This window comes from Zingiber officinale, chromosome 4B (assembly GCF_018446385.1).
Source record: "Zingiber officinale cultivar Zhangliang chromosome 4B, Zo_v1.1, whole genome shotgun sequence".
Lineage (NCBI taxonomy): Eukaryota > Viridiplantae > Streptophyta > Magnoliopsida > Zingiberales > Zingiberaceae > Zingiber > Zingiber officinale.
The window spans coordinates 103,871,117-104,015,295 of record NC_055993.1 but is presented as its reverse complement, the minus strand read 5'-3'; the positions used below and the strand labels follow the sequence as shown (position 1 = coordinate 104,015,295).

Here is a 144,179-nt window from a genome sequence, read left to right as displayed (position 1 = left end):
CATCGTTGAATCCGAGCTCCATCTAGTAATCAAGCACTCTCTTTTCGTTTCCTCAGCACTTCTTCGATCTCTCTCTTGAAGGCAGGTGAACATCTATTGGAATTACACCGTTTGACTTTATTGTTTTAGTTCGTTCTGATGCTTTGTATTTTTTTTTTAATCTACTACTTGATTATTGTGTGATCGCCGGTTTGTATGTGTATTTTGTTTATGAACGTATTTTGTTTGTATGTGTGATGGTAAAAATTAATCTTTTAATTTGATGAATTTTTGATATGTGATATGAAATATCCATTTTTTCTTCACATAGTGCGAGTTAAAACGTGAAGATTTACAACAGGTTGAGTTTATTATTTATTAATAACATCAAGGAATAATTTTAACAACTTTCATATAAACTCAAGTGAGAGGAGCATTGTCTCACTCTAACATTATTTTTTTAAAAAAAATACTTTTGTTATAATATTATGATAGTATCCCTGTTATAAATAGGAAATCATTTTCTTCAATATTTCTTTCTAAATCATAAGCTTTTGCCTTCGTTTAGGTTCAATAATTACATGGGAAATTAAAATATTTATAACATCAAGATAAATCAGCAGCAGTTACGGATACATTTCCATCAATGAATTATGTTTTTTAAAAAATAAATAGCTACAATAAGTACATAGATAAATATATTTTCATACAGAATTATTATTATTATTATTTTTTAAAATAACAATAAATGGCAAACTGATTAATGGGTGCAGCAATCGAAGCGCCACCATGAACTGCTGGTGAATGAAGCGTCGATCGGCGATTCTGGAGGCGGAAACCAAGAAGCAAATTTCAGATCGATCGTTACGCATGTTCAATCAGTAGCGGATTTAGACGGTAGTCACGCGAAGCTAGTTGCATATCGTAGTAGAGCTTGAGGCGAATTCGTAACGGGTTAGCCATTTAACAGATGGGGTGGGATTAGTTGATCTGCCATGTTATATATATATATATATATATAACACTAGCAGTAAAATTTAATGCTTCGTAAAAGTTATTTAGCAATAACAGTAAATAAAAACAACATTCAGTAAATAATAAATAGTAGAACAGTGAATAATGAATATTAAACGTTAGATAATAAACAATAAATAATAGAATATATATATATATACACACACTATGTCTTATATTTTTCTGGGTCATTTTTCCAAAGAGCCTCATATGTTCAGGATTTCACCAGTTAATCATTGTCTCGGCTTATGCATAAGACTTTAGGTAAGATACCCTTCTTACTTAATCAGCACAGGGATTATAGAGTTTGGTTATTCCTGATATAATTATTATTCACCTATCAGTTACTAAGATAAGGACTAAGGAAAAAAATGAGGAAAAGATAGATAGAATATAGTTCAAATAAAAACTAGCATGGATCTTATTTATGGTGAAGTTGAGAAAATACAGACAGTATTTACAGACGGAAATTTAGACTTTTATATCTTTTTACATGCAGGAAAGACAACGTACAAAATACTTGAGTACACTGAAAGCATATCCTTTTTACATGTAGTAAAGACAACTTACAAAATACTTGAGCACACTTGAACGCACACTGAAAGCACGGATAGGCAGTGAGAGAATTGGGGGGATGCCCTGAGAGAAGAGGTTTGAGGGCTTTTTATAGGCAAGAGTAGAGAGGGTTTGCTTGGAGAAGAAGGAAAACTGGGAGAGAAGAGAAGAGAGGGGCCTAGAAAGAGGAGTCTTAGTGAGGGACAGGTGGAAAGAAGAGAAGGGAAAAGAGGGGTCTGGAAGGAGAAGGCTTAGTATGGGACAGGTGGCTATCCTTTGTCTGGGTGAACATATTGTTGTGTGAATAGAGAAAGACGTCATGGATGACGTTTTAAACATGGGAGGTGTTACTGGTGTGTGAATGGAAAAAAACGTCATGGATGACGTTTTTAAGTAATCATGTTGCCATTAAGTTTCCATTAGGTTATCTAGGTTATTGTCACTTGTCAAGTCCAGAGAGGAAGTTTGTGAGCTTCTAGCTAAGTCTGACTGCATACTTTTGTGGAGTGCTACTCTGTATGCTCTGGCAGAGAGGACAGAACTGGCTAGTTGCTTCTTGCAGTATCTCTCAATTTTCTTTGATAATGTTGGAGCAAAGTTGTGCATTGTGTTTTAAAGGAAAATGAGAAAAATCTGGTGCCCATATCTTTTGGCTAGTAGATTTTTTCAATATAAGTTTCTCCTACTATAACGTAATTGTTTGGGTCTATCAAACGGTCTCAAGCTCAATTAGTTCCTTGTACAGATGCTCGCAAGTGTTTTAGTTGATCTACAAAAGTAGGAGGAGCTTCCCAATAAAGATCTGGGTCAGAAGGATAATCTTCAAGTTCTGTTTGAATACTTCTAACTTCATTGATGTTTAGTTTAACCAGATGTTTGGCTGGTTCAATATTAAGGCCAATCCATCTAGGAGGAGAGCTGTCAAAGGTACATATGACAAAAGTTTATTCTTCTTCTAGAGCCAGAGAAATAATAGTGCCAAGCTTTTTAGAAAAATCTTTGACAGAATCTGGATCATGAATCCAAACTTTATAAAGTAGGTCATAGTCCATTAGAAAAAAAGGAGTAATAAGTCTTCTTTTGTAAGAGGTTGCTTTATACTTTTCATAGTCCAGGTTGACTTTGCAGAAAAAATATAAAAGCTGGCATGAACACCCATATTTAGCATAGTCTTCACAAGTTGGGCTAATCTTCTGACATTTGAGTTTTGGGCCAAATTCTGCTTCATAGACAATAGTTATCCCTAAAGGGGCATTTTTATAGAAGGTTTTCAAAGCTTCACATAGTTTAATAAAAGTTTGTAATGTAGACTGTTCTGCTAGGTTTCAAACATAAGAATTGATGTCCTCAGGTATGGTACTGGGCAAGCTTAATACATGATTTGCGGAAGTTCATTGAGCGAAGGTTGTAGCAGCTTGTTTGTTTAATTGAGCAAGTTTTAAGTAGTTAGGCCGATGTGACTTTTTTTCTGTTATTACTGTAGAAGAGAAAGGAGACCCATGAGTTCCTTTAGTAATTTGTGCATATGTAGAAATTGTTGGTTGATACTCAGAATATCGTACCAGTTCCCCTGTACAAAAAATTTTACACAAGTACCATGAACCATTCCTAACAACATATTATGTTTTTTAGAAATTAAATTAGGAATCACAAATGGAACTTAATATTATTGATTCCAAATTTATTTTATCTGTTCTTAGAGGTTTAGACTTGGATCGCAAATGATACTTAACATTATTGATTCAAATCCACCCATATTATAAATTCAATTAAATATTAATTTCAGAGATTGACTTCCAGGTTAAACATGACGAGGTACTAGACCTTCTTAGGTATGAGAGCGTCCACCACTTCCTAGACAAAGCCTTTCAATGAAATTTAATATTTAATTTCCTTATAGTAACCCTAGGTTTAACCAAAAGGAACAATAGAATCACAAGATCGAAAAAAAAAACAAAAGAACACAAACTCGAATCACAAATTCGAAACCTAGAATCATATGCCTCTTGTGTTTGGTATTTCAAAATATATACAAAGAAAACTAGTATGATGCAGAATAGAATTACTAGTTATACCTTTCTTTGTAAGCAACAACCTCTTGATCTTCTATCGTATTCCTCTTCTTATCTCGGACGTTGTGTGGGTGATGATCTACCGAGATGAGAACCACCCAAGCTTCTTTCTTCTCCAAGCAAGTTTCGGCAACCACAAGAACTCCAAGAGAAGATGAGGTTCGGCCACCACCACCAAACTCCAAGGGATGCTAGAAACAAAGCCTCTTATCTCTCCTTCTTCCTCTAACAAAATTCGGCCACCAACCAAAACCCTTGAGATGAAGATGTCGCCGGCCAAGGAAGAAGAATAAGAGATGGAGAGGAAGAGAGGGGTCGGCCACCAACCAAGGAAGAGAGGAACCAAAGAAGATATCTTGTTATGATGTGAGACACCTCTATCCTCTCTTTTATATTCCTTGGTCTTGGCAAATAAGGAAAGTTTTATTAAAACTTTCTTATTCTCTTTGCCAATGAAAGGAAAGTTTAATAAAATTTCCCTTTCAAACTATATATGGTCGACCACCTTAATCCCTCCAAACAAAGAAAGTTTTAAACACAAAATTAAAACTTTCTAATTTGTTTCCAGAAATTTTTAAATAAAAATTTCTCTTCTGAAAATTCCCTTCATGGTTGATCATAAAAGGAAACTTTTATAAATTAAAATCTCTCTATTAAAACATGTGGATGATTTACAAAAAAGAAAGTTTTCTCTAAAATTAAAATCTTCCTTTCAGTCTATAAATAAGGAAAGATATCAAATCTTTTCTTAATCTTTTATAGAAACGATAAAAAGAAATATTTAATTTTAAAACTCTCTTTTAAATCATGAGGATGGTTTCAAAAAAGGAAAGTTTTATCAAAAATTAAAATCTTCCTTTTAACTACAAATAAGGAAAGATATCAAACCTTTCACTTAATCTTTTGTAGAAAACTATAAAAGGAAAAATTTAAATTTTAAACTCTCTTTTAAAACCATGACTTCCACATAAGAAAGATTTAAAAAAAGGCCATACCAAGCTTGGGTTCAAGCTAGGGCCGGCCACCTAATGAAACCAACTCATCTTGGTTTGGCCGACCCTAGCTTGGGCTCCAAGCTAGGCTTGGCCGGCCACCTTAAGGTGGGTAAGAAGGTGGGTATGGGTGGGTATAAGACTTTATAAATAAGAGGCTACGACAGAAACCGAGAGGAGGAATTGGTTTTGGTCTTTCGATGAACTTGAGCTTCCTGTGTTCGCCCCGAACACCCAACTCGAGTTCATCAATAATATCTTATTCCACTAAAGAGTTATTATTGAACTACCACACCAATCCCATATTACTATATGGGCTCCTTTTTATCATGAGTGTGTTAGTCTCCCTGTGTTTAAGATATAGAATATCCACTAATTAAATGAGTTACTGACAACTCACTTAATTAATATCTAGCTCCAAGAGTAGTACCACTCAACCTTATCATCATGTTGGACTAAGTCCACCTGCAGGGTTTACATGACAATCCTTATGAGCTCCTCTTGGGGACATCATCAACCTAGATTACTAGGACACAATTTCCTTCTATAATCAATAACACACACTATAAGTAATATCATTTCTCAACTTATCCGACCTATTGATTTATCGAACTAAATCACACCCTTTGATAAGTCAAAGAAATAAATACTAAATATATGTGCTTGTTATTATATCAGGATTAAGAGTACACACTTCCATAATAACAAACGTCTTATTCTTTTATTCAATCAATATAAAAAGAACTTACCTTAAATGGTCCTGCTCAATATACTCAGAGTGTACTAGTATAATTTTATAGTTAAGATAAACTAACACCAAATTATACTACGACTATTCCAATGGTTTGTTCCTTTCCATCTTAGCCGTGAGCTACTGTTTATAATTTATAAGGAATTGATAACATGATCTTCTATGTGTGACACCACACACCATGTTATCTTCAATATAAATTAATTGAACAACTACACTTAGTATATAAATGTAGGCATTTGACCAATGTGATTCTTTATTTCAAAATAAATGTTTACAAAAAATTAGACTTTTAGTATACACTCTAACAATCTCCCACTTATACTAAAAGACTATGCTGCCATATACCCTGCCATACATCTGATTCCCAACCCTTTAACATGCCCATCAAAAACTCTTGCCTTAAGGGTCTTAGTGAAAGGATCTCCCAGGTTATCACCTGATGCAATTTAGGCGACAACAACTTCTCACTACAAGAAAAACGATCTATTATGACATTTTCTTAATGACACTTATAAAAAAAATGTCATTATAAAATATTTATAATGACACTTTTTATAATTGATTATTTTTTTATAAAAATAATCATATTAGACCTCCTATGGTAACATGTTTTATAAATGTCATTATAACATAAACACTATTAACCTACGCTTTCCCTTCCCACACGATCATTTCCTTTGTCTCCCACCTCTTCATCTTTCCTTTTCTTTCCTCTATCACCGCTAGGTTTCCTTCGTCTCCCACCTCTTCTTCTTTCCTTTCCTCTTTGCAACGTAGCCAAGTTCTTATTTCTTCCCTCAACACAGCACCGCGCGCAGCCTCACCAGGCGACGAGGGTCTGCTTCGCGTTGCCACATTCTGACGGCGAGAAGGAGGAGATGGTGTCGGAGGAAGAGGAGATCAGCCTGTCTTCCTCTTCTGGCTCCCTCCCTACATCTAAGGATGTCATTTTTAAACCTTGCTGTCTCTTTCCCTTCGTCTACTTCGGCAATGGCGGAAGAAGGAAAGATCGCTCCCTCCGATCCCTAACTAAAAATGCCAAACGCAGATGATTTTGGTTCTGATAAGCCACTGGTGCGTGCGATCTTTGGTAACCCTATGATTTCGCGTCCTTGATTTGATAGTTCATAATGGTTTATTGGAGCTAGGGTTTCCCTCCTATTGATTTGAAGATCAAGCTCTAATTTTTGTTTTCGTAATTGTTGTATCTCGTAATTGGATGCATAGATTTCATCTCTTTAATTTTGGATCGACAGTTTCGGTTGATAGGTATTAGGATTTGAGAGTCTTTGTTCAAAATTAGCTATTCCGCATCTTTTGTATTATGTTTGTGCTGGAATCATATTTCGTTTGCAATTAGTTGTGTTTACACAAGTCCTTGGTGTAGTTGATATCATAGCTTAATTCCTGGGAGGTCTAAAATTCTGTGGGAACTGTTTTGTGTTGTTTTGGCTTCGTACAAGACTACAAGTGATTATTTTTGTTGGATCAGTGTGCTTCAGAAAACACATCCCTCTAGGATTCACAAATAATTTGTATGCAACAACATTCATGCTTAGGATTGACTCCATACTTTTTCTTTTTGTAAATCACCCTAGTCTATTTTTCATTCACTGAGTTCCCATAACAGTTGTAAATGAATCTGCAATTCAATCTCTTTTTTTAATAATTACAGACCTCATAAGCATGTGGCTTCCATGTGATTTCAGGATCCTTCTTTTACTCTCCGTAAGGCATTGATTTATAAAATACATAAGTTGCTAAATGAACAAGCAATACCTGACAGATATGCATGTGCTTTTGCATTGGCTTCAATGGATTGTGTGGGACAACTTCGAGATGATGTTAGTTTTCCTCTTTTAAGGTCATTGAATGCAATTTATTTGATTTCTCTGTTGTGTAGTTCTAATATTCCCCTTTAATTTTCTTAGTCAATGAAGTTCCTCAATGAATTCCTGCAAATGCGGAGCAGACAATTTAGCATAAAAATTGATGATGTAGCACAAAAGAGAGATGCAATTGCAAACACAAAACATCCAGGATATGTTGTAGTTTTCCTAATCCATGTTCTCGCCCATGATAAAAAACTTTCCTCCTGACAATTGCCAAGACTATGAATCTTATGCTGAGTTCCTTAGGTAATAACCTTCTTCATACTTGCCTTTCTTCTGACATTTTTTCAGTCTTCCTTTATGACTGATAACAGTCATAACTGGAAGTCACCATTTTTGTTTTCCTTTTCTTGCAGTCCACTCATTATCATGTTACAGGCTTTAGTACATTTGGGTGATAAACAGAATGATGTGAGTCAAATAACATCATATATGCTGGGTATTTTCTCTGCAATTCAGAAGGCTGATGATTCTGTTGATGCTATATGTACCCATGTAGGTTACCTTATTTTGTCCAAACAACCAGAGATTTTGTTTTTTTCCCTTCACTTTCTTTTTCTAGATATTGATCAGCTTTTTCTATGTAGAAATTGCATGTTTTGTCAAAAATAGGTTCTCTTGCAATAAAACATCTGACTATGCATTGCAAGATTTCCTTGGATGCTTCCCATCTTGTGTTGCTACCATCATTATACTTCAAGGTTTGCCAGGATGCAAATGACCAAGGGGTAAGTAGAGCATGCACTTGTTTCATTACTTTAGTTTAATCACTTGGTAGTATCTCTTTTTTTGACAAATGATTGGTTATTGACTCTTGTACTTACTTTTAACAACATCAGAGATCAACTGCCACTGATAAGTTATTGGAAGGAGGCTTTATGAGGCAGATTCTCAGTATATTTGAATCTTACATAAATCAGGTGGCCTCCATTGCACCTCTAAATTCATCTCATGCAGTTGTATTTCAAAGCATGCTGATTGAACTATGATGTGATAAATTGTTATAATCAGGCCTTGCTACTGGTGGAATGCAAAAACAGGCTGAGAAGTAATCAGGCCTTGTTATAAACAGGCTGAGAAGTAATCAGGCCTTGTGCTGATCGCCATGTATAATGTGTGGGATCTCATCGAAAGATACATTCCTCTTCTGAAACCGTTGGTGCTATCATCTAGGAAAGGTCTCATAGCTGCAATTCTTTCAGGATTCCTACTCATTCCAGCCTTCTACTTCACCGTCAAGTATGGGGACCAAGGATGGATGATCATGTTGACCTCATGCTTAGGACTAAGCAATGGTTACCTTACTGTCTGTGTTCTTACTGCCGCTCCAAAAGGATATAAGGTTTACATGTCAATTCCCTTGTTCTTCTTTTCTTTCGATAATCAAAAACATTCTTTCAAAGAGACTAAATGTGAATAAAGTTAGCTCTATTAAGTTTGTGTAGTATGCATTTCCCCTAGTTGGTTTAAGTGATAATGAGAGGACTGATTACTGGTGTTAATTGACAAGTAAAGTTTGTTGATTTATTTTGTTACTAATGATGCTTGCTTAGTTGGTGCACATATACTATTATGGAAACAAAATTTTTTCATTGTTTGCTTTGGTGTTTGTAGTTAACAATAAGCGAAGACTACTATTAGTTGCATATGGAATGATATATACTTTGCATTTTTCTCGTTTGGTATGATATATAATATTTTGAATTATTTTTATTTATTTTGTATCTTCATTGTTTTATTTCACTTATACAAATATATACATTGTATTTGCAGGTGACAGGTGCTTGGATTTTTATGAATCAATATAATGGTTGAAGATGATCCATCTAATCGAGTTTTTATTTTACAAGACTTTGTTAGTATTAAAATTTAATATTTTGAGTGTATTTGTAAGTTATTTTGAATGTAAAAGATTTTTTATTAGTATTGCATTTGTAAATTTGACTCAAATGAGTATTGGATGAATAAAAATATCTATTAGCCCTTTGAATTTTGTTTTGTAATTTTTTCTATTATAAATGGTCAATGAATTGTGATGATGTGTAAAATATTGAATTCAAGTTATATATTCTAAATAAATATTAATGATAATTTTTAATGTATTTATAAATTATTATAATGATATTTATTATGTCATTATAAATTAGTTTAGGTGACATTTATAAATGTCCTTAAAATATGATTTTTTTTCCTGACATTTTTTATTGTCGGTATATCCCTATATTGTGACACTTTTAAAGTTAGCATTGATATTATATAAAGACATCATAAAATGTCAGGAATGCGAGGAGGTCTAAGACAACATCACTTTATAGGGTGTTTTTCGGTGATGTCACTAAAACTTAAGTGTCATAAAAAATATACTATAAGGACATTTATGTGTGTCATTATAGACCTTTTTTCTTGTAGTGTCTCCTTGTTATATGATGTCTCATATTGGGTGATACTTGCGCTCTATGTGTTTACTTGCCTTATGGGCTCGTGGTTCCTTTGAGTTTGCTACTGCACCACTTATTACCACAATAAACTGTAATAATTTTGGGTAAACCAGAAATCACATCTAAGTCCATCATGAAGTTACTGAGTCATACAGCTTCTATGGCTGTCTCAGAGGCTGCCATATATTCAGCTTCCATAGTAGATTCCGGAAAAGCACCTATGCTTAACACTCCTCCATAGCTTCACTTCCTAAAGTAAACACAGAACCCTGAGGTTGACTTACTATTGTCCCTTTCAGATTAGTAGTCGAAATCCGTGTAACCCACAAGGAGCAAATCATCTTCCTTGTAATCCAACATATAATCTCTAGTCCTTCTTAGGTACTCTAATATATGCTTTACGGCAGTCCAATGTCCCTGTCCTAGATTACTTTGATATCTGCTAACCATGCCTACGACAAAATAGATATATGGTCTCGTGCACAACATAGCATACATTAGGCTTCCTACAGCTGAAGCATAAGGAACTGCCTTCATCTCTTCTATCTCTTTTGATGTCTTCGGAGACATCTCTTTAGATAAAGATACTCCATGCCTAAAAGGTAGAAAACCTTTCTTTGAGTCTTGCATGCTAAAACGAGCTAGGATTGTATCGATATATGAAGCTTGGGATAAGCACAACATTCTTTTCTTGCAATCCCTTATTACTTTGATCCCAAGAATATGTGCATATTCTTCCAAGTCCTTCATATCGAATTGTTTGGATAACCATACCCTTACTTCCTATAACACTTTGATATTATTTTCAACTAACAAAAATGGCATCTACATATAGTACAAGAAATATCACCATATTTCCATCACACTTCTTGTATACACACGACACATTCGAACACTGAATAAATCCATAGGTATGGATTACTTTATTAAACCAAATGTTCCAAGACCTTAAAGCTTTACTTCAGTGCATAAATAGACCAATTGAGCTTTAATACAAGATGCTCTTTACCCTTTGCAATGAAGCCCTCTGGTCGCTTCATATTGATGCTTTCTTCAAGACTTCCATTAAGGAAAGCTGTCTTGACATCCACTTGTCAAATCTCATAATCCATATGAGCAGCAATAGATAAAAGAATCCGGATAGACTTAAGCATGGCTACCGGTGAAAAGGTTTCCTTTTTCAACAAGCCTTGCTTTGAAAGTTTCCACCTTCCTGTCTGCCCCTCTTTTTCTATTGTAGGCCTATTTACACTCAATGACTTTTACACCATTTGGTAGTTCTACAAGCTCTCATACTTCATTAGAATACATAGATTCTACTTCTGTATTCATTGCTCTTTGCCAAGATGCTGCATCTTTATCTTGGAGTGCTTTGTCATATGTCCAGGAATTAGGTTCATGTTTACCAGAGATCTAGTCCAAAGACTTTCCCAAAACATGAATCTTACAGGTTGCCTAACAACCCTCCCACTTCGACGAGGCACTGTTTGTAATTGTGCATCATTTGTGACTCATGTTGTGGTTTCTTGTGGTATCTCATCTTGTACTTGTAGGACCGTTGTGCCAGCTAGGAGGGGGTTGTTCGATATCCTGCTAACACAAAAAGGAAAACAAACCCTCCTCGAACTCTTTAGGCTAACACTTGCATAATTAAGTTAAGCAGATAATTTAAAAGCATAAAGAAAAGCGAGGCACAAAAGATTTACTTGGTTACAACCGATGTGGTTGTTAATCCAAGGAAGATTAAGCTCAATAAAACTCCTTCAGGCGGAGAAGCCTCGTACAGCGTTGAAGTGCAGAAAATAGAAGCTTAGACTAAAAGAGAGTGTGCAAGCACTGGATTTACAATCAGTGAGTTCTGTTTAAGCTTCTGGACCAAGGCTATATTTATAGTCTTGGTCGGGCGCCTGAAGGGTCATCCTGGAGGGATAAATTTTATCCCCAAGGGTCGGATCAGTCAAAACTTCGATCTGCTGAAAGTCGATTCCGGCGCCCGGTCGGTTTGGGCGCCGGAATGGTTCGGCGCGAGGCCCTATGGTCAACATAAGTTGACTTTTTGACTCCGGTTCAGCTCGTCTCGATCCGGCTCATCTCGGTCCGGGTCTGTTCGCTCCGGCCCGTTCTGGGTGATCTCGCCATCCGAGATAGGGCTCACGAACCCATCTTCCGGTCTTCTCGGCGTGCTTCCCTCCGACTTCTCGTCCCTCAATTCCGCGTGTTCCTTCTCGTCCACGGTACTCATCCGCAGACTTCGTCCCTCGGTCGCACCCCGTGCCGACCTTCGCGCTAGCTGCGTCTCTTGCTCCCCGAGCAATCTTTCGCTCTGGCTTTCGTACCTCGGAACCACCGCGCGCACTTCCTTCTCGTCCGCCGGTGTACTCTTCCGCAGCACCTCGTCCCTCGGACACACAGCGTGCCGTCCTTCTCGCTAGTTGCGTCTTCCGCTCGAGTACCTGTGCTCCTAAGCTCCTGCACACTTAGACACAAGGTTAGAAACAATGCAGGACCTAACTTGACTTGTTGATCACACCAAAACAACCTTGGGGTTCCAACAGTACTGTTGGTACTAGATTAGACATGCCCCTTATTATTTCCTTAAGAACAATTTTACTCATGGATTTGTGATTCATTACATAGTCCTCTTCTAAAAATCGAGCATTGATGCTAACAATGACCTTCTGATTTTTTTAAGACTATAAAACCTCCTTTTATTTCTCTAGAATAACCCATAAACAAGTGAACTCCCATTCATAATTCCAACTTATTAGTGTCTCCATTCAGCACATGTGTTGGACTACCCTGAATCTGAATATACTTCAGACTAGGCTTCCGCCCATTCTACAATTCTATGGGAGTAGAGGGTTCTGACTTAGAAGGTATTATGTTCACTTCCGTTTCCAGAGTATATCCCTCAAATGAATTTGGTAATTTTGAATAACTCATCATTGATCTAACCATTTCCATAAAAGTCCTATACATTCGTTCTGCCACACCATTATATTGGGGTGTACTAGGTGCAGTTAGTTGGGATTGAATCCTGACTTCTGATAAGTGACTCCTAGACTCTCCTAAGAGGTACTCGCCACTACGATCCCACCGTAGTGTCTTGATACTTTTACCTTGACGTTTCTCCACATCAGCCTTGTATTCTTTGAACTTATCAAAACACTTAGACTTGCGGTGCTTCAAATAAATATATCCGTATCTCAAACAGTCGTCTATAAAAGAGACAAAATATTCGAAACCATCTCTTGCCTGGATAGTCATAAGTCCACACAAATCAGAATGAACCAATTCCAACACATCTTTGTCTCTATACCCTTTAGACTTAAAAAGCCTCTTGGTTATTTTTCCTTCCAAGTAAGACTTGTAGGTTGGAAAGTTTTTCACCACCAATGAACCCAAAAGTTCATCGGCTTTGAATCCTACTCAAGTTAATATGACCTAGCCATAGATGCCAAAGATATGATAGGTTCATTTTCGAAGGTTGCTTTCTCTTATTAGAGTTAGAAGATGTGTTATTAATTTCTATTTGTTGCATTGTGGGAGTTTTTGGATTACAAATTGCCAACCAACGTACCAAAATAGATAACTTCCCTATTTTTCTTGATAACAACTTTGTCATCAAAATAGACAGAATATCCATCCTTAAATAGTTTTAGAAACTGAAATCAAGTTTTTTCTAAAACTTGGTACGTAAAGACAATTTCTCAAAATCCATGTTTTATTCCTATCAAAGGATAAACATCTCCCACTGCAATAGCTGCTACTATTGCAACAGTGCCCATGATGATTTCCCCTTTATATAGTTGTTGGGTTTCCAAGAACCTCTACAATGAATTGCAGACATGATCAGTGGCTCCCGTATCTACACACAAGTACCGGTAGATAACATCACTAAACATGTTTCAACAACTAATGAAATACACCTTTATTGTTCTCATTTCTTAGAGGGCAGTCCACCTTAGTGTCCAAGTTTCCAATCATTATGATTGGGACTACTAAGTCTATTCTATAGTATAACAACTAGGGGATTGACAAACATTTAAAATCCTAAGGATCACAAAAATATTTGGTCAAGACCAACACTTCAAAATCCCCGTGAATTTTATATGGCACGTAAGTGTGGATGTATACAAATTCAAACTTTAAGAGGAGATTTTATCCATTAATTTTATTATCACGTCAACTTGACTTTATGACAAATAAAATTAATAGTTGATCTGTCTTTGATCAAATATTTGGTCAAAACTTTGAATTTAAAATAATATTGATTCCTCAAAACAATATCATTTAAATTCACCAACACCTCAAATACCATGAATTTTGTATGCCACATTAGTGTGGACGTATACAAAATCAAGCATTTGTAAGAGGTGGATTTTACCCATTAATTATCTTGTCAACTTATTCATATGACAAATAAAATTATCTCAAACACCGTGAATTCTATATGCCACGTTAGTGTGGACATATACAAATTCAAACATTTGTAAGAGAGGGTTTTGCTCATTTAATTTTATTATCTTGTCATCCTAACTTTATGACAAATTAATAGTTGGCCTTTCTTTGGTCACACAAATAATAGCAGTGACTCCGTTGGGGATGATACTATTAAGTGTGCCTAAGTGTATACCATTACTTGATTACTTATAGGATTGCGATTCTTCATCTAGAGAAGATCACACAAACCTAATTAATTTCCTATAATTACCCATAAAGGAAGTTTGATCTAGTGATCCACAATCAAACTCATCTGTTGTGGAGGAAGACACTCAGATCCAACACGCAAGTTTAAATGCATTACCTACAAACCAGTAATCATTCATAAAGGAAGTTTGATCTAGTGATCCACAAACAAACTCATCCGTTGTAGAGGGAGGCACTCAGAGCCAACACACAAATTTGTTGCATCACTTACAAACCAGTAATGGAGACTGTGAAATTTATTTACTAATCCCTCTCCCACTTAGTTATTTAAAGTGAGGAATTTTATACTATGCAAACACACATCACATGCACACACACATCACAGTAAATAAAAGCAATAAATATGGAAATTAATTTTTCCAACTATTATGGCTTTTTCCATTACTGCCCTCCGTGTGCTGCCAACCCTAGCTGCTGCCATCTTTAGCCACCACAATCGGGTCCAGTCGTCGCATCCATCTTGCTTCTTTTTCCACTGCGTCTCTGGTCCTCAAAAAGTACTACGCCTTGCAAGGATACGATCCGCGACAAAAATAGAATTTTACATTTATCGATCCTATATTCCACAAAGGAATGCACATGTAATCTAGATTGAAACAAAAATGTAAAATCCTAAAACTAATACAGCTCCTGCTGTAATTAATACATACAATCATGCACACATATAAAATGCCCTTGACATGTCCAAGGGTCCAATCACACATAATATCTATAAGCCATAATAGTTGGAGCCTGCAACCACAGAGTTAGCACATCCTACTATTATCATGCCTAAATTATGTATGACATATGCATAATTTAACTAAAAACCAAACACACAGAGGCAAACCCTAGCTCTGATACCAATTGTTGGTTGATACTCGGAATATCGTACCGATTCTCCTGTACAAAAATTTTGTACAAGTCCTGAACCATTCCTAACAACCTATTATGTTCTTTAGAAATTAAATTAGGAATCACAAACGGAACTTAACATTATTTATTCCAAATTTAACTTATCTATTCTTAGAGGTTTAGACTTGGATCGCAAACGATACTTAACATTATTGATCCAAATCCACCCATGTTACAAATTCAATTAAATATTAATTTCAAAGATTGGCTTCCAGGTTAAACATGGCGAGGCACTAGGCCTTCTTGGGTATGAGAGCATCCACCATTTCCTAGACAAAGCCTTTCAACGAAATTTAATATTTAATTTCCTTATAGTAACCCTAGGTTTAACCAAAAGGAACAATCGAATCACAAGATCAAAAAAAAAATAAAAGAACACAAACTCGAATCACAAATTCGAAACCTAGAATCATATGCCTCTTATGTTTGGTATTTCAAAATCTATACAAAGAAAACTAGTATGATGCGGAATAGAATTACTAGTTATACCTTTCTTTGTAAGCAACAACCTCTTGATCTTCTATCGTATTCCTCTTCTTATCTCGGACGTCGTGTGGGCGATGATCTACCGAGATGAGAACCACCCAAGCTTCTTTCTTCTCCAAGCAAGTTTCGGCAACCACAAGAACTCCAAGAGAAGATGAGGTTCGGTCACCACCACCAAGCTTCAAGGGATGCTAGAAACAAAGCCTCCTATCTCTCCTTCTTCCTCTAACAAAATCCGGCCACCAACCAAAACCCTTGAGATGAAGATGCCGCTGGCCAAGGAAGAAGAATAGGAGATGGAGAGGAAGAGAGGGGCCGACCACCAACCAAGGAAGAGATGAACCAAAGAAGATATCTTGTTATGATGTGAGACACCTCTACCCTCTCTTTTATATTCCTTGATCTTGGCAAATAAAGAAAGTTTTATTAAAACTTTCTTATTCTCTTTGCCAATGAAAGGAAAGTTTAATAAAATTTCCCTTTCAAACTATATATGGCCGGCCACCTTAATCCCTCCAAACAAGAAAAATTTTAAACACAAAATTAAAACTTCCTAATTTATTTCCGGAAATTTTTAAATAAAAATTTCTCTTCTGAAAATTCCCTTCATGGTTGGTCATAAAAGGAAACTTTTATAAATTAAAATCTCTCTATTAAAACATGTGGATGATTTACAAAAAGGAAAGTTTTCTCTAAAATTAAAATCTTCCTTTCAATCTACAAATAAGGAAAGATATCAAATCTTTTCTTAATCTTTTGTAGAATCTATAAAATGAAAGATTTAATTTTAAAACTCTCTTTTAAATCATGAGAATGGTTACAAAAAAGGAAAGCTTTATAAAAATTAAAATCTTCCTTTTAACTATAAATAAGGAAAGATATCAAACCTTTCACTTAATCTTTTGTAGAAAACTATAAAAGGAAAAAATTTAAATTTTAAACTCTCTTTTAAAACCATGACTTCCACATAAGAAAGATTTAAAAAAAATAAAAACCTTTTAATTTATTGTGGCCGACCACATCAAGCTTGGGTTCAAGCTAGGGCCGGCCACCTAATGAAACCAACTCATCTTGGTTTGGCCGACCCTAGCTTGGGCTCCAAGCTAGGCTTGGTCGGCCACCTTAAGGTGGGTAAGAAGGTGGGTAAAAAGGTGGGTATGGGTGGGTATAAGACTTTATAAATAAGAGGCTACGACAGAGACCGAGAGGAGGAATTGGTTTTGGTCTCTCGATGAACTTGAGCTTCCTGTGTTCGCCCCAAACACCCAACTCGAGTTCATCAATAATATCTTATTCCACTAAAGAGTTATTATTGAACTACCGCACCAATACCATATTACTATATGGGCTCCTTTTTATCATGAGTATGTTAATCTCCCTGTGTTTAAGATATAGAATGCCCACTAATTAAATGAGTTACTAACAACTCACTTAATTAATATCTAGCTCCAAGAGTAGTATCACTCAACCTTATCGTCATGTCGGACTAAGTCCACCTGCAGGGTTTACATGATAATCCTTATGAGCTCCTCTTGGGGACATCATCAACCTAGATTACTAGGACATAGTTTCCTTCTATAATCAATAACACACACTATAAATAATATCATTTTCCAACTTATCGGCCCTATTGATTTATCGAACTAAATCGCATCCTTTGATAAGTCAAAGAAATAAATACTAAATATATGTGCTTGTTATTATATCAGGATTAAGAGTACACACTTCTATATTAACAAAGGTCTTGTTCTTTTATTCAGTCAGTATAAAAAGAACTTACCTTAAATGGTCATGCTCAATATACTCGGAGTGTACTAGTGTTATTTTATAGTTAAGATAAACTAATACCAAATTATACTACGACTATTCCAATGGTTTGTTCCTTTCCATCTTAGTCGTGAGCTACTGTTTATAATTTATAAGGAATTGATAACATGATCTTCTGTGTGTGACACCACAGACCATGTTATCTTCAATTATGAACAACTACACTTAGCATATAAATGTAGGCATTTGACCAATGTGATTCTTTATTTCAAAATAAATGTTTACAAAAAGCTAGGCTTTTAGTATATACTCTAACAAAAATATCTTGAATTTGTGGACTACGAATCTCTTGAGTTTGTGGGCTAGCTAGGTTTGTCATCAGTGTTGTTGTTTTTAATAAAGTGCTAATAAAAAAATTAGCACCAAGTTGGGCTCTGGCAGCATTAAAAGCCTCTTTAAGTGAATAATATTCTTTGAAGAAAGAATGTTCTAGACCTTGTATGGCCAAATTTGTTTCTTCCCAAGTAGCAGATACCTCAGCTTATGGTCTAGAGAAGATGACATAACAAGAGAATTTCTTGCCTGCTGGCTTTTGTATCGTTGTTAAAAAATAATTTGTTAAAGCATTGATAACTGCTATCTTATGTCCAAAACTGCCAGGAATGGTTGGAATATGTCAAATGTTATCAATAAGACAATGTTGTATGTGGTCTAACTTGTCTCTGAATATAGAGTGGAATTGATCTTCATGTTGTGTGAATTGTTGTAATTCTTGATTTCCAAATCTTAATGTTTTAGTAGCAAATGATGTTCATACCTTTCTCGGTCTATCCATTATCTAAAAGAAAGGACTATCAGTGTAATAAACGGGATAAAGTATTAACTAAGGAATTGTTAATTCCTTTTATATGTTCCAGTGAATGCATAATCCTTTATTAATAATGGTATTAGTGAATTTTAACCATCTTTTAGTACTTAATCCTTTTCGTAATCCTTTAGTTTGCTGACTGTATTTAATTATAGCTTCACAGTCTATTCTAACAGTAATTTCTTGTTTATTGCAAATGAATAATCTGAAGGCTTCTAGACAATAAATAATAGCTAATATTTCAAAATCTAGTGAAGTTAAATGTCCTTTTTCTTGAAATTTTCCAGAGGCATGCCTATATAAGATTTCAATAGTTTTAGGGTTATATTTGTTAGGGTCGATTTGTAACTAGAGGGGTGGGTGAATAGCTCATCGTTCTTGGTTTGCTTGCTTCATGATAATGATATGTAGCGGATAGTACTCGAAGCAACCCTTACAACGCTAACACAAGGATTTACTTGGTATCCACCTCAAGAAGAGGTGACTAATCCAAGGATCCACATATGACACACTCTCCACTATGAAAAATACTCCTTCTCGATAACTACCGAAGGTGGAGAAACCTCGTATAAACTCACACAACAAGATACAACACATGCAAGAAGAAAATACAAGAATATAAAGTAAAAACCTCTTCTTGCTTGACCTTGTTGATATAGATCGCCTCTTGAATCTTGGAAGTACAGCAACACTTATCCCCAAGAGCTTCCAAGAACTGGCGGAGAGTAAGCGGAGAAAATCGCGTGCACTGGAAGAAGGCTCGAGTGAAAGGAGTCTGTACTGAGAAGAAAGCTCGTCAAAGCTTTATACCAAGCGCCTCTAGGGCTTCCAATCAATTGTGCTTGCTCCCAATCGATTACCAAGTGAGATCCACGCTATCCTAGCCGTCCAAAGCTCGCTAGCTATGCAACGGTCATATCCTAATCGATTGGGGAGGCTTGAATCGATCTGTTGATCAATTCAGAGCACCTCTGTGCTCTCGCTGGAAAAGACCTGAATCGATCGTCCAATCGATAGGGATGACAATTTCACCCGAACCCGATGGAGGATCCGACATTCGACCCGAATGGAGGAGGGTATGGAGGGGCTATCAATACCCAATACCCGACCCGAATACCCGATTAAATAATATAGATATACATATATTAAAGAAAGTTTTCTTTTTCTAAAATCAATTTACTATTTTTTTTTTATATTAGTAGGAGACTATATAGATGTTTAATCTATTTTTTAATTATATATATATATATATATATATATATATATTAATAGGATGTTAATTTTAATATGTTTTTGTTGAATGATAATAGTTCGATAGAAAGAAGAAAAATTATACGTATAGAAGATATCCAATCCTTTAATGGGTATGAGTATACCCATTGGATATCCTATACCCGATGGGTATGAGTACGGAGGATATAGAATTCAACCCAAACCCGACCCATTGTCATCCCTACCAATCTATTTAGTCTTCCTCGTCGTAGTGGGAGGGTTGTTAGGCAACCTGATAGATTCATGTTTTTGGGAGAGTCTTCGGACTTGATCCCCGGTGAACATGAAGATGATCCCTAGACATATAATGAAGTACTCCAAGATAAAGATGCAACGTCTTGGCAAAGTACGACCAGAGGGATTCATTGCGAAGGGCAAAGAGCATCTTGTATGTAAGCTCAATCGGTCCATTTATGGACTGAAGCAAGCTTCGAGATCTTGGAACATCTGGTTTGATGAAGTGATCCAGTCTTATGGATTCATTCAGTGTCCGGATGAGTCTTGTGTATACAAGAAAAGTGACAGAAACGTGGTGGTATTTTTTGTACTATACGTAGATGATATTTTGCTCATTGGCAATAATGTCAAAGTGTTGTCAGATGTAAGGGTATAGTTGTCCAAGCAGTTTGATATGAAGGACTTGGGAGAATGTGGACATATTCTTGGGACCAAAGTAATAAGGGATCGCAAGAAAAGGATGTTGTTCTTATCCCAAGCTTCATACATCGATACTATCCTAGCTTGTTTTAGCATGCAAAACTCCAAGAAAGGTTTTCTACCTTTTCGGTATGGAGTACTTTTATCTAAAGAGATGTGTCCTAAGACATCAAAGAAGATAGAAGAGATGAAGGCAGTTCCTTATACTTCGGCTGTAGGAAGCCTAATGTATGCGATGCCATGTACGAGACCAAATATCTGTTTTACCATTGGCATGGTTAGCAGATATCAAAGTAACCCAGGACCGGGACATTGGACTGTCGTAAAGCATATATTAAAGTACCTGAAAAGGACTAGAGATTATATGCTGGTTTACCAGGCAGATGATTTGCTCCCTGTGGGTTACACGGATTCAAACTTCCAATCAGATAGGGACAGCAGTAAATCAACCTCGGGGTATGTGTCTACTTTGGGAGGTGGAGCTATAGCATGGAGGAGTGTTAAGCAGAAATGCGTTTCAGACTCCACCATGAAAGATGAGTATGTGGCAGCCTCTGAGGCAACCAAAGAAGTTATATGACTCAGAAACTTCTTGATGGACTTAGATGTGATTCCTGGATTACCCAAAGTTATCACAATTTATTGTGATAACAGTGGTGCAGTAGCAAACTCAAAGGAACCACGAGCCCATAAGATAAGTAAACACATTGAGCACAAGTACCACCTGATATGAGACATTGTAAAATGAGAATAGGTTGTTGTCGCCAAGATTACATCAGCAGATAACCTGGCAGATCCTTTCACTAAGGCCCTTCAGGCCAGAGCTTTTGATAGGCATATTGAGAGGATGAGAATCAGATGTATGACAACATTTATGGCAGCATAGTCTTTTTGTATAAGTGGGAGATTGTTGGGATGTATACTATAAGCCTAGCTTTTGTATGAACATCTGTTTTTGAAATATTTTGAAATGAGAATCACCTTGGTCAAATGTCTGCATTTTATATTTCTATATATGTCAATGCAGTTGCCCATTTAATTAATATTGTAGATAACATGGTGTGTGGTGTCATACAGAATATCATGTTATCGGTTCCTTATAAATTTAAATAGTAGCTCACAACCAAGATGGATTGGGACAAACTATTGGAACGGTTGTAGTGTAATTTGGTATTAGTCTGTCTTGACTATAAAATTACACTAGTACACTTTATGTGTATTGAGCAGGACCATTTGAGGTTGTTCGATTTGTACTAACTATATAAAAGAACATAACCTCTATTATTATGGATGCGTGTCCTCTTAATCCCTATATAATAACAAGCACGTATACTTAGTATTTATTTATTTAACTTATCAATGAGTGAGATTTATTCGGTAAATCAATAGGCCCGATGAGTTGGGAGATAGTATTATTTATATGGTGTGTTGTTGATTATAGAAGGAAATTGTGTCCTAATTATTTAGGCTGATGATGCCCCCCTTGAGGAGCTCATAAGGATTATCATGTAAACTCTGCAGATGGACTTAGTTCGACATGATAATAAAGTTGAGTGATACTACTCTTGGAATCAGATGTTAATTAATTGGGTTGTCAATAACTTAATTAATTAATGGACATACGATATCTTAAACACGGGGAGATTAACACACTCATGATAAAAAGGAGCCCATATTGTAATATGAGATTGGTGCAGTAGTTCAATAATAACCCTTTAGTGGTATGAGTTATTATTGATGGACTTGAGTTGGGTATTCGGGCCGAACACAGGAAGCCCAAGCCCATCAGGAGGCCTAAACCAATTCCTCGTCTAGGTCCCTGTTGTAGCCTCTATATAAAGCCTCACATCCACCCATCCATAACTTGGTTTGGTTTAACTTAACTTGGTTTGATTTAACTTAACTTGGTTTGGTTTAACTTGGTTTGGTTTTTTCCATTATAGAAAGAGAGATTTTTTCTTAATAGAATTTTTTTATTTTTCTTTCTTTGTAACCGATGACAAAGGTTATAAAAGGAGTAGGTGGTGCCTCTTAAAACCTAATTTTCTAATTTTCTATAATCCTCTTCCCTCCTTGTGGCCAATGACCCTCTTCCCTTGCTAGGGTTGGCCACATCTTCACCTAGGGTCGGCCACATCTCTTCCTTGTGGTCTGCGTCCCTCCTCCTCCACAACAAGGGCCGGTGACCCTCCTCCATCACAACTAGGGCCGGTGCCCCCCTCCTCTACCTTGGTGGGCGGCGGCTTGAAGAAGTTGGAGAAGAGGAAGAAGAGGAAAGGAAGAAGAGAAGGAAGAAAATTAGAAGGTGCCCCATCCTAGAGCCTCCTTTTGTAGCCGGCGGTTTGGAAACCGAGAAGAGTAGGAGGGTGGTGTTGTCTTGGTAGATCGTCGCCCATACGATGTTCAAGAAGAGGAGAGGCATACGGCAGAAGATCAAGAGATCTTTAGCTACAAAGAAAAGGTACAACTAGTTCTTTAATTCCGCTGCGTAATTAGTTAGTTTTCTTTGTATCATTTTTGGAATACTAACACAAGAGGCTAGCGATCTTGTACTTCGATCAAGGTGTATTTTGATCATTCAAAAACTTGCTTGATTGATCAAACACATGATTGATCGAACATGCGGGTTGTTAGAAAAAGTTTTGTTCTTGTATAATTTTTTTGTACATGGAAATTGAAACGGAACGGAATTCCAGCGCCTTCAGATAGTAAAGACAAGGATAACCAACCGCCGGGCATTGAATTCTTTTGTGCACCTAAGGTACAAAAACTGCTACAACGTGCCGCAACTTAAAATGTTTCAATTGAAAATATTACTAGCCCTACAGTGCCTACACGCTGATAAAAAAAATTAATAATATGTAACACTGTCTAGTGAAAACTATTTTATTTTTACAAATATTAAAATTCTACACGTTGTAGTTGCAATTGCATAGTTACTGCTACAACGTGTAGCAACTATAGAATGAAGTATGTATTATAGCAGTTATGGATGAGTAACATGCTACAACATCATCATGATTATAATAATTACATTTTATAATAATTATGGAGACCCTCAGACCTATTAATTAAGAATTAGAAGAAAGAGGGATGGTGATAGAAGTAAGTTCAATCGTTAAATTAATTTGGTATAAGAAAAAGTTAACCTTTATGTAATATATCTCAGATTATTAATGGAATAACAACATAAGTCTCAGAGTAGAAGGAATACCACCAACTTGTAATAAGTAATAATCGGTCACCTAGACTAACTGTTACAATGTGCAGCAGTTACTACCGATAAACTGCTACACGTTATAATTTAGCATTATGTATTTGTCCCCTGTAACAGCTACTAGCGATAAGCTGCTATAGCAGCTACTACGGATTAGCTGCTACAATGTGTAGCATATAGTGTTATACTTTATATTGCTGCTACAAGGTGTAGCAGCTACTGGCGATTAGCTGATACAACATTGTAGTAGCTACTACTGATTAAAATTTTTTTAAATTATTTATCACCAAGTTGATATACATAACAATATTATTTTTAGGGGTAATATGTGCTTGAAAATATGGCTGTTATAAAAATGACTTATTAAGCGGGAGCTAGATGTTGTAGCAGCTACATGGATAGTTAGCTGCTACAAGGTGGACTTGCCATCTTCACAATACTGTCGATTGACTGCTACATGTTGTAGCAGCTACTGTCGATTAATTGGCACAACGTGTAGCAGCTACTCGATATTAGTTGTTATACCCTGTATTAGCTTGACAAGACATTTACAATAGTATTACAAAACATTTACACCACCTAGGTAAAATTTATGAGATTTACAATAAATTTACAATCAGTTTTACAATAAATTTACACCACCAACTTGTCAGTAATCAGTGTTTGTTAGTAAAAATCTTATGACCAACATGAAAACCGTATTCTCTCATTCCAGCTTGTCCGAAATTTGTCCGTCTTCTGTACAATAAACTCTTGGTATATTGGATAGCAAAAATTGCACAATCTAAACTGAAAGATAGAGTTGATTTCATACTGTTAATAATCTAATTGCAACTAGGAGTGTGGAGATGTATAAAAAACATGGATAAACATATACTTAAGATTTTACTTGTGTAGGACCTGGGACTATAGATACGTTAAAGTCTCTTGACATTAGCGATGGTAGCCCTAGATTCCACATATCGTAATAAGATGGGTCCATATTTTTTTAAAAAATCCATCTGCATTAGGATGAAGTTTGTAAATAACCAATACACACATAAATCCATTACATAATGATTTCTTCAACATGACAGGTACTTACAGAACTTTGAAACTTAGCTGTGTAGAGTTTTGAAGCTCCAAGGGAATTATGATGCATATAGTGACCTTCTTGGAGGTCTATGATCAGTAGGTGTCAGTGATCGTCTGTATTATTTAATAGACAGAATATATATTTGACTGGCTTGTCAGTGTCAATGCTTGCTGATAGACCAAATGCCTCATATTTTACCATTGCAAATAAATCCTGTGTATGCACACAAACATTGTTGGAGGAATACATGGAGAATAAAAAATTAGATAGTAGGAGTTGGTGTTATACTTACAGCAAAATCAGTAAGACAAAATATAGATGGCCAATAAGGTATGTCGAAAGATTTGACTTCCTCTGCAATGATTGCAACATATACATTTATGTAATCACCATCTCTGCTGACAATCCAATCAAAAATACACAGGAAAGATGACATATTCAATGAAATTGTTTCGTTGGACCATATTGACTTTGTCGTAGCCCTACATAAACCAAAAATAAAACATGCCTATAAATTTAGTTTTACATCAATAGTGACTATTACTGTTACAATTGGAACAGTTACAAAAATTATATGTGTTATAGCAACTTCTAAATTCGCCATGGTTGATTTTATTCAACAATATGAAATGTTTGTTTGACTATACAATAAGAAGGTAATTCCAATGTAATTTATCCTTGTATTCACAATAGAATTATTAACATAATTCATCATATATTTATTGATCCTGTCCGAAAGCTGAATCAACGGACGCTGGGTACGTGGCGCTCCCCGGCTGCTGACGTAGATCTTCCACTGGTTACGCAAACCTCCGGCGAACATGCACAGAAGTCGGGCCGGGAAGGGGTTCCCGGCGGCGACCCTCCGACGCTCAAGTCAGGCAAGCAAGCAATAGAAAAGAGTGGATCCAAAGGTGTTGAACGCGTACCTACGGCGAAGTATGAGGCTCTTTATATAGAGTGGTGAAAGAGCTCCTGCACGTCCACCGAGGTGCATACATGTCCGCAGCCCATACCTCGGTATGTGTCTGTCAGAAAGCTTACCTGACGCCATACTGCTACAGTCCAAGTATGTCCTCGATGGGACAACAGAACACCTCGTTGTCAGACTTGGAGTATGGCCTAGCCATAGGACTTGACAGCTGTTATAAGATGTTCTTGTCCTTCTCTACCGACCACAGGCCGGGGCGTCCGGCAGGCCGGCTGGACGGGGAGTCCGTCCGGCCAGCCCTCATCTTACGCGCCGGACGGCACTCACATCCCGTCCGGCCTGCCGTTGGTATCGATATGCTGGGGATATTTTCGGTAGGGTACTATGTAGGGACTGTTAGCAGTATGTCACCTTCTCTTAGGCCCTCCGCTCGGCTCCTTGTTACTGTTCCATTGAGCGTCGGAACCCCGACTTCTGTCGGGGCGCCTTTTGCCTTCGGCTATTCACCGGTCGGCCGGTCGGGAGGTCGGCCCCTCCTTCTCCGGTCGGCCCCTTGGCCTTTTGACTCCAGCGTGGCATTGACCCCTCAGAACGGGGGTCCCCTATTCTAACCGCCGGATCACTTGCCTCCCCCTCAAGTCTAGTCGAAGGAGGCAAAGTCCGACTGACTAGACTGCCGATCTGACTGAGTAACGACCGCTACATGAGTCCGCTCGACCAGGCTTAGGGATGCTCATCCGTTCGGCGGTATCTTGTTCGTGCCTTGTATTCTCTTGGAATCCATGCCCAATTCTCTCCCCTACTACCCATCACGTGTGCTGCACACGGTAAGGGGCGCTCATTAAATGCGACCAGTATCCTGCCGACACATGGTGATCATGCGCTTGTCAGCGTATGGCGGTGGCGTCACTTCCGATGGGACAGCCACCGTTTGAAATGAACGGCTGGATGATGGCCTCGTTCTTCACGACCTGGATCGGACGGTGGAGATTGCTCCCGGGCGGCGATATAAAGCCCGCGACTCCTTTTCCACCGCATTGTTGCTTCACTTTCCTCCAGCGCCCCTCTGTTCGTTTTCTTCTCCGACGACCTTGCCCCTCAACTCTTCGGTAACCCCCAGGCCCCAGTCGATCATCTCTTTTGCTCGTAAGACCCTTTTTCTTGCCCCCTACATTTTCTTCTTTCTGTTAGTCGTTTCATTCAGTCGGTTTTCCTCCATTCCTTGCTCGAACCTTCCCTTTTGGTCCCGCATTCTTGTCTTTCGACCATGACTAGCACCTCGCAATCGACCGGCGGCGCTCCTGGTCTATGGTACACGACCATGGAGAGCCGTTTTGACGAGGAGGACGCGTTGCGTCTCGCTCGGACTTATGACATTCCTTCCGACCACCACATAGTACTAGCCACACCGGCCGATCGGCCTCATGAACCGCCGCCCGACAACGTTCTTTTTTTCCGAGACCAATTTTTGGCCGGGCTACGCTTTCCACCCCATAAGTTTTTCGTGCAAGTCTGTAATTACTTCCGCATCTCGCTCGGCCAGATAGTTCCGAATTCCATAAGGCTGCTGAGCGGGGTGATAATTCTATTCAAGCTGAACGGCATTCCCCTAGACCCCAAAGTTTTCCACTACTTCTACTACCCCAAACAAGCCGAGTGGGGTACTTTTGTTTTCCAATCTAGAATAGGTTTCGTTCTTTTTGATAACATGCCGAGTTCCAACAAACATTGGAAGGAGCACTTTTTTATTTTCGTTTCCCTGAGCCGCCGACCTTCCGTATCAAATGGCAGACGGCGATGCCAGCGCAACAAGAGCTCGGCAAATTTAGAGGCGATGCGGCCTATCTTCATGCAGCCGATCGACTGGTCGGCCAGCGCTATCACATCGACAAGCTGCTCCTTCCGGGAGTAATGTATATATTCGGCTTGTCTTCTACCCCAGCCGATCTGCCCTGCAGCATGAGTAAGTTCCCTTATCTTCCCGTTTGTTTTGTTCTAACTGATTTATTTTTTGCTTATGCAGCTGAAGTCATGTGGCGCGCCAAGGCTACCGAGCGGCTGAAACTGTGAGCCGGCGAGATCGAGGCGATAAAGAATAGGGAGGTCGCCGAGCGGGGCTCGGCTTCAGCTGAGCCAGCCGGCGAAGAAGATGAGGGGACTCAGGGTGTCCTCGAAGCCTCAGACGCTCCTGCCTCTCACGACGAGGTCGCGGGCGACATAGAACCCTCTGCTCAAGTCGAGGTAGAGGGCCGTTCGGCCGACGACGTTCCTCTGGCCACTCGGAAGCGCAAACAGCCGGAGGCAACCTCTCAACCAACTCCATCTGATGAACTGCAATCCGAGCGGGGCGATGAAGCTCCGGTGTTATCCGGGACGGTCTCTATAGAGAGTACCCCTACGCCACTCGGCTCTCCAAGGGCTACCACTGAGGTGCCGCCCTCCAGTCCTCCCCGAACCCTGCGGCGTCTTAAGCGATTGGGCGACCGTCCTTCTTCCTCCACCGGTGAGCCGTCCGGTAAGGCCGCTGCTTCGAAGGGTGATCCGAGCGGCCCAAAATTGATAAAAACCATCCTGCGCCTCCCGTCTGAAGAATACATGGCGGCCGGTGATCCCCGAACAGCAAATCACACTCACGGGTCCTCTCGCCAAAGCTTGGGAGGATGCTCGTCTCCGAATCGCCATGATGACTCCTGGTCAGCTCGGCGATAGCAATCTTCAACAGGCGACCGGGGTATGTTGCTTTGCTTTGTTGGTTTTTTTTTTGGATCGAGCCTCTAACTTGCTCATATTCGTTCGCAGAACTGGGTGGAGCAGATTGCCATCAGCAATCGCCTAGCCGAACTGGAGGACGAGCTGAAGAAGCTCAAGGCCGCGGGGGACAGCAGACAATCGACGGCCGCTCTGGAGAAGGCCAAAAGGTTGTTGGAAGCCGAACGGGGTAAATCCTCTGGCTTGATGAGCGAAGTGGCCCGCCTAGAAGCCTTGGTCAAACAGCGGGATAAGGAAGTAAAGACCGCGACCACCCGGAAGCTTAAAGCCATCGAGGACATGGACCGGATGAAGGTGGAGAATCGGGGACTAGAGCAACATGTTAAGGAGCTGGACGCCTTGTTGACTGCCGAACGGGAAGGCCGCTCCGCCGACCAGGCTAAAGCAGAGGGGGCTTTGAAGGACCTTCAAGATGCTCTTGACGCTTCCAAGGTTACTCTCAAAGAGTATCAAGATGGGGAGCCAGACCGGGCGGCGGAAGCATGCAAAGCATAAGTCCGCTCGAATGAATTTGGCGAAAAGTTCAGCGACAAGCTGTCCTTAACTTTTGAAGAGGCGATCAAAGTGGCGATGGACTATATGAAGACCAAGGGCCACATACCCGCCGAGCTGTCCGTCCCTCCCGAAGATCTAGCGACCATGATGGGCTCCATCCCCGACTCTCTTTTTAATTTCGATGACTGAATGTTCTGTTAAGTTTCTTTTAAGTATCTATGCTCTTCTGTACGCTTGCCGTTCGGGGCAGATGTTTATAAATTTTGTCTGTCCGTCGCTTGGCTTGAATGGATTTTTTCTTTTGTTATTCGTTTGTTTGACCAGCGTCCAATCTCTATCTTTCGTCCTGGTCATAATTTTTCCGCGTCAAAGTACATTTGGCAAAGGAGCCGCCCGGCCAGACGATGGCTTCATTCTCGCTATCCCAGCCGACCCGATCGTCGTTCGGCCCTTTCAACCGAGGACCTCGCATAGAGCCATTCGTCCGACGGCCTTACCGGCTCCGGTTGCCCATCTTTTAACATCGAATTTTATCATCGGAACTCGACTACCTTCCGGTCTGAAGGCTTATAGACGCCGATCCGTCTCTCGATTTTTAACGTCGGCGCTCGACGGTCTTCCGCTCGGAGGGTTTATAGACGTCGATCCGTCTCTCGATATTTAACGTCGGAGCTCGACGGTCTTCCGCTCGGAAGGTTTATCGACGCCGACTCGTCTCTCGATATTTAACGTCGGAGCTCGACGGTCTTCCGCTCGGAGGGTTTATAGACGCTGGCTCGTCTCTCGATATTTAACGTCGGAGCTCGACGGTCTTCCGCTCGGAAGGTTTATAGACGCCGGCTCGTCTCTCGATATTTAACGTCGGAGCTCGACGGTCTTCCGCTCGGAAGTTTATAGACGCCGGCTCGTCTCTCGATTTTTAACGTCGGAGCTCGACGGTCTTCCGCTCGGAAGTTTATAGACGCCGGCTCGTCTCGATTTTTAACGTCGGAGCTCGGCGGTCTTCCGCTTCAGGGTTTTTATAGATGCGGCTCGTCTCTCGATATTTAACGTCGGAGCTCGGCGGTCTTCCGCTCGGAAGGTTTATAGACAGCGGCTCGTCTCTCGATATTTAACGTCGGAGCTCGGCGATCTTCCGCTCGGAGTTTATAGAGCCGGCTCGTCTCTCGATTTTAACGTCGGAGCTCGGCGGTCTTCCGCTTGGAAGTTTATAGGCTCGGAGCTCGACGGTCTTCCGCTCAGAAGTTTATAGACACCGGCTCATCTCTCGATTTTTAACGTCTGAGCTCGACGGTCTTCCGCTCGGAAGTTTATAGACGCCGGCTCGTCTCTCGATTTTTAACGTCGGAGCTCGACGGTCTTCCGCTCGGCAGGTTTATAGACGCCGGCTCGTCTCTCGATATTTAACGTCGGAGCTCGACGGTCTTCCGCTCGGAAGTTCATAGACGCCGGCTCGTCTCTCGATTTTTAAAGTCAGAGCTCGACGGTCTTCCGCTCGGAAGTTTATAGACGCCGGCTCGTCTCTCGATTTTTAACGTCGGAGCTCGACGGTCTTTAAGGCTAATTTTGACACTGCCGTTCGGCGAAGCTATTTACTATCCTTTAATTATTTCTGCTTCCTGCATTACAAGGACATGTGCGACTAGAATATACACAAAAATAAGTTGCACCAGTGCACCTTTCATCCGGCACGATAAGGCTGGAGATGATTTGCACTCCATGGCCGATCCAGCTGCCGTCTGTCTTCATCCTCCAAATAGTAAGCGTCCGAGCGGAGCTTTTCGATAACCTTGAAAGGGCCCGCCCAGGGAGCTTCCAGCTTGCCGACGTCGCCGACCGGCTTGACTTTCTTCCAGACAAGGTCACCGACCTGGAACGATCTGGGGATTACGCGCCTGTTGTAGTTTTGCTTCATCCGTTGACGGTACGCCATCAGCCGGACGGACGCCTTGGCTCTCTCTTCATCAACCAAATCCAGCTCCATGTTCCTCCGCTCGGTGTTGCCTTCATCGTAACTCTGGATCCGGACGGATTCAACACCGACTTCCACGGGAATCACCGCTTCGCCGCCATATACCAGATGAAAAGGCGTGACGCCCGTTCCTTCCTTTGGAGTCGTTCGGATGGCCCATAGGACGCCCGACACTTCATCCACCCAACTTCCTCCCAAATGGTCGAGCCGAGCGCGCAGAATACGAAGAATTTCCCGATTGGCTACTTCGGCTTGGCCGTTGCTTTGGGGATAGGCTACAGATGTGAAGTGTTGCTCAATGCCGAAGCTTTTGCACCAATCTTCGAGCAATTTTCCTGTAAACTACCGCCCATTGTCGGAAATAAGTCAACGACGGATGCCGAACCGACAGATGATGTTCTGCCAGATGAACTTCTTGACCATCTGCTCGGTAATCTTGGCTAGCGGCTCGGCTTCCACCCATTTGGAAAAATAATCAACTGCCACAAGTAAAAATTTTCGCTGCCCAGTCGCCATAGGGAATGGACCCACAATATCCATTCCCCACTGATCAAACGGACATGAGACCGTTGACGCCTTCATTTCCTCCGCCGGTCGGTGGGAGACATTGTGATACTTCTGGCAGGATAGGCACGTCGACACGGTCCGAGCAGCGTCTGCTTGTAAGGTTGGCCAGAAGTATCCGGCCAGCAAGATCTTCTTAGCTAGTGATCGTCCGCCCGGATGCCCACCACATGATCCTTGATGCACTTCTTGGAGGATGTAAGCCGAGTCTTCCGAGCTCACACATTTCAACAGCGGGCGAGAGAAAGCCTTCTTATAGAGTTGGTCACCAATAAGTGTGAACCGACCGGCTCTCCTCCTCAGTAGTTGGGCTTCATTCCGGTCGGACGGGGTGGCGCCCAAGCGCAAAAAATCCGTGATGGGTGTCCTCCAGTCGCTCGGCAACGTGAGGCCCTCCGTCCGGTCGACGTGCGCCACCAAAGATACTTGTTCAATTGGTTACTGGATGACGATCGGCGTTATTGAGCTTGCAAGTTTGGCTAACTCATCAGCCGCTTGGTTCTCCGCTCGGGGTATCTTCTGGATAACAACTTCTCCGAAGTCGGCTCTAAGTTTCTCGAAGGCTTGAGCGTAAAGCTTGAGTCGAGCATTGTTGATTTCAAAAGTACCTGTGAGCTGCTGAGCGGCCAATTGGGAGTCTGAATGGAGCGTTACCCGTCCGACCCCTACATGTCGGGCGGCCTGTAAGCCAGCAATAAGGGCTTCATATTCTGCCTCGTTATTCGTAGCTCTATAATCCAGCCGGACGGATAAATGCATCTTCTCTTCTTGGGGAGACACCAATACCGCTCCCAAGCCGAGTGGAGGATCCATCTACAAATACCTTCCACATGGCTTCGGGCTCTGGTCTTTGTACCTCGGTGACGAAATCCGCCAAGGACTGCGCTTTTATTGCCGACCGGGGCTGGTATTGAATGTCGAACTCGCTCAACTCGGTTGTCCATTTGATGAGTCGTCCGGACGCTTCGGGATTCAACAGCACTCTTCCCAACGGGCTATTAGTCCGGACGATGATAGTATGAGCCAAGAAATAAGGACGGAGGCGCTGAGCGGCGAGGACCAAAGCGAAAGTAAGTTTCTCGAGCCCGGTGTAGCGAGATCTAGCATCTTTTAAAATATGGCTTAGAAAATACACTGGCTCTTCTCCGCTCTGCCTTACTAATGCTGAGCCGACGGCTTGTTCAGTAGAAGATAAGTAGATACAAAGTGGCTCACCCGCAGCTGGCTTGGCTAGTACCGGAAGAGAATTCAAATATGTCTTCAGATCTTCGAACGCCCGATCACATTCTTCGTCCCAGTGAAACTTAGTGGCCTTGCGCAAGATTTTGAAAAAAGGAAGACTCCGGTCGGCGGTCTTTGAGATGAATCTGGACAAAGCAGTTATCCGACCGGTCAAACGCTGCACTTCCCTCGTATTTTGCGGAGGCGGCATGTCTTGTAGAGCTTTCACCTTGCTGGGATTTGCCTCGATACCCCGCTCGGTCACTATGTATCCTAAGAAACGTCCTCCTTTTGCTCCGAACAGGCATTTCTGAGGATTTAGCTTGACTCCATATTTCCGTAATGTTCGGAAGGTTTCCTCCATGTCTTTGAAGAGATCAGCCGCTCGGACGGACTTGGTAAGGATGTCGTCCACATAAACTTCCAGATTCCGCCCGATCTGCTCCTTGAACACCTTGTTCATCAAGCGTTGATAGGTGGCTCCCGCGTTCTTCAATCTGAACGGCATCACATTATAGCAGTAGGTGCCGTCAGCCGTCACAAAGCTAACTTTTTCTTGGTCTTGCCGGGCGAGCGACACTTGATGATATCCCTGATAGGCGTCGAGCATGCATATCAACTCGCAGCCGGCCGTAGAATCCACCAGTTGATTGATTCGGGGCAAGGGGTAAAATTCCTTTGGGCACGCCTTGTTAAGGTCCCGGAAATCGATGCACACTCTCCACTTGTTGCCGGGCTTGGAAACTAGCACCACATTAGCCAACCAGCTCGGGAACTGGACCTCGCGTATATGGCCGGCCTCCAAGAGTTTCTCCACCTCCGCTCGGATTACGGCATTCTGCTCGGCGCTGAAGTCTCTTTTTCTTTGCTTTACTGGCCGAGCATCCGGTCGAACATAGAGCTCATGCTGCGCTATACTTGGTGAAATTCCGGGCAGCTCATGTGTCGACCAGACGAAGACATCATAGTTTCTTCGGAGGCATTGGATCACCTCATCTTTCTGATTTGCCTCCAGATCGGACGCGATGAATGTCGTGGCCTCCGATCGGGTCGGGTGTATCTGTACTTCCTCTTTTTCTTCATAAACTAAAGAGGGAGGCTTTTCAGTTATAGCATTCACCTCGATCCGTGGCGACTTCCGAGCGGAATTTGCTTCTGCTCGGACCATTTCGACATAGCAACGTCGAGCTGCCAGTTGATCTCCTCGTACTTCTCCGACTTTGTCTTCGACGGGGAACTTGATCTTCTGGTGGAAGGTGGAGACGGCCGCTCGGAACTCGCTGAGCGCCGGTCATCCCAAGATGACGTTATATGACGATGGAGAGTCGACCACCACGAAGTTTGCTGTCCGCGTCCTCCTGAGCGGTTCCTCTCCCAGCGATATGGCCAGACGAATCTGTCCGACCGGCTGAACTTCATTGCCCGTAAACCCGTAAAGGGGGGTTGTCATGGGCAGCAGCTCGGCCCGATCAATTTGCAGTTGATCGAATGCTTTCTTGAATATGATATTGACCGAGCTCCCTGTGTCAATAAAAACGCGGTAAATAGTGTAGTTGGCTATTACCGCTTTGATGAGCAGGGCGTCGTCATGGGGGACTTCCACTCCTTCCAAGTCTCGGGGTCTGAAACTAATTTCGGGTCCGCTCGCCCGTTCCTGGCTGCAGTCGACCGCATGGATCTGGAGCTGTCGGACGCTCGCTTTCCTTGCTCGGTTGGAATCTCCTCCGGTCGGACCACCAGCTATGATGTTGATCTCGCCTCGGGAAGTATTACTTCTATTTTCTTCTTCCCGAGCGGACGGTCGAGACCGTTCTCTAGACATTTGCCGATTCTCCCGCCTCGGAGAGCGATGCCGATCGGGAGTTTGTTGTTTTCGCCTGTCACTTTGAGTCCGATCGGCTTCATGAGTTCTCTGTCGCCTATCGGATGAGGGAGATCGTCGACCACCACTTCGAGGAATGGGTTGAGCAATCAAGGGAAGACTTCGACAATCCCTTGTGTTGTGCGTATCCGTCCGGTGGAAGGAGCAGAACATCGGGGTCCATTTCTTCTTTGGCTTGGGTCGGGCGGCAGCTACCTCTTGCACGTGGGACCTTGCATGGGGGGAGCGGATTGCTTCGACTCTCGGTCCTCTGGGTGGATGAGCAGCGTGCGGCTTCCGCTCGGCAATAGGAGCCCGCTCGGTTGGTGTTTCTTTTTTCCGGGCTGCTTGGGCTTCCTCTACGTTGATGTATTCGTTGTCCCGGTGTAGCATGTGGTCATAATCTCGGGGCAGCTTGCGAATGAGCGATCGGAAGAAATCCCCATCCACTAGGCCTTGTGTGAAGGCATTCATCATTGTCTCCGAGGTGGCCGTAGGGATATCCATGGCCACGTTGTTGAATCGCTGGATATAAGCTCTGAGCGGCTCGCTGGATATAAGCTCTGAGCGGCTCTCTTGGCTCTTGCTTGATGGCGAACAAGCTGACACTCATCTTCTGATAGCGCCGACTGCTTGCAAAATGATGGAGGAAGGCCGTTCGAAAGTCCTTGAAGCTTGTGATGGACCCGTCTGGCAGTCTCCGAAACCACCGTTGAGCCGACCCAGAGAGGGTGGTGAGGAAAACCCGACACTTGACCCCATCTGTGTATTGATGCAGGGTTGCCGTGTTATCAAACTTGCTCAAATGATCATCCGGATCGATGGTTCTATTGTATTCGCCGATCGTCGGAGGCACGTAGTGCTTGGGCAGAGGGTCTCGTAGAATAGTCTCTGAAAATTGGCGATTAATCCGCTCGGGCGATGAGTCCGCTCGAGGGGCTTTTCCTTTTCTGTCTTTTCTAGGCATTTCATCCAAAGAAGATCCCCGATCTCTATTAGTTGCTACAGCTTCGGGGGTGCGGAATAGGGTCCGATGAAATGCAACGGTGGCCTGCGGTGCTTCCGCTCGGCCACCAGACGCAGACGTTGCTTGTTGCTCCGGCCGCTCGGCTGCTGCTTTCTATTTTTGCTCCACAAGCTTGGCGGCCCTCAACTCGACCAGAGCGTCGAGTTCCTCCGTGGAAAGCGTCACCGTGTGTTGTCGTCCAGTCTCGTCCATTGCTTCTGCTCGGATACAAGAGCGTTCCCACAGACGGCGCCAAATTGATCCTGTCCGAAAGCTGAATCAACGGACGCTGGGCACGTGGCACTCCCCGGCTGCTGACGTAGATATTCCACTGGTTACGCGAACCTCCGGTGAACCTGCACAGAAGTCGGGTCGGGAAGGGGTTCCCGGCGGCGACCCTCCGACACTCAAGTCAAGCAAGCAAGCAACAGAAAAGAGTGGCTCCAAAGGTGTTGAACGCGTACCTCCGGCGAAGTATGATGCTCTTTATATAGAGTGGTGAGAGAGCTCCTGCACGTCCACCGAGGCGCATACATGTCCGCAGCCTATACCTCGGTATGTGTCTGTCAAAAAGCTTACCTAACGCCATACTGCTACAGTCCAAGTATGTCCTCGATGGGACAACAGAACACCTCGTTGTCAGACTTGGAGTATGGCCTAGCCATAGGACTTGACAGCTGTCATAAGATGTTCTTGTCCTTCTCTACCGACCACAGGCCGGGGCGTCCGGTAGGCCGGCTGGACGGGGAGTCCGTCCGGCCAGCCCTCATCTTACGCGCCGGACGACACTCACATCCCATCCGGCCTGCCGTTGGTATCGATATGCTGGGGATATTTTCGGTAGGGTACTATGTAGGGACTGTTAGCAGTATGTCACCTTCTCTTAAGCCCTCCTCTCGGCTCCTGGTTACTGTTCCATTGAGCGTCGGAACCCCGACTTCTGTCGGGGTGCCTTTTGCCTTCGGCTATTCACCGGTCGGCCGGCCGGGGCCGGTCGGGAGGTCGGCCCCTCCTTCTCCGGTCGGCCCCTTGGCCTTTTGACTCTAGCGTGGCATTAACCCCTCAGAACGGGGGTCCCCTGTTCTAACCGTCGAATCATTTATATTATAGTAAGTGTATAACTCAACAAACATTTGACTCACATTAGCTGACTCAGTTTCAACAATGCCTCTGCCACCACATCATCTTTAATTTTCTTAAAATATGACTTCACTTGTTGAACAAATACATAGAGACAAGTTTTCTGTGTGAGCAATTATATGTGAATTAGAACTAAAAGATAAAACATTTAACCAACCAAAATCGTACCTTAATGATTTTGGATTTTTGTTTGACAAGTGTATACAAGAGTTTAGTTGATGAAGATGTGGCAGCTACATCAGTAGATGAGATAGGAGCTTCTTGTACTTTAACAGGAGGCTCAATATTTTCCTCTTCTTTGCCCTTGGCCATCTCTGTCTCATGCTCATTTTGGAAAGTACTCTTTTACTCCTTTTGGCCAAGGGCACTCCCTTAATCTCTTTGGCAGTTGGGGGTGCCCTTCTCTTTATAGCACACCTCTTTGACCTTATTAATGGTCGATTAACAGGTAATGACACTATAACCTTGGCAAGCAATTGACTTTGAAGATCTTTAATTTTTCTATCTTGCTCTATTATAATTTGATCTTTTACATCTATAATTCTATTCTTCTCATCAATTATTTTATCCTTGAAAGCTAATGAAGTTTTTGCATCACTAGCACATAATTTATTCTCAACAATTAACTCACTAATTCTGCCCTCCATCTAGGCAATGAGTCGGCCCTTGCCCTCAACTATAGACTCCAAATGAACAATTTCGGCCTCCCATGCTTGACAATTTGTACAAGCCTCTTTCTCCTGCTCAGGACATGCTTAGGGATTTTCCTGAGCGTCGGTTGCTTGTTCAGGAACTTGTTCAGGATGTTGCTCAGCAGCTGATTGTAAAAACCCCTCAGTAATTTGTTGATCTATATGCTTTACAACATCTTCTAGGGAATCGTTTGAGAGCAGATGTGTCTCTAGGTCCGATAGACTTAAATCAACAATTATTTTGGCAGCAGGTAATTCTGCGATCCTAAACTTTATTGTCTTCACACGGGAGCCTAACCACTTCCATCTACATATTCTTAGAAGAGCATGCTATCTGTAAGGATCTATTATTCTGATATGTTCATACATCTATACCTACAATATAATAAAATTGTTTAAATAAGATATTTTTTGCATAAATCTTATAAAACTATCATTATATTTAAGCACTTACAACTAGGAGATGTGCGAACCCTTTGAGCATGGGAGCTTGATTTCTCGCAAGGCCCTCTGGTTTCGGCCTATGTGAAAGCATCACACTAATCGCCCCCAGTTGTGGGCTCATATAGTCATATACAACCTTACACCAATTATACCTACCTAAATTAGTAAAATCATCTACACAATCTATTAGTGACTATATTGATAATCTAGATATACTGCTAGTTGTAGTAAATAAAGCAAAACCAAATAAATACAATATTAAAAATTGGCAAAATAGAGTATCAGATTCAGCAGGTGAAGGTTGTTTGCTGAGGTTGATCATCTTGTTCTCTAACTCCTTTTGTGTACACTCCACATTACTAAAGTGTTGAAGAAATAGTGGGGTGGTGGCAGCATGCTGCTGCAAATTTTCTATATCACCTTGGTCTACGAGTCCTAGAATCAGTGAAACATCTTTCCTTGTAAAGCTAATCTTCTTATCATGAAAGATGAAACATCTGGCTTCAACGCCCCAATTGTCAAACATATTTTGTATAAGGCTTCGGATATTTATAATTTCAGGTATGACTATTACCCAAACAAATGAGCTTCCATTGATCATCTCCATTTGTCAGTCGTTTATGTATAGTGATGCTAAAAAACCCTTGAAGTATGGGTAATTACTTTTCTAATGCACTTTCTTACGATATGCCCGAGAAGCATCAATTCTCTAGCTCGCCATCTAATTCTGTTAAACAAATACATAAGATCTTAGTGATACTCAGTTGCCTTCAGTACAATGCAGTTGGTTTTCACCCATACTATGATACCTTACACTGTTATTTTTTAACCATAATTTGATACATTACAATATCAATAATTTCTCCTAGGTAGTACAATGTGAGTATTTTTTGCTAAACATGAGTAGCTGCTATACGTTGTAGTAGTTAGGGTCAAGTAGTTGCTACAATAGCGAGAAGCCAATCAGGACTGTAGGGTTTAACCACGTTGTATCAATCAATAGGGTTCAACTACAGTTGCTGCTTCAACAAAGATAATCTTAAATTCGAAAATCCTAAAATCATTAAGCCTCATTGTAGCAACTAGGAGACGAATCAAAATCCTAAAAATTCAAACCCCTAAACAAAATGAGATGACTCAAAACTTTCATCCCTAATAGAATACTTACGATGGAGGCGAATAATTGGATGAGAAATAAGTCGTCGCGGTGAGATTGATTGACGAAGACACCGTGTGGGCACCGATCTACTATGATTGATATTCTTTCAAAATATTTTTTCACACGGCGAGTTTAGGGGTTAAACCTTTGGCTAATGAGGGTAAAAATATAATTGCACATTATAAATATTTGCACAATAATTGTAAAAAGGTAATTGATAAGAAAAGGTTATTTGGAGATTAGCAGTACCTATTACACGTTGTAGCAGTTATTCTGGAGTAGCTGCTACAAAGTATAGCAGTTAATCAGAAGTAACTGCTACACAGTGTAGCAACCACTCTTGACAAGCTGCTACAACGTGTAGCAGCTTCTAACGACTAGCTGCTTCAACGTGCTACAGTTGCTCCTACAACGTGTAGAACCTCATTTAATTGATTTAAATAAAAAACTGAGAATAGTTATGATCTATTATTGGTTGAAAATGCAGAGTAACATCTTGTTGAGCGTAAACGAAGAAAGAGCTATTACATCGTTGTAGCAGCTAATATTCCAAGTTAGTTGTTACAAGTTGTAGTAGTTACATGAAAATTTAGCTGCTACAAGGTGTAACAGTTATTTGTCGAAGTAGCTACTACAAAGTAGCAATAAAGCAAAGGCGTTGCAGCAGCATAAATAATTTTAAATAATTTTTTAGCAAGTTGATATATAGCTACAAAATATTTTTAAGGTTAATATCTACTAGAAAATATAGCTAGTAAAAAAACGACTTACCAAGCAGCTGCTATAAGTTGTAGCAGCTACATGGAGAGTTAGCTGCTACAAGGTGTAGCACTTAACTGTCGAAGTAGCTGCTACACATTGTAGCAGCTATTGGACAGTTAGCTGCTACAAGGTGTAGCAGTTAACTGTCTAAGTAGCTGCTCTAACTTGTAGCAGCAAAGGAAAGTCCAAGTGGCTGCATGCGTCGACCTTGCACGTCTTAGCATAAATCCTTCCTTCCTTTTACGACCACCATTCCAAATTAGCTGCTATAAGTTGTAGCAGCTACAAAGAGAGTTCGCTGCGAAGTAGTTGTTGCAATGTTTAGAAGCAAAGCAAAGACGTTGCATCAGTAAAAAATAATTTCAAATAATTTTTTTTACCAAGTTGATATACATGAACTTAAATATTTGTAGGGGTAATATCTGCTAGAAAATGTAGCTACCAAAAAAATGACTTACCAAGTGGCTGCTTCACGTTTGTAGCTGCTACAACGTGTAGCAGCTAACACGCAGATATGGCTGTAGCCTGCGGGTGTTTGTAGCTGGCGTCGTCCCTGCACGTTATAACATTAATCCTTCTAATATATGTTTGCTATAACGGTGGAGAATAACAAATTAAAATGAAACGAATTACCATCGGTAATGGAGAGAGATGGTAAGCTCTCACAGCAGCTGTGAGATTGAATATGCCGGTAAAACTTTTCCGGCGGAAGCGCGAGGTCCGATGGACCACGGAGACGGAGGGAGAGAGAGAGAGAGAGCGGCGAGGGAGATTTTAATTTGAAAAATTTTCCACGCAGAAGTTTTGAATAGAAGGCGGAAGGGGAGAGAGAATAAATGATATATATTTTTTTAGCGAAATCGAGCTGACAACATTACATCTGCGCGTCGCTCAGCATATCAAATATGTATATCTATATATATAATTTTAAAGTTTGGTTAGGATTATTACATTATCAAGCAAACCTGGTCTGATCCAAATACTTCACCAATGCAAACTCACGTTTCCATTACCTTTAGCATTGATGATATCGAAATCGAATGATAACATGATATAAATTGTGAACCCTCACCTACTGTAGCAATGGAGATACTTAGTGGCAGAATGAATGAGGAAGAACATAGAAGTAGGGGTGTCAATTCGGGTGGATCGGATCGGGTTGGGTCGGGTTGAGTTTTTTTTTTTTTTTTTTAACCCAACCCGAACCCGACCCGAACCCGAGTTCAACCCAAAACACCTCAACCCGAACCCGAACCCGACCAACCCGATCAACCCGAACCCGACCCATATAACCCGAAAATCCGATTCAAAACGACTTTTTTGGGCTATTTTCCCTATAATTTTTCACTTTTATCTCAATACTCCATCATTATCATACAAATATGATATTAATATACATAAAAACATCTAAATTTTAAAAATAAAATTTGATTTAACCCCAAAAAGACCCACAAAACCCTAAATTTAAGCCAACCCGGGTCAACCCGAACCCAACCCGACCCAACCCGAAATTTTTTTACTCTTCAACCCTCCAACCCGAACCCGACCCGAACCCGAAAATGTCCAACCCGAACCTGATTTTTTTCGGGTCGACTCGGGTTGGGTCGTCGGGTCGGGTTCATTTTTGACACCCCTACATAGAAGAGAGCCATCCTATCCTATCTTAGAGTATCCATATCAATTATCCTATTTAAAGATTTTACCTTAAATTTTGAAAAGGATAACTAAAAACTCTTTGCATAAGTTATCCTATCCATTTCCTAAATTTAAATTTGATGAATAATGATTTTCTAAATTTAGGGAATGAAACATCTATCATAAAAATAAAATAATTTTTTTAATCTTTCTCTTTCCACTCAATCTTTTCAATCTTTCTACTTCTACTCATTTCATAAATATAATAATAAAAAAATAAGAGAAAGATAAGAAAATAATAAAAAATTAAGGATGATAAAATTTTTAAAATATTTGATGTAATGTATAGTGAAAAATAATTATCTAAATTTAATAAAATTAATCTTTTATTCTAAATTTTAAATATAATAATAAGGAATTGACAATGCTGTAAATTTTTAATAAGTTTTGATTAAATGTTGACTTCCATCCTCAGTCATCAATCATCAACAAGCTGATAGATCTCGCTAGTGGGAGCTAAGTTTCGAGTTTTTTTTTTTTTCAAACCCGCATGCCAATCCAAGTACGCCGCTAGCCGACCAGGCCCAGACGGGTCACGGCACAACCAAATTGAACGAATCGTCAGCATTGAATCGCTGGTGAAGTAAGCATCGATAGGAGATAACGGAGGCCGAAGTCAGGAAGTACGTTTCAGACCATTGGGATCTTCAGCAGGAGGCGTTCAAATAGATTGCAGAATCGTCAACATACACATCGGCAGAAGGCAGGAACGCCGCCGTGCTTCTCAGGAGTTCAGAGTGGCGGCAGCGACCGAGGATGCAGATCTCAGGACGTATTAGCCGTGCCGGGGAGTTCATCGTCGATCGATGGGGCGGCGCCGATGCTCCCTAGACTGTAGTTGTTGTAGCCGGAGGAGGAGGCGACGACGTAGGAGACGAGCGGACGCCGGGCTGACATTTATTTTTTCACCTCATCTGGCTTCCCTCGCTTCGTGGTCCGCTTTCTCGCCGGCGCACCAAGAGCCGATCGCTTCGCCATCAAAGGGATGCCGCCGAGTAAGCGAAGTGATTTCGATCGACCTGACGTCACGGCGTCTTGCCATCACTACCGTTCATCAGACTGAAGTCGGACGGTTCCAGTTATCGGAACCCATGATGCACCAAGTTTTTGATGCGGACGCCCCACGGTACGAAATACCTTTCGAATTATACTTCCTGCCGTTACCTGACAGCCCGCATAAATCCGATTCCTTCGGCCCCAAGTAACACGGTCGCAAAACCTCGTTAATAGTTGCTGCTCTCCAGTCTTGCCGAGTCCGCGCACTTCCGTCTCGGACTTCGCTTTTCTTCGTGAGTGTTTCGCTGGAAGCCAAGCTTGATGTCCGGCGGCGAAAGTTCACTGGCTCCCAGTGGAATCAAAGATCCGAGGACGATCGCCAGAAAGTAGAGCATTTTGCGCTTTGATCAGTTTTTTTTTTGTGGTTTTGTTTTGATTGGCCGATGGCAAGCAATTTCGCAGGTATCAGTTGGAGCTTTGCAAGAAGGCTTTGGAGGAGAACATCATCGTCTATTTAGGTACCGGGTGTGGTAAGACGCATATCGCCGTGCTGCTCATGTACGAGCTCGGCCACCTCATCCGCAAGCCTAGCGAGAGAGTGTGCATCTTCCTTGCTCCCACCATCCCCCTTGTTCGTCAGGTATGATCTTCTCGTTCCTTTTCAGCCCCTTTCCGCATTACTGAGTAGTGACGGAACATCTTCTATAGCTGGTATTTTTGAATGGGAGCTTACAGCAGTGGAATTAAGATCCTGATTACACTAATCCCGTGAGGTTAAACAACTGCAATGTCTTCTATAACTTGTGTTGCGTGTACATTGTTTTTGTCTCTAGGGAGTTCTAGTTTTACTGTTGATCCCCCAGCCGCAATTTACTTTCTGTTGTAGGATAATTAGTCCTAGTGTGGAAACAATATTGCCGCCCCATTTTTATTGTAATTTGTACTATGAAACAATATCAATCTGATACAACTATTGCTAAGATTATTGGACTGACCTCTATACTGATACTGGTTTCTAAGAGGAGCAACTTCAGCATTGTTGTTCCAGAGAAAATACTGAAAAAAATAGAGCTAGAATCTTCACAGGTCAGAGAAGAGTTGGAACTGAAACAGAAGAAGACAGCATGTTGTTCAGGCTTGTTATGCACCAAATATTTTGATGTGGGGCGGTGGCTTGCTTCCAAGCTTTGTGAAATAAAAGTTTTGACATCAAAGAAACCCTCAAAAAATAATACTCTTATCGCATGGACCACCGGGTGTCGTGGAAGAAGTCCATATAAGAATGAGATCTTGGAGGCTTCTCCACTAGCTCAACCTCAGTGCTAGTGCTTTGTGTACAGTTACTCACAGTGTGCATGTTTAAAATATATTTGTGAAGGGTTATAGTACTACCTTGTCTTTGGTAGTTTATCAAATTTAATTATCAAATTTACTCTAACATTAGAATCATTGGTACAGGGAATCAGTAACAATTTTTTGTTTGATAAATTCATAAGATTGAAAGGACATTCATTTTTTTAGATGATACACGCGAGCTAAAGTTAATACGGCGATAAAGGTGGACCCCCCAAAAAAGGGGTCAAAATGGGAAAACTGGTAGACGTGGCGGTTAAAGTCAAGATGAGGTCAAAGGCACCAACAAAAGCAGGGGCGTGCTCGAGTTGATCACATGGCTGATTGGACGTGGGTGTTCGATCAGACCACTCGCTTGGCCAAACTTTGTGACCCAACCCTTAACAGGCAGGCTGGCTGGCCTTGCTGAGTACTATTGAGTGACCTGAGCTAATCGGGAATGTCACCGATCGGACATGTGCCTTTACGGTCAAGGAGGAGGCCGAGTTGCGGACGACACCCCATGAGGCTGAGCTTGCTGTTCCCTTTGAGTGACGACCGATCGGTCCAACGTGGGCCCCATGGACTTGTGGTTCCATACTCTTTTTTGGAAGTTTGTACTGCAAAGGACAGAGAATATTCTGCAGACAAATCACACTTTAGAAGCTTCTCGCCTGTCTAGTCATAGAGACTTGCGTGCCCTTTTAAGGAAAGGTGTCAGAGTCGCTTTATGGGTTGTCCTTTCTTAGGCATGTTTTGGAAAGTGTGCAAATGCTTTTGGAAAGTGTCCTTTCTTAAGCATAATAGTGACACTATAAAAGGGGGTCTTCATCTACAGGCAAAGGTACATGATGTTACATATTCCCACACGCTCTTTGCTAAAGTTCATCTTCACTATTCCTTCTAAAAAATCGATCACTGACTTGAGCGTCGGAAGGCGAACGCCGAGTCCCCTTCCCTAATCCGACACTAACGCTCTTTGTGTTGCAGGACGAAGTCTTCATTTGGTCAAGAGTAGAACCACGTTTTCAGCTCACCACCTTCACCGCTTTTGGATAGGATCAGAGGTGTTCACTCAAAATGCACCATAGTCAAACAGTTTGAATTCCTGGTGGAATATTTACATATAAAGACTGACCTTAACAACCATCAACAAAAAATAACTGACTTTTGCCACTGAAATAAACTCTCATAACTGCAGAAAAAAATACCGAAGGACGGAAGTGACAAACAGTCTAAGGAAGCGTATCTTGTTTGTAGGAGTGAATCCTCTTTAGCTATTGCCAATTCAACATTGCTTAGTAGTTGCTTATCTATTGATAGGGTTTTCATGATTGCCATTGAGTTCTTTGGGCACTTGAAAGAAAGATTAAGGGTAATTAACTAATTTCTGATGGCCAAAGTAGAAAATGTTTTTGCACAAAAGCTTCTATCGTATTCCCTTAGCAATACTTGATGGTGTTTAGGGGCATCTTTAGGTTGTATTTGAGTAAATGGTGTATAAGTGTCCTGGTACTCAAGTTTTTTTTTTTACAATTGTATTAAGATATGTGAAGGGGAGCCTTGATAGTCACAAGATTCAAAGGTTTGAAGGGAGATGGGTGAACAAGATGCAACAACTTGAAGGAGAAGGGAATTAACAATGCAGATTAGGTTTTTCTAATATTGGCTTTGAGGTTGTTTTGGTGGATGAATAGTGAAGGATAAAAGGTTATTTGTTAAATTATATTATTCCATATCAAGAAATGTATGCATTATGCTAAGTATAAGAAATTGTTGCCATCATATTGTTGAAATTTGTGTACTTTGATGCATGTTTAAATGAAGAAATTGGCTGATTGTTGTCATTGATGTCAACATTGTTTTCAATTATATTGTAATACATTGTGTACCAACAGAAATTTAGGACTATTTTATATAGTGACATTTTATTTTTGTACTGTTAAATTTCTTTTGATTAATGTAGATATGTTTATTGTTCCAAATTTGTTAAGTTTTCTGCAATTTTGTTGAACGTAACTACACCTTAATTATGATTATTATATGAGTATTATTTCTGTAGCAAGCTGTGGTGATAGAGAATTCAACAGATTTTAAAGTTCATTGCTACTATGGAAATCAGAAGAATTTGAAGGACCATAATGCTTGGAATCAAGAGATTAATAAAGCCGAGGTGAATTTTACATTTACTTTCAATAACTTTATCCTCTATATTAGATCATGTATAATTAATTTTTAATTGTAGGTCATGAGTCCAGTTCAAAAGAGAAGACCTTATGCCTTATGTTTTCTTTATGCTAAGTGTTACTCTGGTGCAATAATGTGGTATGATTTGATTCAAAAAAATATGGGATGCTATATGGTTTAGAATGTGGAGGAGAGAGTTTTCTATCCCATTCTTGCTTCTAGATAAGTTATGGCGCTTGATCTTCTTTTTCACTCATACCCTGTTGTTGGGAAACTATGGAGTTCAATATAAGGTTTTAGCCTCTCCTTATCCTTAGCTTAGGAATTTGCATATGACAAGCAAAATCTCATGATAATGGGAAGTGATTGCCATTAGAATTGGTCAGCCATATTCAGATGCTTAACTCTTAGAGATCTCTTATATGCTATGTATGAAATGACATCACCGTAATAATTTTTCCAAGAGTGTGCGTGTATGGCTTAAAACAAAACTTTGTACCACTAGCAAAATTCAAATGTATTCATACCTTTCTTCTACTCCTAGTTCTATCAATTATGGTCATTAAATATTTGTAAACTTGTTTAAATAATAGCTATGTTAATGAAATAGTCATTGCCTCATTCTTTAGGACCTAAATTTGCTCAATCAGTCTTGAATTTTTGTGTGGATATAGCTGTATATTTATTTATTTTGAGTCAAGAATCAACAATGACTTGATGAACTGTATCATGCATATTAAAATAACTGGTTAATAAACAATATAATCCTAATTTTGTTATCTTTTGTTTATTGACGACATATCTTACTAAAAATACATAATGGTTTAGTAAGAAAAAGGTGAATAATTTTTTGAAAAAGGTGAATATATATATTTTTTTTGCAAAAGGTAACATCAAAAGACTTTTGATTTTGCACCATTTGTTGTTGCGTCATATTTTATGAATATGCTTTCTTCGACAAGGAATGAGTTAGTTTGTATAGGGAATCCAAATTATATGATTCTGTCCACTAATCTTTGATAGGTGGATCTGGTATTTATATTGGATTTTGGCATGAGAAGTCATTATAGTTAAAAAAAAATGATCTTTGATTAACATGACCAAGTTTAATTGTTATGTTGCATTACTTTGCATATTTGCACTCTTACATCAATTCTGAACATAAAACCTGATTGATTCTATTCAAATGTCAAAAATAAAGAAAGCCCCATATTGGTTGAATATTTCTAGATAGTTTTACTGCTATTTGGTTTGGAATCTTGGTAAAAGAAAAAAAAATCTCTATGGAAAGGGGAAGGAAGGAGAAAATAAGAAGAAAATAAAAGTGAAACCATAAAAGACAAGAATAAAAAAATAAAATAATGGCGGCCTTGCGGCTGAGCTAGGTGTTGTCGCATGGGGTCAGGGTTGCCCACCATGGTTGGGTGAGGCAATCCCACGCATCGTTGCCCACAATCGCGAAGCAACCTTGTTTGGGTTGCCGACTGCGGTTGCACGTAGCCTCGCTTGACGCTCGATCGACCAAGCGGGGCTGTTGACTGTGGTCGAGCGGGGCCGCGACCGCACGAGGCTAGCAGTTGCTGTTGTGCGAGTCATGATCATGAGTTAGGAGAAATTCGGATGCACCGTTGGGAGAAAGAAAATTGCTTTCTGTGTAGTTTGGGTAGATGAGAAAATGATCAAAAAATATCCACAGATGGAAATCTTTCCATCATGGAAATCTGTTTGCCCATTAGGTAAACAAAAGAAAGAATAGTAATTCATCCTTTTTTATATACGAAGTAAATAGGGGAAAATTTCCCCAGGAAAGTTTTCCACTTCATTCTCCGTAAACAGAGGGTAAGAGTTGGAGGCTTGGATTGAATGTTGAATTTGGAGTCATAAGATCATAAACTTGAGAGCTTGGCTTAGATTGGGTTGGTGTAAATCTAGTGGATTGGGTGATCAATTTACCTTTCGGGAGTTGCTTGGCTAGAAAGCTGTTGGATTGGAAGCGACTGAATGATGTCAATTGGGGTGCTGTTTATAAGCTCTAGGAATATTTTCTGGGTACTAAGGTTGAATGAAAAAATACTCAATCTCCTGGCGCTCATCACCAAGTGTCCAAAATGATCCATGAAATTGGACAAGGATTGGAAGATTTTAACTTTCAAGCCCTTAGTTATTTAGTCTCTCATTGCTCATCTTTTATCACTAGGAGATGTGGGATTTATTGCGAGTAAAGTTCCTGTTAAGTATCAAGCTTGTGAAATCCTAAAGTTGGGCTACGAAGTTTTCTTTATTTGTAGAGTATGACCAATTATCTCTTATGATGAGCTTGGTTAGTGGAAACTATTTTGAGTATTGCACTTGACACATCATAGGTTGTAGAATAGGAGTGAGTTGTCTAAACCATATAAAATTGTCTTGTGTTAGTGTTATTGTGTCTTTATTTCTTTTTCTCTTTATACTTTTGACACAAACAACTGAGAATACACGAACATATTAATTTTTGTTTTGTTAGTATATTTGTATGAAGAATTAACGATTTAAGTGTGTTGTCTACTCACCCCCTCTAGCCGCATCCTAATGATCCTACAAAAGGCTTGAATCCTACATCTTACAAGGGTTCTCTTGTTGATAGAGTTTTTTTTGTCACTGTTAAGGTTATTCACATGTACCTTGATTGCTGAAGATGGGAGAGACTAAATATCTTCAGGCTCCTGTCTTCTCTTTGTCTTCTAAACTTCCTCCTTATATTTTTCCCTAATCCCATTTTTTCCTATATGGAACAAGCTCGAGCCAAACAAAATTATTGCAATTACACCACTTTTATGGAAACACCTCTAGCACCAAACTAAATGTAAATGAATGGAAAGTTCTGGACACAAAAATGCAACATCTGTATTTTGTAACTATACCTTTTATTATTACTTCTTATGTAATTTAGTTACTTTTTCTGTAATTTTCAAGATGGTTTACATTTTAGGGTGACAGACACTGTGTATCTGATTTGCATATGCTATCTTGATTCTTCACAGGTGCTTGTTATGACACCTCAGATATTATTGCATGGCTTACACCATTGTTTCATTAAGATGGATCTAGTTGCTTTGCTGATTTTTGATGAATGCCATCATGCACAAAAAGACAAGAGGCATGCCTATGCACAAATAATGAAGGTACTTTTTACCATTTACCTGAAGATAATAAAGTTGCTACCTCTGAAATTTCAGCGTGGTTTTGATTCTTGATTTTTCTTAACAATTTCCTAGGAATTCTATGATACTAGCATGAAAAGTCCTCGCATATTTGGGATGACAGCTTCCCCTATCATTGGAAAAGGTAATTTGTCCTAGTATAAAACCAGGAATCTTTGTATTCATTGTAAAATGTGTGCATGTTTATCTTGATTTCTGATAATGCCTGATAGGGCTTCATGGATCTTTTATTCCTTAGTATTGATGACAATTAGAATGATATTTGTGATCTTTATTATTTATAAAAATACAGTAACAAATGATAGTTTTGAAGACATAATTACACGTGTGAGAGTGTATCATTCTCACCATTGACTATGGACAAAATAAAAGGAAATATTTTATACAATTGAACTTTATATTTTATGGACTATATCTTATAGTATTCAATTTTTAATTTAGTGCAATAGAAATCTTTGCATTTGTATAAGGGCAATAGTGTAAGTTCACATCTTTAACAATCTAGTTAATTAAATCTAAGCAATCTGTATAAACACTTTTACATCTATCATTTAATATATCAAGTAAACAACATTAGGGTACCATAATAACAATATCAACCAATTACATATGAATGCAAGTAATCAAATGACACTATACAAATAGTTTTTAGAAATGCATGATATTTAACTAAGCAATGGATATTGTAGAATATTCATTATATAATTAACGCTGATAATTAGCTAATTAATGTCATAGAACATCCATGACTATATGGGCAACTATTATGTGACTACTATCTCTCTATGCTTTGGACTTGACTCTTCGTTGGGTGCTTGATTGCTCATTCAGTGTGAGAAATAGTAGCAATGCTCGTGATAGTGGCGACACATACAGAGATAGACTTGTGACAAAAAAGATGCCTCAGTTCCAACTTTGATAGAGTATGCTGCAGGGAACGATGATGCCAATTACAACTTTATTTTCAATAATGCACCCTTCTAAATTCTAATATTGCTAGATTGGTTAGATGCAACCAATATTAATGCCAATTTTTCTTGTATGTTGTCTTGAAAATACGTTTTGATCTCTATACTTGTTAATTGTGTAATTCTCTGGATTTCATTGCATATGAATGAAAGATGATGACAAAATCCAAGGAAATATATATTCGATCACTTTCTAGGATCACTAATTCACTATCAGTGAATAGTGAGCATTATTGATTAAATTCTCTTTTCTCTATTGCTTTCTTTGTAATCTGATTCTTCATAATCTTCTGATATTGAACTATTATTTTATTGTTTCTTCTTTAAATGTTCATTCTCATTGTTCTTAAGAATATATGTGAGCTACAGGAGCTACAAATCAATCGTTCTCTAGCAAATGTGTTAATAGTCTTGAGAAGTTGCTTGCCGCCAAGGTATATATGATTCTTTTTATGAAATATTGTTTGTGTAAATTTCCCCTTTTCTTTATACATTTTGTTCCAATATTTTCTCTATTGTTTTCTTAATTTAACAGGTGTATTCTGTTGATGATAAATCAGAACTTGAATGTTTTAGTGCTTCTCCAGATGTTAAGGTTTACTATTATGATCCAGTTTTTCGAATGGCTTCAAGCCTCATGGTTGCTCACTCTGACAAGCTCGAAGAAATAAAGCTCCAGGTGAATTGGTATATATATATATATATATATATATATATATAACATGGCACTAACTTTCATGTGTTGTCTTCTGCAGTGCATCTCCATGATCAAAGATATGTTTTCTGATGTCAGAGAACGTCAGAAAAAGATCAAGATTTTGTCTAGATTGCATGACGATATTATTTTTTGTTTGAATCAGATTGGATTAGTTGGAGCTTTAAAAGTAAGTTATTCTTCTTCTTTCTGTATGCTTGTGGTCAACTTGTTAATTCTGATACGGAGATATTTTGACTAAGTATAGTGCATGTTTGTGGTCACCATTTTTTTTTGTTTCTAAAGTTCCAACTTCCATTTTTTGTTAGTATTTTTCTTTTTCTTAATATTTCATCTTGGTTTCTTATGCTTGCTCTCTATTTTGATTTTTGGTATTTTACTAGTCTTGCTGTAATCATGAATTCAATATAATTTAATTTGTTCAATTATTACATAATTCTAGCAATCATTGCACTAAGCCTCTTCTCAATTTCAATTATTACAGAACAATTAGTTTGTCGTGCTGAAACTCATAGTGGTATATGATGATATGCATTTGTACCTGTGTGCTAAAGCCAAATCCAAATAAAAATTAGTTTCAAATAATTACTTAGGTGAACATTCAAACATCTCTGCTTAAAGGATTAGATATGACCCCCAAGGCAATGATGTAGCGGCAGGCTATCCAGGTTGTTACCAAATACTCGTGGTTCGATCTCAGTTATGGCGTATTTGTAGGAATTTTTCCTCCAAAAGGGGCACATAACCAAAGGATGTTAGACTTTTGGGCTGCCTGCCGCGAGCACTTCCCGATTTACCCTGGTGGCTGGTGAGAAAATTCTATGGAGTCGGGCCGGTTATATCATTTTTTTTAAAGGATTAGATATGACTATAAAATACAATCATCAACATCAAATGTGTGTCTTAACTATCTGAGGCCGGCTACATGATCTTATCACTTTATCAATCTCTATTTAATTCTATATTTAGTAATATTTATATTAATTAAACCATCTCTTTTACATTAACTAATTTTTGTTTTTCTCCTTTTATAATCTCTTGGATTTGGAGTTGCACTTGATTGCTTTAGGATATTAAGAGTTTTTTTTTTTTTTTTATCTCTTCTAGCCTTTACACATCTATGTTAGCATTTCATCTCTATGATATCTATGATGTTTAACTTTTTGTATTTACTTGCTAATAGCTCAAGACTTTGATCCGGAAAGTATGTGACGTACACAAGTGTCATTAACTTTGTTTTTTTAGCCTAAGAAGCATCCCTTTTTTTAAGGGAAAATTGCATTTCATTCATTCAGAATGCCCCCACATAGTTTCAAAATTGTCAAACTATCTTTAGAGTTTTCAAAAGCATCTCATTTCATCCTCTAATCATTAACTCCATTACTTGACATGACATACATACTACATACCTACTTGTCATCACCCTTTTGTATGAACTGACGGTGTTAATAGTCAGAGGATGAAAATTATAATAGTTTATAAGCTTTACAAGTTCTTTTTTTTAATCATTTTAAAGATCCAAGTGTTGTTTTGGAAAAACAAGTAAATCTTGACGGACATTTAAATTTCCTTTTAAATAATAATTTCAAGATATATGAAATTGTTACCTACAACTTTATATGGATCTACTTCTCTTAAAGCCTTACATTTCAGCTTTAACCTTTTGTTCTTAGTCAAGATGAACTCTCAAAGTTTACTATTAAGATTTATGATTGGCCAAGTGTGTGAAAGTGACCTCTACTAATTCATAATAAATGGGAGCACTTAGCCAATGGTATTAAAACGAAGAAAAGTTAGGAGAACTAAAGGGTGACTAGAAGAAATTAGCTTTTGAAAGGTGGTAAAACATTGGAAATGACATCATTCTTCAATAGTTGTATGATTCAATATTATCCCATTGGGATGGATAGTTGGCTAACGCATGGTGGAGGTGTTGCCACCATGAGATCTGAGAGTCAAATCCCGGCTAGTAGTTGGGTGCCTGCCCTTCCGTATACGCTATTCAACTGCTTAAGGCTAGTAGCCACCCATGATTTACCTCTTCCGTGTCACTAAGGGATGGACTGGCGGAGGCGCTGGTGAGTGAATCGCCTTTGCCACCATGATTCAATATTTTCTATTTTTCTTCAATAGCTGTGAGCACCTTCAAATTTATTCTCGTGGTCGGTGGAAAATTTTCGTGGGGTCGGGTTGGTCATTCCCAGGATTAATAGGTGTAAGTTAGATATCTGATCCCAACTTAAAAAAAAAATATATTTTGTTCAAATTGTTTCATTTTCATGGGCTACTTTATGTTATCTTGATTAAGCCAATTCAAGGTCACATAGTTTAAAATCTCTAGTTGTTTCGCTTGATACAAGTGAAACATTTTGTTTCGCCTGTGGACCGACACTGGCATGCCTATGGTGCCGACACGCCCGAGGCCTGCACACGTGTCGTGTGAGCCTGGCGATGCTCTTGGAAGCTTCGCACATGCTCGGCGATGCCTCCGGATGCGTCACGGGAGCCCAAGAGCATAGCGAAACATGAGATCTTCGGATGCATTGCACGAACCCAGGAGCGTCACAAAACACAAGAGCGTCATAGACCAGGAAGGGCTTTAAGGTTTTTAAGTTAGGTTTAATTAAATAACTTGGGTTTAACTATGATTGAGATAATTTAGATAGACTTAATTAAAACCTAATAAAATTATTCCATTAATTTAAGATATATATATATATATATATATATATATTGATTTTAAAAAAAAATAGATTTTTTTATTTTTAATTAATATATTTTATATTTTAAAAATACCAAAATCACATCAACGCGACATGATACAGAAACAAGACTGTATCATTCCGGTTTGGGTTTGAAATCTTGGCACGGGTTAAGATTTTAAAACCGCATATATTTGGTTTTTCCATTCCATCAATGAAATTGCTTGTTTCCCTTTGTCGACGCTTAAGCTTAGTTTTTGTTGTTTTAAGTCAGCATGCATCTTCAGTGATTTCTTGTCTTATTAAACTGCATTGACGTTCTGTATGAATCATCTAGCTAGCCACCATGCTTCCATTCCCAAGAAAAAAAATGATAAGTAAAACTAATTTGCTTTTATTGGACTTTGGATTCTATTTCTGCCATATAATGACCAAAATTGCTTTGCATTAATTACTCATGGTTCGTTTAACCATAGATGTGACATTATTTCTCTCCTGGTTAATTCTTTCTTTATATTGGCTACATTTACATATCTTGCTTAAAATGTTTCCTTGTCTACATCCCTGATAAAATGTTTTCAATGTTTTCTTCCTTTACCTTTATATGCCTTAAAGGCTACACATGGCCTTTTAGCTTCAGATGTGACTGATTTATCAGAATTAGAGAGAGTGAAGATTAATGGTGACAGCTGTCATATTCAGCACTATTTATCGAAGGCAATGGCTGTGCTGCGCTCTAACTTATTGGCTGGTATGTTTCCGATCCTGGAGTTATTACTTCCTGTTCGTGAATCAGATTTCTTGTCTTCTATTTAGTTTTTTTTTTTCAAAAAATTTTCTGAACCAGAATCTTGGCTAGCTCTGCAGAAATTTTCATGGAAGAAATTGTTTATAGATAAAGACAATTGCATATGTCACATTCCAATGTGCGATTTTCGCAAGTGTACGGTCGTCATCAGGTAATAAAATATCATCATCTAGGATCATGAAGTCGAGTACTACGCGTGCAAAGTAGGCTATCTAGGTTTGTCAAAATTGAGAGAGTTTGTTGTCAAAGCAAATGAAGTATGAAAGCAAAATGAGAAGTTGTGAGAAAATCGATTTTAAAGACAATTTTAGGTCTTCGGTTTCACCTTGAGAATCCTTGATAATGTAACTGTGATGCCTCTCTTTTATCTCAATGTCGATCAATCTTGAAAGTGGTCTATCATAAGGTAACCGATGCTCCCTTTCGAGTTTTCACTGGTGTATCTACCCAAATGTGATCCCTACTTTGATGGCAACTTACTAGGGTGATCGCTTTCTCATGGAGGATTGTATCATGATGCCCCACAATCCCTTATACCGCTACCGTTAAACTCCTTACGCTTTGTGATAATTAATGATATACTCGGAAGGGTTTGAATTGCAACCCCTTGAGTCTAGTTATCATAGGTCCGAGATTGGACTTTGCCTTTCGGTTCTTCCTCCTCACTAGTCTGTGCTAATATCAATTAAGACATATTAACATGTTATGTATGCTAATAACTAATGGATTAAAACATCATGTGATAAAAGTGATTAGGGAGTCGACTTGGGCTTGGTGCCTCATGAACAAAATATTTTTGTTTAGGGTCTTGTTAACTAGGTGTCAATTGATTGAGTTTAGTAATCTAATTGATTACTGAACTCATGGAAAAAGCTAGAATTACAAAGTTGAGCTGCAATAATTAGATGACTTAGAGTCTAATGGAGATCACTTTATTCATGGTGAAATCCAATCGGCCGAGGTAGCCATTCATAGATTATAGGTTGAAGCTACTGAGGAAGCCGACTCATGTGGATTCAATTGATTGATGAGTGACAACAACAGACCTCTAAGTGAAGTAGTGAAGCTGAAGAAGATTGAAGGATATAAAAGGAGAATAAGAGGAGCATTTGAAGGCTACAAAATATTGATTGTATGAATATTTTAAGTTTTTCTCTTATACTCATTAGTTTCATCTTCTTGATCTTTAGTTGTTGATCCTGTCCGAACTATGAGTTGATGAAAGCTGGGGACGTGGCGCTCTCTGCTGGCTCCGCGTAGACGCCGGGATGAGGTGGACCTCCTGATTTGAGAAATAATATTATTTCTGATTTGAGAAATAATATTGACGCAGGGGGTCGATAATTTGACACTGCTTCCTGTGAGTAAATTTGCTCCTGTAATCTGGATATCTGAGGGTAATCAGTTACCCATTCTGCATCAGCTGTAGTGGTTGCAACTATCTCGGCTGCAACTATCTCTTTCCCACCACCTTCCGCAAAAGGATTGATGAATTCATCATCATTTGCTGTTGGTGTGCCCTGTAATGCTAAGTACTGTAGATATTGAAAATAATCATCATCATCATCAGATTCTGCAATTTCTTCGGAAAGGACACATATAAAATTAGAAGAATATGAGGAACTCGAAGTGGTAGGGTCATCTAGTATAGCTTGTAATTGTCTTCTGTATTCTCTGGAATCACGGAGAATTCGTCTAGTTGTTGCAATACTATGTGCCCATGTTCCTTCAGTGAGTTGACAATAAGCCTGATCTTCATAAAATTTATGATCTTCAATAGCTTCTAACCTTGCTTGTTGTTGTATTCTCCGAATCTCTTCTTCAATCTCCTCTTTAGTTTTTAGACGAATGTCTAGAGGATTTTTACCTTTCCTTGTTGATGTTTCTGGTACTAGTTCCAGGTCAGGTATTGGTTGTAGGTGATAGTCTGTATCATCACAACAATATTGACAACCAATGCATAAAGGATTTGCCAAGTACCTGGAGCATATTTGGTTTGTTGAGCCAAACCCATGATCCGCTCTTGTCGTATTAGTTAGTTCAGCTACTTCTCGTACAGGAGGTGTAGTGATCCTTTCTAGGATAGTTTGAGCCTGCTGATCTAGAAATATATCATTATCAGTTGCATTATAGGCAATAATTTTAAGTTCACCTCTGTAATCACTATCAATAACTCCTCCCATGATCATTAGTCCTCTCATAGCTGCACTAGATCTTGGAGCTATTCTTGCATATGTTCCCTTTGGTATTTGAATGCAGATGCCAGTAGCCATCATAGATCTTGATCGTGCTGCAATTTCTTGTGGATAACTTATGGCTAAATCATATCCGGCTGATCCTTCTGTCCTTCTTTGAGGTAACACAGCTAAGGAAGAGATTCTTTTAACCAACAATTCTTCTTCGGGAACTGGGGTTTCAATTAGTACTGCGACAATGTGGTTGCGTACTTCCTCTTCATCTGATTGGACTTCCTCATCATTTAAGCCGTATGTTGGATGACTTGCAGTAATGGCCTGGTAATTTTCAAACTGCAAGGATATATTTCCATTTAATAAATTCCTTGTATTTACCTCAGTGGGTTGTACTGGAATATTAGTAGATGATGGTCTAATTATCCAGTTTTGCCCGATGACATCCCTCGTGCTGTAGCTTCTTCCTGGGAGTGCCCTTACTCCATGGCTTGTTAAGTAATCCACCACGTTCTGAACTTCATACGCAAAACCAACATTTGGAGTATTTGAAAGTCTCCCAACCAGTCCTATGGTGATTAATAGATTGGCTTCACTATTCTGCCAGCCTTCATATCCTCGTGTCAGGATAGATATCTGTATGTTTATGTAGAAGTCTGAGATTGTTAGCATAGTATCAGGAATTACATATACCAACTGACTTCCATTAGTCAAGTCAATCTCCATAGTTGCAAAAATGGCCTGATCTCCCTGCCATCTATTATCTCGAAATACAACCAGGGCTAAGGTACCTTCCTCCTGTCGCTGTAGAATTTGGATGCGTACCTGTATTACACCCATATGTATAAACCTCATTCCACTTCTCTGTAGTTGTGCATAACTTTCAGGTTGGATAAAGGATAAATCAGCTTGATTTCTTGTAACTAGAAGGGCTTCCTCTGATCTATGCATATAAACTCGATGATGAGCATCATCTCTCCTGGAATGATAAAGTACCTCAGCTGGTACTATCGCTGCTCTTTCTTGCATGGATAATCTAAGCTGTACTTGCGGGTCCATCTGTTGTTCTAGGGAATGAGTGTATGTTCGTCCCGTAATGCGACTAGCCATCCTTTGAACTGCCCTTTGAGTATTATACCGTCGTCTGTGGGCTTGACGGTATTCTCTAATTTGATCTTCAAAAGCCCTGGCTTCTCCTGGCCTTGTCACTGTTGTAGTTACAGGCGGGTCTTGCGCCCTTGTCCTCGTCATCATTGTTTCCTTACTCTGGCCTGTTCTTCTTTCAAAATAGTAAATGGATCAGTAAAAACTCTTAATTTACCTTTGGATTCCTTTGGCTTCTCTTGTATAGATAGAGTCTTTATTCTATCTGTTAAGCTTTGGATTAAGTTATCTGGTAAGGTTGCCTCCTGTTGATGATTTGAGCTCACAGCTATCTTATCCTCAATTTTCCTGATTCTTTCTTCAAGGGATTCCAACTTTTCTAGAATGCTTACTAGAAGTTGGATTTGTGTATTTGCCTGTTTGATGATGGCTGTACTACTACTTGTTGCTCCCTTATATTCTGCTGGTCTACAGAACCCAAGGGCCGGTGCTTCTATTCCTTCAGTTGCTCTTACTGCTTCTTTATAGGAATTTGTTGCCTGAGCGTTGATATAGCTCATGTAGAGGACCACGTTTCCACCCTTTGTAATAATGATTCAACCTTTGTCAGTTTTTTCTGCAAATCTTCCGAAATTTTGAACACTTGTTGTTCCGTTAGCTTTGGTTGTTCTGCAACAATACCTTTTAACTGTCTTTCAGAAAGCGGCCGATTTTCTATAATTTCTTTTGTAAGATTTTCTAAGGCCTTCTTTAATTCCTTGTTTTCTTTCTTAATGTCCTCAAGCTGTTCTTGGATTATTTTGAAATTTTTGAGATGTATTCTACAAGACAAGCAAACTCTGTCGTAGATTACTGATAAGTTATGAGCAAGTTCTCTCTTAGTTGGTTGTTCTTCGTTTTGGGCTAAGTCAAGGTATTCTAGGTTTGAGGTATGAGATTTTGTGTACCACTCCTGAATCTTTTCCTCCCAACGTGTTGACATAAGACACTATTATAACTGTTCCCTATGATTTATCTTACTTACGAGTTGAGGCTTACAGCTTAGAGGGTTCTAAGAGTTTTCTTGCTCACACAGGTGTGCCCTTGGATTTATGTTGGCATCCCTTGCCTTGTTACCAAGTTAGGACCTGTTCTTTTGCAATCCACCCGTTGTTCCCTGGTCTCCTTATTACCGCAAATTTTCAGTTCGATAAATCTTAAGGCCAAGTTATTCAGATACTATATCAGTTCATGTTTTTGCTATAACTGGTCAACAGTTGCAATTCGCTAGACATGCCCTTAAGCTTTGTTATAACTGATCAACAGTTGTAATTCACTAGGCTTAACTTTTAAGGAAAGATATCCTTTATAGTTTCAGGAGTAAAAGATTTTTGGAGGGATATTCAAAATTACTCATCCTTTCCCCTAAAATACCCTGATAAGATTTAGTCTGCCATAACAACCTTAAGAACAAGCTCTGATACCAAAATGAAGCGTGCTTCTTTTCAAGCAAAATAGATAATGTACAAGAGAGAAAGTACAAGACTGAAATTGCAAGAAAAGGAACTGAACTTACAAATTTAGACAAACTTTAACTCTCAAAGTAGAACTTGAACCGTTATGCGGTGTGTTCTGCTATGAGCTATTAGAGAGAATTTATAGGGAAGATGAGGGTGAACCGGGTGCTCATTGGGCCCCATCAGTCATTCACTTGTCACTTCCCAAGTTCTCTTTACACACAAGCCTATATGCTTTTACAGCTAAGTCTATATGACTTTCCAGCTAAGGCTAAGAGACTTTAAGATATGGACGGCTCCCCGGGGCTCAATCCATCCTTATCTTTTGGATTCACGGGCTCACCACGTTCCATCTTTATGGTGGAGTGTCTATCACGTCTTGGACTATGCCTTGCACTAGAAGGAAGGCATCTAATAATTGTTGCTTTGATGCGGTAACAGCTGGTAGTGCATCTTTAAAGTAGATTCCTTTTGGGTGCTGGCTTCTTTTGAAAAAGTCTGTCTCCTTGGTGTCGATGATAAACTTGAATTCCCACAGGCTATTGATAAGCCTTTTTGCTGTGGTCCACTCGATGTCCGCCAGATGTCTTCGCGCGTCTTCTTCACTTGGTGTGCATGTCCTTGGGCCGGATTCTCCTTAGACTTCTTGGTACTGACCCAAAAATTCATAAGGTCCTTCAAGCAATGTGCTGCTTGACCATTGGGCCGGATTTTGAGTTGTTGTGCTGAGTCTTCCATCTGTGCTAGGATTAATTCGTCTCCGTTTGTTGGGCTCCATGGACCTGTTATTACAGAAACCAAACGAGATAATGCGTCAGATAGAGTATTGTCTTTACCCTCGATGTGTTGGAATTGGACAGGAATTCCAAGGCCCGTAATAAAGTCCGTAAACGCAATCCAGCGCACTCTGGATGGTTTGTTTTGTGACGACTTGTTGAAGAAACTTATAATGGCCTGGCAGTCGGTTCTGATGAGAAGTTCTTCTTTGTCTAGATAATAGATCTTAAAACTGTTTAAGCTATTCATCACCGCATAGATTTCTGCATCTATGGTGGACTTAGGAGGTGAAAACTTCCCACTGGCATATGCGCTAAGTTGTTATGTTGACTTTGAATCGAACTTCATTGGTTTCCATTTAAGAATTCCTCCCCAGCCTTCCATGCATCCGTCAGACTCTATGATAACATAACACTTTGCAGGTGGAATAGTTAAGTCAGGTAAGGTTTTGATCATACCTTGCACCTTTTCTATTAGCTGCCAATCTTGTGCATTCATTTTTTTCTCACCATTTGGGCTAGTCTTTGAATATAATGGCCCAAGTATTCTTCCTAAGTTAGGAATGTAAGCCCTTGCATAGTTGAGAAGCCCTAGCCATGATCTTAGCCCTTTAGTAGTTTGCAGCTCCTTCTTAGCGAAATCAGCCACCTTGGTTATAATATGGGATTGTAACTTGATTCTGGACTGCCCAATTGTTGCGCCAAGGAACTCAATTGTTGAACTTCCTATTTTCATTTTTGTTGGGCTCAGAATTAGCCCATTTCTTTTGCAGATCTCAAATATTTTTTCCAAGTGCTTCTTATGTTGCTCTTCAGTTTCTGAAAATACTAGTATATCATCAATATACACTGCAATAAATTGTTCCGTACCTTTGAAGCACTCATCCATTTTTCTTTGAAATACCGCAGGTGCGTTCTTAAGACCAAATGGCATCACAAGCCATTCAAATAATCCTTGAGGAACCCAAAAGGCTGTCCAGGGTATTGAATCAGGGTGCATTGCCACTTGATGAAATCCACTCTTTAAGTCAAACTTTGAGTAGATTTTGCTTCTCCCTACTTTATGAATGATGGTGTTTATCCCCGGAAGGCTATACTGGTCTTTATTCGTGTTGTCATTCAGGCGTTTGTAATTGAAGACCATACGCTCCTTTCCTTTTACTTCTCGTCCTGTCTTTTGATCCACTGTAGTACCTGATTGGACTATAATAGCAGTGGTCCTGTGCTTACTGGAGCTAGGCCTGATTACCTTTAATCGTAGTAGAGCATCAATATGTTTTTGAAAGGCTTCCTTCATTTGTGGTGTGACATGTTTCAATGGCCTATCTTCAATAATCAGCTCTGGATTTTTAATATCCAATCTACAGGATATCTTATTATTCCCCCAATATTTCATAGGATCATTTCCTATGTATCCTGTATTGGTTAGTTCAGATAATAAATCTGTCAGCTTTTGATCTTGGTGCCAAGTGCATACCTGCTCTTGTATCTGATTGTATTCTTCTTCCTCCAAATCCAGTTCTTCTATGGCCGTTGCAACAGGAATCGTAGTGGTTACGTTCTTGTAAAACGTAACTTCATTTCCTTCAATCCTTACTCCTCCATACATAGATCTTATAAAATTGCAGCCCAATATCATAGATATGTTTCCACCAATTGATAATGGAAATGCATAGGTGTAAGGTATCCTGAAGCTGTGATCTCCAATACGCATAGTTCCATATTTCAACTTTTTGTTTGCAGTTGTCGTTGAATTTATCCCATTGAAATTTACCACAAAAGTGTTATCTTCAATAGAGAGTGGTGGGATAGATACCTGATCAATACAACAGGTAGTTGCTCCTGTGTCTAAGATTGCGTTGACCTTGAACTTCTCTACTCCTTGTATATCAAATTCTACTATCAGATTAAAGAGACCATTTGATCGCCTCCTTGGCTGCTCAGCTTGCTCCATAGAAAAGACCTTTACTCGTCCTGAATCAATTAAAACATAAGCTTCTTCCTCACCTTCTTCTTCCTCAATTTCTGGGAGCTGGTCTGGAGATTGGCTAAGCTTCTTCTTCAAATCTGTATTTTCAAGTTCAAGGAGATCAATTTTTAAGCGTAATTCTTCATTTTCTGTGTCTACCTCCATCTTATCAGCATCTGTTTGGCGAATTAATTCTGCCTCCTTTAGCTTAAACTCCTGCTTTATTGCTTCTATCTGCAAATCAGATACTGTCCTGATTGTCTGGATCTCTTGATTTAATCGATCAATTTCTGATTTGGCCCATGTAATGTAATTTTGCTGCTCCTGTATAAGGTTAGTTGGAGAGAATGGAATAGGAGCAGACCTTTCCACGGGTATTGTTGTGTCAAAATAGTTGCTTGTACACATGCCGCAAGATGTAATTTTGCATACCCCACAATGCATCCTATGTTTTCGCATTGTTTCTCTTTTACAACAGCTGCATCTTTGGTATTCCGGAGGTATTTCACCATTTACTTCCCAAATGTGGTTGCAGTCATGTTGTAATTTTGAAATTCGAACCATGGGTTGCCATCTGCCGCTTTTGCCTATCATGTAAGTATTTGTTTGTTCTATGAAGACAAATAAAGTTTCTTGGAGTAAAGAATTAACCTGAAGGTCTTCTCCTTCTGATACGCTATAAATAGCATCAGACATATCATCTCCTTCCTGAACTGATAGAATTTCATAATCATCTGGTAATTCCAGACCTTCAAATATGGCTACTCTCTTGATATTTTTGTACTCCTTGGGGCATTCTCTTGCAAAATGCCCTTCTTCTCCACAAAGAAAGCATTTGCACTTCTTATTTCTGACTAAATGTTTGCGCTTTTCTATTCTGGCATGGGATTGATGTGGCTTTCCTTTATATGTTGTTGATTTTCGTACCCCATACTTTCTCTTAGGATTATCATAATATCCTGATATTGGTATCTGTGCGCAAAAGGAGAGGTCTTTCAATGATCTGCTGAATGCAGCTTTCTTACATTCTTCTTCCAGGAACTTGTATGAAAACATAACTCGGGGATGAACTCCCATTGTGTTGCCTTGGTACTTTTCTTCAAAAGCTTCTTTTAATCTTCTTCCGAGATCACCTGGTAGCTTAAGCCAGAACTTCTCCGATAATTCTGGTCCGGTAAATAATTTCCCTGTTTTTGCTGCTAAGGTCATATATTCATTCATGAACGGTAAAATGTCCTTTACCTGGTTGCATGTTAATCTTTCAAGATCTCTATATGCTCTGTCTTGCATCTCGGTTGAGCCTTGAAAGGGGTCCTCCAGTAGAAATACCCTTCTGATTTGAGAAATAATATTTTGGGTGTCATTCCTCCCATCACTTGAATTAACAAGCTCTTGATATTCATGTGGATAATTCATTCTCCACTGGATCCATGTAAGTCTTTCTGATTCTCCCAATAGATTTTCTATAAAATCCGCCTTGTCTTGGGTGTCCGTGAAATTTTGTAAAGCCACCACATTTCTTGTAATTGCTTCCCACCTGAGAAAGACATCCTCAACCCTATTTAATTGAGTAGGAAGTACTAAAAGGGCACCAGTTTGTTGGTGAGCAGTTGGCAAATTCCACCATTCCGAAGTTTCTTTTCGTTTAAATACTCCTTTTGGTTCTGCAGGATGATCAAAGCTCACTGGTTCTTCCTTTGGCGCCTGCTGGGGTCTGTTGGGGGGATATCCTACAGGATTCATTGTTGTGTCCGCAGGGGGTCGATAATTTAACACTGCTTCCTGTGAGTAAATTTGCTCCTATAATCTGGATATCTGAGGGTATTCAGTTACCCATTCTGCATCAGCCGAGTGATAGCCGTTCTCCCACTTTCGAAAATGTCATTCCGCTCGGCCAATATGGAGGCAAGTATCGCCGTTCGGCCTCCTACTGATGATTTCCCTACCGACCCGTTGGCGGTCCACGCTGACGTCCCTAGGATCTCCCTGGAATGCGTGCAAATCCTTACCATTAAGGTTGGGCACGCGGCCTCTGCCCTGTAATGGGGCGGCTCGTTAAATGTGCTCCCGTGACCTGTTGCCACGTGGCGCCACTGCCGTCATCGTACGTGGCGCCACTGCCCTCGGGCCCTGTGACCTGAATCTGACGGCTTTGGAGGATCGGGCCTAACCTTATAAAGCCCTCGTTGCCCTCCTCCGCCGCACTTTCGCAGTCGTGCGTTCAGAAGCCTCCGCTTGTGCTCAGTGCACCGGCGAACTTACTCCCTGGCATTCCGGCGACTCCTCGTCCTCTTCTTTCGACCGTCCTCTTTTCTGTAAGGATCCTTTGCCTCTTGCTCCTTGGTTCTCGTGTTTTCTTTGCATTCTTCGTCGTGTTCTTGCTTCTTGGTCACTGTTCCGTTCATCTTCCCCATTGAGCCCCTTGCTTTTTCTTCTGACTTCGCCTTTTCCACTATTCCGGCCATGGCTAGTTCTTCCCAGCCCTCAGACCTCGCCCCCGGCTCGTAGTATATCGCCGAGGTATAGGCGGATGCCCGAGCTCGCGTTGCCGTAATGCCTCCCGGTCTGCTAGCTAACAGTCACATGCGGCATGCCACCGATGTAAGTCTTCTGTCCACCCAAACTTCTTTACATCGCCTCTCCGTTCGACACTAAAAAGCTCCTTTTTCGTTAGCGTTGGGTGGAAGACGTAGCGGTTGCCGCTTGTCTGGCGTAGCTGGAAGAAGAGCTGAAGCATCTCAAGACTTCTGGCGGGCCGTCCTTTTCTCAGGGCCCTTCATATGCCGAGTTGCAGAAGGAGCTGGCCAAGACCAAGGAGCTGCAAGAGGCCGAGCGGAAGAAGACGGCTGACCAGGCGTACATGCTGGGCCAGCTTGAAAAGCAGGTCAAAACTTATGACCGCAAGATAGAACTCGCGACCACTCGGAAGAATAACGCTATCGCCGATCTGGAAGCGAAGAATGTGGAGGCCCGCGTCCTGGAACAGCGGGTAAAGGAGTTGGCGGATCTGCTGGACGGCCAGAAGAAGAAGGGCCGTTCGGTCGAGGTGGCGGCTCTCAAGGACGAGCTGAAGATCTTGCAGGAGGCCCTCGAGGCCTCTCGCTCTGCTCTCAAGGAGTATCAGGAGGCTGAGCCAAGCCAGTTCGCCATACTGAGGCAGAAGTGTACATCCGCTCGGATGAGTTCGTTCAGAAGGTTTGCGATCGGCTCGTCCATGCCTTCGAGTTGGCTATTACAGCCACGGCGGATTATCTGAAGGCAAAGGGTCATCTTCCGGAGTCCTTCCTAATTCCTGACCGTGAGCATGCTGCCCTTCTTACCACTATGCCGAAGGATGTCTTTGACTTTCTAGAATGAAGTGTTTTTGTAGTTATGCCGCTCAGTCGACGAACTTCCCCTTTTGTTTTATGAAAGTTTTCTCGCGCTTTGCCGGCTTACTCTTTTTGGTCTAACATAGATAATCGTGTATCCCGAGTGGGCTGTGTTGATTTCCTCCTGACTTTTAATGATCGTTGCTCGTCTCTTGTTAGCTGTTGCGTTTCAATGTTGCCTTTGGGCGATCTTCAGATCAGGGGGGTTTATAGTCGCCGGTCCGACTTTGGGATTTAACGTTGCCGCTCGACGGTCTTCCGAGCGGGATATTTATGGTCGCCGCTTCGACTCTAGAGTTTAACGTCGTCGCTCGACGGTCTTCGGGCCGGGGGGTTTATAGTCGCCGGTCCGACTCTAGAGTTTAACGTCGCCGCTCGACGGTCTTCCGAGCGGAGTATTTATGGTCGCCGCTTCGACCCTAGAAATTAACGTTGCCGCTCGACGGTCTTTGGGCCGGGGGGTTTATAGTCGCCGGTCCGACTCTAGAGTTTAACGTCGCCGTTCGACGGTCTTCCGAGCGGGGTATTTATCGTCGCTGCTTCGACCCTAGAGTTTAACGTCGCCGCTCGACGGTCTTCCGAGCGGGGTATTTATGGTCGCCGCTTCGACCCTAGAGTTTAATGTCGCCGCTCGACGGTCTTCGGGCCGGGGGGTTTATAGTCGCCGGTCCGACTCTAGCCGTTCGGCTCACACGGCTCATACCCTTTGCCTTTTTTCTAATCTTTACTCCAGTAGCTAAAGGATACAGACGAACGGAACATACATGAAATGCATTACACTGGCGTACCTTTCACCCAGCTCGGTACGGTTGGAGATGATTTGCGCTCCATGGTCGCTCTAGCCGCCGTCCGTCCCCATCTTCCAGGTAGTAGGCGCCCGATCGAAGCTTCTCGATGACTTTGAAAGGTCTTGCCCAGGGGGCCTCCAGCTTACTTACATCGTCGACCGGTTTCATCTTTTTCCACACCAGGTCGCCGACCTGGAATGCTCTAGGAATTACTCGCTTGTTGTAGTTCTGCTTCATTTTCTGTCGGTACGCCATTAACCGGACGGCTGCTTTGGCTCGCGTCTCGTCCACCAGATCTAATTCGAGTAATCTCCGCTCGGCATTATCTCCATCGTAGTTCTGGACCCGATCGGACTCAACGCCCACTGGACCCGATCGGACTGAACGCCCACCTCGACCGGGACGACCGCCTCTCCTCCGTATACCAAGTGGAACGGAGTAACACCCGTTCCTTCCTTTGGGGTCGTTCGGATCGCCCAGAGTACGCCCGGCAGCTCGTCTACCCAACTTCCCCCGATGTGATCGAGTCGAACACGAAGAATTCGAAGGATTTCTCGGTTGGCCACTTCGGCTTGACCGTTGCTCTGGGGATATGCCACGGAAGTGAAATGCTGCTCGATGCCATACCCCGCACACCACTCTCCGAGCTGCTGACCGACGAACTGTCGCCCGTTATCAGACACGAGCCTACGAGGGACGCCGAACCGACATATTATATGTTGTCAGATGAACTTCTTGACCATCTGCTCAGTTATCTTTGCCAGCGGTTCGGCCTCGACCCACTTGGAGAAATAGTCGACTGCCGCTAGTAGGAACTTCCGCTGTCCGGTCGCCATGGGAAAAGGTCCCACGATGTCCATGCCTCACTGATCGAACGGGCAAGACACTGTAGATGTCTTCATCTCCTCCGCTGGCCGATGGGAGAAGCTGTGGTACTTCTGGCAGGACAAACAAGCAGCGACGGTCCGCCCGACATCCTTGTGTAGGGTAGACCAAAAATACCCGGCTAGCAGAATCTTCCTCGCCAATGATCGACCGCCCGGGTGTCCTCCACAAGTCCCCTGGTGTACCTCATTCAGTATATATTCTGCGTCTTCCGAGCTGACGCACTTCAGCAACGGTCGAGAAAAAGCTTTTTTGTAGAACTGATCCCCAATAAGGGTGAACCAACCGGCTCTTCTTCTTAATAACTGGGCCTCGCCCCGATCGGCTGGAGTGGTTCCCGATCGCAGGAATTCGACTATGTTCTCCAGTCACTTGGGAATGTGAGGTCCTCCATCCTGTCGACATGGGCCACCAAGGATACTTGCTTGATCGGCTGTTGGATCACCACCGGTGTTATCGAGCTTGCAAGTTTAGCTACTTCGTCCGCCGCCTAGTTCTCCGTTCGGGGTATCTTCTGTATGACTACCTCCCTGAAGTTTGGTTTAAGCTTTTCGAAGGCCTTCGCATAGAGCCTGAGCCTCGCATTATTTATCTCGAAAGTGCCTGAGAGCTGCTGGGTGGCAAGCTGAGAATCCGAGTAAAGGACTACTCGGCCGGCCCCTACATGCCGGGCGGCCTGCAAGCCAGCTATGAGGGCTTCATACTCTGCTTCATTATTTGTTACTCAATAGCCCAACCGGACAGACAGATGCATCCGTTCTTCCTGAGGAGAAAGTAACAAGACACCAATTCCGCTTCCGAGCCGAGTGGATGATCCGTCTACAAATACTTTTCATAAAGCTTCGGGCTCGGGATTCTGTGCCTCCGTTACGAAATCCGCCAAGGACTGCGCCTTAATCGCCGAACGGGGTTGATATTGGATGTCAAATTCACTGAGCTCCGTTGTCCACTTGATGAGTCGCCCGGATGCTTCTGGATTTAGGAGCACTCTCCCCAGCGGGCTGTTCGTCATGACGATGATCGTATGTGCTAAGAAATAAGGGCAGAGCCTCCGTGCGGCCAATACCAGCGCGAAAGCGAGCTTCTCGAGACCGGTATAGCGGGACTTAGCGTCTTTTAAAATGTGGCTCAGGAAATACACGGGCTGCTCCTCCCCGTCCTCTTTCACCAGCGCTGAGCCAACAGCATGCTCGGTTGATGACAAGTATATACGGAGCGGCTCGCCTATGTTTGGCTTAGCCAGTACAGGTAACGAATTCAGATAGGCTTTCAAGTCTTCAAACGCCCGATCACACTCCCCGTCCCACTGAAACTTGGTAACTTTGCGCAGGATCTTGAAGAAAGGTAGGCTCCGGTCGGCCGTTCTGGAGATGAATCGTGATAACGCCGTTATCCGACTGGTAAGACGCTGCACTTCCCTCATGTTTTTGGGAGGCGATATATCCTGTAACGCTTTCACCTTGCTAGGGTTCGCCTCTATACCCCGCTCGGTCACGATGTAACCGAGGAAGCGTCCGCCTTTTGCCCCGGACAAACATTTTTGGGGGTTCAGCTTGACTCCGTACTTCCTCAGCGTTCAGCAGGTTTCCTCTATATCTGCACAAAGATCCGCCGCCCGGAAAGATTTAATAAGTATATCATCCATGTATACCTCCAAGTTGCGCCCGATCTGTTCCCGGAACACTTTGTTCATTAGCCTTTGGTATGTAGCCCCGGCGTTCTTCAGCCCGAACGGCATTACGTTGTAGCAGTAAGTCCCGTGCGCAGTAACGAAGCTCACTTTTTCCTGATCTTCCCGGGTGAGCGGCACTTGGTGGTAACCCTGATATGCATCCAGCATGCATATCAGTTCGCACCCAGCGGTGGAGTCTACCAGTTGGTCGATTCGGGGCAGAGGGTAGAAATCCTTTGGGCACGCTTTATTCAGGTCACGGAAATCGATACAGACCCTCCATTTGTTGCCTGACTTGGAAACTAGCACCACATTTGCGAGCCAGCTTGGGAATTGCACCTCTCGTATATGGCCGGCCTGCAGGAGCTTCTAGACTTCAGCTCGGATGATGACATTCTATTCGGCGCTGAAGTCCCTCTTCCTTTGCTTCACCGGTCGAGTGTCCGACCGAACATGAAGCTTGTGCTGCGTTATGCTCGGCGAAGATGTCGCAGTTTTGTTGGAGGCATTTGACCAGCCTATCCTTCTAGCTCGCCTCCAGGTCGGATGCTATGAACGTAGTGGAGTCCGGTTGGGCAGGGTGGATCTATACCTCTTCCTTTTCTTCATAAACTAAGGAAGGTGGCTTTTCAGTTATAGCATTTACCTCGATCCGTGGAGCTTTCCGAGCGGCCTTTGCCTCGACTCGGACCATTTCCACATAACATCGCCGGACTGCCAGCTGGTCTCCTCGGACTTCCCCCACTTGATCTTCGACGGGGAATTTTATCTTTTGACAAAATGTTGAGACGACCGCTCGGAACTCGTCGAGAGTCGGCCGCCCTAGGATCACATTGTATGCGGAAGAGGCGTCGACCACGATAAAGTTAGTGGTCCGCGTTCTCCTGAGCGGCTCCTCCCCTAGCGAGATAGCTAGTTTGGTCTGGCCGATCGGGAGGACCTCATTGCCCGTGAACCCGTATAACGGGGTCGTCATTGGCTCGGTCAATTTGAAGTTGATCGAACGCCTTGAAAATGATGTTGACCGAGCTGCCTGTATCAATAAATATGCGGTGAATAGTATAATTAGCTATTACCGCTCGGATGATGAGGGCGTCATCGTGGGGGACTTCGACTCCCTCGAGGTCCTGGAGCCTGAAGCTGATCTCGGGCCCGCTCGCTTGCTCCTGGCTGCAGCCGACCGTGTGGATCCTGAGCTACCGAGCGTGTGACTTTCTGGCCCGGTTCGAATCTCCTCCTGTGGGGCCACCGGCGATGATGTTGATTTCGCCTCGAGTTGTGTTGCTTCTATTCTCTTCCTCTCGAGCGGAAGGTCTTGCTCGCTCTTGGTGATTGACCCTCGGTTGCCTCGGGCGATTCCCTAGCCCCGCGTCGTCCGATATCCTGGTGTCGGTGTCTCCGATCGGGTGAAGGGGATCGACGGCGATAGCTTCGGGGCGTGGGGTGAGCGATCGGCGGAAGGCTTCGATAATCTCGGGTGTTGTGGGTGGCTGACTGGTGAAGCGAACAAAACATGGGAGTCCATACCTTTCCCTTCGGTTTAGGTCGATCGGCTGCTACATGCTGGACCGCGTGCGGCCGGGGTTCGTGGTGTGGCTTTGCTCCCTTGACTCGAGGTCCCCTCGGTGGCTGGTGGCTGGCTGGGGGCTTCCGCTCGGCAGTTGCCGGCGGCTCGGATGACACTTCTTTTCTCCTCGCCGCTTGGGCTTCCTTCATGTTGATGTATTTATTGGCCTTGTTCAGCATGTGGTCGTAGCTGCGGGGTGACTTTCGGATGAGCGATCGGAAGAAGTCGCCGTCCACGAGCCCTTGCGTGAACGCGTTCATCATGGTGTCCGAGGTGACCGTCGGGATGTCCATGACCACCTGGTTGAAGCGCTGGATGTAAGTTCGGAGCGACTCCCTCGAGTCTTGTTTGATGGTGAACAGACTAACGCTGGTCTTCTGGTATCGCCTGCTGCTCGCGAAATGATGGAGGAAAGCCGTTCGGAACTCCTTAAAACTGGTGATTGATCCATCCGGCAACCTCCGGAACCATCGTTGTGCCGATCCCGAAAGGGTGGTGAGGAACACTCGGCACTTTACACCATTTGTATATTGATGTAGTGTGGCAGTGTTGTCGAACTTACCCAGATGGTCATCCGGGTCGTTGGTCCCGTTGTATTCTCCGATCGCCGGGGGCGTGTAGTGCCTCGGTAGTGGGTCTCTCAGGATGGCTTCAGAAAATTGACGATTGATCTGCTCGGGGGATGACTCTGTTCGGGGTGTCTTGCCCTTCCGGATGTCATGGATAGGTGCCTTGTCGGACGAAGACCCCCGGTCGAGGTTGGCCTGCACGACTTCTGATGGTGTCTAGAACAAAGCCCTATGGAACGGTATCGGGGCGGGCGGTGCTTCCACTTGAGTGCCGGTTGGACCTTTGTTCTGCCCCCATATCGAAAGCTGCTCCGGTCGGCCTTTCGGGGCCGCTCGGCCGCCCGAAGCCGACGTCGCCTACTGTGCTATCCGCTCGGCTTCAGCCTTCTACTGTTGCTCCACAATCTTAGCCGCTCGCACTTGAATGAGCGTGTCGAGTTCTTCGGGAGAGAGCGTCACCATGAGTTGGCGTCCAGCTTCTTCCATTTTCTCTGCTCGGATTCAGGTGCGTTCCCACAGACGGCACCAATTTAATTCTGTCCGAACTATGAGTTGATGAAAGCTGGGGACGTGGCGATCTCTGCTGGCTCCGCGTAGACGCCGGGATGAGGTGGACTTCCGGCGAACATGCAACAAAGTCGGGCCGGGAAGGGGTTTCCGGCGACGACCCTCCGACGCTCAAGTCAGGCGAGAAGAAAGCTGGAGCAAGATAATTAGCTACAGTGTGGATGATTGCATACCTCCGCTGAAGCTTAGGGGTCCTTATATAAGACCTCAGGGAGGTGCGTGCACGCTTCTCGAGGCGTGCATGCTTCCTCAAACATACCTCAAACATGGATGTCAGAAAAAGCATGCTTGACGCCATTCCGCAAACGTCCGAGTATATCCCTGGCGGGACAGTGGAAACTTCCATCATACGATTCTGTGTACGGCCTGACCGTCGACCATGCCGATTGTCGGCGGCAGCTGTCTCTAAGCTGATCTCCCCAGCAGTCCTTTTGTCCTTTTCTGTCTTTCGTCTATTCCTGGGCCGGGCGGGCCGGCCGCCCAACGCTCCATGCGCGCGGGGATGTGAGTGTATCGGACCGAGCGAGAAGGCCCCCGGTCATGTGCTTGGATGAGATTGCGCGACATTGATCTGTGACTCAGCCGGGCGGCTTGGCCGCTCGGCACAGAAGCTCCTTTACCTTGCGTCGGAAACCCGGCTTGTGGTCGAGCTATCTTTCGTCCGGCCTGGGAGATTTCGCTCGGCAGGACCTTAGGGTCGACCCTCTTGACCTTTGACTCTTACGTGTCACTGACCTCCTCCTGGACGGGTCTCCCGTCCTTACCACCGGATCAGTTGTCTTAGACTTTGTAAGAAGATACTTGTTGTAAGAGGTTTCTTTACTTCCTAGCTGGGGTTGCTGTGAAAGAGAAATTAGTGGGTTTTTTGGGTGACTCACCTACGAGTCGGACCACGTTACATGCTTGTGATAGTGATTACTATGTGAAATAATCTGAGGAAGAAGTGCTGCATTAACACTCTGAACAATTTATTCTTATAAATCCTCTTCATTAACTCAAACTTTTTTTGTGGGGCTAAATTAGGGTGTTTATTGAGGAAATTTCTTGATGCAAAGGCTAAGGTTTGTTCTGTCAATTTCCTTGAACGGTTTATTTCATTGTGTATAAAATAGTCTTGTCTATGCAATTTTAGCATCCATATCTAATTAGGAAAGAGGTGCATCAAGTCATCATTGCTATTTGCAATTTTAGCTTCCATATCTAATTGGGAAAGAGGTGTATTAGCATTAAGCCATTGTTGCTGTTTGCAATTTTAGCTTCCATATCTAATAGGGAAAGAGATGCATTAACATGACCTTATCAACTGTGCTTTTCACATCATGGTGTTATGGTGCATCATATCCTCCACAAATAATTTTGTGTTATTGTTTTGCTATTTACCAGATAATCATGATGCTGATTCATTGCGCTTTGAAACCATAGAAGATCCATTCTACTCAAAAAAATTGATGGTTCTTATCAAAATTCTGTCATCCTACAGGTATTCATGATTTTTTGGTTTCATGTTACTAGATTAGGCATGCTCTATGTTATCATGTCTGCTTTGCTAGCATTAAGTTTGTACAGAGAAGTTGACATGAGTGCTTTAGCAAACCGAATTCTTGAGAAAGAAACCTGTTTGCATATCTCTTATGTTTTTTCTTCTTTTCTCTCTCTGAGTTCATTTAAACATGTGACATTACCTGATGGATTTTTGTAATGTTTTTTTCATTACTAGTACTAAATTATTGGAGAAACATGTTGACGTAATCATCTGCAAGATTATCTTGCAACGTTTGTGTTTCTATGCTTGATATTCATAGCATGACTTAAAATATCGATCCATGTCGAGGTTTCGATCTCAGATCGGAACGATATAGTTTCGGTTCTTTATTGTACCATCGTATTGTGTCATACCAACATAGTTTGGGTATAACAACAACTAAGCATTATCCCACTAGGTCGGGTCGACTATATTGATGCTTTTATGCCATTGAACTTTATCTCCTACTATATCATTATCTATATTTAAATAAATTTTATCTTGTTTTATTATTACTAAGTCTTTTTTTTTATCTTTCTCTTCCTCGTTTGATATGTGTGTCATAATTTCACATCGCTTAACGGGTGTATTTATTGGTCGTCTAAGTATATGCCCGTGCCTTCTTAAACGTGTCTCTCGGAGTTTCCCTCAATAAATGCAACTTCGACGTTCTCTCTAATGCTCTCATTTCTTATTCTATCTATCCTCGTATGTCCACACATCCACCTTAACATCCTCATCTCTGCAATTCTCATCTTCTGCCCATGTGCTCGAGTTATAGCCCAATATTGAGTTCCATGTAACATAGCAGATCTAACTGCGATTTCGTATAATTTTCCTTTAAGTTTTAGAGATATTTTAGGGTTAAATAAAACACTCGACGCTCTCCTCCATTTTAACCATTTTGCTTGTATTCTATGTAAGACACCTCTTTCAATTCCTCTATCGTTTTGCAAAAATGATCCTAAATATTTAAAGCTCTAGGTTTCTGACAACTCGTCATTTCCTATCTTAACAATTGTCTCATTACGTCTAATATTGTTAAATTTAAATTTCATATATTCTTTCTTTATTCTACTCTAGTTCCCATGACGACCGGTCATGGCCGGTTCCAAGCCCGGATAAAGGAGGAGGGTTGCGTTAGGTTGCCAGCTAACGTCAAACTATGACAAATATTCAATGAATGGATCCATTAAACTATTGTGCTAATGCTAGGTTGTTCCCCGGAAGGAACGCGTTGCAGGGTCCGACTGTAACGTCTCGGCAAGGATCGCTACATCTCCAGAACTCGGATGTAGTGCTAAATATGCAAGAGTTCGCGTTACAGGGTCCAACTGTAACGTCTCAGCATGAAAACTTAGGTGTAGTGTTAAATAGGCAAGAGTTCTCACACCATAGGTTGGATAAGAACAAATATGATAGGAAAACTAATAATCTAAGATTTGGAACATGGAACATAGGAACTCTTACTGGTAAATAAATGGAGGTAGTAGATATGATGATTAGGAGAAGAATTAGTATTTTGTGTACTAGAGACAAAATGGACAAGTGAGAAGGCAAAGATGATAGAGAACTCGGATTTTAAGTTATGGTACACTGAAAGAGTAATGCAAGAAATGGAGTGGGTATTATTGTAGATAGTTTGTTAAAAGATGAAGTTGTAGGAGTAGTTAGAAAAGGGGATAGAATTATAGCCCTTAAGATAATAGTAGCGAAAGAAACTATGAACATAATTAGCGTATATGCACCACAGGTAGGATTAGATGAAGCTCCCAAAATCAAGATTTTGGGAGGACTTAGATGAAATATTATAAAATATTACACCAAATGAAATGATTTTAATAGGAGGTGATCTAAATGAGCATGTCGGAGTGAAAAATGAGGAATATGAGAGAGTACATGGGAGTTATGGGTTTGGAACGAGGAATGAGGAAGGGAAAATTATATTAGATTTTGTGATAGCATATGACCTTATATTAGCTAATACGTTTTTTAAGAAAAGAGAAGAATACTTAGTCACATTCAAAAGTGGGAATAATAAATCGCAAATTGACTTTCTTATGGTTAAGAAGAAGGATAGAAAGATTTGTAAAGATTGCAAAGTCATCCCTGGAGAAAACTTAACTATCCAACATAGGGTAGTAGTGTTGGATATAAACTTAACTATCCAACATAGGGTAGTAGTGTTGGATATACGCCTCAAACATAGTATCAATAGAAAGGAAATATATACGATTTCTAAAATTAAGTAGTGGAAGTTAAAGGATGAGAAACAAAATATATTTAAGGAGAAGGTAGAAGTACAAGCATTAGGTGAAATATATGATGGCTAATACAACATGGGATAAGATGGTATCAAAGTTGAAAATAGTAGCTAAGAGTGTATTCGGTGAGTCAAAGGGACATGCACCACTAAGTAAAGAATCTTGGTTGTGGAATGAGAAAGTACTAGAGAAAGTGAAGGAAAAACGAATAGCTTATAAGGAATTATATATTTGTAAGAACGAGGAAAACTTAAAAATATACAATAGTAAAAAAAAAAAGCTAAGAAAGTAGTGAGTGAAGCAAAAAATGAAACTTTTGAACGGTTATATCAAAAATTGGATACAAAAGAAGGGGAAAGAGACATTTATAAAATAGCTAAAGTGAGAGAAAGGAAAACAAGCGATCTTACCCAAATAAAATGTATTAAAGATGAATGTAATAGGGTATTAGTAAACGATGGAGAAATTAAAGAGCGGTGGAAGAGGTATTTTCATCAACTTTTTAATGAAGGTTTATGTGATCAACTTAACTTAGGTAATTTATGATGTAATGAGCGTAGAAATTTTAATTTTATCGTTGAATTCAACTTGAGTAAAACAAACTTTAAATGAGATGCCGTGATAAAAGTCGTTGGACCGGATGATATTTCAATAGAGGTATGGAAGTGTTTAGGGAAGCAGTATTGAATGACTTCTAAAATTATTTAACGTGATATTGAAAATGAAAAAATGTCGATTAATGGAGGATAAGTACTTTGGTTCCCTTATATAACAACAAATTACTGCTATAGAAGTATTAAACTAATGAGTCATATTATGAAACTTTGGGAAAAATAATAGAAAAAAGATTAAGGAATGAGACCATTGTAACCGAAAATCAATTTGGGTTCATGCCTGAAAGGTCGATAATAGAAGCTATACATCTTCTTAGACAATTAATTGAAAAATATCAAGAGCAAAAACAAGATCTATACAGGTATTCATTGACTTAGAAAAGGCTTATGATAGAGTTCTAAGAGCAATTATATGAAGAATTCTATAAAAGAAAGGTGTTAGCGTAACATATATTGAACTAATTAAGGATATGTACGAGAATGTAATAACTAGAGAAAAGACTTCAAACAGAATAACTGAAGCATTCTAATAAAGATAGGGTTACATCACGGATGTGTCTCTATCTTTTTACGCTAATTATGGACGAAATTACTGTAGTGCATGTTGTTTAGAGATGATATTATTTTGATAGATGAAATACGTGAAAAAGTAAATGCTAAATTAGAATCTTAACAGGAAACATTAGAAAGGAAATGTTTTAAGCTTAGTAGATTAAAGACAGAATAAATGAAATTTAAGTTTAGCGATATTAGAAGTAATGAAACAATTGTTAAGATAGGAGAGGACGAGTTGTTGGAATCGAGATTTAAATATTTAGGATCATTTTTAAACGATGGAGGATTGAGAGAGATGTGTTCATAGAATCTGGCGGGATGGGTGAAATGGAGGGAAGCGTCAGTGTTTTATGTGGTAAAATACCTCTTAAACTTAAAGGTAAATGTCTAAAATCGTTGTTAGACTGTATATATGGAGGTGAATGTTGAAATGAAGAAGATCACGAGTTGCAGAGATGAGGATGTTAAGGTGGATGTGTGGACATACGAGGATGGACAAAATAAGAAATGAGAGCATTAGAAAGAAAGTCGGAGTTGCATCTATTGAGGAAAAATTCCGAGAAACACGTTTAAGATGGTACAGACATGTACTTAGACGACTAATAAATGCTCCAGTTAGGCGATGTGAAATTATGATAAACATACATATCAAACGAGGAAGAGCAAGACTAAAAAAGACTTGGTTAGCAACAATAAAACAAGATAAAATTTATTTAAATATATATGATGATATAATAGAAAATAAAGTTCAATGGCGTAAAAGGATTCATCCAGCTGACTCCACCTAGTGGGAAAAGGCTTGGTGGTTGTTGTCGTCGTCTTTATTCTACTAAGTCTTAAACCTTTCCCTTATAGTGTTTTTCGCCAAGATTCTAGTTTAGCATTTAATCTTTTACGTGTTTTATCTACCAAAATAATATCGTATGCAAATAACATGCACCATGGTACTATGTCTTGAATATGTGCAGGGAGTTCGTCCATAATTAGTGTAAAAACATGGAGACTTAGAGGTGATATGCAACCCTATAATTATTGGAATTGTTTCAGGTGCTCTGCCTGAAGTCTTTACTCTGATCGTTACATCTTCGTACATATCCTTAATTAGTTCAATATATGTTACATTAACACCTCTCTTTGAAAAAATTCTCCATATAATTTCTCTTAGACTATATTATAAGTTTTTTCTAAGTCAAATAGTATGTGTAGATCTTGTTTTATTCCCAATATTTTTTAATTATTTGTCTAAAAAGATGTATAGTTTTTATTATCGATCTTCCAGGCATGAATCCTAATTGATTTTCGATTACCATGGTTTCTGTCTTTAATATTTTTTCTATTACTTTTTCTAAAGTTTCATAGTATAACTCATTAGTTTAATACCCCTATAGTTTGACTTATTCTTATATAAGGGAACTAGAGTACTTACCCTTTATCGATCAGATATTTTTTTTTCATTTTCAATATCATGTTAAATAATTTTTTAAGTCATTCAATACCTTGTTTCCTTAGCACTTAAATAATTTTTAAGCCTTTCAATAATTTTTTAATTCATTCAATAATTTTGTAAGATATTTAAAGTTTGTTCTACTTCTAAATTTTGAATTTTACGATAAAAATTTAAATTTTTATACTCATTTGGCGTACTTAAATTATTTAAGTTAAGTTGATCACCTAAATCTTCATTAGAAAGACGATGAAAATATCTCTTTCACCGCTCTTTTATTTCTCCTCATTTACTAATATTATATTACATTCATCTTTAATACATTTTATTTAGATAAGATCTCTTTTCTTTCTTTATCCCATTTTAACTATTCTATATATATGTCTCTTTCTCCTTTTTTTAATCTAATTTTTGACATAATTGTTCAAAAATTTCATTCTTTTCTTCATTCATTACTTTCTTAGCTCTTTCTTGATTATTGTATATTTTTTTCAAGTTTTCCTCGTTCTTACACATATATAATTTCTTATAAGCTGTTCGTTTTTTCTTCACTTTCTTTTGTACTTTCTCATTCCACCATCAATATTCCTTAGTGGTTTATATTCCTTTGACTCATCGAGTACACTTTACTATTTTTAATTTTGATACCATCTTATCTCATGTCGTATTAGAATCACTATATATTTCATCTAATATTTATACTCCTAATACTTATACTCCTATCTTTTCCTTAAATACATTTTGCTTCCCTTCCTTTAACTTCCACCACTTAATTATAGAAGTAGTATATATTTTATTTCTATTGATACTATAGTTGAGGTGTATATTCAACACTGCTAACCTGTGTTGGGTAGTTAAACTTTCTCTAGAGAAGACCATGCAATCTTTACAAATCTTTTTATCCTTCTTTTTAACCATAAGAAAGTCAATTTACGATTTATTATTCCCATTTTTGAACATGACTAAGTGTTTTTCACTTTTCTTAAAAAATGTAGTAGTTAATATAAGGTCACATGCTATCGCAAAATCTAATATAATTTTCCATTCTTCATTTCTCGTTCCAACTCATAATTCTATTCTCTTATATTCCTTATTTTTCACTCCGATATGTCTATTTAGATCACTTCTGTTGTACCCTGTAGTTATTTTGATGTGATCAACCAAGTTAGGTTAGGTCCTGTTTGTTACTGATCCCTGTGTCTAAGTGTGCAGGAGCTTAGGAGCGCAGAAAGTCGAGCGGAAGACGCAGCTAGCGAGAAGGACGACACGGGAAGGGAGCCGATTGGCTCGGTGCGTCCGAAGGACGAAAGAGCTGCGGAAGAGTACACCGGTGGGCGAGAAGAACATGTGCGATGGTTGATGGACGAAAAGCCGGGGTGGAAGCCTGCTCGAGGAGAAGGCTGGAAATTGGGTTCGGATGAGTCTTATTTCGGTTGGCTGCAATCACCCAAGTAATCGGAACTTTGGAAGCTAAAGTGAAGATGAAGAAATGCTGGAAAAGCAGCTGGAGGCGCCCTCAACAGTCGTTGGAGGGGCCTCCGCCCTCATCAGATTGAGGGCGCCCTCAATGCTCAATGCCCTTGAGGGCGCCCTCGGCCTGGTCAAATTAGCCGTTGGCAAGCTGATAAAGTTTTATCCGCTTATCCCCTTGGAGGCACCCTCAACCCCTTTGAAGGCGTCCTCAACACTCGAGATAGAATTTCCAAGAGCTATATAATGACCCCTGGAGCTAGGAAATAATCAATCAACTCTTGTACTAACTTCCTAGCAACTCTTAGAGGTTTCAGTATGTAAAAGGCTTCTCTGCCTTCAAAAAAGGAGATTCTTAGTGAGCTGTTCAACCGCCTTGGATTAATAACCACCTAGGTTGTAACCAAGTCAATCGCTGAGTCTCTTCCCTAGTTCTTTTATATTATTTTATTTTATTTTAGTTTTGCAATTTAAGAGTTGAAAGTACGAGGAGGGTATTTTCTTATTGTAGGCAATTCACCCCTCCCCTCTTGCCGGCTCCGCTGCACCAACAACTTCATATTAAAATCATTTTATTTGGCATAATGTTTTGTTATACTTCATTTAAGTCGCCCTAAAATTTTGATTTGATAACTTCATTTAATCTTACTTGCAGTGTATATACGCTAATTATGTTCATAGTTTCTATCACTATTATTAACTTAAGGGCTATAATTCTATTCCTTTTTCTAACTACTACAATTTCATCCTTTAACGAACTATATGCAATAATATCCATTCCATTTCATGCTTTACTCTTTCCTGTGCACAATAATTTAAAACCGGAGTTCTCTATCATTTTTGCCTTCTCGCCTACTTATTTTGTCTCTTGTACACACAAAATACTAATTCTTCTCCAAATCATCGTGTCTACTACTTCCATTGATTTATCACTGAGGGTTCCTATATTTCATGTTCCAAATTTTAGACTATTAGTTTTTTTATCATATTTGTTCTTATCCAACTTATGATATGAGAACTCTTGTCTATTTAACACTACATCCAAATTCTAATGGAGATGTAGCAGTCCTTTTTGATAGGTTATTATCAAATCTTGCTATGCGGACTCTTGCATATTTAGCACTACATCCGAGTTCTAGAGTTGTATCGGTCCTTGCCATAACGTTACATCGGACCCTGAAACATGTTCCTTCCGGGGAACAATATAACATTAGCACAATAATTTAATGGGTCTATTCGTTGAATATTTGTTATACTTCTAACGCTGGCTAGCAACCTAATGTAACCGTTCCTTGTTTTTTTTTTGAAGTATCAGTCATGGATACCACGAATACGGATACGATACACATACGCGTATCAAATACGGCAAAAAATGTGTCGTTGACTTTTTAGAGGTTTGACCATGCAGATACGTTTTGGACACGGCTTGGATATTTTTTTTTTCCAGATATGTTTGGACAAAATTGCAAATATTTAAAATTTTTAGGGGTTAATTGAAAAATAATTAATAAAAATGAATTGGGTTGTGGGTTTTTAAACCCTAAACGTTAATCCTTTTTTGTTCGCCTCTCATCCTACTCGTCGACCGACGTTGACGTTATGTAAGCTCTAAATTATTATTTCGATTTTTGCTTTAGTCCTCTAAAGTGTTTAAACCCTAATCATTTTGTTAAAAAGATTTGATTTATAAATTTGAATATAAGCCTTAATTATTGACTTTCAATTTTTGAACAGTATCCAAAAGTCTCGATTTCGATCATCTTCCATGATCTTACATGCTTATGTTTGCCACTCATTCTCGATTTTGATCATCTTTCATCTATTTTGTTTTGTTATTTTAGCTATTTTGCAATGGGAAATTCTCAAAAGGGGAGTTTACAAGAGGACGCAGATGATTATTCTCCTTGTGGAAATTTGTAACTAAGATTGAGAAAGGAGCTGGAAATGTTATTTGGTCATGTAACATGTTTACTAAAATACGCAAGGGATCATACTCGAGGGTGAAGGCACACCTATTAAAACTCAAAGGCTATGAAATTGTTGGTGATATGGCTGTTACAATAGATCAAATAAAGCAAATGCAACAACTAGTGGATAATGCTGAATTGAGAAGGAAGAATGCTAAATCAAAAGAAGTTCAATTGCCTTCATCATCTACATCATCAAACATGACTTCAAAATCCTCATGCAATAGTCCTTTTTCCTTGCAAAGTGCTGATCCAAGATCAACAAAGAAGAGGAAAAAACACTTGGCCCTCTTTAAAAAGCTTTTAATTTAAATGCTAGATATGAACTCCACTTTAAAATTGCGAGGTTGTTTTATACAAGGGGGATTATCTTTCAATATTACTAGAAATCCTCATTATATTCGTGCTTTTAGTATGACTACTCAACAAACAATTCCTAGTTATCTTCCACTTGGATACAATTTGGTGAGAACTACACTTCTTCAAAGAGAAAAGGCTCATATTGAAAAGTTGTTGGAGCCAACAAAAGCCACTTAGAAACAAAAGGGTGTTAGTATTTGTAGTGATGGGTGGTCAGATGTACAGAGAAGACCGTTTATTAATATTATGGCCGTGTGTGAAAGTGGTCCAATGTTTCTAAAGGCAATAAATTGTGAAGGTGAGTACAAAGATAAAGGTTTCATCTCTAAGTTGCTTATTGATGCCATAAATGAAGCGGGACATCATAATCTTGTACAAGTAGTCACTGATAATGCTCCCGCATGCAAAGCCACAGGTTTATTTGTTGAGAAAAGTCCCCACACATTTTGGACACACTGTGTTGTGCATACTGTGTGGGACACATTGTGTTGTGTATACTCTGAATCTTGCTTTGAAGAATATTTGTGCACTGATTGACTCTCTACAAAACAAAGAAGCCTTTAAAGAATGCAAATTGATAGCTGAAGTATCAAATGATGCTTCGATGATCAAGAATTTTATAAAGAATCATAATATGAGATTATCGATGTTCAATGATAACTCGAACTTGAAGATACTCTCACTTGCATATTCGATTTGCTTCCCTGATTATTATGCTTAAAAGGTTTAGATAAATCAAGAAATGTCTCGAAAACATGGTGATTAATGAAAGATGGAATATGTACAAGGAGGATGATGTAGTGAAGGCCAGAGTAGTGAAGTACAAAATATTGGATGATTAATTCTAGGAAAAGATTGATTATATACTTTCTTTCACAAGTCTAATTTATGAGATGCTTAGAAAAGTAGACACTGATCAACCTTGTCTTCATTTAATATATGGATGGGATGATAGAGATGATTAGGGTTGCTATCTCGAAAGGGCCTCTTCCTCAAAGTGGAGATTCAAACTTTTATGAGGTTGTTCATGATATTCTGGTGGATCGATGGAATAAAAGCAATACACCTCTACATTGTTTGGCACATTCTTTGAATTCGAGGTAAAACTCTAATAAATTTTAACTAAGTTTTAAGCTTTTAGCAAATTATAAATATTAGTTCATGTTTAATTATCAATCTTTTTATATAGATATTATAGTAATGAGTGGCTCCAAGAATCTCCCAATTGTCTTCATCCACTTAGGGAAAGGAAAAAGTGCATTGAAAGATATTACTCCTCTTCATCAGAATAAAGAAGTGTCAGTGAGGAGTTTGCCTCTTTTTTAGCGGTCATTGATGATTTTTCTGATAATGATGCAATGCGTGACCGAGGTTTGATGTCTCCAACTTACTGGTGAGTTATCCATGGTGTTCCGCACCAACTCTTCAAAGTTTAGCTTTAAAGCTACTAGGCAGCCTTCTTCTTCTTGTTGTTAGAGAAATTGGAGAATCTACAATTTCATCCACTCATTGAAGAGAAACAAAATAACACCACAAAGAGTAGAAGATTTGGTGTATGTTCACTCCAATCTTCGTCTTTTGTCTAGGAGTCCACATTATAGTGAAGGAGAAAGTAAGATGTGGGATGTTGGAGGGATGCATTTGATTCCATGGATATGGAGGGCGCTGCTATTCTTGAAATTGTCAATTTGTTTCTTGATGAACCTGAATTAGAGTCAGTTTTATTTACTGATGAAGGAAGTGTTGGTGATGAGACCGATATGGGTGTTTGATTTCTTTTTACTTGCTTAAAATGGATTTGGTGTTTTATATTTTGACATTTTGTACTTGAGATATTATGATTGTTGACATATGATTTTCCATCTCTATATTTTTTAATTTTCAATACTATATATATATATATATATATAATGATTGGCGTATCGCTGTATCCGTATCGTATTCGATACGATACCCGTACTTGTATCCATGCAACATAGAGGAACGACCATGACTGATTCGTTATGGGCGGAACTCAACATAGTTTTGGTATTTTTTTAATATAAAATATATTAATTAAAAATAAAAAATTTAATTGAAATATTAACAAATAAAATATAAAATATTTTAAATATATATTAAATTAATGAAATAATTTTATTAGGCTTTCATTAAACCTATTTAAATTATTCCAATCATAACTAAGAATTGATTAAGATTATTAATATAAATTATTTAATTAAACCTTTGGCCTCCCTCACTTGTTCCATGACGCCATCTCCCGGGTGATGTAGTTGGCCTATGCAATGTGTCCGAACATGTTGTTGAGGGCCTCGGGCCAGCGCTACCTTCGGGGCCTCCGGATGTGCAGACATTGAAGGCGTGCCGGTGTCGGTCCGTGGGCAACGGAATGAACGTCTGTATCGGATGAAACAAGATGAAATTTTAAACTATGATTCATATCATATGATGCAGTTTAGATGATTAAATTTGAAATTTGAAATTTTTTATATGTGGGTTTTAATGGTTGTATCCTTTTTTTGTGGCCATTGAAGACTAGGTAATTTTTTTTTAGGGAATATGTTATTTAGAGGATAGTATATTTATTTCCAAGTTTGATTGCTATATTAATAATAGGTTAAATTCTACTATGTTTTTAGGGCAATTTATCACGATCAGGGCCTTTAAAAAGACCACAATTACTTTCATTTTCCAAATAATGAGATTTTGGGTTTTCTATGTGAGTTTTGTTGTTCTTTATGAGATTGTTATTACAATGCCTGTTTTGGTTTTCTTATCAAATTGGTTATTAGAAACAAGAATAAGATGTTTAAAGTTTCATAACATAAATACCATGGTTAAATAACTAGAAGCAGCTAATTTTTGGCTGAATTATCACACTTTAAGTTATGTGATTATGGATCATTGAAGTAGAATTGAATATGTCGTGGTTGAATTTATTGCACTAGCGAGCAATTATAAGTTGCAATCACCCGCACCATGGCCTAGACAATCAAATTGCTCCCAGTTTTACTATATTTGTTCTTTTTCTTTTTCCCCTTTTTTAGTTTTAACTTTTCAGTATAAGATTGTTGGCTACAAAATGAAGTATTTATGGAAGGAGCAGAAAAAAGAATTTATAGACTATTTGGAAGATGGCTTGTGTCAAATTGAGATGTTGGTATTTTGGGGAATAATAATATTTTTTTTTTGATAGGGCTGGGGAATAATAATATAGATTATATACATGGAACCTCACAGGCTCTTTCTGAGGTTGGCTTCATTTCTGTTCCTAAGAGTAATGATCTAATGGGCAAGTATGATACTGATCTTCTAGCTTTGAGTGTATAAGGCAAAAGAGAGATTAATTGTGGTGGTTCAGATAAAAATGATCATGTTAGAAAGAAAAATCAACAGAAATACAGGAAATTATGAGGTTTATCTTCAAACCTCTATCCCCTTCCATTTCATGACTAAGTTTTTGGTTTATTTTTTGTTCTCAACTTTTAATGCTTAGAAGGATATTGGAAAACAAAGATGCCTAATCCTGCTAGACCTTCTGATATATTTCTGCCGTTTATTTCTTATTATTGTTCCAACCCTCATAGGTTTTTTTCAAGTACGAATTCATGATTTATGGCACTGTTTGAAAGTTTCAAAAACAATTTTTTACTAGGGTACAAGAATCCATGAAATGCATAATTTTTGTGAAGAGAATTATCATTGCAAAAACTTTAGCCAATATCCTTCAGGGTTTACAGTCTCTTGAATTTTGGAAATGTGAGTTCCTTGTGGGTTGTCACTCGGGAGCAAACATGTCACGTGGAAAGATGAATGCCATTGTTGAGAAGTTCTCTTCTGTAAAGGTACTCTCTAAAGATTCTCTAATTTTTAAATTTCATTAACTTATATACAGGGTACAAGATCCATCCCTTCCAATTGAATATTAATGAAGTTTAATCTTTATCCTGAACCCTTTGGAACTCTATTCATTCAATTGGACTTGAAATAATGAATTTCCTCTTGATATAATGTTCAAATATAATCAAAATTCAAATAGCACATCCTTCAGCCTGTGCTTGGCTGTTTTTACTGCATCATTATACCAACCTGTGAAGAAATTGTGAAAGATTACAATACTTAATTTGGTTGGTGAATGAAAAGAGGTTCTTAAAAAAAAGGCCATTTACCTTATCTCTAATTTGTAACACATGCCATGATTTGTCTTGTTCGTTACTGTAAAAAGTTTTAACATACTAATCTTCCTACCCACTTTGAACCTATATCATTCAGTATGTTAGAAAAAACAGTAATGAAAAAAATCTTTATTGTTCACGTTATTTGCTTGATTACTATATCGAGCATAATAAAATTTGTTTTTATTTCTTCTATTCAATTTTTCCTCTAAAATATGCTGATAATCTAAAAGATGGTGTTCTTTTTTCTCCAGGATTTACCTTATTGATAATTTTGTCTTTTTTTATTTCATTCTCATAAATTCATTAGGTGAATCTTCTAGTGGCTACTAATGTAGCCGAAGAGGGTCTTGACATCCAAACCTGTTGTCTGGTTGTGAGATTTGATCTACCAGAAACAGTTGCAAGCTTTATACAGTCCAGAGGTCGAGCTAGGATGACTACTTCTGAATATGTGTTCCTTCTGGAGAGGTGCCTTTTCTCTTTCATGTAGCTTTGTTTGTTCTATGAGGAAGTATGCAATTTTCTACCCTCATACAAGTTCTTTAATTATCTCAGAGGGAATGAGCGTGAAAAAAAGTTGTTGTGTGATTTTGTGGCTGGAGAGCATGTAATGAACTCAGAAATTAGTAATAGAACTTCAAATAAGACCTTTGATGATTTGGAAGAGATCATATATAAAGTTGATAGTACTGGCGCTTCAATTAGCACAGCCTGTAGTGTTTCACTCCTCCATCGTTATTGCGACAAACTTCCTCGGGATATGTATGTAATTGCCTTTTTTAAATTCATGGCCAGAGTTGGCTATCTCTTCTTGATTTTGTAATGTATATTATATTGCAGATATTTCACTCCTACACCTAAGTTCTTTTACATTGATGATCTCGACGGAACCATATGTCAGATTATTCTTCCGCCGAATTCTCCAATTCGTCAGGTTGATAGTCTGCCTTGTACCTCGAAGGATGAAGCCAAGAGAATTGCCTGTTTAAAAGCATGTAAGGAGCTTCATAAACGAGGTGCTTTGACAAATTATCTGTTGCCTGTTTCAACTGCTGAGGAAAAGAATGGATCACAAAATCATCTTTCAGGAAACAACAACAATAATAATGAAGGTTTGATTTGATTCTTCAGCTTGCTTTGACTAATGTTGTTTTAGTGTAGTTGAGTTAAATGCTTGACGGTGGACTTTGTGTTGTCAAGATGAAAGCTCAAGTCAAGAACTCTATGAGATGCTGTTACCTGCTGTTCTTAGATGCTCATGGAAGAGTAATGATACAAAGATAGATATGTATTTCTACTATATTCAACTTGTTCCCAAGCCAAAGGATCGACATTACCGGAAGTTTGGTCTTTTTATCAGCAATCGTCTTCCTGAAGAAGTTGAAAGCTTGGAAGTTGATTTACACCTTAATCGTGGTAGGATTGTGAATACAAAATTCTTATCTCAGGGGATTGTAACGTTTGACAAAGAGGAGGTACAAATGATTGCTTAATCTGAAAGCATCGTGTTTTGTTCCTGGCATTTATCTTACATCATGTTATTCTCTTTGTAGATGGTACTTGCACAGAAATTCCAGGAAATGTTTCTCAAGATCATACTTGACAGATCAGAATATTCCTCGAATTTTGTTCCCTTGGGCATGCTTAATGAAACTCACGATGTCTCATCAAACTCATATCTGTTGCTTCCTGTCACTGAACAAATTTACGTGGAAAAGAAGATTGACTGGACAACTATAAGACGATGCTTATCATCTCAAACCTTTACAAACAGAACATCTGCATTTAACAAAGCTTCCGATTTCAATGATGACACTTTACAACTTCTCAGTGGTTCAGTGAATAAATCTGATGTCTTAAATAGCTTAGTTTTCACTCCACATAATAACCTGTTCTTTTTCATTGATGATATTTGCTATGGAACAAATGGCAATAGTCCCTACCAGAATACAAGCTATGCAGAATATTACCGGGATAGGTAATCACAATGTATATTTTACATGCCTTCTATTGCTTCCTTTAATATAAAATGACTACATGCTACCTTTTTCATATTTGTATGTATACATAACTACCTTAGGAGAAACACAACGCATGTTGATATAAATCTACTTATGGATGGAGTCTTATAGAACAAAATTTGGTTACAGTGGATTATTCATTCAACTATATTAGTAAGAATTGCAGATGATTTAAATCCTTTAACTATTAAAGTTGTATGAAGTTCTAGTTACATACACATGGAGAGGTTGACAAAATGGTTGTAGTGCTTATTTGGTTAGATTTTAGATGAACTAAAAGAAGAGTTGAATGATTTTCTTGAATGTTTATTTGGAAAAAGAAATAGCCTGAAAATAATTTCATCATTCCCTTTGGGGTTATTAGTATGGGATTTTAAATGTGGATATACTTTCTCTATGCTTGCTCTAGAAGAAGCCAATGAAGTAGATATACACAGTACATGATTAATCACTACAAATAATTCAGGCACTGAACTGGTGCACAGCTTCATCTAGGTGTTCTTAGTAGTTGGGCAGCCCCTTAGGACATGGAGAACACATTTTTCAGCACCATAGCCAGAGATACAACAACTAGATTGAACAAGGTGACGTTGTAATCTAACTGTATCAGTTAGTAGCCCCCATACAACATGTGCCAAATGAATATGCAGACATGTTGGGGTCCATATACAGCACCATATGGACTAAGATCTACCTGGTGGGATTTGGCACTAAAGTGCCCATTTGCTGCAACAGACCAAACAACCTTGTCTCTTCTGTGTCTACTGCAGGAGGAGGTTCTATAGCAACTTGATTGAGAGCAGCAAAGGAGACATAAAGGTGCCATAACATTAATGTTCCAGCCTCCATGAGATACATAAACTTCAGCAACTACCATATTCTTCCACTCTTTTAGAATAAGAGATATAAGAGAGGATAGCAGGGGTGTTCTACTCACCAACCAAATATCTGATTAAAAGAAAGTATTCTTCCTGTTTTCTATCTTGTATAAAAAAAAACCTCCTGAATGTGTGTCTATGTTTGACAAATTCCTTTCCACAAATGAGTTAGTTGGTTGTGTATCACAAGCTAGCTTGCCATGATTCACCCTTCCATTTTCCTTGTAGAACCTGCTCCTGTAAGACATTGGAATTTGTTAAAATAGTAGCATAAAGTTTATGGACCTGGTCCATGGTGTTGGCATTCACCTGTAGTAATCCCAATCGTCCATGGTCCTTGGTGTAGGTTTAGTCCTGCTAGAAGGGAGTGGTGAACACCTGAATTCACAATTTCTTGCACAACCAAAGAAACAACACCTGTTAACAAAGGTTAGTTGAATAAGTGTTCTCATGTGTTAACTTGATCGTGTCAATTATATCACGACGGAAATAAAGACAGGAAATAACAAGACATTGCTAATACATCTAATAATCAACTAGTAGATTTGGTGACTAACCGAAGTTGAACATATTTGTAAGAAACCGATCTTCTACAATATATTCGAATCAATTTGAGGGATAATGTTTTAAAAAAAGGGTGACTATGTGAATATGTAAAGATAATGGACCTACATGTAAGTTTCCCAGCTGTTCTAATACATATATAAAGTTTGAAGACAGTTACCTAGGATATCCTGATTGGGGATTATTCCCTGAAACATAAAAGCAATAAGAAAAGGAAGTATATCTCAGGAAAGTAGGAACTGTCCGAAGCTGCATGGTCCATCTGCTACAATTGCTAGCTTCTCATCAGATTGGTAAATTCTTGCTTATCCATTTTTTCTTGAAAACTCCACTTCTTGACCTGGTCATTCCAGTCCTTCAGCGTTTCTTTGAGATTTTTGCTTCTGAAAATTTCATCACATTGTGTCATCCGGTGCACAAAGATCCAACCCCTAGTCAAATGTATTTCCAATCTTTGCCAGCTGCCAGTTTATTGGCGAGTTACAATCCAACAAACCTTGGTAGAACAAGGAACACTATCGTGGTGTTTTAGCGCAAGGTTTGGAATACCGTTTCGTGCCGGGCGGCACGGACGGTTTTTACCGTTCCGTCGCCCGGCCGAAACCGGCACTCGACACGCAGAAGTTTCGGCGCGTGATACGCGCAGGCGTGGCGCTGTGCTTTCGGCGCTCGTTGATGGGCGCCAGCACGCGCGAGAGTGTCGCGATCGAAAAAATCGCGCGACAGAAGGAATCGAATCGATTCCTTCTGTCGCGCGATCGATTACAGAAGGAATCGATTCGATTCCTTCTGTCGCTCGCAAAAAACCTATAAAAACGTACCAGCGATCGATTAGCAGCAGCGAGCAGCGGAGAGGCGAGGCGGCGAGGCGGCGAGGCGGCGAGGCAAGGCGCGGCGAGGCGTGGCGTGGCGAGGCGAGGCAAGGCGAAGCGAGGCGAGGCGAGGCGAAGCTAGGCGCGGCGAGCAGCGGCGACGCGCGACGAGCAGCGAGGTACGATTTCGTTATGCATCGAAGGCGGCGCCGAAGGAGTCGCCGGACCCTGCGATCCATCGCTGCCGAGCGGCGTGATCCGCCGGCGCCGTGCACGCCGCGTGCCCGCGTGCCCTAACAGAAGGAAATTAAATATAATTTAAATTTATAACAATTCCTTTAAATTTTCTCAAAAAAATTAAAATATATAAAAAAATTAAAATTTTAATTAATATTCTGAAATTTTAATTTTCAATGTTTTAAATTGTATTTAAATTTTTTTTAAAAATTATAAAAAATCTGTTTAAAATTTTTATAAAAAATTATAAGAAATCTGATATATATTATAATATTTTTTATTATTTAAAATTTAATTTAAATTTTTTTAATAATAATAATAATTCAGATTTATATTCTAATACTCTAAAAAAATAAAAATTATAAAAAAAACTAATAAATTAAATTTATATTTTGATATTTTTATTATGTTATATTTTTACAAATAATAATTAATTAATTAATTAATTAATTTGTATAATTATTATATATAAAGTAACATCTTAAAGATAATTTATATATTTATTATAGATAATATTTTTATCTTGGAATTAATTTAAAATTTGGATCCATGAATATTAATTTTTTACTTTTGTAATATGTTTAAAAATATTACAAGTCTTTTATTTTAAAAATTTGGACATGTTTATGATTCCTAATAAAACACTTATAATCTTGTGCAATTCTGATCAATCTAAATTGAGAAAGATAAATTAATATTTTTAAGAGATTGTTTCAAATTTCATAAGTTGTTGTTTATAGTTTATATACTTAATTTGTAAATTTACAATGATAAATACATTTTTGACATTATAAAATGATGATCATTACCTAGAAATGAATATTATCCTTACTTTTTTTTATAATGCATAGGTAATGGCACCAAAACAACAATCTCATGATCCAGCTTGGAGACACGCACGTCGATTAGAAAATCGATTCCATTGGCAATGTTTGCATTGCGATATGATTGGATGCGGCGGCGGGGTCACACGCCTAAAACAACATCTTGCTGGTGGATATCCGGATGTTTCTAATTGTCCAAAAGTTTCTCAAGAAGTGCGTCGTGCAATGAAAGAGGAACTTGATGGCAAAAAAGCATTAAAGTATAAACAACAACGAGAACGGGAACTTGTTGATAGTCGAAGCTCTAAAGAACCAATCTATGATGAAATGGAAGGTCGTGGTGAAGTTCCAAATGACGAAGACTTTTTAGCAGCTCTCAATGCCTCTCGAACTCAATATGACTATGAGCAAAATATGCAACATAGAAGTAGCTCTGGTGCTAGTGGAAGTGGCTCAACTACTGCATCAACATTAGGAAGGAGTGCAAGTGTTCGTATTACTTCAACACAAGGTGGTATTGGTCGTTTTTTTTCTTCTATGGGACGAAGACGTGCAATTGATATTGCTGATATTGATCCACTAGCATTTCCAGACCAAGCTAGGAAGCAGACTAGGATTGATGATGCATATTCAAAAGAGAAGAAGAAATCAATCGGTAAAAGTATTGCTAAATTTTTCCATTTTAATCATATTCCTCCTAATGCAGCAAACAACACATACTACCGTAGCATGGTGTCCAACATCCAAAAATCTGGTCCTGGTATTCAACCTCCGACTGCATATGAAATTGCCGGCCCATATTTAGATGAACAAGTGGAGGAGATCAAGACTTGGATCCTATCATGCAAGAAACAATGGAGCTTATATGAGGTTACGTTGATGTATGATGGCTGGACAGGACCTACACGGATGAGCATCATCAACTTTCTACTATACTACAATAGAAAGGTGATATTTCATAAATCTATTGATGCAACTACAGAGTATCATGATGCACCCTACATATTTTGTTTGATGGATAGTGTAGTTCACGAGATAGGTGCAGAACATATAGTACAGGTGATTACAGATAATGATGTCAACTTTAAAAGGGCTGGAGAGATATTGGAGCAAAGGTATCAAACATTATTTTGGACACCATGCGCAGCACACTGTATCGATTTGATGATGGCAGATATCGGTAAGCTCGATATAGTGAAGAAGGTAGTGAAAAAAGGTCAATCTTTAACAAAATTCATCTATAATCATCATTGGGTTCATGGATTAATGAGGAAATTTATTAATGGGGAGATTCTGCGACCAGGAGTGACTAGATTTGCCACTCACTTTCTACTGTTAAAATCGTTGAATCAGAAAAAAGTCGGATTAAAGGCCATGTTCTCTTCTGAGAATTGGGAAGCCTCTCGATATTCTAACACGACTGAAGGTAAGGAGGTGCAAAAAATTATTATGTCTGTCAGATTTTGGGACTATATTGCAGATATTCTTATAGCAGTAGAACCATTGTACGTTGTTCTACGTAAAGTTGATATGGACAAGAAGCCACAAATGGGCAACGTTTACTGCCTAAGCAAAAGAGGAAATTAAGAGGCGTCTACAATTACCGACCAAGTATCAACATTACATTGATATAATCACTAAAAGATGGGATGATCAAATGGGAAAACCTATTCATTTGACCGGTACGTATTTTTTAATGATAACGAATTTTTAATATTGTTATTAATAATTATATATGTTTAATTATTATAGGTTATTATCTCAATCCGGCATATCAATATCGTTATAATCTTGGCACAAATGATGATTTATTAGTGGCCCTCAGACATTAATATCAAGACTGCATACAAACACAGAATCAATTGCTGAGACTATTAATGAAAGTCGATTATTTCGAGAGGCATATGGTTCTTTTAGTGATCCTATTGCAGTTTCATGCAGATATAAAATGGATGCAGGTAAATATAGTAAAAATTATTACTAATTATTGTCAACAAATATAAATAATTATTTTAATTTTGTTCTTATTTATCTTACAGCTGAGTGGTGGTTACAATATGGAGGATCAGCTCCAAATTTGAAAAAGATTGCAGTACGAATTCTCTCACAGACAACGTCTTCAAGCGGTTGTGAAAGAAATTGGTCAACTTTCTCCCTCATTCATACAAAAGTACGAAATCGTCTTTCTTATCGTCGCTTGGAGAAGATGGTCTACGTTCATTATAATATGCGTCTTCAACTAAGAGCAATAACAGAAGAGAATGAAGAACAGGAGTCTGGTGATGTAGACCCATTTGATATTGGATTTGTCCAGACTGAGAATGATCCAATGATGGATTGGTGGAGCGCTGTTGAGGCTGAGAATCCATTACTTGATGAAGCAGGAGACCCACCACGACCATCTCAATTTCTTACTCAACAGATTGAAAAAATACAAGCTAGAGGAGATATCTGCGAGGAAGAAGATGATGAAGCTTTTGATCAAGAATTTCGATTTTCTGGATCTCGGTCTAGGCGTTCTCAAACATCACAAACCCAACCAAAGTCCATAGATAAAGGCAAAGGCAAAGCTCTTGCAATTTTTACTAAAAAGAAAGAAAAAGGCAAACCTCCTACTTTTATGGGAAGTGGTCCATTTAGAATTAAAGACAATCCACTCGATGCAATTGATGAGCAAGAACATGATGACAGTGATGAAACACCATCACCTTCTGACACTGTAGTCCGACGAGAAGTTCGAAATGAGGATAGTGATGTTGATAGCAGTGCAAGTACTCATGGAAGTGATGACAGTGGTGATGCATCTAGTGGTAAAAATTATGTCCCCCCTACTCTAGCACCAGAGCCATGGACATGTGAGATAGATTACACACATGCAACTCAAGATGATGATCATGGAGCTAGAGGTAGTACTATTCAATATCAACGTCGATATAAGGGTGACAAACAAAAGAAAGCTCATAATTATCAAGATATGCGGGAGAGTTTAACTGAGATTGATTCTAGTCGAAGTTCATCATACTCGCAACCTTCTTATTATAACTCTGATGCATCATATGGTGATCCGTCATACCAGAGCTTGGGGACGTATGCTTATCCTTATCCTGTGCCTGTACCCGTTCCGATTTCAGTGGTGCCAGTTCAAATCCAACATCCAGTGATGAATCGAGACACGCTGATGAACATGTGGAGAAATCAATATCAATATTGCATGTCATGGGATGCTTATTTAATCTGGTCATTGGAGAACTATGGAGTTGACCTAAGCAGAATGTCGCAAGAACCAATGCTTCCATCTGATTCACGCCACTCCTTTTGGTATTAATAAGGTAACATATTATGATGTATCAATTTTAATTCAAGTTATTCCTAGATCAACTTTTTTTTAAAGAAAACTATATTTAATTATTTTTTCTAACCATATTAAGTTGTTCAATAATTAAGAATTTATATAAAATTAATATACAACTTATTTTTAAATTATACACAATAAACATATTTATCTAATAATTACTATATATAAATAAAAAAATACCGAAACAGTATCGGCATGGCACGATACGATACCGAAACCGTATCGTTCCGATCCGGGACCGAAACCTCGGCACGGGTCGAGATTTTAAACCTTGTTTTAGCGTGTGTTTTACTGCCTGCCACAGAATCCAAGCTGTTTGGCGTTCATAAAAGAAATGCCCAGTCTCCAAAATATCCCATGGTTTGCAATCTAGTACATTGTCAAGTGAAATGGTCGTGTTGATATTACTTGCCACAGACAATGCCCTCCCTCCTTTAATCTCCAATTCATCATGGGCTTCCTTCTTTAACCTCCAATTTGTTGCTGGATTCCTCCTTTAACCTCTAATTCGTTGCCGGCTTCCTCCTTTAACCTCCAATTTGTCATCGGCACTGTGCATCGGAACATCGACACTATTGTTCCAGTCAAAGACCAAAGCTTTGACACAACTCAAGATTTTGAACCTTGGTATATCCTGTGCTGCATCTGAACAGAGAGCAGGCAAAGGCTTCATTCTGGATGAACCTGGCCTTTGTGTTGACTCTGCCCATGATCACCAACCATGATAAAATGTCTTCCTTCTGGAAGCCATATGAGCTACTAAAAGCCTGAGGAAGCTCCTGTGTGAATCACTGCTGTATATGATGAAGCTCCTGTGAAATTCCCAGCCACCCTCCATCCCCTGATAAGTTTGTCTGCCTCCAAGAAAGGACTTACCTGCTGCATCCTTTCATGAAGGGCTCTCAAATCACTTTGAAAATTGGTTGTGAAAGCAGGTGAATCTCTTATCCTAAATTGGATGTCTATCGACCCCTGTTTAGCTATCCACTCCCATAATGTCTGCTCTTCTGGTTGTAATGGGCTTACATGAAGGCTTATGGGTAGGTGGCATTTACTGTGTCTGATAGAGAGCAGGTAGGTATGTTTGAATTAGTTGTCTCAACATTGAATGTTTAAGTTTATTAATAACTATGGCATTCATACCTTTGTAATTTGTTTCTTCTACTTTAATAGAACTTCACAGGTAAGTTTCATTCTTTGTATTTTTGTAGTTTTTGTTATGTTCTTGCAGAAGGATTGATTGCTGCTACCCAGACCTTGCAGTTCTTTTTTGGCTCATTGTAGATTCCTTCGGCATGTGCATATGCAAAATCCTTTCCCAAACTAATTCAAATTGCAGCTAGTCAAATTAAGTTAGGAAGTACAAGGCAAATACTAGGTCAGTTTAATACAAAGCGAAGAAACAATTTTAAGAATTTCAGCAAACCTTTCTAGTTTCTTGAGAAATGACAATGTTAGGGGTTGAAAGTGGAAAATAATATAGTAGAACTAAAATTTTCTCCTCCCAATAAGTTGTGTTGAGGACCGTTTCTCCATAAAGTTCTCAAATTTCTTATTGTTTTGATATAGTTTTCTTTCGTCCTCTTCTATATGTTCTTTAATCATCATTCTTTAATTGGTTAACCATGTAATTTCTAAGTTTACCAACCTTCCCATACTAGAATACTAGGTTTTTCATATCTCATTTACTCGACCTTTTAGCCACTCATTCTGTTACAGTAGCTTCTCATATTTAATCATTTATGTTTGAATTGATTCTTTGTTGTGTATAGCAATGGTGGTAAAACCCAAAACTTATGTGTGATGTCACTGTTAAATCCAGGCTCCAGATCAAGCTATCCTATCCAGAACAACCTTTCTTGAAGGCCAAACAGCTCTTTGTTTTGCGTAACTTACTACACAATAGAGTACAAGAGAATACAGGTGACTCTAAATTTCACATTATATTTGTTTTTCACATAGACATATTTATGGTAAAAGGTTCTCCTGTTTCAATATGTCTTTTAGTATCAGATTTATATTAAAACTTTCGCATAAGTTGAATACAAATTTAAAAGCCAAGCACCCATCTACATAGAAACTCTAGTTTCGGGTGTATATATTATATATATGCTAGTCCAATTATTACAAAATATCAGTTGAGTTGATGACTTTTATTGAGGATTTAGCAGGTAAAAACATGGATAGATCTGTAGATAACTGATTATTTTGTCTGCACATGTCTAGGTAGGATTTTATGCTTAATAACTTGTTTTACCATCAGAATTGGCTAATATATTTTGAAGGCATATGACTCTCATTTTGTTAGCAATATTTTACTTGTTTCCATTCATAATTAATTTTGTATCAGAAATATGCACTAAAGTATCATTACCATAAAAGTTATTTTCACATGTATCATAAAAATCCTTATAGCAACTTTACATATACAACTCTGTATAATTTCTATGTATGTAAAAGCTCCCAACTTTTTAAAATTGTGCCTCTAGCAATTCACAATATCATGTATGTTATACCTATTGCTATTACACACATACGTTATATTATAGGACTTAGCGCCAAAAGACTCTTACAAAGTAGCAGAACTTTATATTGTTGTTTCCTATAAGACATTTTCTTTCAAAAAATTCTTAGAAATATGACCAAAATTTACAATCTTGCAAAGGTTGGATCTTATCCTCAATGGCGATTAGTTGGTTCAGAAAATTTGATGTACTGTTCATTATGAGGATAAAACCTTTTATAGCAGTTGCACAATTGGCAATAACTAACGCTATAACTGGAGATTAGCGGTTCTACCACATAAAGTTTTGCACTAGAAGGGAACACATTATTGACTTCAACAGATTCTAGAATGGGTGTATGGATTCAAATAATTAGAAGTTTAATGAGTTTCTGGTTCTCCAATTATTGGGTTCCTCCCTATATATGTGTACTTGTATAAATTTACCTTACTAGTGAGATATGATGACTGAATTTTATATTTGTATGAGATAGTGCTACTGAATAATAAGCTCAATGTTTAGTTCTGTGAGTTACAAAATTGCAAGTCTACTGTTGATTCAAATTGTTTCACTTGTATCTCAATTGCTTGCTTCACAAAATATCATTACAAAAAGCACATGTTAAATGGTTGTGATAATAATTAATATTCTAATACATTTGTAGTTGAGATCCATGTGATCAATTGATCATCTTTTGCCCTATAAATGGATCGCACATGGTCTTATTAACTATAATAATCATTACTTTGACCCTTTCTTTGCAAAAACAGAGGCCCGTGTATCAAATGAGCATTTCGTGGAGTTGCCTGCGGAGCTTTGTTCTTTAAAAATAGTTGGATTCTCTAAAGACATTGGGAGTACTTTGTCTTTGTTACCATCTTTGATGCATCGCCTTGAAAATCTTCTTGTTGCTATTGAACTGAAGAATGTGTTGTCTTCATCTTTCCCAGAGGCCTCTGAAGTTAGAGCTAGTTGTGTATGTGTTCTCATTCTTTTTGGGTTATCAAATTGTAGTCTGTCCATAGGTTTGCAATAAAAAAATATATATACGTCTATGTATTAACTTATTTTGTCTGAATCAGAATAAGTAAATTGCAGATCCTAGAAGCCCTTACTACAGAAAAATGTTCGGAAGGGTTTTCTCTTGAGAGATTTGAAGTGCTTGGTGATTCTTTCCTGAAATATGCAGTTGCCCGTCAAAGCTTTCTTTCCTATGAGGCCCTTGATGAAGGGCAATTGACCAGAAGGAGATCTGGTGTTGTTAATAATTCAAATTTATATGAGCTAGCAATTGCACAAAATTTACAGGTAACACCTTTTTTGTTTATGTATCCTTGGAAAATACCTTTTGTCTTTGCAATCTTCACTTCTGTTCTACATGATAAAGTTGGATGTAGCTCATTGAATCATTCTTTGGAAGAGGTGGTGGTGGTGGGAGTGATACTCTTAATAGCTGCACACCTGGATCTGACATTTTCCCTCATGGGACTGAGCATAGAGCAACAGCACACTGCTTCATGCTCATCATGACTGAAGGATTGGCTCCATCTTATTAAGATGTGATGTCATGTTGGAGTAAGTTGGTGCTCTTTCCATCCCAAATTATTGGTCAATTTGAAGGGATATCCTCTTACCATGTGCAACCATGGGGCACTGCACTTGTCCCATTGAGTGGAGGAGCACTCTATCTTCCACATTAAACATGCATGGTGACTAAAATTCATTTCAAAGAAAAAGTAGATGGCGAAAGAAGAAATTTTAGTATCGCAATGCGGACAACATTGCTACTATATGGACTTCAATAACAAATAGAATTAGATACCAGCCTAATTGAAGAGTATAAAACAAGGTGTAACTTCAAGAGAGCTGGTAATGATGATGTGGTATGTAGGAATCATAGTTGATGTAATGAAATATTGAATGTGTTAGAAGATTGGGAAAGTGACAGAAGTATAAAGGCCTTAAATAATTATGAAGCAGTTAAACATATGCAAGAAAATGATAAAGGACAAAGATCATGATTGGTCAAATCATGGTGATTTCTGTAGCAACATCAGAATTTAATATGAGAAGGATAGTTCATGATTGGTCAAATCAAAGAAAGGGAGTGTATAAAGGACAAAGATCCAAAGGCATTTCTACTAATTATATCAATGTGATAAATATCATTATATGTCATGACTATCGTTGAAACATCGAGTTCTTTATAGCTTTATGTATATTCTAAATAAACCAGCATACTGTTCGCTATTTGCTGATGATATTATATTAGCATAAGTTTGAAAAGTGAATTGTTGTGACAAGTGTTAGAAACTAAAATTAATATTTTAAATTAGGTAAAGGTAAAATAAAATATTCTTTATTAATGAAGAGACATGAATAAAATTTATTCATGGACAAGTTTGAATATGGGTCAAAGAATTGTGTTGAATTTCTTTGCTATCAGGTAAAAATACATTCAAAATTTTATCTAACAAAGGTATGGATGTTTATGTTTGCATTTTTTTTGTTTAAATCAATTCATTGTCTTGTAACATATTCTACAAGAGAAATGGGAACACACAGGATTGTTATCCTGCACACCCACGGGCGGGCACCTGTGGGTGATGGGTTGAGTTGGCATACTGTGAGCTGAGGGATTAACAAAAAACAAAAGGGTGGGCTCATTGATTTGGGATTAACAGCCCGTCGCCCATGGGTGCCCACCCGCAGGTGTACATGATATATTTGCTTTGTGGTAGTGTATTTTGGTCAAGCTTGTTGCAGTTATTCACAGGTGTACATGATATATTTGCTTTGTGGTAGTGCATTTTGGTCAAGCTTGTTGCAGTTATTCATAGTTGATTATGGTCTTGAGCAACTTTCCTACAAACTACAAAGTGATAATTCAAATTACTTTCCATGTTCTTTTTTTTTTAATTTTTATTTGTCCAATTTAGAGTTGCACTTTGTCAGATTTTTTTAGGTTTCTTCTTGAAACTTATCTATTTTAGATGTTTACACTAGCTTAATTTGTTTCTTTTTGATAACTGATTTGGCAATATTTACAAGTCCATTGAAATCAAACTTTATTTTTTTTAATTGTCTGTCTGTATTTAAATTTCAGGGCTATATACATGATGATTCGTTTGATCCATCACAATTCTTTGCACTTGGCCGCCCTTGTAAACATTTTTGCAACACTGATACTGAATCTATTATTCATCCTCGAGGAAAGATCAATGAGAATGGTGGAGATGAAAGATGTAATATTAAATGCACCAAATCACATCAATGGCTGCAAAAGAAAGCCATTGCTGATGTTGTTGAGGCTCTTATTGGTGCTTTTCTTGTTGAAAGTGGGTTCAAAGCTGCAATTGCATTTCTACGTTGGATTGGCATACCAGTAGATTATGACATTTCAAATTTTTATCGAGTTTGTGACTCAAGTAACAATAATTTGTCTCTTATGAGTAATATCAATGTGAAGGGACTGGAAGGAGAACTAGGTTATAATTTTCGTTTTAAAGGCCTTCTTCTTGAAGCTTTTGTGCATCCTTCCTACAGTAAGCACTCTGGTGGATGTTACCAGGTCTGTCTTTTAATGACATGTTTAAATCTATGATAAGAATCCAATCAAAGTTTCATAGTATAGTATGCTAAGTTGAACATTGCATATAAAGTTTTTCTGATGCATGAACTGCCTTCTATTTCTTAATTAGAAACTAGAATTCCTTGGAGATGCCGTCTTGGACTACTTGATTACATCATATCTCTACTCAGCTTATCCAGAATTGAAGCCAGGTCAAATAACAGATTTACGATCATTAACAGTTAACAACAACACTTTTGCAAATGTAGCTGTTCAGAGATCCCTTCATAAGTATCTGATACAAGATTCAAGGTGTCTTGCAGAAGCAGTACATGAGTTTGAAAGTTTTGTTCTTTTATCTGATTTAGAAAAGGACCTCATTGAGGAACCTGCATGTCCAAAGGTAAATTGATTCTGTTAGATGGTTCTTCATTGGTGTATTCATGCTTAGTTATCATTGATATCTGACACTCCACTTTACTATGTATTAGTGTAATAAAATGTGATTTAAAAAATTTGAATATCTATAATAATTTACTCCTGCATAAATCTTAATGGAGAGGTAAGATTCATGTAGTTCAGATAATTGGGGCACACACAACTTGCGAAGTGGTTTATAAAACTAAGATATGCCAAGTGTCACAGTTTGAGTTTACCCATTTTAAGACACCGTTGGACCTACAAATTAATTAACTTGTTCTCTCATTTTTGATGGTTGGTATACCTCTGATTGGGAAGAGCTAAAATGGGAGGGTGGGGTCATCATTGAATTGAATCCTTATATTTCTTTGATTAAGAATAAATTTGGGTTATTGCTTAGACTTATACTTGGTTTTAGAGCAAATCTAATCCTTGAAATTGTGTGGTGCTCTGGTTGGGAAGAGCTAAAATGTGATGGCAGGGTCATCATTGGATTGAATCTTTATATTCCTTTGATGAAGAATAATTTTGGGTTATTAAGTAGACTTTGAATGTTAATAGTTAAATCAGGAATGGGGAGTTTGTGACACTAAAGTTTAACTGACCATAGTTAGTGGTGGGCTCACAAGGGGCATTTTAAGAGTTACATGAGAGAACTATCATTAACTTGAACATAAGTATTTTGGAATATGCTTAGCCCTATCTAGTTAGTGCTTTACCTCTCTATAGCCATGGCTAATTGTTGTATTTGGTAAAAGTGGATACACGCCTAATCTTGATGAGACATTCCATTGGGAAACAGTTATATGTAGTGGTCTTCCACTTGTTGGATCTCACATGCTATTGACTAAGGAGACTTGGGACCTTACTAAGAATGTCAAGGATTAAGTGAGATCTTAACATATCAATTTATTACCATGTGATAAGTTGTGCTGTAATAAGAGTGGTTTACAGGACTTAAATGAGTGAGCAATTGTGTCAGATTTGTATCAATGTTCTCTAATTTTCTATGTCATAAATTTGGTAATGTTATGTTAATATTATACTAATAAATTCTATAAATATTAAGGAGTGAATTTAGTAAATAATAGACGATATATTTAGATTTTTAGATTTTCTTATTTGTTGTAAATACATTTTTTCTTATTTTCCAATGACAAATATAAAGGCAATAAAAAACTCAAAGTTCCCACTAAAATTGAGTTCTCCATTCTAGCTACCAGCCCTCAAGTTGAGCTACCTTTACCATACACCAAAAGAATAATTATACGATAAATGATATCATACAAGCACAATCACAAAACATTTTAATCTAGCATTGTAATCAATCCCTAGGCAGCTCACTCATTGTCTAGGCAATCACAATATTACATGCTCAATGACAAAAAAAGGAAAAGCATTACATTCACTCAACATTCTCTCATGGTTCTTATGCCTAAAGATCTTTAGATCCTTAAATCCATTAAACTTCTTGTTGAGTCCAATGTCGCTACGCAAATTTAGAGCAACACCTTGATCCAAACCTCACTCTAGAGTCCATCAAGCCCCTCCCCTATTTCTAGGTCACTAACACAATCCAAACCAACTCCGAGGCAACATACCCCATCACCGACTATTCATCCAAGCCTGCTACGCTTGAGTCCACTGAGCTCCTCCCCAAGCTCTAGTGCACTCAATCCAAGCCAAACTTTCAAGCAGTGAGCTCCTTGCTGAACTCCACAATCTTAACGATTGTCATATCCATAATTTGATCCCACTGGGTCCATTGAGCACCACCTCCACACGATCCATGTCTCCAATAGCACATGATCTCAATGATTATCATGTGCACTGTCAAACTATTTGCACACTCAATGCACATTTAAAACCATTGGGAGGACCTAACTTAAACCACATTGCCAACATATCAAAACAAAACAACATGATTAAATCCAATCACAAGGCAAGAGTTGTTTCACCAGCAAGATTGAGTGAGCATGCATTAGGTATCTATAGGTGAAAAATCAGATGGAAAGCTGGGAAAATGGCTACTAGTTAAGCAAGGCTAATCGCTGTTGGCTTATTGTAGCACCTGGTAGACACTGGTCTCTGTATCACTCCTATTGTGTAGGCCAGGATGGTGAAATTATGGATCCTTAAGACTTTACTGGTCTTCATTCCTGGTTGGACTGATACGTATATGTTTGGCAATACGGAGTGATACCTCAGACATTGGTTCTGTTTATATTTTTATCTGTTAGACAAGGTTGGTTTTATCTATCCCATGCTATGAAGGTAATAATGCTTTTTGGTGTATGCTTGTTATTTTCTGGGGAATTTAGTGAAATTAATACCAATTTTATAATTATTCAAGTAGCAAAAAGTAACTTTCATTATAAAATCTTCCTTTTGCAGCTGCAGCACCTTTTCTTGATCAACATACTTCAGTTTGTCTGGACTCTACTGTTAGCTTGTATTAGAAAAAAGTTATTTGTTCACTATGTCGTGGATTAATTTGTGAATTTGTTAGGTACTTGGTGATATAGTCGAATCTTCTGTTGGTGCGGTACTTCTCGACACTGGATTTAACTTAAAGATTGCTTGGGATTTAATGCAAAACCTATTGAAATCTGCTTTGGATTTCTCTAGTTTTCAGATTAATCCTACTAGAGATCTACGAGAACTTTGTCAGCATTTGGGTTTCATGTTGGGGCTCCCGGAGCCAATTAAAATCCATGAAGTATATCTTGTCAAGGTAGAAATTGATATAAATGGTGTACGGTTGACATTTAAATCAAGCAACAAAAATTCTAAAGCTGCTAGAAGAATGGCTTCGCAAGAAGCACTTTCTGTGCTAAAGGTATGACCAATACACCACTTCTCTATTTGTTTTTATATTGTCTATTTATTCATGAAACTAGTTCGCATATGTATTCTTAAAACTAGTTCTAATATGATCAAGAGCTAAAGCTATTGTTGTTTCTAGAAGTTTCAATTGCCTATTTGTTTAATTTTTTAGAGCATGCCTACAATCTTTGGGTGCTCACAAAAATTCAATTATAAAAGCTTTATATTGTAAGGCCCATCCCTATACAGGAATATATTTCTGAGAGCTAATAACATGAGAAAGTCTAAATTGTGAAAAGCATGTTGAAGCATATAAAAATAATCATTAGACTTTTCATCTCAAAATAAAAAGATGGCGATACTTTTTAGTTAATCATAGTAATGAATCTTTCGAGTAGGCTTCTTCTTGAAATGTCATGTACAACAACACACAATAGACCTAGGGAAAGAAAAAGATTCTTAAGTGTCCTAGGCAAAAAATAGGACAATTTGACTGTTTGTCATGGACAATGTCACCATGGTTTAAAGTGTCGTGCCGAGACGGTCGAAACGGGCGAAACATCTCGTTTCGCCCTACGACCGACATTGGCATGACCCTGGCACCAAACTCATAACAGCTGCGATGTGTTGCGCGACCTCGTGGCCGTAGTGGAGGGGTCGCATAACCCTTTCGCTGCCGCCGCAGAGGCGTCGCGCGACCTTGCGGCCGCTGCAGAGGGGTCGCACGACCATCGCGATAGCATCAGAGTAGTCACACGATCCCCGTGGCCATGGCTGAGGGGTCGCGCAACCCCGCGGCAGTGCCGAAGTCGCACGAGCTTGCGAGTGGTGTCGGATTTCGGATTTTTTTTTAAATTAAACTTAGATTAATTATTTTAATCAACTCCTAGCTATGATGGAGATAATCTAAAGAGACTTTATTAAATCCTAATAAAACTATCTAATTAATTTTATATTCTATTTATTTTAATTTAAAAATTATAATAATTATTTATTTATTTATTTATCTATTTTCACATCTTTTGCTTTTTTAAAAGATTATTTTTGATATTGCTTATTTTGTAAATATTTATGTTAAATATTTTATTTTTTAATTAATATATTTTATATTTAAAAAATACCGAAATTATATCGGCACGACACGATACGATACCGAAACCGTATCGTTCCGGTCCAGAACTGAAACCTCGGCACAGGTAGAAATTTTAAACCTTGAATGTCACTGTACACTAGACAACTTTCACAATGTGTCACTATCAGAAATGCACAACAGAAGCCGAAGAATATCACACGCAAGGGCTAAAAGCAGCAAGTACTAATAAGGAAAAACAAAAGGATCTACGTAGACTTTTTACTAACAAGTGTACTCAAATCTCATTGGCCAAACATCATCTGCTGCTGCCAGTCTCTTTGAAGGCCAAAAGAATTAAGGAAAGTAAATCAACAAAAAAAAATGCCCTGATTAGGAATGTGAAAAGTGTGATTTACATATATCAACTAACATCAAAGGTGTAGCAACACCGTCAATCAAGCATCATATTCCATAACATGAATACAAAACCACCACCTTCAGCCATGCATATTACTTGATATAAATGTTATAGCTAAAGATAGCATACCAACAACCAACTGCAACAGAAAATAACTACATGTATGATGAATGCACTAATAACTTTGTAAGCTAGGGTCATGTTAATTGTGGCACCACATGCTCATTACATGGATCCCGTGATCTTTGATCATTTTCTTTGGACAATCCACTAAATGATAGAATAATATAAGTGTGAATACAATGTGCAAGTACAATAATTATGTCGACAACAATCGTATAAAAAAAGAAGCATAAGTTGTCGGAGGCCTCTCAGTGTCGTAGTAGTTGTAGCTTGCATGAACAGAGAATGAGCGTAGTAGAAAATTGAGAAGCAGGAATTCTATCTGGCTCAGAGCTCAAGAGCTTCTTTTATAAGCCTCGTTCCGTCGATTGATAAGAGTCTCCGTCGACTGAACTGATATGTCAACTGATCACTCTATCCATCGTATGATTCTCTGTTCCTTGTTTGCGTTGATCTCGATCGTAGAAATCTCGCTGTTCTGTCGACGTGTCAAAATCTTTCCATCGACTGAACCTTTATTTCTTTGTTTGCGATCCGCTCAATCCCTGAGATTACGTTGTTCCGTCGGATGATCATACTTTATCCGTCTACTGAACAACTTTTTCCTTTTGTGCTCTAATTTGGATTTCACTATTTTGATATTTCATCGATCCGTCAACTGAACACCTTTGTTCCGTCGACGGAACATCATTTTTTGCAAATAGTGTTAGTAAACAAAAATAATATTTTCCCTGCAAACCAGAATTAGAACATAATTTTGCAAGATAAGTTTACTGCAAATATAGTATGCATAATTCAGACAGTTAGGACCTCTTGATCTCAACTTAGAAAGCATCGTTGGTTTCTTCAGTTGGATCAGTACATAAGGTTTGTCCCTAATGGGACACGACCTCACTTCACTACCTCAAGTAGTTTACCTCAACTCACTTGCGAAATATCTGGTCCTTCAGACCTGTTTGGACTTTCTCTATTCAGTGTCTGATCGCGTGATCTACTAAGACTTTTCTTGCAATACTAAATTAGCACAACAACAAATAATAGTAATGTAAAATAGTGTTGGTAAAACTATACTTAGGTTTACCAAAATCCATTGGTCCGGTCGACTACTTAACTCACCTACGAAACAACCTAAGATTACTTCCCTCTAGAGTTTTTCCTCTTGCTAAACATCATAGCATCAAATCATCTTGACTTGCTTGGACTTGCTAGTCACTCGGTAGACTACTTACCACTTGCAGTCATTTAGTCAACCTTGACCTGACTAGACTTCTCACTTGACTAGGTCAACCTTAACCAAGCTCCATTAAACATATTGTCAGACATCAATACCCTAGAGGTCAATTGCACCAACACTAATTCAACACACCATATTATTACTATAAATCATATAACATTGAATGCCTTAGCTTATAAACAATATCATGACAATAAACATAAACTCATATTGAGCACAATTTATAAGATAAATGTTAAACATGTAATCAAACATGATATCATAACATAAAATAGAGAATACATGACTTGAGAAGGTAATCCAGCATAACGGTAAGAGAACAAACTCAATCAAAGATAATAAGATAAATCAAATTACCTCACTAGTTTTTGTTTTGCCCCAATCAACTTGACTTAAACATTCTGACTTACCCTACTCTAAGAAGCAATCTAGGCAAACAATATGTGGCTGCCTAGGCAAAAGTGGAAGGGATCAATTCACCTAATGATCAAGTAGTCTTGTTCAAGGTTCAAAATCTTTGAGCTGTATTGATGTTTTCAATGCATGATATGGGTAATGGATTGGAGGTTGCAAGAGGAAGGAGATGAAGCATAGGAAGGAACACTATGTGTCAAGCATTTTAAATCTTGTACTATGTCGAGCAAAATGGTCAAAACGTATTATTCCTGTAAATTACCAAGACCTGATACCACTTAGCACAAACAATGTCATCTTTATTTGCTTCATCTCTTTCCTCCTTCAATCTTCAATCTGTCACCTACACCATGCATCGGAGCATCGACACGATACTAAATCAGTCCAATCAAATGTCAAAACTACATTGCTTGAGATTTTGAATCTTAGTACGGAGTGGTATTGAGTTTCAGTAATTTACCAGAATGATACGTTTCCACCGTTTCACCTGGCATGGTACAAGATTTCAAACCATGGTCCTGTTTGGCAGTTGTTCCAAAAAGTGATCAGCCTAGGCAAACCAGGCAGTCCAAGTGCCTTAGATTGGGCAGTTTAGGTAGGTTCTATAAAAAAAGGATTTACTTAATTGGTTCACTTGAATAAAATCAAAATATGCTGACCAGCCACATATTTCATAATTGAATTGTTGCCATTCTTTAGCTTTCAAACTGATGTATCATTTTAAATTTAAAAACAGGCAATGTGCATTATATAACTTAGACCTTCTGGAATTATCGAGGTGGTTAAGTTCTAGGTGTTGATGTGTATATTGTGTAACTTATCGTTTAGTTGATAACATCTTGCAGTCAATTTCTTAGCTATAGAATTTGTTTTTGGTAAACTGAAATACACACTAATTATTATAACATCAAATAAACTTATTTAGAGTTTAAAATTGAGCTGAAGCCGTTCTTTATTTTTCAAACTTATGTATCTTTTTAGAGTTTAAAATAAAATAAAGGCAATATGCATTCTATAATTTAGATCCTCATGAATGATCTAGATGGTGATGTTCTAGAAGTTGATGGTGGATATCATGACATTGAAGTTTCAAGATTCCATATTCTTCTTTACCCTACTAAATTGTCACAAGCTCCTGACCAGTTACAATGTTCATTGACTCCCCCACCCCCACATTAAGAAGTTACAACTTAGAAGGGATGAGAATTTGAAATTCAAAAATTTGAGATTATGTTCATGTTATGTAATCAATTTTGTGATAATTAAATGCTCTCTCTTAAATTGGTTTTACTTGCAAGTTTGTTTTGACTTTACAATGCATGTGTATTTTGCAGGTGCTACAACTATATATGGTTCTTTCAATTTCATTTATATCAGTATCAACTGTATTAGATGCATTCAGTTTTGTGTTAGGTTGTGTCACTTGTATTCAGTTTGATATTGCCATTATCTAGCTTTTTTCACTTGTTGAACCTTGTATCTATATCAGTCTAGACATTTTTTCAGAATGGTACTCATTTGGATCGTCCAATCTGCCTTGAGATTGAAATCTATGATTCATTACGTATGATATAAATCAATCTGTATTTGAGTTATTCCTATAAAAATTTGGGACTTAGGGTTTTATTGACCTTGATTTCTCATCTTGCTCACTGCTAATAGTTGTATGTCTTCTTGCAGGCTCGTGGATATAAGCTTAAAAGTAAAACATTGAAGGAAGTTTTGCTGTCAACTAAAAAGGGTGAAGCAAGACTGATCGGATTTGATGAAGAACCTATAGTGATGGTCGATCTGGAACATGGTCTGGAGAAGTTGCAAATCCAGAATTCAGGAGACATTCTACAGTCGTCTGATTCTCGAAGAGGAAACGACCTGTTGAAATGCAGTGTAAATTCTAAGTCATCTAGAGTAGATTTAGCGGGTGCCAGGATCACTGAATCTTGCAACATAAGTAATGATCACCAAACTCGACAATCCATGAGAAATAATGTTCAGACCAGTGAATCAAGTGCAAATGAAAAACACACCAATACAGTTCGTATGAGTTTTATATTTCCTTTTTTCCCCTTGTTGTGATGACAAAACAAGAATAAAATCTTCTATGGAGATTTTTAGAATGACTTTACCTTTATTTTTGTAGGTTTTTTCAGTTCAGAAACCAGCCAAGTCACGGCTGATGGAGATATGTGCTGCTAGCTACTGGAATCCTCCATTGTTTGAGTGCTGCAAGGAGGACGGTCCGAGCCATCTAAAAATGTAAGTTAATTATTAAGACTTAATTGTAAAAACAGTCAGTAAAATACAACTTCTATGCCTAAATACAAATTCACAATACCGGCTAATTATATGAAATCAAATGGGAAACTGTGTTTTAACGAATAGTCAATTATATCGAACTTCAGATAGGCTAAAAACTTGTACCATGTTAAAAGTTTTTTCTTAAAGATGTATATACATGCATACCTATGCAGGTTCACGTACAAGGTTATAGTAGAGATTGTTGGCGCTGAATACTTAGAGTGCTTTGGTGATCCTAAGCCACAAAAGAAAGCCGCTCAAGATCATGCTGCAGAGGGTGCATTGTGGTATCTCAAACACACTGGATACATACAGTAATTCATCTCTCACTCTTCTTCAAATCCTTTTTCTTACTCATCGACTCTACACGATAAATTAGCATTGGATAGTAGATAGGGATGAAAAGTATAGCGAAAATATTATCATCAACTCTTCTATGTACGCATTGATTGATGATGGCATGCACTTGTGCTCACACAATGCCTTGAGGTAAATGACTCGCGTAGTCATAGAATGTCCCAAGGTATACGACTCATGTACTAATATCTGCACAATCAATAGCTCAAGGTAAATGATCCGTGTGTGCCTTTTAAGGCAATTGATTCTTGTAAATTGTGGTCATGAGAATCGACTTTGCCTTTTCTAAGATGCAAATCAGTTTATTTGTTCTTCAAATGGGATTTGTGCATAATGCTAAATAGTCTCTTGTAATCTTAATTAGACTTACTCAATTTTCCACTCAATGATTAAATAGTGAGTTATGACATATATTATACGCATCGAGTAAACTAGCAGAAACTAATTGATGCATAAATGAATATATTACTCAATTCTTATTTATATTTGATTAAACAAATACAAAAATATATGAAATAAACAAAGTTGAATATTAATGAGCTTTATTTTTTTTGTTTAAAATTTTTTTATTTAAAAAAACAACACTTTCTTAGTTGCTATAATTTTAAATTATTGATCACATATAAATTAAATAAAATTAATATCTTAACCCAAATTATAGACATAATAATTTGGCTAATTGAGTTTCATAAGTTTAAATAATAAATTTCAATAAATAATAAATAAATTTAAACAATCAAATCGGCACCCAAACATTGCCTGTTGATACGAACACTCGAGCCAGATCTTTAAATTATAATTGGAAGCCCATATACAAAGGCCACCGACACAGCAGCCCGTGCCGGCGAATCGTCTCAAGAGTCAAGACGCCACCCCAACTGCGGCGGCGCGGGGCGGCGGTGAGTCGGAGAGGCGCGAAGCGAAGTTCCTGTACCGGCACCTGCCGCCGACGGGGACGTCCTCCTCGTCCTCCTCCATCCCTTCGTCGAAGTTGAGGGCGTAGCTGACCGAATCGTACCCGAAATCGCAGGGGCCCCGACGCCGGTTCTGGTGTCGCCCGATCCGCGCCATCAGGCTGCGGCACCTGCCCCCGATCTCCTCCTGCATCTCCTGCGCCCTCGACCTCATCCGGGTCGCAGATGACCGGATCAACGACTCCGTCCGTTCGCCCTCCTCGTCCCCGGCGGCGACGCCGCCTAAGCAGCAGCAGAAGCGGGTTCCCAATTGCATCAGTAATTAGGGTTCTGAGAGGCAGTGAACTGATGGCAGATGATGGTTTCGGGTAATGCTAATTGCGCGTATATATATATATCTCTTATGCACGCGGAGTTAACGGAGTTGGAATCCGTGTGGAGTAAGCTGTCAAGGCCAAAATAAGAATTAAATGTGGACGTCGACACGGATAGGAAAAGGCAGAGAAGCGTCGGCGTTGCGCTTTGGAGACTTAATTAAGATATCGGAGACTTAATTAAGATATCGATTTCAGAAGATATATTTATTTAGGCGTACAAAGCAAGTGACGCAAAATGAGTGGATAACTTCACACTCTTGAGTGGAGAGAAATCACCAAATTCATCCGCACAAAACAAATTAAGTATATATATGAAAAAAAAAAGAGTTAAAAGATACAAAGAAGTGATATTTCTTTATTCTCCCTACTTTTACTTTCATGTAGACCCTAATTGACAATGTCAATTTACTTTTGGCATGACTCAAATGGATCGAGTTATATTGGACTCAATTGGCCCCGCAAACTGAGTTAATCTCACATCTTGCCCTTTTTAGGAGAGCTTTATTGTATGTACCTTCGGGGCTAGAGCATAGTTCGTAGGATTCTAATTCTATACCGGATCAATTTAAATTGAATCGATAGGATCAGATCTTTAGGGTCCGAGAGCTATAAGTCCAAAAAAAAATTATAAAATGGTCCAATTTAAAAGCCAATAAAACAGCTCTAATAAAAAAATATACAACATCATTGTAATATTTGATTCTACGATTAAGATTGTGATTCTATAAATTATAGGCTAGAGTACAATTAGTGATTGCTCAGTCGCGTAGTTAGGTCCTATCTGCGTGTAACAAGCAATATCAGGTCCAATCTGCGTGTAACAAGCAATATCGACATGATTCTTAGATATTTAATGTCGTCAGAAAAGAAGGTTCTGCTTTAATTAAATATATGTTATTTGAACTCTTTTAAATAGCTAATTATTAAGCATAATTTGATACTTAAAGAGTTAGCGCGACCCATGGGAAAAATGAAAAAGGAATTTTGAAAAGTATGAGGGTGTATTTTGTGATCCTTAAACTTCAGCAGCGTTTTGAGACGTGAGTAAATTTCAGAGGGTAAAATGAAATTTGTACCATTCAAATAACAGAGAATGTTTTCCTGCGTCTCAGGCGCACAGATAAAGCCCAAGGAATCCTGCGGAACACCATACCGCATTTGATTCTCCCGCGCCGCGGTGGAATATGCCGTTTCGCGCTCGCTTATGCGAATCATCCCAACTCTAAAGCATCATTCCCCGAATCAACCGGATTGAGTAGTGAATCCAACAAGTAACCGCACGCCGAACGCTTCTCCGTCCAATCTGTTCCGCACACGCGTCCATTCATGTTCGTGTAGCGGTTGTGATGGGAGGTTTATGGGAATTTTGCAATCAGCTTTGGATTGGATCCTGATTTGGTCGCTGCTGGCTGCTCCGGCGATCCTTTTATTTGCTTCGGTTTGTGGTGGTCGCATTGAAGTTGCGAGCCAGCGCCTGCAAAGCCATGGTGATGTCGGTGGTGTCGCCGCGGCGATGGATCCCGGATTCCGTCCTCCAGAGCGTGTTCGCCTACTATGGCGGAGGCCAAGGCGATCGGCAGCCGGTGCGATGCTCGTTCTACGCCGGCCCCTGCGACGGAGAGGACGAGGCGGCGGAATGGGGGAAGTTGAATGGGGCCGTGGATCTAGCCCAGATCGGGGCGGATCGGCCCAAGAATGTCCTTGTGCTCATGAGCGACACGGGCGGAGGGCACCGCGCTTCTGCCGAGGCCATTCGCGACGCCTTCCAGCTCGAATTCGGCTTCGAGTACCGGGTAACTAACCCTAGCTCGTCTTGTTTGACTGTGGGTGTTTATTGAATCGATTCGAGGAGCTTTCTTTGATTGAGACACGCTGCTTGTCAGTTGGATCATGTTAATCCCCCAATTTCCGCGGATTCTTGAGAAGATACTCAAATCTTTTGGTTTGAATGCAAGCAATTTGGAGACAAATTATGTAAATTCCTACTAATTTAACTGCAAAATGCATACTTGTGTACAGGTTTTTGTGAAGGATTTGGGGAAAGAGTATGCAGGTTGGCCCCTGAACAACATGGAAAGAACTTACAAGTTCTTAATCAAGCATGTTCGTCTGTGGAAGATGGCCTTTCATGGCACCTCACCTCGCTGGGTTCATTGCTTATACCTTGCAGCCCTCGCTTCCTACTATGCCAGGTATCATACACATCTCTTTCTCTCCTCTGTCTCCTTGGCATTCATATTTGTGCAGTTACAATTGTTCAAATGCTCTGTATATTTCAAGTTTGTCGGATTTGTTCTACTGAAGAGTTGAGAGATTTGATACTCATTTCTGTAGAAATACCTGGATGATTCGAAATTTGCAGGGAATTTGAAGCAGGTCTGATGAAGTATAAGCCAGATATAATTATAAGTGTTCATCCCCTCATGCAGCACATACCTCTATGGGTGCTTAAATGGCAGATGTTCCAGAAAAGAGTCATTTTTGTTACTGTGATCACAGACCTTAATACATGCCACCCTACATGGTGTGTTTCATGTGATTCTTACTTCATTTTTTTAGAAAAAGATTAAACTTTTTAGATGAAGTCGAATGGTGCAATCTGCAATTTGTTTGCCAGGTTCCACGATGGTGTGACCAGATGCTATTGCCCCTCAGAGGAGGTGTCGAAAAGAGCATCGCTAGAAGGGTTAGAACCTTCTCAGATCCGTGTCTTTGGTTTGCCGATCAGGCCATCCTTCTGCCGTGCAATCGTGAACAAGGTTCGACTTCGTTTAATTAGCGAGGAATCATTTGGGAAATTCTAAGAAATACATGCATAACAGGGTGATCTAAGAGAAGAACTGCAGATGGACTTCCATTTACCTGCTGTTCTAGTGATGGGAGGTGGAGAAGGTATGGGACCAGTCAAGGAAACTGCAATTGCTCTTGGAGAAGCACTCTTTGATAAAAAGCTTGGCAAACCTATTGGACAAATTGTCGTCATCTGTGGACGGAACCAATTCTTACAGTCTTCATTGCAATCGATCCAATGGAAAGTTCCTGTGAAGGTATGAAGTGCTTCTAAACTTCTATAGATTTTTTCTTTTTAGATTTTTATTTCCTACATAATCATCAATGGTAAATTTTAATTTCAGATCAAAGGATTTGTGACGCAAATGGAGAAATGGATGGGAGCCTGTGATTGCATCATAACAAAGGCACGTTCCTATTGTCCTTCCTAAGTTCTAAATTTGTACTATAGCTTATATGCTTTCAATTTTCAGGCGGGACCAGGCACAATAGCTGAGGCTTTGATAAGGGCACTTCCTATCATTCTAAATGACTTCATCCCCGGACAGGTGAGAGTTTACATGTGCTCCAAATTGTTGGGATTGCTCATCAATCATAACCGAATGGTTGTCTCTGCTCCTCGCAGGAGGTTGGCAACGTTCCTTATGTAGTAGACAATGGAGCAGGAGTGTTCTCTGATAACCCAGAGGAGACGGCCAGCATAGTGGCTAGATGGTTTGGTCCTGGAAAAAAGGAACTAAAGAAATTCTCTCATAACGCACTCAAACTAGCTCAACCTGATGCAGTTTTCAACATTGTCAGAGACATCCACAACCTGGCTAAGCAGAAGGTTCCAACTTCGTGTACCTCTTATTCTTTGACTTCATCGTTCTGGTACCCTATGTAGTGTTCATTGTTTAGAATAGGTAAAGCATCACTAATTCTTTGGCCTGGAGCTGCACCTTACAATTTGATAAGGCAAGCAATTTGGTTAGGGTATCCAGTGGGTTTTCATATTCTTCTTGCCAGCATATACAAATGTTTCTAGTGGCAATTGTATGCTATTTACTTGTGTGACATGTAAATTGTAGACTGATTGATAGATCATAATCCAGCATATTAGTGCCTCCTTTTGGATTAGTTAGGTAGCTTTGCTCAGTAATTCTTAGTAGTATTGTGAAGCTTAAAGATCATTTTTTATCAAGTAGATAAGAATAAGTCAGTAAGACTCTTGTGAAGCTTAAAGAAATAGTCGCAATAACACCTGATGATATGACAAGGGATAAGAGTAAACTAGAGAATATGCAAATAAAAGAGATGGTCTTGTTTGAATGTGAAAGAGGATGACTCCTAAAGCAATGACAAGTTCATATACCTTTTTCTTTATCTACTTGTTCGCTATTTTTCTCTCATCGCTGGTCATATCATGGAGGCGTCGTCATAACTATTTCTAGGAGCTTCACAAGATCAAGGAGAGTTTTTACTCATCTTATAGTCATATTGTCAGTTTTTTTCATACTAACGTTATATTTATGAGTGAGTAAAAATTCAGTTAAATCAAATAAATCGATTAAATTTTAAAATTTGATTAGTTTATTCAAAAATTTACTTTTTAAAATAAATTGATTAATTCAGTTCATTTTCAATTTTAAAATTTTTTATTTGGTTAAACTAAATAGACCAAATTAATCGAATTTTTACATCAAACCAAAGTTTTAGATCCTATTTTTAAATCCAAAACCAAGTTTTATTTAAAAAAAAAACAATTCTTTTTTGAAAAAATAATTAATTCGATTGTTTGTTTATTTTAAATCAATCGATTCAGTTTGTTAAAAAAAAAAATCTATTTAGATCTGTTCGATTAATTTGACTTAGTTTTAATTAAATTCTCATCCCTAACCATATTGATGGAACTTTCAAATATCGTATTTTCGTTAAAGTTTTTTCTTTTAAAATATATGCAAAAATTAAATTAGATTTATATTTAACTAAAGTTTAAATCAAGAGCTTAGAAAATATGGTAATCTCAAAAAAATAAATGTATTCTACCATGTTGCATCTTTAATGAATTTGGTGCAATAGAAGTGTTAATACTTTTATATTTATATATATATATATATATATATATAGTCGTGATATGCTGTCGTACAGTAGGCGACTGTACGTGCGCAGACTTTTTTTTTTTAATTCTAATTAAAAAAATCAATATTTATTTATATAAATCCCTAATATATAAATATATATCTCCTAAACACATTACAATACTCCATAAATACTTAAATTTATTTCATTTTAAAATTTTCTTTTTACTAAACATTATAACCCAATTGGGAAATCTAAACCCTAGGGGTAAAATCTTTAAAAAAAAAATAGCATTGATACTATAACCCAAAGCCTAAACCCTAAAGGTAAAATCTAAAAAAAAATAACTTTGATACTATAACTCAAAGCCTGAACCCTAAATAACTTTGATACTATAACCCAAAGTCTGAATCCTAGAGATAAAATCTAAAAAAAATAATTTTGATACTATAACTCAAAGTCTGAACCCTAAAAATAAAATTTTTAAAAAATATTTTAATTATTATTTTAAAATTCAAAAATTAAAAATAATTTTAAAAAAAACATTAAAATCAGTGATATCCTCTGCACGCGCGCAGTCATGCACTGTACGAGCGCACAGGATATATATATATATATATATATATATATATATATATATATATATATATATATATATATATATATATATATATAACTTTCCAATAGATTATAAAAAGTAAATAGCTACTAGAAAAACAATATTTATTTTTAAAATAAAGTAATAAATCAACACAGAAAATGCTTGCTTTGTAAAGTTAAGAACTCTGCTCTTTTAGTGCTTCTAATGAACCAAAAATATTGCAATTTGTACTGTATGTCTACATAAAGCTATTTCAAAGAAGCCATCTTTTTTCTTCACTTCTCACTTTCTTTTGATTCACAATAGTCACTCAAAATCTGCTCACTTTGCTGACCAATAAACTTAAAGAAAAGGATAGAAGGGAATAAGATGGAAACAATTCACCTTGCAATCTATCAGCACCTTGAATTTAGCACTTATTATTCCCTCCTATAAACAAAGATGGAAACATCCTGTTAAAGAATATATGAGTTGAGAATGTTGGTTATCTTACCACTAGGTGTTACCTGTAACGGTTTCATTTAAAGGACCAAGTTCTTTGATTCTGTTGATCTGTGAATCCTCTTCGATGTCATCTGCACTGTGCTGAGAACTAGAAAGAATATGGCCAAAATTCACTCTGAACAATTCATTGTTTTCCAAATCAAATAGCTTCCCTTTTGGCTCGCCTTTAAGCAAGTCAATTACATCAAGGATTGTGGGTCTATTCTCTGGCTTGCTTTGGGCGCAAATGAGACCAACAAGCACCATCCTCCTCAAGTCTGACTCCACAAAGTTTCCCTTGAGGTTCGGATCTGCCATTTCTTTGAACCTCTTTTGTCGAGCTAGAGGGAGAGCCCAATCAACAATTCGTTGCTTCACTGTCAGGTTCAATTTCTCGATAGCCTTTTTTCCACTTGCAAGCTCAAGAAGCAATATGCCGAAACTATAGACATCGCAGCTCTCTGACGCTTTACCGAGCATAGCATACTCTGGTGCTAGATAGCCGAGAGTTCCTTTCACCCTTGTGGTAACATGTGTTGCACCATCTGGAATGAGCCTCGCGAACCCAAAATCCGAAACACGTGCTTGGAACTTGGAGTCTAGCAAAACATTACTTGCTTTTATATCTCTGTGGATAATGTGCTGTGTGTCGTGGTGGTGAAGATATCTGTAAAGTAAATTCGAGTGTTGTAGCTTGAACATACATTATCGAATAGGTTTCTGAAGTAAATATCTAGCAACTTTGGAGTGCTTATATCTCAAGACTTACGCAATTCCCTCGGCTGAACCAATGGCAATGTTCATACGCCTTTTCCAGTCAAGAGCGCACGCTTGTGAATGTTGACCATGAAGATGGGAGACCAAACTCAAGTTAGGCATGTAGTCATAGACTATTAGGCGTTCTTTCCCTTCAGTGCAGTATCCGCGCAAGTTCAGCAAATTCTTGTGCCTCACTTTTGCCAAAACCTCAACCTCCGCTGCAAATTCCATCTCTGCTCTGTTGCTCCAGACCTTTAGCCTCTTGACAGCAATCTATATTGGAATCTAATTAATAAAACTTCAGGAAATAGTAACATTGCATGGATTGCGTTAATCGCATATCCAAGATTGCTCAAATAAAGTTATGAGATGATTGAGCTATAAGATATTATTCAAACAAAAAATTATCACCTTCCAATATCTAGGGTAAGACAATGTTTACAGGAACTTAAGACACAAATTAGCATGTAATTTCATGTCAAAGTCAACATTTCCCCCTTAAAAAGAATACAAGTTCGTTGATTGGAAATCAAAATGAACCATTCTCCTGTAGAAGTACTATTGTGTAAATCTGTACTTCTTGTTAATCAATATATCAACATTGGTTTGTGTTTATTTTATTTGTTCATTTCATCTTCACATTTGACCACTTCCTTTTGATGCATTCTTGGTGGTGATGCCTCAGGATGCTATGATTTACCTCCCTCATGATAGCCTTGGGTCGGGTGCGGCGGGGGCGCTGGGGGCGAGCGATTTGCCACATTCTTGGTGGTGATGCCACCATGAGGTTTGAGAGTCAAATCCCAATTAGTAGTCGGGTGCTTGCCCTCTCCCATGTACCATTCAACTGCCCAAGGTTAGTAGCCACTCGTGATTTATCTCTTCCGTGTTGATCTGGGGACGAGCTGGCAGAGGCGACCGAATCGCCTTTTGCCATCATTCTTGGTTCCTATGCCTCTTTTAGCTCCTATTGAAACTTGAAAACAAACTTGTCAACTCACCCAGGAAAGAACGACCATATACGTGGAAAGAACATTAAAACTCTCGAATACTATATTCACACACATTGCAAGAAATTAGACTGATTCGTATGACCTACGATAAATTTGCACCCCATTTGATCAAGATAGGTTTAAAATCCTGACTGGTGCCGAGATTTTGGACCGGAATAATACAGTTTCGGTTTCGTATTGTGCCGTGCCAATATAGTTTCGGTATTTTTTAAATATAAAATATATTAATTAAGAATAAAAACCAATCTAAATATTTAAAATACAAAAAAATAAAAATAAAAATTGTTTAAAATATATACATAATTAACGGGATAATTTTATTAGGGTTTAATTAAGCCCATTTAAAATATTCGTACTATAGCTAGGAGTTGATTGAAATTATTAAACTACGTTTATTTAATTTTACTATTTGGACTGTTGTGCTTCACGAGACGAGTCCATCGCGGCTCTTGTGACGAGTTCACCACTCCTGCTAGGCTCACGCGACGAGTCTCCTGTAGCCATGGGGCTCGCACGATGAGTCAGTCGCCGCCGCGGGGCTTTGCACGATGAGTCCGCCGTCGCAACGGGGCTCATGTGACGCCTCCTCCGCGGTCGCGGGGCTCGCGCGACGCCTCCCCCACAATCGTGAGGATCGCACGACGCCTTTGAAGCCAGCCGTGGACCTGGGAACCTCTGGAGTGCCATTGTCGGTTTCAATCTGCGAGCGGAATGGTAAGTTCCGTTCTTTTCACCCGACACAGAACAATATTTTAAACCATGTGATCAAGTAGTAAGGGCATGCAGATACATTGGCAAAGGTATTGCTTCCATGAAATTTTCCTAAAGATGCAAGAATCTAAGAAACTTATAGCTGACCATACACATTCTAAAAAAATTTCAATTCGTGGATGCATATATCATCACAATCAAGAAAATTATGAACTAGTATAAAGTAATTCAAACTTCGAATTTTCCTAGATTGCTGCTAAACCCACCTAGAAGATCACTGCAATAAAGTTCCTGCACTCCCAATTTCAACAGCATTAGCATCCACTGAAGTGCCAAATTTGGGTAAATGCTTAGATCCTTCATAATGCAATAGCATAATCTTCTAAATCACCCTTAAATTTTTTTTTTAATATAATAGCTCTATCTTTACCTAGTTCTTTTTGTGGTTTATTTCCTGAAACAGTAGTAAGGCATTGCAAGTGCACCTCTATATCATCACATTACGTATTAGTTGACAGAAAAAGAGATAGCTCCCACATGATTCAGTGAGGCCTCCTCTCTTTAGTACTACTTCCTTTAGTCCACGTGTTTAAGTGACTTGGATATTCTTTAGCAGCCCCAACCCATGTGCCTTAACATTTCGGTTTTATCGAGTCTCCTTCGGTTTTCACATTAGCATCCAAACACCACCCTTTTGTTTGACGACTGAACAAATTGTTAAAGAATGATTGAACTCAGTTTGTGCCAATAATCAAGACAGCCATACTCTATGAAATAGAGTAACTACAAACATCAAATTTTCCATACTCTATAATAAACAAGACAGCCAATAATGTAAATTTTTATACTTGAGACGAATAAAGCAAACGTACCTGAGTTCCATCATAGAGCCGGCCCCTGTAGACACTCCCAAACCCTCCTTCGCCCAATTTGTTGTCGTAATTGAATTTGTTCGTCGCTATGTACAGTTCCTGGAGGGAGAACACTCTCCAAGCCGGCGATCCCTTCTTCCCTGGCTCCTTCCTACACCACAAAAAACTAAGAAGATGAATTATTTTTAAAAAAAGATTAGAAAACGCACCCTTTTGGAATCGTAAAAACCCCTAATCATCCAATATTCCATAAAGAGCATTTCTTGAACCCTAATCCGAAGCAGAGACGCACCCATCCCTGGATGTTCCGCAGCATAACAAGGAGCGGAAGGCCATCCGCCGCCGTCGCCTCTCCTCCTGCTCTCGGTATCGGCTCCCCTCCTCCATCTCCAGAAGGAAGCTACGCGTCTTTGCCTTGCGATTGAGTTAACCACTGATGGTAGTTGACTACGAAGAGAGCCCCGACGAATACGCCGCCTGCGCCGCCGCAACAGGGCGTTGGTCTAGTGACTTCGCTCTCCTCGCTTCGGTCAAATGCGACGGAAGTCGATGCGTGTGCTGGCCCTGCGTGGCGACTTAAGGGGAAAGCGAAGCGGTCTACGTGGCGGAATAAGAGTGGTCGGTCGAAGCGACGTGACGGCCGGGTAGGAAGATTCCCTGGGAATCTACGAGAACATCAAAAATAGAAAAAAAAAAAAAATAATATTTGTGATTTTATAATTTTAATTTCATCTAAAATTAGCAAAGCCAATCTACTAAATTATTTAATCATAGGAAATAATAGAGCTAACTTAAAAATTTTAGAATATGGAACTTTCATAGAAAATCCATCGAGAACAGCAGGGCCGCTTTTTTCTAAATATTTTCCAATCGTAGAAGTCAAACTTTCGTTTGGCTAAATTTGGTACGAAAACGACTCTCTTTTGTTTTTAAGCGTTCACCATTTAAAAATTTAAAAAACATGAATCTTAATCATTTTTGGGTAAAAATTAAAACAGCCCTCTTTTTTCCAAATCACGAGGGATCATCATCGTCGACGACAACAACAAGAAGCATTCCACCCTACTAATCTTGATAAAATAACATAATTATCGTCACATGATTCACTATTATTATCTTTTATCACACGTATTAAATTCTAAGTCGATCAATTAATTATATGAACAAGATAAATCTGTAATGTAGTTATTATTGTTGGGATACTTCGGAGCTAGAGGAGGGGTGAATAGCTCATTGCGCTCGTTCGCTTGCTTTGTAGATGATGATGCGTAGCTGAATAAACTCGAAGCTAAGTTTTCCAATGCTAACAAGTAAATTTATCTAATATCCACTTTAAGAAGAGGTGACTAATCCAAGGATCCACACACACAGGCACTCTCCACTAAGAAACAAACTTCTTCTCGGATACAACCGGAGGTGGAGAAACCCCGTACAATACTCTCACAACAAGATACAACACACGCAAGAAAAAAATACACAAGAATACAAATAAAACCTTCTTCTTGCTTGATCTTGTTGATGTAGATTGTCTCTTGAACCCTGGAAGTGCAGCAGCACTTGTCCCCAAAAACCTCCAAGAAATGGTGTGAAGAGATGTGAGCTCGGTGAAGAATATCGGGAGAAGTCTAAGGAGAAGAAAGCTTGCCAACGATTTTATACTTTGTGCTCCTAGGACTCTCAATCGATTAGGCCTGCTCCCAATCGATTGCACGTTAGATCAGCGCAATCCCAATCATCCAAAGCTCGCTACCTACACAATGGTCATATCCCAATCGATCGATTTATCGATTGGGGAGGTTTGAATCGATCAACTGATCGATTCAGAACGCCTCTGTGATCTTCGTTGGAAATACCCGAAATCGATTGACCGATCGATTCAGGCTTCCTCATAACCTCTCAAGAAATCCAACCCCAATCGATCGGACCAATCGATCAGCCGATCGATTGGCGGTGCCCAATCGATCGGCTGATCCATTGGGAACCTCTCTAAACTCACGAGAATATCTCCCAATCGATCGGTCGATCGATTGGGCCCCCTTTTCTCACAGTACTCTCTCAATCTATCGGTTGATCGATTGGTCTCTGGTTTAATTGATCTATTGATCAATTTGACCAATCCTAACTTGTCTAACTTAAGTCTAGGGTTCTCAAACCCAACATCCGGTCAACCTTGACATATTAGGACTTCGTCACCAAGTGTCTGGTCAATCCTTTGACCTACTTGGACTTTTCTATCCTTGCCAAGTGTCCGGTCCTCCTGGACCCACCTAGATGTCCACATGCCTGGCATCACTCACCAGGACTTCTTTACTGCCTAGCTTCACTCACTAGGGCTTTCACCTGACTTCACTCACCAGGACTTCTTTACTGCCTAGCTTCACTCACTAGGGCTTTCACGTGGCTTCACTCACCAGGATTTCCATTTACCTAGCTTCACTCACTAGGGCTTTCACTTGACTTTACTCACCAGGACTTTCCATCTGTCTAACTTCACTCAATAGGTATTTCACCTGACTTTACTCACTAGGATTTCCCTTCTACCTGGCTTCACTCACTAGCACTTTCCCACTAAGTATCCAATCAAGGCCGACCCACTTGGATTTTCATTTTCTGCTAACCTTCATGTTGGACTTCCCAGTCAAGTATCAGGTCAACCTTAACCTACTTTACTCTTCTTCACATTAAACTGGTCAACCTTGACCAAATCTCTCTAAACGGATGATTGCTCCTGTAATCTCCATATATTGTCAAATATCGAAACTCACACATTACAATTCAAGCTTAGTCAACCTGGTCAATTTTGACCTAGAGAAATTGTATCAACAATCTCTTTTTTTTTTATATTTGACAATACCTTTAAGTTAGGCTAATTCATAGTCTCAACTTATTCTTCATGCCAAAACATGAATGAGGGTTTTCCTTCATTCTCTCTATTTCTAGAGGGTAAACTCCCCCTTTAGGAAATGAAGGTCTAACTTAAATCCTACATTTTTCCCCTTTGACACACATCAAAAACTCTCCTCTCGAAAAGTTATCTATACGTTGTCCACAACCTCACATGTTGTTCATAACATCACAATGAAGGTCTCATACCCTTCATTGTCTCCAATACTCACCCTTGAGTATTAATCCACTTCACAATGCTCATCCTAGAGCATTCACACTCAAACAATCAAGATATCCAATCTTTCATTGTTTTCCAATGCTCAACCATGAGCATTCATCATAATGAAGGTTTTATAACCTTTTATGGTTTCAAAGATTGTTTTCATGTCTTTAAGGAGTAACTGTAACGACCCGCCTTCTACTGACTAGGCTGTGAGGTCGATCGCTACATTAGGCCGTGCTAAATTACTATTGCGGAAATCTGGATTGATTAAAATTTTACTAAACTGATTACTGTAAAATCTGAACTTAATATTCTAGGTGTACCTAGGAGTTGTACACATGCTAGGGAAGATAATCTATGCCTCTCGGATGTCCTGCTAGCTGTAATCAGGCATTTCAATCGATCCATGAATCGATTGGGCTGTCGGATCGATCCAGTGATCGATCCAGCTTGATACTGGCATGGAGAAAAACTCTGGATCGGTCGGCTGACCGATCCAGAAGCTATATTGCTTCTATATACGGTTGGATCGGTCTACCGACCGATCCAGGAGTACAGATCGATTTTTCACCGATCGGCCACCGATCGCGAGCTTCAGTTAAGATCTAGATCGGTCGACCGATCCATAACAGACGCTAACTCTCTGTTCGGGATGGATTGGTCACTGACCGATCCAGTGGCACAACTCGATTCAGATCGATCTGGGTTTCTGATTTCGAATCAGAACCCCTGATTTCAGCACTATTTCGTGCCCAACTCATACACATCAAGTCTATAACAGCTAGAAACATTTTTAACATGTATTAGCTAACATTTTAAACATGATATCACGCATGATTCACTAATTCATGGCATGCAAATGTACTATGTGTAGAATAATAAGGTTCTAACAGTTAACTAATTTTGCTAAAAGTTCTAATACATAAATAAAGCTTGTTAGATCCCTAAGATCTTTTATTCCAAGTTCCTGCCCACACACATCCTCGTAGCATTGTCCTCCAGCCTCCGCTAGTCCATCTTTCCTTTACCTTTATCTGCAGTATAAGGAAAAGAAAGTATCTATAAGCTTAACGCTTAGTAAGAAACCATCTACCTCACTAAAACATGCATTCGATGCAATATGCTTTTAAAACATGTTGTTTGAAAGTGCACTGATTAGACTGAAACATGGCATGTTATCATACATAGAAATCAAAGCTAGTCATGGCATACTATCATCTAAACATGTGTAATAAAAGCTGAACATGAACACCAAAGCATGACATACAAAGCTAACCATAACTATCATGTGTAACAACAAGGAAAACTGAGCTGAACATGAATTAAACTAGTCTGGAACTGAATTCAAACTCAACTAACATAACTGATCTTTGTGAGTTTTGAAAAACTATAATATAATAGATTAAAATACATAATCATACTGCTAATGGGCCCGGCAACTGTACATGCTATGCGCGCATCCTCAACTAAACCCGGGGTTGCAAATCCCGAATTTAGCAAGGTTTACTAGGTTATCTAAACCTAGGGACCGACTATGGGAGCCCAGCCCAATGGATATCTAATCCTGTACAGTGCCACTACTGAAAATAAAATACTGAATCATAGCTAATTAATTTACCTTGCTTCTACTAGGTTATCTGAACCTAGAGGCGACTGTGGGTGCCCACCCATTGGACCGTAGTCCCATGTATGCTGTGGCAAGGCTAACTAAACTATTTAAATGCTTCTATTGCATTTACTGAGCTATTAAAATGCCTAAGTTGCATTTTTCTGTGCTAAATAATTTAATCGAACACTTAGTATGCACTAATTCGCATCCTTGTGCCGAAAGTCTACATATTACTAAACTAAAACATGGAATTCACACGGAAGCTACTTATACTGCAGGTGAGGGGTTTCTTACCTCCTATTCGAAGTTTCTTACGATTCTAATCGCTAGTTTTCCCGGAAGAACGATCTCCTTGACGATTCTCCTACTTCTACGTGCTCTTCTCGCGAAGGGGAGCGTCCTCGTCTCGAAGTCGTCGCCGGAAAGTGCCCTTGGGCCGAACCTTAGCCTTCCTTGTGGTTGGCACCGAGAGAAGGAGAGGAGAAGGGAAGTCGGCGGTGAGGGTTTGAGGAGAGGAAAAATCACGATCCAAATAACCCTTCACTTAATTATTTCCTATTTATATTAAGTGGTAATTTCCGCCCAAATCTAACATAAATATTATTGATTCCCTTTCCTTTCAGCACGGCCCTGCTGGGTTCACTTGGTTACCATGGTTCACCATAAGTCATAGGACCAATTAGGTCTCGGGTTCAATTCCCGTGTAGGCTATTTTATGGTCCTATTTATTTTTGCTACTTCCACATACTCTAAAAATTCCATAAAAATATTCTAAAATTCCAGAAAAATCATAGAATATTTCTAAAATAGTTTTGAGAATTTTCGGGCGTTACAGTAACTCCCTCTCAAAACATGCTCTAAATTTCTATCATTGCACCAACGATGACTTAGAATTTCTAAAACTTTAGAAAACTCAAAATTTGATGTTTTGAGGTCTAAAATCCAATAATAAAACTAAACCTCATCCCAAACTTCAGTTTAGTATTCTTTAACCAATCCAATTTTTTTTCATCCCTTAAATGTTCAAAAATGAATTTCATAGGGTTTAGATGGTTAATATGACTAAAAATGGCTTAGTGGGCTGAAATCAGACCCTTTCAGCTAAAATCAGTCTTTTAATCGATTGACCAATCGATTGAAGTCTTTCAATCGATCCATTGATTGATTCCATAAGGTTCTGTTTACGAAAAATGCCCTGAATCGATCACCTGATCAATCCAGGTAGGGTCAATCGATTGATTGATTGATTTCATGAGCTTCTGCTCATGAAAAAAAAAATCTAGTTCAATTGATCGACTGATCGATCGAATTCTCCCAATCAATCGGCTGATCGATTGAGTTTCTAATTTCCTAAAATTAAATTTTAATCGAAATTCAAAAATACCTTAATAATTTTACAAAATTTTAAAAATCATGAAAATTCTTGTAGACATTATTTAAGACATATACTATCAAGGAAAAATAGTTTTCTAAGAAAATAATTTTTATTTTCAAAGATTGACATAAAATTAGAAACTCTTTAAAACTTCAATGATTTTCTCTAGTTTGTATCAAACTTTTCAATGATGATTACTATCAAAAAATAATCTACACCAAGGTTTTCTAAATATATTTTGAAATAATTTTCAAAATTAATTTCCAAATATGTTCTTTGGGTTAAATGCACATGACTTGTACATTAGCTTTCCCAATGATTGGATAACACATAACTATATATTTTGATGAAGCTAAAACTCAAATGAATGCACTAAATCAGCATATCGAGTTTAGTTCATCATCCTAACAACTACTTGTATCTAATGTGCACTAAAACATATACAAGTCATCTTATAGTCTTTATGAGATGTAGACTTTGGTTTTGTCCTAAACTAAGGGATCATGCATATCTATGTAAGCATTGTTATCTTGATCATCCATCTAGGATGTCACTTGTGTTGGTGCAACCTTAGGTCAAGGTTGACCTGGTTGACCCGACTCGAGGTGACTTGACTCGAGTTGTATTTTGATGTTTGACTTGGGAAGATTGTCGGTGCAACCTTAGGTCAAGGTTGACCTAGTTGAGTTGCATGTTGATGTTTGACACTCGTGAGAGAGTTCTATTCTTGATGTGAGACAAGAATAGATGGTTGGGAGATTATTGGTGCAACCCTAGGTCAAGGTTGACCTGAAAAGTCCAAGTATGGAGACTTGGCACTGGAAAAGTCCAAGCAGGGAGCTTGGCACGCGAAAAGTCCAAGTATGGAGACTTGGACTAAGTCAAGCAAGGAGCTTGGCACGGAAAAGTCCAAGCAGGAGCTTGGCACGAGGGAAAGTCCTAACGGGATGTTAGGCGGTTGGAAAGTCCGGTGAGTGAAGCGAGGCGGTGGGAAAGTCCTAACTGGATGTTAGGCGGTTGGAAAGTCCGGTGAGTGAAGCGAGGCGGTGGGTAAGTGAAGCCAGGCGGTGAGAAAGTCCTAACTGGATGTTAGGCGTGTGAAGTCCCGGTGAGTGAAGCCAGCGGTGGGAAAGTCCTAGGGGATGTGGCAGGTGTGGAAAGTCCCGTGAGTGAAGCAGGCGGTGGAAAAGTCCTAAGGGATGTTAGGCAGGTGGAAATCTGGTGAGTGAAGCCGGTGAAAGTCCGGTGAGTGAAGCCGGCAAGGGAAAATCCAGATGGATCGGGATGATCGGACATCGGTGTTGAGGAAAGTCCAAGTAGGTCAAAGGATTGACCGGACACTTGGGAATTCTAACAGGTCAAGGGAGTGACCGGATACTAGGAATGAAGTACCAACAAGTCAAGATTGACCGAATGTTTGTTTGGACTTGGTTTGGGCGAAACCATGAACTAGATCGATCGGTGATCGATCGGATACTCGAATATTCGACGGTGCGGTGACCGATCGAATACATCGAGCTCATCAGTGATAACTGATCGGTCCGGTGACCGATCGGGCGCGAACAAGAGCGAGGCGCAAGAGGGGTTGATCGGTCCGGGACCGATCAGCCTGGCGATCGGTCCCCGCATCGATCAGAGTTCTCGATCGGCGTGGACCGATCAGAGGTTCTGATCGGTCCATGGACCGATCGAGACGAAACGAGCGAAGGCTTCTTCTCCGATCGGTCCACGATCGATCAGGTTCTAGCTGCGCGCAACGCTAGTTTCTTCATTGCTTCTTCGCAGTATAAAGGGGTCGAGCGCTGCACAAAAAACTCTTTCTTTTCCTCCTTAGAACTTCTGTTATGTTCAGCTTCGACCGAGCTTTGTTGAGCTCACTTCCAAGCCCCGTGAGCTTCTACTGAGTTGCTTGTTGGCATTCGTCCGTGAAGTTGTTGCTTCAGACTTCAATCGACGACAAGAAGGCAAGCTTGTATTGTTACATTCATTGTATTTACTTCTTGTATTCCTTGTATTCTATCTTGCTGTTGCGAGTTATTGTGGCGAGGTTTCTCCACCCACAAGGAGTATCTATTAGCCGGGTTTCCGGGGACTCATCCACCGACGGATTGGTAGGCTTCGTCCACCTTACGGACACGCCGAGGAGTAGGAGCCCTAATCTCCGAACCTCGTTATATGGTTTGTCTTTCTTCTCCTGTTTTCTTTCTACGTTGTATTTCCGCTGCACTAACCTAATCGTAGGAAGAAACGCGAAAGATTTGGGGTCGGCTATTCACACCCCCCTCTCTAGCCGAGTACGAACGATCCTAACAAGTGGTATCAGAGCGAGGTCGCTCTTCATCGGATCAACACCCGTGGGAGCAAAGCTAGAGAATGGATCTCTATGGAGAAGACATCACCATTCCACCCTTCTACGAATGCGGCGACTTCGCGTATTGGAAGGTAAGGATGAAGTACTTTCTTATGACTAACATAATGAATTGGTTTTGTGTACAAGAAGGTTTTACTCCTCCGGTGGATAAGGAAGGAAAACCACTTGAGAAGAAGGAGTGGACAAGAGAACAAATTCACAAATCCGAAATCAACGAAGAGGTAACGAGAATAATTGAATTTTCATTGCCTACTAACATCTTGTGTAAGATAGGTTACAACAATGCCAAGGAATTATGGGATAACTTGGCCAAGTTCCATGAGGGAAGCTCAAATTCAAGCCATGAAGAGGAGCTAAGTGAGCCAAGTAGCTCACATCATGGAGGAGAAGATTTAGAAGTTGAGGGCCACTCAACATCTAAAGAAGAAGAGGAGGAGAGTTCCTCTTCAAGGTCGGAGCAAGAAGAAGAAGCTTCTACCTCCGGAAGGGATGAAGATGAGAGCGTTCATCCATCCTCAACCCTAGGTAACTCAAGCATTTTAATTTCTAGCAAATTACACATAATGTGCTTCGAGTGTAGGGAATTTGGGCACTACAAGAGCAAGTGTCCAAAGAGGGTTAGAAAGACTCCACCGGCACCAAAGGTCAAGGAAGCCGGCGTCCCAACACGCAAAGGCAAGAAGCACGTGGTGTGCTTTCAATGCAAGCAACGGGGACACTATAGGAGCCAATGTCCGAAGGGGAGGAAACCTCACAAGGACAAGGGATGCACATCGATAGGGGGAGCTAAGGCAAACCCTAAGGTATCTTTTAAGGCTCATTCGTGCAATTCTAGTAGGATACATGCTAGTAATTTTATTGCATTAGTCAATAATGATAAGCATGTTAACACTAGAAATCAATACATGTGCTTAGGTGCTAAACATGTCAACCTAGATAGGGATACTACTAGGAATGCTAACCCTAGGATTAACACTTCTAAGGTTAAGGAAAACCTAGGTAGAAACCCTAAATCAACTAGACACATGCCTAGGAACACCTCAAGAAAGAATGACAAATCAAAACTTGAGGTAATAGAAAAGGAGAATCAAGTCTTGAGGTCAAGGCTTGATACCCTAGAAAAGGCCCTTAAAAATTTAGAGAAGTCAACTCTAGGGCCTAAGGGTCAAAAGTCCCAGGACAAGAAAGGTTTGGGTCACAAATCTAAGTCCCAAGTGGTCAAGCCCACTTACCACAATGTTCCATTCGATTATGGAACAAAACCTAGGGCTAGGAAGACCACCACCAAGGTCACAAGGGGAGTCACCCCTAGAGTTGATCTTGATGAGTCCCAAATGACCAAGGCTTCAAAGCCTAAGAGGGTCATTAGGAGGGTTGCTAGGGAAGTTATCCCTAGTGAATATTTAGTGAACCCAATGAGCTCAAATAGGTATTGGGTTCCTAGGAGCATCTTCTCTACCCCATAGATGGGTTAGAGTGTCAACTCCGATTAGAAGGGTAGTTAACCCAACTTTGAGGAAATTGACACTCAAGGAGCATTTTCAAGGTTTTGAGAACTTTTGAAAATGAAATGGAATTATCATTTACTCCTTTGAAGAGTTAAATGTGCCTAAAGATTGGAAATTTCATTTTTAATCTCAATTGGCACAATTTGGGAAAATCTAGAGAACTCTCGAGGAAAAATGAAACATGCCAAGTTTTGAGGATAAATTTGATCTTTAAGTGGCATGAATTAATCTAGAGTTCAAGAAGTGTCAAAATTAGGATTTTGGCATTTTGGGGCAATCTAGGATTAAATTTGAAGTTAGCCAAGTGGTTAAGGATACTTAGATAGGTAATCTAGGTATATTTATTTATGCTAAATTTTGCCATGATTGTTTGCCCTCACATGTCATGACATCATGTTTAGTTTTATTATCATTTGAAATGTCATGATAATGCTTAGGCTAGTTTTTATGTCATGTTTATTTAAGTTTCAAACTTTATGCCATGACATCATGACATTGGCACATGTTTTCATTTATGATACCATTTTATGCCATGTCATCATCTCTTGCATTAGTAATCAATTGAATTGATTTAAGGATGAAAAACACATTTTGATATTGAGATCAAATTTGTGTTTAGAAAATGCATGAGACCTTAGTCTAAGATACCTAAACTCATATCTCACATCAAAATTGACATGGATGTGTTTGATACACTTTAGATGCGTGTGAGATATTAGGATCATGAGTTAGGATCAAGGTGCATAGTTCTTGTACCTAGATGAGCCTAATTCAAGAAATGGAGGATCATAGGGAAAGCTTGTGTACAAGTCATGTACATTTAGCCCTAAGATTATGGTCCTAAATTCAAATGGTTTTTAAAAAGCATTTTAAAATTGATTTGAAAAACCTTGATGAAGCTTTCCTAGTGATAGCATTCATCATTGAACATTGTGATACAAAGTTGAGTTAAACTTGAACTATTTCAAAGTTTTTGAACTTTGTATCAAGATTGAAAAATGGAAACTATTTTCATAGAAAACTATTTTTCCTTGATAGTGTATGATATGAGGAATGTATCCTCAAAGTTTCGTAATTTTTGGAATTTTCTTGAATTTATTAGGAGTTTCTGATTTTCCGGAAGGGGAAATCAGAAGTTCTAATTTCAGTGGCTGGATCGGTCCGGGGACCGATCCAGGGAAGATCTGATCGGTCTGCAGACCGATCCAGTGAGTTCCAGTAGCACGAGTGCGATCTGGTGAAGGGCTGATCGGTCTGGGGACCGATCAGGGCATGCCAAATTGCCTGATTTCAGTCTGTTGTCTGAAAGTTCAGCTAGAAGTTGGGTTTTGTGGATTTCTAAAGGTTTGAAACTCACAAAAATATTGTTGGTACAATGGTCAAGGGGGAGTTGACCTTTAGGGGGAGTTTTACCTAATTGTCAAGGGGGAGTTGACTTTTAGGGGGAGTTGTTACTCCTTAAGACTTTTAAGGATTAGTGATATGGGATTATCACTAATAGTGATATGAGTTTAGTATCAAGGGGAAAATTAAGAGTTTCAATGAAAAGTATGGGACTTTCATTAGGAAGAAACTCTTGACCTTGATACCCTTCTTTTTCTTTTTGATGTGTGTCAAAAAGGGGAGAGTGTTCATTGGAGAATTATTGGAGAACCCAAGTTAGGTTATCGGGTTAACCTAAGCTAGGGGAAGAATGTCAAGGAATGTTCGAGGAAGAACATTGGAATTCTTTTTGATGTGTGTCAAAAAGGGGGAGAATTATTGGAGAACCCAAGTTAGGTTATCGGGTTAACCTAAGGGGAGAATGTCCAAAGAATGTTCAAGGAAAGAACATTGGACATTGGAAGATGGTGGAAAACCTGTTAGAGAAGGTTACGGGAACCTAACCGACGGGCTCAGTACATCAGAAGTGTTGGTGCAACCTTAGGTCAAGGTTGACCTGGTTGACCCGACTCGAGGTGACTTGACTCGAGTTGTATTTTGATGTTTGACTTGGGAAGATTGTCGGTGCAACCTTAGGTCAAGGTTGACCTAGTTGAGTTGCATGTTGATGTTTGACACTCGTGAGAGAGTTCTATTCTTGATGTGAGATAAGAATAGATGGTTGGGAGATTATTGGTGCAACCCTAGGTCAAGGTTGACCTGGTTGACCTGAAAAATCCAAGTATGGAGACTTGGCACTGGAAAAGTCCAAGCAGGGAGCTTGGCACGGGAAAAGTCCAAGCAGGGAGCTTGGCACGAGGGAAAGTCCTAACTGGGATGTTGGGCAGTTGGAAAGTCCTGGTGAGTGAAGCCATGCAGTGGGAAAGTCCTAACTGGGATGTTAGGCAGTTGGAAAGTCCTGGTGAGTGAAGCCAGGCAGTGGGAAAGTCCTGGTAAGTGAAGCCAGGCAGTGAGAAAGTCCTAACTGGGATGTTAGGCAGTGTGGAAAGTCCTGGAGAGTGAAGCTAGGCAGTGGGAAAGTCCTAACTGGGATGTTAGGCAGTGTGGAAAGTCCTGGTGAGTGAAGCCAGGCAATGAAAAAGTCCTAACTGGGATGTTAGGCAGTGTGGAAATCCTGGTGAGTGAAGCCAGGTGAAAGTCCGGGTGAGTGAAGCCAGGCAAGGGAAAATCCAGATGGATCAGGGATGATCGGACATCTGGTGTTGAGGAAAGTCCAAGTAGGTCAAAGGGATTGACCGGACACTTGGCGGGGAATTCTAGCAGGTCAAGGGAGTGACCAGATGCTAGGAATGAAGTACCAACAAGTCAAGATTGACCGGATGTTTGTTTGGACTTGGTTTGGGCGAAAACCATGAACTAGATCGATCCAGTGATCGATCCAGTGATACCTCGAATATTCTGATCGGTCTGGTGACCGATCAATAACACATCAGTAGCCTACTGTGTGATAACTGATCGGTCTGGTGACTGATCAGGAGTCGATCAGAAGCCGAATAGGGAGAGGGAGAGAGGCTGATCGGTCCGGGGACCGATCGAAAAGCCCGATCGGTCCCGCATCGATCAGAGTTCTGATCGGCGTGGACCGATCAGAGGTTCCTGATCGGTCCATGGACCGATCGAGACGAACAAAGCGAAGGCTTCTTCTCCGATCGGTCCACGCATCGATCAGGTTCTAGCTGACGCAACCGCTAGTTTCTTCATTCTTCGCAGTATAAAGGGGTCGAGGCTGCCGCAAAAAAACTCTTTCTTTTCCTCCTTAGAACTTACGGTTCTGGCTTCGACTGAGCTTTGTTGAGCTCACTTCCGAAGCCCCGCGTGAGCTTCTCCCGACTGAGCTGCTTGTTGGCATTCGTCCGTGAAGTTGTTGCTTCCAGGACTTCAGTCGACGACAAGAAGGCAAGCTTGTATTGTTACATTCATTGTATTTACTTCTTGTATTCCTTGTATTCTATCTTGCTGTTGCGAGTTATTGTGGCGAGGTTTCTCCACCCACAAGGAATATCTATTAGCCGGGTTTCCGGGGACTCATCCACCAACGGATTGGTAGGCTTCGTCCACTTTACGGACACGCCGAGGAGTAGGAGCCCTAATCTCCGAACCTCGTTATATGGTTTGTCTTTCTTCTCCTGTTTTCTTTCTACGTTGTATTTCCGCTGCACTAACCTAATCGTAGGAAGAAACGCGAAAGATTTGGGGTCGGCTATTCACACCCCCCTCTCTAGCCGAGTACGAACGATCCTAACAACTTGTTGATAAGTTCCCTTACCACACTTGTTGGTAAATGTCATTGTCCTTAATTACAAGGAATTTTAAAATAATGCATGATGACTTATGACATACATCAAAATGAATAATTTTTGAAAGAAAAATATATTATAACTACATGATGTATGTATGACATGACATGGTATTTTTGTTGTGTTTTTCATAATAAAATGAATGTGAAATATGATATCATGACATATGATGGGTAAACAATCATGGTAATTTAACATAAATAAATATACCTAGAGTATCTATCTAAGTATCTCTAGATCTTTGCTAACTTAAAATTAATCCTAGATTGCCCTTATCTTTCTAAGAAAATGCTAAAATCCCAACTTGACATTTTTTTAACTCTTTCTTATTTGTGCCAATTTAAATTAAGTCTAATTCCTCAAAGTTTAGCACACTGTACGCATTCAAGGAGTAATCATTTAATTCTTTTCATTTTCAAGGTGTAACAATACCTTGAAAATAACTTCCAAGTATCAACTTTTTCAAGGCTAAGTTAACTACCCTTCTAATTAAAATTGACGCTCTCTAAACTCTTCTAGGATGTAGAGAATATACTCCTAGGAACCCCAAATCAATTGGTGCTCCTTGAGTGTTCTAGGTATTCACTAGGCATAACTTCCCTAGTTACCTTCCTAATGACTTTCCTAGGCTTCTTAGAAGCCTTGGTCATGCTCTTCTCCTCTAGGTCAACTCCAGGGATAGCTTCCCTTGTGACTTTCTTAGGTTTCTTAGAAGACTTAGTCACATTGGTCTTCTCAAGGTTAGTTCTAGGGATGACCTCCCTTGTAACCTTGGCTTGACGCCTAGACCTAGGGTTAGTTCCATAACTATATGGAATTCTATGATAAGAAGACACACCTTCTTAGCTTTAGGTTTGCATCTCAAATCTCTATATCTATAGGATGACTCTTGCATTCCTAAACCTAGGTTATGCTCATTGTGCCCCTTAAAGATATTTTCCATTCTTCCAACTTATCAAGCCTTGACAAAGGTTTGGTTTTCCATCCTTAAATCCTTAAATTTTGATTTTTCATTAGGTTCTTGAGCATTTCTATTTCTAGGTTTAGCTAAAATTTATAGAATTTTTGCCTAGATTGTTATTTACCTTCCTAACATTTGGTGAGATGTCCTAGCATGAAAAGCTACATATTTTTCTTTAATCCTATCATGTCTTCTATTTTCATGATAAATAACATTAAATGATATAAATTATTTCTAACATGCTTTTTATTATTACTTAAAGGAGTTGGTTCAATAAACGATATCTTGGGTTTGCTCTTAAGAGCTCCCCCTTGACTTGTGCTTTCTCCTTTGACTTTGGCCGGATTCTTCTCCTTTGGACATTGGCTTCAGTAATGCCTATTTATTTACACAAGAAGCACACAATGTGTTCCTTGCGCTTGTGTAGCATGGGGCCGACCTCCTTGGGCTTCTCCTTGTCATTTGATATCACTTGGTTTTTCTTCTTAGCCAATTTAGGACATTTATTCTTTTAGTGTCATTTTTCCCTACACTCAAAACAAATGATATGATCTTTATTATTCACAATTGAAATTTCTATACCTTTGCTTGTAGGGGTGACACTTTCTTCATTTGATCCGGATGAAGAAACTTCTTCCTGATCCGACATTGATGCTAGAGGTGGAGGCCTCTTATCTTCATTCTCTTGCACATGAAACAAAGAGTATGCTCTCTCTTTGCCTTTTTCATTGCACTCAATAGAGGATGAAGCTTCTTGAATTTCTTATTCTTCCGATATTGAACACCTCTCAACCTCGGAGTCATCTACTTTTTCTTCTTGATCCAAAGAGTTGCCCTCTTTGAAATTCTCTTGATTTGGTGTAGTGGAGGTCTCTTCATGGATTCTTGCCAATTTACTCTAAAGCTCCTTGGCATTCTTGTAATCTCCAATTTGCCTCAAGATGTTGCTAGGGAATAAATTGACCAATAGCTTGATCACTTTGTCATTTGCCTCACATCTTTAAATTTACTCCTTGCTCCATTTGTCTTTCTTGATGAGCTTGCCTTTTGTTGGTGCAACCTTAGGTCAAGGTTGACCTGGTTGACCCGACTCGAGTTGACGTGACTCGAGTTGTATTTTGATGTTTGACTTGGGAAGATTGTCGGTGCAACCTTAGGTCAAGGTTGACCTAGCTGTGTTGCATGTTGATGTTTGACACTCGTGAGAGAGTTCTATTCTTGATGTGGGACAAGAATAGATGTTTGGGAGATTATTGGTGCAACCGTAGGTCAAGGTTGACCTGGTTGACCTGATTCGGGAAAAGTCCAAGTATGGAGACTTGGCACGGAAAAGTCCAAGCAGGGAGCTTGGCACTGGAAAAGTCCAAGTATGGGGACTTGGCACGGAAAAGTCCAAGCAGGGAGCTTGGCACGCGAAAAGTCCAAGTATGGAGACTTGGCACGGGGAAAGTCCAAACAGGGAGTTTGGCACGGGGAAAAGTCCTGGTGAGTGAAGCCAGGCAGTCGGGAAATCCTGGTGAGTGAATCCAGGTGAAAATCCTAGTGAGTGAAGCTAGGTGAAGGTGAAAGTCCTGGTGAGTGAAGCCAGGCATTCGGGAAAATCCTGGTGAGTGAAGCCAGGTGAAAATCCTAGTGAGTGAAGCTAGGTGAATGGGAAGTCCTAACTGGGATGTTAGGCAGTGTGGAAAATCCTGGTGAGTGAAGCCAGGTGAAAATCCTAGTGAGTGAAGCTAGGTGAATGAGAAAGTCCTAACTGGGATGTTAGGCAGTGTGGAAAGTCCTGGTGAGTGAAGCCAGGCAGTGTGGAAAGTCCTGGTGAGTGAAGCCAGGCAGTGGGAAAGTCCTAACTGGGATGTTAGGCAATGTGGAAATCCTGGTGAGTGAAGCCAGGTGAAAGTCCTGGTGAGTGAAGCCAGGCAAGGGAAAATCCAGATGGATCAGGGATGATCGGACTTCTGGTGTTGGAAAGTCCAAGTAGGTCAAAGGGATTGACCGGACACTTGGCAGGGAGTTCTAGCAGGTCAAGGGAGTGACCAGATGCTAGGGATGAAGTACCAATAGGTCAAGGTTGACCGGATATTGGTTTGGAAGTCTTGGGACTTGGTTTGGGCCAAACCCAAGCTCCGGATCGGTCACCAAACCGATCGGTCTTACTTTGCTCGATCGGTCCGGTGACCGATCGGATATCAAGCTCTGTTCTTGTCGATCGGCCCGTGACCGATCGCAACAGAGGCAAAGAGAGGCGGTGATCGGTCCACGCATCGATCAGGGCCGTATCTGATCGGTGCGGGGACCGATCAGAGACGATGTCGCTGAGGTTGGGATCGGTCGTGGACCGATCCAGGTTGTCGATCGGTCCACGGCACGATCGTAACCCGCATGTAAGGTGGGCAGCTTTACGTGAAGAAAGCGATCGATGCCGGGACCGATCGAATAGGTCTGATCGGTCCCGGCCGATCAGTACTGCCGCATGCGCTAGATTTCTTCTGTGTTTTCTTCGCTTTCTTCGCAGGTTATAAAAGGAGGGCTACGGCTGCGAGCCAAACGTTTCTGCTCTTCTTCTGCTGAATCTTTTCTGCTTCCTGCTGAGCTTTGGTTGAGCTCTCATTGTGCTGAGTTCTGTTGAACTCGTCGAAGCTCTGCGTGAGTTTCCTGCTGGTGTTCTAGCTGCTGGATCCGAGAAGCTGCTGCTTCATCAAGGTTCCAGTCGACAACAAGAGGCAAGCAAGTGTATTACAATTTCTATTGTTCTTGTTTGTTTTCTCCATTGTTGTACTCCTTTGTTTGCTGTTGCAAAAGAGTGTGGCGAGGTTTCTCCACCCATAAGGAGTTTATATTAGCCGGTTCTCCGGGGACTCATCCACCGACGGATTGACCGGACTCGTCCACCTTACGGACACGCCGAGGAGTAGGAGCCCTAATCTCCGAACCTCGTTACATCCATCGAGTTTGAGGTTTGATTTCTTTCTTTGTCGCTTCTATTGTTTTATTTCCGCTGCGCTAACTCGACATTGTAGAAAGAATCGAGAACGAATTGGGGTCGGCTATTCACACCCCCCTCTCTAGCCGTACAAAGGATCCTAACAAGTGGTATCAGAGCAAGGTTGCTCTTCGTCGGATCAACACCCGTGGGAGCAAAGCTTGAGATGGATCAATTCGGAGAAGACATCACGATTCCACCCTTCTACAACGACAACTTCACATATTGGAAGGTAAGGATGATGTATTTTCTTAGGACTAATATGTTGAACTGGTTTTGTGTACAAGAAGGGTTTACTCCTCCAATGGATAAAGAAGGAGAGCCTCTAGAGAAGAACAAGTGGACAAAGGAACAAGTCCATCAATCAACGATCAACAATGAGGTAACTAAAACAATTGAATTTTCATTACCTACTAATATTTTGCGTAAGATAGGTGAATACAACAATGCCAAGGAGTTGTGGGATAACTTGGCCAAGTACCATGAGGAGAGTTCCACTTCAAGCCATGAAGAGGAGCCTAGTGAGCCAAGTAGCTCACATCATGGAGGGAGCGAGTTGGGAGTTGAGGGCTACTCAACATCCAAGGAAGAAGAGGAAGTGAGTTCTTCTTCAAGATCGGAGCACGAAGAAGAAGCTTCTACCTCCGGGAGGGATGAAGAAGAGAACATCCATTCATCCTCAATCCTAGGTAACTCAAACACTTTAAGTTCAAGTAAATTGCATATAATGTGTTTTGAGTGTAGGGAATTTGGGCACTACAAGAGTAAGTGTAAGAAAGACTCCACCGCGCCAAAGGTCAAGGAAGCCGGAGTCCCGAAACGCAAGGGCAAGGAGCACATCGTGTGCTTCCAATGCAAGCAATGGGGACACTATAGGAGCCATTGTCCGAGGGGGAGGCAACCTCACAAGGGCAAGAGACCGGGCACATCGATAGGGGGAGCTAAGGCAAACCCTAAGGTAACCTCTAAGGTTCATTATTGCAATTCTAATAAAACTCATGCTAGTAGTTTTGTTGCAATTGTTAATAATGATAAGCATGTTAACTTTAGGAACCAATACATGTGCTTAGGAGCTAAACATGTTAGCCTAGGTAAGGATAACACTAGAAATACCAACCCTAGGATTAACGCTTCTAAAGTTAAGGAAAACCTAGGTAGAAATCCCAAAAAGACTAGACACATGCCTAGGAATATCTCAAGAGAAAATGACAAATTAAAACTTGAGGTATTAGAGAGGGAAAATCAAGTCTTGAGGTCAAGACTTGATAATTTAGAAAAGGCTCTTAAAAACATGGAGAAGTCATCTCTAGGGTTTAAGGGTCAAAAACCAAAGCCCAAGGACAAGAAAGGTTTGGGTCACAAACCTAAGTCCCAAATGGTCAAGCCCACCTATCATAATGTTCCATTCGATTATGGAACAAAACCTAGGGCTAGGAAGATCACCACCAAGGTCACAAGGGAGTCACCCCTAGAGTTGATCTTGATGAGACCCAAATGACCAAGGCTTTAAAGCCTAAGAGGGTCATTAGGAGGGTTGCTAGGGAAGTTATCCCTAGTGAATATTTAGTGAACCCAATGAGCTCTAATAGGTATTGGGTTCCTAGGAGCATCTTCTCTACCCCATAGATGGGTGAGAGAGTGTCAACTCCAATAAGAAGGGTAGTTAACCCAACTTTGAGGAAATTGACACTCAAGGAGCATTTTCAAGGTGTTTGGGAACCTTTGAAAATGAAATGGAATAATCTTTATCATTCACTCCTTGGAAGAGTAAAGTGTGCCAAAGTGAGAATATTTTAATCTTATTTGGCACAATTTAAGAAAACCTAGAGAAATACCATAATTGGGATTTTGGTTTTCTCTTAGGGATATATGGGCAATCTAGGATTAGAATTTAAGTTAACTAAGAGATTAAGGATACTTAGATAGGTAATCTAGGTATTTTATTTGTGTTAACTTACCATGGTTGTTTGCCATATGACATGTCATGACATCATGTTTAGTTTTATCATCATTTGAAATGTCATGATAGTGCTAGGCTAGTTTATATGTCATGCTTTATTTAAGTTTTCAAACTTTATGCCATGACATCATGACATTGGCACATGTTTTTACTTATGATATCATTATATGCCATGTCATCATCTCTTGCATTATAATCAATGTAATTGATTTAAGGAAAAACACATTTTGATATTGAGATCAAATTGATGTTTAGAAAATGCATGAGAACTTAGCCTAAGTTGACCTTAACCCATATCTCACATCAAATTGACTTGAATGTGGTTTGATACACTTTAGATGTGTGTGAGATATTAGGATCATGAGTTAGGATCAAGGTGCATAATTCTTGTACCTAGATGACCCTAATTCAAGAAATGGAGGATCATAGGGAAAGCTTATGTACAAGTCATGTACATTTAGCCCTAAGATTATGGTCCTAAATTCAAATGGTTTTAAAAGCATTTTAAAATTGATTTGAAAACCTTGATGAAGCTTTCCTAGTGATAGCATTCATCATTGAACATTGTGATACAAAGTTGAGTTAAAACTTGAACTATTTCAAAGTTTTTGAACTTTGTATCAAGATTTGAAAATGGAAACTATTTTCATAGAAAATTATTTTTCCATGGTAGTGTATGATATGAGGAATGTATCCTCAAAATTTCACAATTTTTCGAATTTTCTGAAATTTATTAGGGGTTTCTGAATTTCGGGAGAGGAAAAATCAGAAATCCCTGTGATCAGTGTCTGGATCGGTCGCTGGACCGATCCAGGGAGGGCTGGATCGGTCACTGGACCGATCCAGAGTTCTGTGGATCGGTCTGGTGACCGATCCAGTGAGGTCTGATAGCGTGCCAATGTGCTGAAATTCGACTGCATGTCTGAAATTTCGGCTGAAAGTTGGTTTTTAGATTTCTAAAGGTTTGAAACTCTCCAAGACATTGTTGGTGCAATGGTCAAGGGGGAGTTGGCCTTTAGGGGGAGTTTTAACTATTAGTCAAGGGGAGTTGACTTTTAGGGGGAGTTTTTACTCCTTGAGGATTAGTGATATGGGATTATCACTAAGTGGACTGTTGAGCTTAGTATCAAGGGGAAAATAAGAGTTTCAATGAAAGGTATGGGACTTTCATTAGGAAGAAACTCTCGACCTTGATACCCTCCTTATTCTTTTTGATGTGTGTCAAAAAGGGGAGAGTGTTCATTGGAGAATTATTGGAGAGCCCAAGTTAGGTTATCGGTTTAACCTAAGCTAGGGAAAGAATGTCGAGGAAGAACATTGGAATACTTTTGATGTGTGTCAAAAGGGGAGAATTATTAGAGAACCCAAGTTAGGTTATCGGGTTAACCTAAGGGAGAATGTCTAGAGAATGTTCAAGGAAAGAACATTGGACATTGGAAGATGGTTGGAAAACCTAAGTTAGGTTATCGAGTTAACCTAACTTGATTATGGTTTTGTCAAACATCGGGGAGATTGTTGGTGCAACCTTAGGTCAAGGTTGACTGGTTGACCCGACTCGAGTTGACGTGACTCGAGTTGTATTTTGATGTTTGACTTGGGAAGATTGTTGCAACCTTAGGTCAAGGTTGACCTAGTTGTGTTGCATGTTGATGTTTGACACTCGTGAGAGAGTTCTATTCTTGATGTGGGACAAGAATAGATGTTTGGGAGATTATTGGTGCACCGTAGGTCAAGGTTGACTGGTTGACTGATTCGGGAAAAGTCCAAGTATGGAGACTTGGCACGGAAAAGTCAAGCAGGGACATTGGAAAAGTCCAAGTATGGGGACTTGGCGGAAAAGTCCAAGCAGGAGCTTGGCGCGAAAAGTCCAAGTATGGAGACTTGGCGGGAAAGTCCAAACAGGGAGTTTGGCATGGGAAAAGTCCAGTGAGTGAAGCCAGGCGGTGGAAATCTGGTGAGTGAATCCAGGTGAAAATCCTAGTGAGTGAAGCTAGGTGAAGGTGAAAGTCCCGTGAGTGAAGCCGGCATTCGGGAAAATCCTGTGAGTAGGCGGTGAAAATCCTAGTGAGTGAAGCTAGGTGAATGGGAAGTCCTAACTGGGATGTTAGGCGGTGTGGAAAATCCCGTGAGTGAAGCTGTGAAAATCCTAGTGAGTGAAGCTAGGTGAATGAGAAAGTCCTAACGGGATGTTAGGCGGTGTGGAAAGTCCTGGTGAGTGAGGCAGGTGAAAGTCCCGTGAGTGAAGCTGGGAAAGTCCTAACGGGATGTTAGGCAATGTGGAAATCCGGTGAGTGAAGCCGGTGAAAGTCCAGTGAGTGAAGCTAGGAAAATCAGATGGATCGGGGATGATCGGACTTCGGTGTTGGAAAGTCCAAGTAGGTCAAAGGATTGACCGGACACTTGGTGGAGTTCTAGCAGTCAAGGGAGTGACCAGATGTTAGGGATGAAGTACCAATAGGTCAAGGTTGACCGGATATTGGTTTGGAAGTCTTAGGACTTGGTTTGGGCCAAACCCAAGCTGGATCGGTCACCAAACCGATCGGTGTTACTGTTTGCTCGATCGGTCCGGTGACCGATCGATATCGAAGCTCTGTTTTCTTGCCATCGATCAGTGACCGATCGCCAGGCAAAAGAGAGGCGGTGATCGGTCCACGACATCGATCAGGTGTCTGATCGGTGCGGGGACCGATCGAGACGATGTCGCTGAGGTTGGGATCGGTCGTGGACCGATCCAGTTGTCGATCGGTCCACGCCGATCGTAACCCGCATGTAGGTGGGCAGCTCGTGAAGAAGCTGATCGATGCCGGGACCGATCGAATAGGTCCGATCGGTCCCCGACCGATTCAGTACTAGCCGCTGCCGCAACGCCAGATTTCTTCTGTGTTTTCTTCGCTTCGCGAGTTATAAAAGGAGGGCTACGCGAGCCAAACGCTTCGCTCTTCTTCTGCTGAATCTTTTCTGCTTCCTGCTGAGCTTTGGTTGAGCTCTCATTGTGCTGAGTTCTGTTGAACTCGTCGAAGCTCTGCGTGAGTTTCCTGCTGGTGTTCTAGCTGCTGGATCCGAGAAGCTGCTGCTTCATCAAGGTTCCAGTCGACAACAAGAGGCAAGCAAGTGTATTACAATTTCTATTGTTCTTGTTTGTTTTCTCCATTGTTGTACTCCTTTGTTTGCTGTTGCAAAAGAGTGTGGCGAGGTTTCTCCACCCATAAGGAGTTTATATTAGCCGGTTCTCCGGGGACTCATCCACCGACGGATTGACCGGACTCGTCCACCTTACGGACACGCCGAGGAGTAGGAGCCCTAATCTCCGAACCTCGTTACATCCATCGAGTTTGAGGTTTGATTTCTTTCTTTGTCGCTTCTATTGTTTTATTTCCGCTGCGCTAACTCGACATTGTAGAAAGAATCGAGAACGAATTGGGGTCGGCTATTCACACCCCCCTCTCTAGCCGTACAAAGGATCCTAACACCTTTGTCATTTGTTGGAGCTTCAAAACCTTTCATTAGAGCAAATCATTGTTTTATCTCCACCATGAAGAAATTCTTGATTCTTGACTTCCAAAGATCGAAGCTTGTCATTGTGAATGGTGGAAGCACCCTTGTTGGGATACTTCGGAGCTAGAGGGAGGGTGAATAGCTTGTCATGCTCATTCGCTTGCTTTGTAGATGATGATGTGAAGTGGAATAAACTCGAAGCCAAGCTCTCCAATGGTAACAAGTATATTTACTTGGTATCCATCTTAAGAAGAGGTGACTAATTCAAGGATCCACACACACGAGCACTCTCCACTAAGAAAGAAACTCCTTCTCGAATACAACCGGAGGTGGAGAAACCCCGTACAAGACTCTCACAATAAGATACAACACACGCAAGAAGAAAATACACAAAAATACAAATAAAACCTTCTTCTTGTTTGATCTTGTTGATATATATTGCCTCTTGAACCCTAGAAGTGCAGCGGCACTTGTCCCCAAGAGCCTCCAAGAACTGGTGTGAAGAGATGTGAGCTCGATAAAGAATATCGGGAGAAGTATGCGCTCCTAGGGCTCCCAATCAATTAGGCCTGCTCTCAATCGATTGCCACATCAGATCAGCGCAATCCCAATCGTCCAAAGCTCGCTACCTGCACAATGGTCATATCCCAATCGATCGGCTTATCGATTAGGGAGGTTTGAATCGATCGACTGATCGATTCAAAACGCCTCTGTGCTTTTCGCTAGAAATACTCGGAATTGATTGACCGATCGATTCAGACTTCCTCGTAACCTCTTGAGAAATCCAACCCCACTTGATCGACTAGTCGATTGGTGGTGCCCAATTGATCGGCCGATCCATTGGGAACCTCTATATGCTCGCGAGAATGTCTCTCAATCGATCGATCGATCGATTGGGCTCCTTTTTCTCGTAGTACTCCCCCAATCTATTGGTTGATCGATTAAGTTCTGGTTCAATTGATCTATTGATCAAC

The 144,179-nt window shown here is 39.7% G+C and overlaps 6 protein-coding genes across 10 annotated transcripts; 4 read left to right on the top strand and 2 right to left on the bottom strand.

Moving 5' to 3' along the window:
* Positions 1–7,442: 7,442 nt before the first annotated feature.
* On the top strand, positions 7,443–8,247 carry LOC121978496. The gene is made up of 4 exons (XM_042530836.1): positions 7,443–7,504; positions 7,615–7,753; positions 7,846–7,986; positions 8,098–8,247. Exons 1-4 carry the CDS (start codon positions 7,443–7,445, stop codon positions 8,245–8,247), a joined length of 492 nt encoding a protein of 163 aa, XP_042386770.1.
* A 33,713-nt stretch (positions 8,248–41,960) lies between these two features.
* LOC121975842 (endoribonuclease Dicer homolog 4-like) lies at positions 41,961–109,834 on the top strand. 3 transcript variants are annotated; one of them, XM_042527734.1, is made up of 26 exons: positions 41,961–42,479; positions 42,584–42,735; positions 42,812–42,989; positions 45,744–45,854; positions 48,889–49,029; positions 49,123–49,192; positions 50,406–50,470; positions 50,572–50,715; positions 50,792–50,920; positions 54,069–54,204; positions 72,598–72,694; positions 85,066–85,255; positions 85,896–86,056; positions 86,144–86,350; positions 86,429–86,700; positions 86,789–87,063; positions 87,142–87,566; positions 96,102–96,202; positions 97,554–97,759; positions 97,882–98,091; positions 99,890–100,354; positions 100,485–100,757; positions 103,284–103,613; positions 108,542–108,895; positions 109,002–109,117; positions 109,333–109,834. In XM_042527734.1, exons 2-26 carry the CDS (start codon positions 42,671–42,673, stop codon positions 109,475–109,477), a joined length of 4,866 nt encoding a protein of 1,621 aa, XP_042383668.1. In that variant the 5' UTR covers positions 41,961–42,479; positions 42,584–42,670; the 3' UTR covers positions 109,478–109,834. The 3 variants fall into 3 exon arrangements, 2 of the variants coding, with proteins under 2 accessions (XP_042383668.1, XP_042383667.1); XR_006110447.1 differs by lacking the exon at positions 41,961–42,479 and having other exon boundaries at positions 42,546–42,735; positions 108,542–108,899; positions 109,333–109,481; XM_042527733.1 differs by lacking the exon at positions 41,961–42,479 and having other exon boundaries at positions 42,547–42,735.
* On the top strand, positions 90,656–94,370 carry LOC121975843. Of its 3 annotated transcripts, XR_006110449.1 has the most exons (3): positions 90,656–92,606; positions 92,677–92,882; positions 92,964–93,619. XR_006110449.1 is itself a non-coding variant. In XM_042527735.1 (2 exons), exons 1-2 carry the CDS (start codon positions 92,873–92,875, stop codon positions 94,247–94,249), a joined length of 1,296 nt encoding a protein of 431 aa, XP_042383669.1. In that variant the 5' UTR covers positions 91,918–92,872; the 3' UTR covers positions 94,250–94,370. The 3 variants fall into 3 exon arrangements, 1 of the variants encoding a protein (XP_042383669.1); XR_006110448.1 differs by having other exon boundaries at positions 90,656–92,882; XM_042527735.1 differs by having other exon boundaries at positions 91,918–92,882; positions 92,964–94,370.
* A 543-nt stretch (positions 109,835–110,377) lies between the features above and the next one.
* Positions 110,378–110,746, bottom strand: LOC121978495. The gene has a single exon (XM_042530835.1). It carries the CDS (start codon positions 110,744–110,746, stop codon positions 110,378–110,380), a length of 369 nt encoding a protein of 122 aa, XP_042386769.1.
* A 1,531-nt stretch (positions 110,747–112,277) lies between these two features.
* Positions 112,278–114,697, top strand: LOC121975845 (probable monogalactosyldiacylglycerol synthase 3, chloroplastic). The gene is made up of 8 exons (XM_042527736.1): positions 112,278–112,600; positions 112,827–112,999; positions 113,170–113,331; positions 113,425–113,566; positions 113,630–113,854; positions 113,942–114,004; positions 114,071–114,145; positions 114,223–114,697. The coding sequence occupies exons 1-8, from the start codon at positions 112,292–112,294 to the stop codon at positions 114,481–114,483; spliced, it is 1,410 nt and encodes a 469-aa protein (XP_042383670.1). The 5' UTR covers positions 112,278–112,291; the 3' UTR covers positions 114,484–114,697.
* Positions 114,698–116,431: 1,734 nt separating this feature from the next.
* On the bottom strand, positions 116,432–120,649 carry LOC121975841 (PTI1-like tyrosine-protein kinase At3g15890). The gene is made up of 5 exons (XM_042527732.1): positions 120,390–120,649; positions 120,098–120,248; positions 117,512–117,774; positions 116,766–117,409; positions 116,432–116,688 (listed from the first exon to the last, which is right to left on the bottom strand). The coding sequence occupies exons 1-5, from the start codon at positions 120,482–120,484 to the stop codon at positions 116,669–116,671; spliced, it is 1,173 nt and encodes a 390-aa protein (XP_042383666.1). The 5' UTR covers positions 120,485–120,649; the 3' UTR covers positions 116,432–116,668.
* Positions 120,650–144,179: the final 23,530 nt, after the last annotated feature.

Excerpts from the sequence above, each read along its gene's own strand:
- LOC121978496 (XM_042530836.1), top strand. The coding sequence starts at position 7,443 with ATGATAAAAAACTTTCCTCCTGACAATTGCCAAGACTATGAATCTTAT. Across the intron at positions 7,505-7,614 it reads TCTTATGCTGAGTTCCTTAG|TCCACTCATTATCATGTTAC; the intron begins GTAATAACCTTC and ends CTTTTCTTGCAG. Across the intron at positions 7,754-7,845 it reads TTGATGCTATATGTACCCAT|AAATTGCATGTTTTGTCAAA; the intron begins GTAGGTTACCTT and ends TTTTCTATGTAG.
- LOC121975842 (XM_042527734.1), top strand. The coding sequence starts at position 42,671 with ATGTCCGGCGGCGAAAGTTCACTGGCTCCCAGTGGAATCAAAGATCCG. Across the intron at positions 49,193-50,405 it reads TTCCCCTATCATTGGAAAAG|GAGCTACAAATCAATCGTTC; the intron begins GTAATTTGTCCT and ends TGTGAGCTACAG. Across the intron at positions 98,092-99,889 it reads CAATTGCACAAAATTTACAG|GGCTATATACATGATGATTC; the intron begins GTAACACCTTTT and ends TTTAAATTTCAG.
- LOC121978495 (XM_042530835.1), bottom strand. The coding sequence starts at position 110,746 with ATGCAATTGGGAACCCGCTTCTGCTGCTGCTTAGGCGGCGTCGCCGCC.
- LOC121975845 (XM_042527736.1), top strand. The coding sequence starts at position 112,292 with ATGGTGATGTCGGTGGTGTCGCCGCGGCGATGGATCCCGGATTCCGTC. Across the intron at positions 113,000-113,169 it reads CTCGCTTCCTACTATGCCAG|GGAATTTGAAGCAGGTCTGA; the intron begins GTATCATACACA and ends CGAAATTTGCAG. Across the intron at positions 113,855-113,941 it reads AATGGAAAGTTCCTGTGAAG|ATCAAAGGATTTGTGACGCA; the intron begins GTATGAAGTGCT and ends TTTTAATTTCAG.
- LOC121975841 (XM_042527732.1), bottom strand. The coding sequence starts at position 120,484 with ATGGAGGAGGGGAGCCGATACCGAGAGCAGGAGGAGAGGCGACGGCGG. Across the intron at positions 120,249-120,389 it reads TGCGGAACATCCAGGGATGG|GAAGGAGCCAGGGAAGAAGG; the intron begins GTGCGTCTCTGC and ends TTTGTGGTGTAG. Across the intron at positions 117,775-120,097 it reads GGCTCTATGATGGAACTCAG|ATTGCTGTCAAGAGGCTAAA; the intron begins GTACGTTTGCTT and ends ATTCCAATATAG.